At 32.9% G+C, this 144,179-nt stretch overlaps 1 protein-coding gene and 2 non-coding genes across 3 annotated transcripts; 2 read left to right on the top strand and 1 right to left on the bottom strand.

Moving 5' to 3' along the window:
• Positions 1–55: 55 nt before the first annotated feature.
• On the top strand, positions 56–137 carry TRNAS-GCU (transfer RNA serine (anticodon GCU)). Its single transcript has one exon. It is a non-coding gene; the product is annotated as a tRNA-Ser (tRNA).
• Positions 138–8,935: 8,798 nt separating this feature from the next.
• TRNAS-GCU (transfer RNA serine (anticodon GCU)) lies at positions 8,936–9,017 on the top strand. Its single transcript has one exon. It is a non-coding gene; the product is annotated as a tRNA-Ser (tRNA).
• Positions 9,018–53,214: 44,197 nt separating this feature from the next.
• opa (Zic family member odd paired) lies at positions 53,215–131,681 on the bottom strand. The gene is made up of 3 exons (XM_089647064.1): positions 131,426–131,681; positions 120,906–122,010; positions 53,215–57,067 (listed from the first exon to the last, which is right to left on the bottom strand). Exons 2-3 carry the CDS (start codon positions 121,696–121,698, stop codon positions 56,223–56,225), a joined length of 1,638 nt encoding a protein of 545 aa, XP_089503190.1. The 5' UTR covers positions 121,699–122,010; positions 131,426–131,681; the 3' UTR covers positions 53,215–56,222.
• Positions 131,682–144,179: the final 12,498 nt, after the last annotated feature.

The raw sequence follows: 144,179 nt of genomic DNA, 5'->3' as shown, positions 1-144,179 counted from the left end.
TAGTTTCCTTTTGCAAATCGTAGGAAAAGATATAGATAAATCACTATTTTTATAAGACGAGGTGGCCGAGTGGTTAAGGCGTTGGACTGCTAATCCAATGGGCTCTGCCCGCGTGAGTTCGAATCTCATCCTCGTCGACAACTTTTTTTATGTTCAATAAAGTATAATTAAGTTTGTTATCTATAATATAATAGATATTTGAAAGAAAAGCAAAAACTGAGACAGCTTACGGTAACATTACCAGCAAAAAGATACCTATTATTGTGCAATTCGTTTATTTAACACCCTTTATTTTAAGTAAAGTAAATCAATTTTTATAATATCGTAGCGATTTAATCATTGCCATCCCTAATTGGCATCGAAAGGTTGCAACACCGAATCGACGTCACTAAGCCCGTCGTCCCACGGGTCGGTAAGCAATCGATATAAACCAAATGTTGCAAGACCCTTCGCAGAAAATTAAGTTCGACGTAGTAAGGTAACGGTCTGCAGCGCAGTTTAGTGTGGAACTTGCAGAATTCTGTTTATGTCGATTGCTTCCTTACTGGCAACGGGCTAATTCTCTTTTTGGTCTTCCTGGTGGCACGATTCTCTCGTGCGTTTTAGTTACAATCATTTTAAACAGTGATCTTGTAAATTATTTTTCCAAATAAACCCTCAATCAATTATAAAACTTTGATTTGACCCCGACGTGATTTGAACACGCAACCTTCTGATATGAAGTCAGCACCTACTTGCAGGCCACCACAGTGTAATTTTTTGATTAATTTTGTAAAATATTTTTTTTTTTATTATTGTGACACCTGTTTTGGGGTTCAACATAGTCAAACCATCAAACCGTCGTTCTACATTCACCAAGTCACAGAAAATAACTAACTAACTAACCATCACACCCTTCCCCGAATGGGTAGGCAGATATACTCTTCTATTATTCTAATTCTTGGTTATAATTTATTTTGATAATCCTGTCTATAATGCCTAATACAGAAACATTGATAAGCAGGAAGTAATTGAGAATTTAAAAATCAGGCGTGTGAGGCATATTATGCTAGCTTACGATAGTTTTGGCTAGCTTACGATAGCTTGCGAAGGCTTACGATAGCTTACGATACCTTGATTGAGCATAAAACTGAGCAATTTTTTTTTAAATGTACCTATATTTTTTTCATTTTTAATTTCGTCTGGGAGGCAATTGTATATGTTGCTTCCCTCGTAACCAATGGATTGCTTGCCATAATGAGTATGTATGGTATTTAAATGTATTTTATCGTGTTTTTTTTTTTTTTTTTACAGTGAATACCTCACAAGAGTCCCAACTCCTCCCGTCTGGAGCCAGTGAGACTATGGCATCCCCAATTGGGGGATGTTGTGAGGCTGAAGGTAAGTGGGGAAGGGAAAGAGGAAGGTGGGGAAGTACCTGGCTATTCAGATCTAGTCACTAAACACGGCTAAAGCCATTTGGAGCAACGTTTCAATTCTGAATGGTGGTCTTACACCAGGGCGATACTGGTAGTATCTTCCACTCTGGAACGTGCCGCAAATATACTATATATTATTTTAATTTTAATTAATTAATTGTGAAATAACACAAATTAATCAAATAAAATTTATTTGCGCACGCCGGGTTTGAACCCGCGACCTTCGGAATGGCAGTCCTATGCGTTACCACTGGACTATGCCGGCCGTCAAAGTGTTGCCGTACTTTATAAATAATATACGTAGCTTACGATATCTTACGTCTTACGATATCTTACGATAGCTTACGATGTCTTACGATATCTTACGATATCTTACGATAGCTTACGATATCTTATGATAGCTTACGGTAGCTTAAGATAGCGTACGACAGCTTACGATATCTTACGTCTTACGATATCTTACGATAGCTTACGATATCTTACGAAATCTTACGACAACTAACCATCACGCCATTCCCCACAGGGGTATGCAGATAGGACGGACCGCCAAACAACTCGGACTTGGTACGCACTCCTTGCCTCATTCACATTCATACATACTCTTCTATTATTCTAATTCTTGATATGGCCCGAGATATTGGACGAGTATCTAATGCACTTGATGGTACCATATATTCCTCAAGGCTTGAGCGCCGATTTAGCCCGCTTAAATTTGAGCGAGGATTGTCACACATCGAGCATACCGACCGACTGATATACAGAAGGTATGGGGAAGGGATGATAATCAGATTCAGCGTTTGTTGATCTATATTCTATGAATATATATTTATTCCTACTTTAATATTATACCGACAAGGATTTTCAATTGCCTTTGCATTATTAGAAGCCTTGAAATTGTACCATATCAACAATGCCTACGACAATAATATCGGCTACGAGTTCCTACCTATATTTAGAAGGGGGATATTCACGGTGTAAGTAGGTTGTTGGATTGTGGACGCGGTGGGAGGTAGGTGCCTACCGCGTGCCTGCACTTGACACACCGTTTAACTTGTCGGTGACACGTGACGGCCATGACTTTAGAGGGAGAAGAGACCTTGTCGTAGAGAGAGGGAGACGACCTCCGTGGTTGAGGGGTATCCAGAGGTCGGGGGTTCGAATCTCTTCCTGCTTACAGCAGGTAGTTAATAGTCAGATTCTTCCCAACCTTACTCTTCCCCATTCCGTTCATCATCGCAAATCGAAACATACACCAATTGGGGATGCTTGCAATTGTTGGAACTCTTGTTCAGTATTCACAGATTGCAAAACAATACACATTGCAAGTGAATTCGATCCTGTTGTTGTCTTCTTAAGGCGATGCCATACATAGTAATGCAAAATCATGTGTTTTTGGTTTGAAAATTTGGTCGCCTAGAAATGTTTCAAATGCTTTAATTAAATACTGCGAGTATAATACATCTTGGCCTTTGAAATAATCGAGTATTTTTTAGATAAGTCTTTTTATAAGCCCAGAAAAAAATCATATAAAGGCCTATGAAAACTGCTTTAACGTTCAAAATTTCCTACTTACGAACCCATTTTCATTTATGATTTTATTGTATAATGTGGCATATTAAGTTATTAATAAAATGATCGAAAAAAATAAATATTTATGCCTGAACATCCACAAAATAAAATAAAAGGCACTTTTTGGCCATGTTTTTTTCTTGCATAAATCAAAACAGGCGGATGGTGTTAAGCGGGAATTTAAACCTTATCGCCATCTACGTAAGGGTTGTTATTGATAGGGGTTCAATTTAAAATATTACACGACGTAGTGCATCGCCTTAAATAGATCATCTGAAACATAAAACATCGACAGCGGTTGTTAAGTTTTCTGATACTCGTCAAGGGATGAAAGCAAGAAGGGTGCATTACATTTTTTATTTAAATTTCACCCTCACTCAGTATGCTCACGCGTATCGCCCCTCTCCCCGGACTCTGAGATTATTATTGTTGTCACAACTGCGGGGGCGGTGTCCTCCGCGTCACTTGCAGTAGCAGTGGCTGGGTTTGGATAGCTGGGTTTCCGCCCCATTTCACCGGCGGCGCGCGTCTTAATTATTAGGTACACTCCTCAATTCCGCTCCGATGGGAAGGGAGGTAAATAAAATTGTTTTAAGACTCTGAAACGTAAGTTCATTGAAAATTTTTTTTAATCTTTTTTTACATAACCAAATAATCATTTTGAGGATGCTCTGTCTGAACGGTCATTTTTGAGCTAATTTATTAAGAATCTCTTCAAATTATATGTTAAAACGTAGAAATGGGATTGCAGGCCCTTAACGAATGAATTGCTAGGTTTCCTCATAAACTTTTATTAAAATAACAATGTCTTATCACGATGTCGGAACACGTATTAAATATTATAAAGGCAAATACATGTGCATGAACACGTGTTCCGATATGTTATAAATTTACCAAAAGTTTGTCAGGACATTTGTTTATGTCATCTCTTGCGATGCTGCGAGGAGGGTCATTTAATGGGAAGTACTGTTAATGTAAAAGGTATGATGGTTCAGTGTGTCCAGGAGTGACGGAAATATGGATATATCGCTACCACTGCGGCGTAAGGCGATGAGTCGAAAGACCAGTTGGAGAGGTCAAAGGGTCTCCCCAAGCTATCCTCTCCGGATCTGGCACACCACGAAAACACCTCACCTGATAAACCCAGGCACTCCTGCTTAATCACCAAACGTAGCGGACCACTTGGAGTTATTTAATAAATGTTAGTTTTCTAATAAATGGTTCCCGGGGCAAATTATTGGCAAAATATGTTATTTCCAATCATTATCAACATACCATTTTAATTTTAACATACAGTGCTATTCCACACGCTTAATTATAAAACAAATGCAGCATCTAATTTGCCAATTAACCGAGCTCTTCATACTCTAAATAATATTTTTCTAAACTCTAACTTTTACATTTTTTCGGATTCACTGTCCAAATTCAAACGTAGCTTCATGTCAATAATTTAAACTGTTCAATGCGCATACATACAGCCACACATACACCCACACCCTCTCACACATACATTACACACGTCACACACACACCTGTATACTACCCACGTCACCTGGTAATTACGGAATAAACATACCACTTAGCAGACATTACAAGGAAACATATCATAGGTACCCAACATGAAGTATCTTATTCCGGTATATTGTTTCATCTCTGTAAGAGCGTGAGCACACAGAGAGCGGTCAGGAGTTCCGCGTTCATTAGAATGTACTGATACTATAACAACAACGCACACAGCGGGCAGTCAGACCGCGGCGTTCAAAACGGAACGCCGCGTTCTAAGAGTTCTTTTGCCGCCGAGGCAGAGAACGCCAGAACGCCGCGATGTTTGAGGTTACAAACACAGAAAAGTTAATTGAATTGGTTAGGGAAAGGAGTTTGTTATACGATTTAAGTGATGTAAATTATAAAAAACGCGAAAAAAAAGTCGAAGCTTGGTTTGAAATTGCTACTAGTAAATTTAAATTTAAAGTAAATTTTATTATTAGTAAATTCGCCTTGTTCTTCTCGCATTGTGTTGATTGGGTGCACCCAATACTTACTTTTCTTTTTAGAAGCTGTTAAGCTCCACAAGAGCAATATATTTTCACGGATGATGAACTTTCTAGTGACATGTTGCATATGCAAAGACCCAAACGAAACTAGAACGCGAGAATTTGAACGCCGCTTGTGTGCTTTGGAACTCTTGAGCGGTCAACGGTCACTAGAACGCAGAACTCTGACCGCTCTCTGTGTGCTCCCGCTCTAAATCATGTACTGTTTGTTTCTATCATATAAAATAAATATGGTCACCCTACATGCTTACTACATTATTGAATCAGCTTCCTGCATACCCTAGATAGTAAGTAGGTAACTATTATTTGTAAGAAGGTCTTGAAGAGACCCCTCGTTGTAAAAGGGAGGAAAAACAAAGGCCTCCTGCTCTTGCTAAATCATATTATTTTCATGTTTTTAGATATCTTTTTAATTTAAGAATAATCTACTGTAAGTATGCCTATAAAGACTGAGATGATTACTTACCTACCTACATATACGCCTTTATCTAATTCATATATACATTATATGTGTTTCCGAAAGAAATTTGAAAATTTGAAAAAAAAAACATTTTGAATTAGAATTTTGAGTAGGTTACAATGAATATTTATTGATTTAGTCATTAGAAAAGGATAAAGACTAAACAGATCAATAACATCTACATAACTGGGGTTTCAGAATACAATTTGCCGGTTTGGGGTCCGGAGAAGAAATGGAGGAAAAAATGCAAAATTGCATTCCGCCTGGCGCATTCAGCTGCATTCCTAACCAATTTATTATACGGGATTAAATTTATTTATTAACCCTTTCTAGTTAAGAGAGCAGCGTAGAACATTTTAAATAAAACATCGATAAGTGGTATAAAAAGTCAGGGACGACCGAGAAACATGGAACGATCAAGTAAATCAAATAATAATAATTATGAATTAAAATATTATTAAACTCATTACACATTTTTAGTACGACGATCAGAATCAAGGAAATTCAAACAGAGAAAAATGATTTCCGGTTAAAAGCGGGATTGCAGGCCTTACGAATGAATTAACAGGTTTCCCGATAAACTTTTAGTAAACTACACATTTTTTATTCAAGAGAAAATCCGAATATTTTGGCATTTCGTCATGGTATATTATCACGTTCATATAATATTTCGCATTTAGTCTTGATATATTATCACGTTAATATAGGTAATATTTCTAATTTCGTCGTGATTTATTTTCACGTTCATATAATATTTCACATTTCGTCATGATATATTATCACGCGCACATAATATCTCTCATTTCGTCATGATATATTATCACTTTCATATAATATTTCGCATTTCGTCATGATATATTATCACGCGCACATAATATCTCTCATTTCGTCATGATATATTATCACGTTCATATAATATTTCGTCATGATACATTATCACTTTCATATAATATTTCGCATTTCGTCATGATATATTATCACGTGCATTTAATATATTTTTTAAAATTTAATAAGCGAAATAAAAAGTGAGGCGACGATTTTCTTGTAGATTCCCTAAATAAAAGGAATATGTTTTCAAAATTTCGCATTCTCTACAATTTTTCGACTTGTTTTTTTTCAAGTTTGAAATTAAATTTTTCAATTTATAAACAAAAACAACAATGTAATTTTATCTGGTTTCTTAAAAGGGTATTTGTTTTTACGACATCTTCAAAAAAAATAAAAAATATATAATATATTTAAAATATATTAATAATAAATATTCCGAAATTCATTGAGAAATTTCAAGTTTATACAACAGATAAACAACCCCCTTTGGCTGTGTAAACAATGTATATATCTTTCCATGTACTATTTTAGGTCAGTTTTTATATTAGTAATGTTTTCCCACACACGGTCGTTAATCAATTGAATAAAAAATTTAACTAAGATTTTTAGTAAGGCCGTTAAAATATAATAATATTGATAAAGCAACCAAATTTTTAATAACAATAATAAAATTTGGCTAATTTATATAGCGCCGTTTTTGTGAAAAATCACCGCTGTACAAATATATTAAATAATTAAACTAAAAACTTGCCTTTTTAAACTGTCAAACCCTTAAATTAAATTTACCATTCCTGAGAGAAAGTCAAATAATATCAAATTTTCCAATTATGTCATAAATCCTGTATCTAAATTTCGCTAATAAACAATTAGTCAATGTTGATTAAGTGTTAATCTCAAGTGACCTACCAGGTAAGTATGGCAATGTATATTATCTCTATATATAGTTAGTAGATCATTGTAGAAGTGTATTATATATTTGTACAGCGTACTTGAAGTGATTTTGGACAAAAACGGCACTATATAAATCATCCAAATATTATTACATCTAAGACTTATATCTAGTGACTTAAACACTGCTGTCATTGAGTTTCATTTCATAGTAGAAAAAAAACATTCCCTCAAACCCAACACAGTTGATTAAAACATATTGCGCTCTGTTACACAAAGGGTTGAATCATTTATTTTGATGGCGATATTTTTTATAAGTGGCGCCTTCTAGAGATCCTTGCTTCAGCCTTCAGCATGTCGCCAAGGGGACTGGCTTTGGCAACCTTACGTCCTTAGATACCTTAAAAAATGACCACATTTAATTTATTTTTTAAATATTTTTGGAATAATTGAAGTTTAATGGAATAACTATTCTTTAATGACTCTGGTTTTTTGTTAATCATGTTTGTACTTAGCAAACCTTTATTACGCCAGATTGGTTGTTTTAAAGAACAGTAAGAACCATAAAACATTGCAAAATTAGATTATTTGCAGACGATACATTAATCTATATTTCATGTGAAGAGTACACAGATGCAATCAATAAATTAAATGAAGACCTTCAAAATATAGCGAAATGGCTGAAATTAAACAAATTAAAACTGAATGTCAACAAAACAAAATATATGGAAATAGGCAACAAAACGCATAACACAGAGTTAAAATTGACAATTAATGACGAAAAAATTGAAAAAGTAAATGAAATTAAGTACCTAGGTGTGATACTAGATTCAAAACTAACTTTCGCAGCAAATTTTGAATATGTGCTAAAGAAGGTATCTAAAAAAGTCAATTTTCTTAGAAGATTAAGAAATAAACTAAATGGAAACACTACAGAGCTGATTTATAAAACTATAGTTGCTCCACATTTAGATTATTGCTCTACTATGTTATATTTGGCCAATGAAGGAAACTTGAACAAGCTAGATGTTATACAGAATAGAGCTATGAGATGTATACTAGGAAAAGGAAAATACGCAAGCATAGATCAAATGAGAGAACAGCTAAATTGGATTTCTATAAAAAAGAGACTATTATATAATGTGTTAATTTTTGTACATAAAATCATGAACAACCAAATGCCAAAATATTTTAAGGATGAAATTGTTTTTAATAGAGATGTTCATAATTACGAAACCAGAAATGTAAATAGGATTAGATTGCCACATATGAAAAAAACAAAATCACAGAACTGCCTAATGTACAAAGGACTAAAAATGTATGATGAAATGCCTGAAAGTCTGAAGAATGAAGGAAGAATGAATGTATTTAAAAAGAAATGTTATATTTATTGTAAAAATATGTAAAATTACAAAATGAAATATGATCTTGTTTATATTAGTTTATATTCAAATGTATAAACTAACTCAATAAATAATTAAAAAAAAAAAAAAAAAATTGATACAGCAATAAAGGGCGCACACGAATATCGTGAAATAGTGGGTTTGCATTACTTGCCGGTAGATTATCTGGTATTGCTCGTAAACAACTTGTAATGAATGAGTAATAAATACATTATTTATTGGTTTGGATGTATGTAATGTTTATTCAGGTGAAACTCTAGTAATTTCCTATCACAAGTCGTAGGAAAATAAATAGTTCAATCACGATATTTGCAAGACGAGGTGGCCGAGTGGTTAAGGCGTTGGACTGCTAATCCAATGGGCTCTGCCCGCGTGAGTTCGAATCTCATCCTCGTCGACAACTTTTTTTTTATTTAAAAAAAATAATCAAGTTGATAATCTAAAATATTTTAAAAATTGGAAAGAAACATCGAAAAACTGAGTTAGCTGAGGCTAGCCCACAAAAAGTTATTTATTTTTATTTTGCACAATTAGTTGAACGCCAATCAAATTTTCATCGCCGCGCCGTAGCAATTTAATAATTGCCATCCATTGATGTATTTAGTCAATGTTGCTATCCCTTGTTGTCATCAAGAGGTTGCAATACCGAATCAAAGTCACTAAGCCCGTCGTCCCACGGGTCGGTAAGAAATCGACATAAGACGAATGCTGCAAGATCCTGCGAAACAACAAAAAATAACTAGGCAAGGGTAAAATTACCTACAAAACACAGACATAAGAATTAATAGACGAGAAGATAATGGCGAGGGGTAAAATCAACTGTTGAAGAACGAAGGGGGTAAAGCTGACTGTGATTCGTCAGTAAATTAATCTGACAGTAAATAGGCATCTCGCATTATAATATCACCATTTAATTCTTAAAAGTAAAATCTGCTTTTGAATGAATAGACATTTTTACATGGGAGCGCAAATTACTCGCCACGTTATGAACAAATTTGCGAAGTCCAAATTCGGCAAAAAATTTCTTCTATTTTCAGAGTCGAATATTTCGTTTAAGTATTTAGTTAAGACACTTTTATAAATGTTCATAATTTACTTCCCAGCAACCAACCAGCTTTGTGTTTCGCGTCCAGACGTTTCTCGATGTGATAGTATATGTTTCTACAACTGATCCATATTATACGATGTGAATATGCTTAAAATAAAGTAAAATAATGCTTATACACGGTGTCCGGAAACTCGTAGTACAAGCGGGAAACTGGAGAATCTACACCACATGGGGAACCCAAAAAAACATAAAGTTTTTTGATTTGAGCATTTTCACAAAAAAAAAAAAAAAACAAAAAAAAATATTTTTCGGCTATTTTAGGGTTAAAGTTTTTTCTGGTGTTTAGGGTTGAACAACAGATGTTTTAACCCTGCAGAGCAGAAATATTTTATGATTACACCGGGTTAAATGAAGGGTGATTTCAAAATAATGCTTCAAATCCGAGTTTCTTCATTTGTTTTACTTTCAAATAGTTTTAATTAGTTGGGTACTTTGATCTTCAGTATATAAGAATTTGATTAAAAAAAAAATCAACTTCAAACTCGATTTACTCGATAACGAAAGCTCAAATCAAAAAAAAATATACTACAAAATCGACTCCAAATGTGATGTAGATTCACCAGTTTCCCGCTTGTACTACGAGTTTCCGGACACCCTGTATATGGAATGTAATACGACAATTGGGTTTATTCTCTTTTTCACATCTATTTTTACAAGTTTTCATAGCACAAGTCAACATTTTGCCGTGTTATTTCGTAAAATGAACCGATGATGCCTCGACCATAGTTCGCACAAGAATGATGATGTCACGTTTTCAAATTTCACTTGAGGCCATACGCGAGCACAGCCGGCTCCAATGGAACCGGTATGGGGAGTGGGGATAATACGCTTTTAATCACTTAGGGCAGGTCTACTAATATTCATATGTCTATGCTACAAAAGGTTCTTTTTTGTTATTGCGTTCAACTCAGGTTGTCTTCATGAGAACAGGTCGTTTTTGTGTAATTTGACGCGCTTTTGGAACTAATAGCTACCAGAATCTGCTTTTCTTCCTTCATATAATAATATGGGCCTCTTCAATGCCCGAATTACCTATCATCCTCTTCCTACATCCCATACCATAACCCGCCTAACAACGCAGCCCAACCGGGCGGTGTAATATATATTTTTTTTAGTCAACCTGTAAAAAATTTTTTTTTATTTTAATAAGTACATAATATAACAAGTATTTAACAATATTAGTAAAACATGTAACAGTAACACAGGAACAGTAGAACAATAAGTAAAATAGGAACTAGAAAAATACTACAAATAAGGAAAATCATTAAAACTACACTAAAATCTATAATGGAGTCAATAGATATATCAATAGTAACCCCAAACTTGTTGCCCAGATCATGCATCCTATTGGTTAGTGAGTGTGTCTGGTAGTTAGTTGCGTATGTATGTATGTTCCTGTCGGTAACATGGAATTTAATAGTGGCGGCGATGGCAGGGCTGTCAATTAAGTTGTTAATGACTATTCAAATATTTCTGACATAATTATCCTTATAGAGAGCGTTATTAGATGCAATTGATGCATAAAACTGGCATAATTAATGTATCAACTGGAATTTTGAGCTTCAAATGTGTGTACCTAAGAAATTTGTGCTGAACTAGTTCTATATTGTTAGAGTTAACTTTATAAGAATCAATATAACCTATTGGAAATTGGTTGACGATTCCTGTTAGATTCAGAATTGGTCCGATTAGATATTCCGGATGATAAGTCCAAATGTGATCTAGAAATGCCGGTTTCGCGGGAGGTTTTTTCCTCCCTTGATTGATAGACCTTTCCACCGTTAGCTCAGCCCCGTTCCCTGTTCCTGCCCTGAATACTGATACGCATTGAATCAATCAGCCTAGACCCTATGCACCTATTTAAATTTGCCCTAAGTCACGAAAAAGCCTTTTTGTAGGGGTCCAACTCTGTTCAGAACTGACTAGATATTACAATAATGTAGATTAGGTTGGACGATGTCGGTGTGTGGTAATGGATAGTGTAGCAAGGAATATTCTGGAATATTCATACGTGTATAGAATGACTTTCCAAGATTACTTACATACTCTCTAAGAAAGCATATTAATTATCTTTTTGAGTTATAACTAATATCTGTTATAACTAGATTCTGCATTGATCATCGACATTTTCAACGTCACTTCAGACAGTTCATCTTTTGACAGATGTTACAAAATACAGGGTTTTCCAATAAGAGGTGTTATTTTGAATAGCCCGCTATTTTGGTAGATGTTACTTTAAAACTGTAATTTTTTAACATTTGACAAGTAAAAACTACGCTATTAATAAAAATGGAACACCACACGCTTCAACAACGCATTAAAATTATTAAAATTTACTTGAGTGAATCAAATGCAAATAATCTTGAGTGATGAGGCCCATTTCCACCTCGGTGGCTTCGTCAACAAGCAAAATTGTCGCATCAGAGGCTCGGAAAACCCAAGAGTTGTTGTTGAAAAGCGTCTCTATCTTCAACGTGTGACTGTTTGGTGCGGTTTATGGTACGGCGGAGTCTTTGGACCTTACTTTTTCTAAAATGAGGCTGGAGCAACAGTTACGGTGAATGGATTGCGCTATCGAGAGATGATTAATGATTTTTTATGGCTGGAATTGGATGGTATTGATTTGGACAACGTTTACTTTTAACAAGACGGCGCTACGTGCCACACAAGCAACGAAACCATTGATCTTTTACGATTGAATATCAAAATAACACCTCTTATTGGAAAACCCTGTAGTAAAACTTAAGGGGAAATTTAACCTTTTTATTGGAACATTTTTTTGTAGTGCGACTTGTGGATATGTGGTACTATTCCACACTAGAACAAAACTTGACTTAAGATCATCAAAATATAACACCTTGAATCCCCTTTAAACAAATATACTTCCATCGTCCAATCATGATGCGGATCATTTAGTGTCCCGCATGATTGTCACAACTATAGTGTGACATGTGTGAGTGTCATTAATTTGTCACGGATCCTGAGTGATGGAGTAGAAAACGAGGAGCCGTGGTGGGCTGACGGAGACGCAGAAGGTGAAGGTGTAGAAGATGGGGAGGAAGATTAACTTATCAGTGGGTATATCAGTGACACTTCTAGCAAGAGTGCGGGCGGTTCAGATTCAACAAGATTTAATATAAACGTAAAGCTAAGCGCACTTAAAAATTTTTTTTGGATTTTTTTTAATTTTTGGGGATTAATAATTAAGATTATCTACTCGTTAATGTGACAAAATGTATGACAGTATCACCCTGGTGAGAGAAAGTAACTGACCGAAACATTGTTTGATGTGGTTAGTTACCTAGGTCATAGATACTCGTAAGTTAGTCATAAGCATCAATGTAAAAATAATATGATAATGTTTCGTTTTTTTTATTTGACACGTCACCAGACCGCCCCGTTCGTACAGTGTAAAGATAGGGGAACTACGTCTTAATTAAACTTAATAACATAAATAAAAAAATAAAATTCTTTGTTAGTTTACGTAGCACCATTTTTTGGGAAATATCACTTCAAGACTTGGGCCATTTGACTTATCGAAAATATGGTTTTGCAGTTAATCTAACATCGATAAAACCTGATTTTCATCATCAAGGTAAGTATTGTACTGTATATTATCTCCATAAATAGTTAGTAATAACATAGATCACTGTAGAAATGTATTACAAATTTGTACAGCGCCCTTGAGGTGATTTTGCACAAAAACGGCGCTATACAAGTAATCCAATTATTATTATTATTATTATCAACAACCTGAGAATGGGTCATCTCCTGTGCAGCCAATAGCCCAATAGAGAAGATCTTCAGATGTATGGAGTAGTTGAGACCACAAAGGACACATATATTAAGAAAAGGACAAAATTTTTAGAAGTAGATTCATGTTTAAATATAAACTTTTGAAATATTTCAACAAATACTTTTTTTGTAACTTTAACTGTATGCACTTTATCAGAACTATTTATATTATATTGCTAGGATTTTTTTTTACTTAAAATTTTAATGTCGTTATTTTAATGGTCGATGATATAAAAATTCCAAAGATTGGCAAATATGAATTTACAAAAATGTTTTTAACACAAATAAATATTAAAATTAAAGTATACATACATTCGCCTGATTTTCTGGTTCTTCTTTAAAATCTATCTATGTGAATTTCACGTTTGTTTTTGGTAATGAATGAATGGAAATCTTGGAATATAAAATTAACCCACTTCCCGATATCCGATCGAGCTGAAACTTTTCAGATAGACTTGTTGTCAATCACAAAGCACTTTTTTAACTTTTGGTGTCAATTACGTATACGTGCGCGGAGTTATACGCATTTCTCTGAAATGGGATGATATTACAGTAGTTAATACACGAAATAAATGTCAGTCCTACACAATCGGCTTCTGACAAGGTCGGTAACGCGGTTGACTCCGGTCTCTGGGAAGGAAGGTTCAATGCTCAGCTAAACAAAAAAGCGTTTTTAAAAACATTTTAAAATAGATTAATTAAATTTAAAAAAATATTTTTTACAGTTTGATTTTTCAATAAATGAATTAATAAAAAAAACGTTGCTATTAGAAAGCCTACGGTATAGTAATTACACCATTTCAATTACGAGTTTTAGATGATAAATGCTAATGTGGTTGATTTTACGAAAATCATTCTAGTTATTAAGCCTTACTGTTGAACCACCCCATACCTCCAGGTGTCACATTCATTTCCAAGCCGCCCACATAGATGTCGTTAGTGTCGCGCGCCAATTAATACGGGTGACTAGACCTGGCAATCGGATCGCCTATCCGACCGATATACATAGTTTCAAGTTATTCCACCGCGTTTATCAACAAACTAATTGCTATTAATTGTTGCGACAACCATCAATAAATATTAAACGGTAGCACAATGAAGAATAATAAAACTGTATTGTGTTTTTTAAATTATTAATTGATTAATAAATAAATAAATTTCAATTACTAAATTATTATTTAATTAATAAATTAATTGGTAATTGATCCGAAAATTAACTTTTCATTAATTAATTTATTAATTAATTAATTATTCAATAATTGATTGATTTATTGATTATTTATTGTTAAATAAACTGTTAGCACTTATTTCGGATGTCGGTGTGTTCTGCATCACTATGGTTCAATGAACTCAAATTTGCTTTTTAAGTGTCGTCGCTTTCAAAATCAGAACTGATTGTGTGAAGAATTGCGACAAGCTATAAAGTTCCTACCTCAAATATAATAATTTCTAACAGATATTTGTTTCTGTCGTTCTCTAAATTGGAATTGCTTTTGTCCCGTGATTTTTCACAGGTCTGCCCCTGTTACATATAAAATTATAAAGTTTGAATAACTTTATTCAGATGGAAATCTAATACAGCATAAAAATTCACTGATGGTGATCTCTGGCGTCGTGAAATTTGCAACGCTTTTCTGTGCAGACTGTCTAGATAAAAAAATATCTATTTATTTACTTATTATTTACGCACTTTCGTGAGGTATGAAGCTTTATTATCGCCTCGATAGTTCTTATTTTCAATTGTACGGTGGTGAAAATGGTTCAAATTAGTAAAAGACTTGCTCAGATCTGTGTAAAATCACGGGATATTATATTATGGAATTTTCGACAGAAAGTATTTCTGTCAGAAATTTACCTTTCGAAAGAACACTTGAAAAATTACGTCATCTGAAAAAAAATTAAACAAAAGAAACACGCATTTTAAATAAAGGATATTTAATTGATGATTTGAAATAAAATATTTTATGCAGGTATCTACTTTTCGCTTGATTGGATAATTGTACCCATAATCAGTTCCAATTTTGAAAATCAACGTAAATCCAAGTTTTAGAGTACATTGAACAGGAGTTACACTCAAATTATTCGGAATTAGTATTTTTAATAAGATACAAGAATCTTGTCAATCTCCCGAGAGGCAATGATGAGAAATGGCACGATCAAGTGAATCTAATGATTGAGTCGGGTCAAGAAATGATGGAATAAAATAAGTGTATGTGTAAATACGAACGGCTGCTAGTAGTATGTGATATGGTCGAGACAGATGGTTGTGGCGTTCTATCCTTTAAGACTACCTATTTAGAGAAGGTGCATGATAGGAGAAAAATCTGACACCAAAAAATTCCAAACTAGGGGAACATTTAAACAGTATTGCTGTTGAAAATAAGTCAAAACAAAATCGTCGGAAGGGTCAATTGTTTTTATTTATTTTTTACATTAACTTCACACATGAGGCCCTGAGGAAAATAAATCTCGACTAGCAAGCTGCAGGTCGCGGTTTCAAATCTGATTTTGATTGATTTGTGTTATTTCACAAATCGCTCATTTAAAAAAATATATAGTATATTTGCGGCACGTTCCAGAGTGGAATATACTCTCAGTATTACCCTGGTGTAAAACCATTATTAATTCAAACGTTGCTTGAAATGGCTTTGGCCGTGTTTGGTGACGAGATCTAAATAGCCAGGTACTTACCCACCTTCCTCTTCCTCGTCTTCTTCCGCTCCACACCCCACTACCTTCAGCCTCACAACATACCTCAAATGGAGATGCCATAGTCTCACTGGCTCCAGACGGTTGGGAATTTGTGCGGTTTCACAAAAAAGGGAGGAAACACAGAGGCCGACAAATAATTCCACAATCAAACTGTTGAATTTAAGAATGAATCGTAGAAAGTTGTAGTGTTGAAGTGCTGAAGGCATCAATGACGTTAGTACCTCAGAGCATCGTACATTTTAATACCGGTAGAACAACAACAGCATTCCTACAATGATCCTGGACCGCCCGTTTCTATACACAGTACATGGAACTGGCAAAGAAAGGATGAAAGTAGATTAAATGCTGTTGAAATGAGATCCCTGAGGCGTATGTGTGGTAAAACCATGTTTGATCGTGCGAGGAATGTGGAGATCCGCAAAGAGTGCAAGGCTGATGTAAGCGTAATGAGTAAGATTAAGAAATGGACGCTTAGATAGTTTGGGCATGTAGAGCGAATGAGCGAAGATAGGAGTGTAAGGAGGATATATGATGCAAATGCGAATGGTAGCAGAAGTCGGGGACGCCCGAGGAAGACATGGCACGATCAAGTGAATCAGATACTCGAGTCGGACCATGTCAAGAGTCAGAATAATAGAAGAGTATGTATGAGACGATGTATGAATGTGAATGAGGCAAGAAGTGTGTGCCAAGACCGAGTTGTTTGGCGGTCCGTCCTCTCTGCCTACCCCTGTGGGGAAACGGCGTGATGGTTAGTTAGTTAGTTAGTCAAGGTACGACTTTATAAGCTCGAACAAATCACGGGCGAAGTCGGGTTACCATCTTAGAAAAGCTTATAAATAAAATTTAATTTTAAAAACGTTCTTCCGTCCATAAATTGATATCACTTGAATATGGTAATTTCCTTTTCACATAATAAAATATATCCAAGAACCAATTCAATAAATAACGTCTACGCTTATTATATAATGAAGGTAAAAAGGTTGTAGGCATAAGGTTTGATACCGTCAACTATTACGTTTGTCACCAATTAAAACAACCTGACGACAAACCAATTTATTTCATCATAAATTATATTTCCTAAACAGATTAAAAATTATTATAATATTACGAGTAGACATTTATTTTATAGTCGTCCCAGAATACATACTTTCTTTTTTGTGTGTGTTTTAATACAAGAAGAATTCTCACATCAATGTTCTCAAGCGTTAAACGGTATTTTAGTTACACATTGAATAAAGAATGTACAATTTCTATTTTGAATAATTACCAATAAAAAATATCTCTCTGTGCTGCGGAAGAGCTGGCAACATTGCATTTTTGTAGAATAGCGCATGCGTCATGCGCTTGTGTTTACCGGCAAAATGACAGTTTTGATTTGTGATGTGTTATTCATAATGTTTTTGCTAAAAAATTCTATTCTAATGACGAATTCCCTATTATTTATCATAATAATAATAAATTCTTTATTTCAGGATGTGGGGAGGTTAGTGCATTCCCACACATCCCATAGAGGGTATAAGTACAGATAATATTTACATAAAGGAAAATAAATAAAATAGATTAAAAATTAAAATTAAAAATGAAATTAAAGCAGAGAAGCACGGGAATCCATCGAATCTAAAATTGTGGGAGCAAGTATCTTTCTCCAATGGTCTTCAATGCTCGATCCTGAAGTCAGATTAGTCATATTCTATGGTAAGAATATTTCTGGAATGGTTTATCCTTCCCCTCAGTCCTGCAATCCTGGTTCTTAACAGAGCTGTAAATCCTGGTCCTTCTGTAAACATTGAGGAAGCGCTGCAGTGCCTGGGGAGTCCGAACATCAATCGGTAAGCGTTGTTATATTGCACCCGAAGCCTTTCCATTGTTCTTTTTTTGAAGTTATCCCAGAGCTCGCATGTGTACAGGGTGGTGCAAAAGGCTATGAAGAGCGTCCTTTTCACTCGTGTACTACAGAGCCGAAATCTTCTACTGAGCATTATTAGAAACCCTTAAATGCATACGGTTGCAAAACTGCAACATACCGTTCAAACCACCTTTAACTCTTTGGTGTATACTTAATGCATGCCGTTTTAGAATTATCAAGTTCACGGTAATATATTTTATCGAGTGGCATCACCTTTTTTTTCTTTCGCGAATGTCAAATGTTACTTTTTCTTTAACAAAGTGAAGATTCTCGAAAATTGGTTAAATGTTGGAATTACAGTTTTGTTTTGCTGTTAATATTTTGATTTTCTTAGGTAAGTAGGTACAATAATACAATACTTATATGTAATAACTCGTATTTTTCCGGTACACTTATTAGTTTTGAGAAATTTTTTTAGGTTTTTTATTTTTTTTTACGTAAATTATTCATATTAATTTTAATTAAATAAATGGTGTTGTAAGCCTGCAACAATTTTTTTTAATCAAATATTATTAAAAAATTACAAAAAAATAAAATTCTTTATATTTCCTTGCATATGCATGTAAATATCTACAAAATATTTTTTTTCCAGAAAAATAAATAAATCATGCATTTAAGGGTTAATAAGATATTAACATTTTATTTGTGTTATTTTTCGCCGGATTTAAACAGTAATTGTATGTTGTAAAATTTGCTTTCATTCTGTGCCAGAAAGTGGGGTTAAACGATTAAGCCAATATTCAAATTGAATTTGATGGTCTAAATTTGTGATGTTTTTTATAACATAAACGTCTAATGAACGGGCTGATAAACATATATCCCATAAATTAATATCCAAGTAATACATTCCAAATGTCAATTTTTTGGGAATTAAAATATACTTCAAATTTAAAAAATATTTTTTATTGTAAGAAGGACATGAAAAGTTGAGTGACAGCTTTCTTGCAAATTCCTTAAATAAAGGAACGGTGTTTCTAAAATTTTGAATTGATGAAATTTTTCGATGTTTATATTAAGGCGATGCACTACGTCGTGTAATATTTTGAATCGAGCCGCCATCAATAACACTCCTTACGTAGGTAGATGGCGATAAGGCTCAAATTCCCACCATCCAGCTGTTTTGATTTAGGCAAGAAAAAAACATGGCCAAAAAGTGACTTTTATTTTATTTTGTGGATATTCAGGCATAAATATTTAAATGTTTTCCGATCATTTTATAAATAACTTAATTTACCACACTATACAATAAAACCACAATCGAAAATGGGTTCGTAAGTAGGAAAATTTGAACTTTAAAGCAGTTTTCATAGGCCTTATAATTTTTTTTTCTGGGCTTATAAAAAGATTTATGCAAAAAATACTCGATTATTTCAAAGGCCAAGATGTATTACACTCGCGGTATTTATTTAAAGCATCTGAAACATTTCTAGGCCACCAAATTTTCAAACCAAAAACACATGATTACTACGTAGTGCATCGCCTTAAGAATATTTGTTGCAAGCATTTTTACAATTTTTTTCATGTTTCAAATTATAATATTGCAATTTTTAAACATTAAGGTACGCAAAAATCTAAAATGTTTTTTTTTTTAGTTTCTAAAATGGTATTGGTTTTTCAGACATCTTCCAAATGAAGAAATATATAGAATATTTAAAATACCTTAAATAAAATATTCAATTTGGGAGGGGAGAATAGGTACCCCCACCCCGAGAAGCATTCATTGGATGCTTCTCCAACACCTCTGACGTGGTTTGCTTCGTTTGGTGACTTAGCAGGGGTGCCCGGGTTCATGGGGTGAGGATTGTCTAGGTCTCTGCAGCGGATGCGTCCGCTCACCTAATGTGTGGCGGGCCGGATTTGGAGAGAATATTTGAGGGAAATCTTTTTCTCTCCGGCAGGACTCTCTCGACCTATCGCCTTACACGGCAGAGGGAAAATTTTCACAATTGTGTAATAGATAGTATACGCAGCACGTTCCAGAGTGGAAGATACTCTCAGTAACACCCTGGTGTATATTCTTTTAAATCAAAACCAAAATTTCATCTGAAAATTTGTATGTAGCTACCTGCCTACTTCATTAATAAACACAAAAATATTAACATATTTAACAACATAACCTTTACTGAACCATTAAAACGGTCACCATATTGAAACTGGAACCAGATTGTAACAAATTTACAGACATAATCGTACCTATAATAAGTCGAACATTCGAGTTAAATAAGGATTTTGCTAAGCTCAGTCAATAACGTCAAAAAATTCCCTCCAACCCAAAAAATACTATTGAGAAATTTTGAGAAGAAAATATTTTTAATACAAAACAACCCGTAAATTTTTTTTACAAATACATCTTTCTAACCGCTGTAATATTATCCAGTTTTAGAGAAATGCGTTTATATCCGTGTGTTTGTACGTGACTGTAACCAAAAATCTTGATAGAATGCATCGTCATCGGATGTTGAGAAGTGGGTTAAATCCCTTTTCCAAGATTTGCATTCATTCATTACCGAAAAGGAAATTAAAATTCAGATAGATCTATTTACAAAAATCAATAAAAATCGTGAAAACTGACAAAAAAGCAATGTACCTACAATCTTTTAAAACAATGCGTAACTGCCCCGTTTATGGTTCTTCATAAATTAAACAAGATCGAAAAAAATACTAATAGGTATTGAATGTTACTAATTTATTAAGAATCACTTCAAATTATTCGTAATCTTGTTAAAAACGGGATTGCAGGCTGTTAACGAATGAATTGATAGGTTTCGTAATAAACTTTTTTTTTAAATACCAACGTTTTATCACGATGTCGGAACAGGTATTCATATAGATCATAATATTCACATTTCGTCAAGGCAAGTGACGTGACACGAAGGACACGTGTTCTGATATGTTTACTAATAGTTTATCAGGAAACGGCCTGCAATCGCGTTTTAACCAGGTTACCACTAATTTGAAGAGATTTTTAATAAATTAACAATACTTATTCTCTGACATTGTAATAAGCTCTGACAAAAGCTCGACTCTCCCCATAAAACCGCAAAAATAAAATGTTTCCTCATTACCAAAAAAATTATTAACAATTTAAAGAAAAAAAGCAATGCTAAGTACCCCATTAACGGTACTCATTCTACCTTCGTTCAGTATGAGATTTTAGTGGCCGATGTTCATAAAGGTACTGTAACGAGGTGCGCTTTTGTCGCGTATCTGAGCCCGTAACGAGGTACGCTTTTGTCGCGTATCTGGGCCCGTCACGCCCGTGAGACGGTCGACAGTTCGAAGCTCGACGAAGAACCTATCTTCTCCTAAATAAACATTTGACCAAACGCTTTACGGGCTCATAAATAATGCCACCTTTATATTATTATGAAACCCCAATAAAATTAAAATATTTTATTATTTTTTCGAACTCGGGGTCGGGTGCAATGGCTCTCAAAGTTTTAAATCAAATATAATGATTTTTAATTAAGGATGTATACTGTATACAATGAAGTGACAAAGTTTTTTTATTGAAATTCAAAAGGTTTTTATATTCATCTATTTTCGCGCTGCGGTGAAAATAGAACTTTTTGGATCCATTAAAATTTTCCATATAAGCACGAGAAAAAAATATGTTGCAATTATGGCCGGATACCAAAAATCAACAATGTAGCCACATTTAATACATTTATTTTTGAGTAATTAAAAAATATCATTTCCTCATTTAAACAATAGATAGTAAGTACCTGCAGAGAGAAAAAATAGTATTTCTGATTTATTAAAAATCTCTACAAAATTATTAGTTTTCCGGTTAAAAACGGGATTACCGGCCGTTTCCTGATAAATTTTTAGTAAATTCCTAACATATCGGAACACGTGTTCAAGCCCTGCATTTGCCTTGATAATATACAATGACGATACGCAGAAATATTAGGATTTTTTATGAACACTTGATAATACGTTCGTATTTTAATAAAAAGTTAATCAGAAAACCTATCAATTCATTCGTTAAGGGCCTGCAATCCCGTTTTTAACTGGATTAGGAATAATTTGAAGAGATTCTTAATAAATTAGCAATATTCAATAATAGCAGAAATCATGTTTTTGTTTTTTACAGAAAACTAGCGCAGAGCCGAGAAAAATCTCAGATAGTCTGAATTTTTGACATATCAGTACTAATTTTGAAAATCGCAATTAAAATATCTTTCTATCTTACGACATTGTTGCTTATCTGAATTTTTCACGCATTCAGTTCCAGTTTTGAAAGCAGATCCGAGTTCTAGAGTTCATTAAGGCGATGCCATATGTATTAATGCAAAATCATGTGTTTTTGGTTTGAAAATTTGGTCGCCTAGAAATGTTTCAGATACTTTAATTAAATACTGCGAGTAGAATACATCCTGGCCTTTGAAATAGTCGAGTATTTTTTAGATAAGTCTTTTTATAAGCCCAAAAAAAATAATGTATAAGGCCTATGAAAACTGCTTTAAATTTCAAAATCTCCTACTTACAAACCTATTTTTGGTTATGATTTTATTGTATAATGTGGCAATTTAAGTTATTTATAAAATGATCGGAATTTTTTTTTTATATTTATGGCTGAACATCCACAAAATAAAATAAAAGGCACTTTTTGGCCATGTTTTTTTCTTGCATAAATCAAAACAGGCGGATGGTGTTAAGCGGGAATTTAAACCTTATCGCCATCTACGTAAGGGTTGTTATTGATAGCGGCTCAATTTAAAATATTACACGACGTAGTGCATCGCCTTAAACCAGAGTTACAGACAGATACAAAATCTAAATTAGTATTTTCATGAAAGTTAGTAGGTAGGTACATACAAAATATTGATTTTTCATTGTGTAAGTCTAAATTTACGCAAAACGCATAATATGCAATGTCTATATCTAAATACAACAGGTATCTCATCATCATGAAGCCCTCCGTGGTGGAGTGGTAAAGATTTTTAGCTACGAATCCGGAGGTCACGAGTTTAAATCCCCAAAAAATAATTGATTGATTAATTATTTCACAATTTATGAATAAAAATAATACATATTATATTCTCATCACGTTCGGTCGTGGAAGATACTTTCAGTATCGCCCTGATAGAAGACCACCATTCAGAATCTAAGCGTTGCCGTTAATAGCCAGATACTTCGGCACCTTTCTCTTCCTTATCTCCTTCCCCTCTCCACAACCTCCAGCCTCACAAAATACCACAATTGGGGATGCCATAGTCTACCGGTAACACACGGTTAGGAGCTGTTGTGGCTCTTAAAACTTCGACAAACTTTGTGAAATTGGACTTATTGGAGATATCCATATAACGTATTCAAAAACACATCTCTAAATAGTAAAATATACGAGTAAATTCACTATTCATGTATGTCTGTTTGTGCGCTTAGTTCTTCTAAACTACGGAACGGATTTTGATAGGATTTTCACTATCATTTAGAGAATTTCTTCCGCAAGGTTTATATATATAATTCATGCATGCTTTATTTATAAAAAGTAGAGAAAAGTCAACGTTTTGTAATCAAGTCGTAAAAAATATTTTTTCAAACGCTTTCATTTCTAACGTTGGCTAAACCTTATGACTTACCTTAAAATAATGTACTACGGAATTTTTTATATTTATTTATTTATTACACGCCCTAATGGGCTTTTTTAAAAAAATACAAGCATTTTGTATCAGAGTAAACACATAAAAAAATAATACAATAAAGAAGAATGTAAACATAATGGCAAAAATGAATCCTCACGCATATAATTGAGTTTAAAAGATTCAACAAAACAAAATAGTAGAAGCGGAGAAGTTATACGGGTACATATGTCTATTTGTGTCTAGAAGAATAAAAGTGATAGAATATACAAAATTTATACTGATTAGTTTTCAAATGAAATATATCACCCAGATCAGAATATTTGTTTCCGAGATTGTGAAGTCTCGGAATCGGAGAATTTTGGTAAGCTAGTGTCCTGGTGTTATTGAAGTAAAAAGGTAAGAAATGTCGGCATGATTTTTTGGGAACATGGATATTGATACATTGAAGTAATTCGGGACAGTCAATTTTAAAATGTAGTATTCTTTGTAACAGTATTAAATCTGTGCTTATTCTTCTTTCTGAAAGTTTCAATAGAGACATTTTATCCAAGAGGTAATTGTAATTTATGTTTTGTATAGGAATATGCAATTTATAAACCTTAGAAACTTCCGTTGAATCTTTTCAATGTTATCTGAATGAATATTAAAAAATGGAGACCATAACGTAGACTTATACTCAAGTTGGCATCTGACAAGGGTTTTATAATTTTATATAACATAATAAATGTTCCTAAATTATTGAAATCTTTTGCAGCTCTCAAAACAAAGCCAAGAGTCTTTAGGGCCTTGTTGATAATATTATTAATATGAGATACAAAGGTGAGTTTACTGTCCGAACATAATGCCTAGATCAATAATTTTATTAACACAAATTAAATTTTCATCGTTTAATGAATATTGAAAAAAAATAGGATTACTTATTTCGGAAAAATGAATGAACTGGCATAATATATTAAAAAGGTCTACAGAAAAAACAATGATGGTATATGTCTATCTCCTAAGGATAACACCCAGAAACGCCGGGAACACGTCAGTTAGGACCATAGACATATGAATATTAGTAGACCTGCCCTAAGTGATTAAAAGCGTATTATCCCCACTCCCCATACCGGTTCCATTGGAGCCGGCTGGGCTCGCGTATGGCCTCAAGTGAAATTTGAAAACGTGACGTCATCATTCTTGTGCGAACTATGGTCGAGGCATCATCGGTTAATTTTACGAAATAACACGGCAAAATGTTGACTTGTGATATGAAAACTTGTAAAAATAGACGTGAAAAAGAGAATAAACCCAATTGTCGTATTACATTCCATAAGTAAGCATTATTTTACTTTATTTTAAGCTTATTCACACCGTATTATATGGATCAGTTTTAGAAACATATACTATCACATCACAATGTAGCGATTCTCAAGTGTGCTCATCGTTGTTTACTGGGGTAAGAAACATTTGTAAAAGTGTCTTAACTAAATACTCTGAAACTAACTACGACTCTGCAAACAGAAGAAATTTACTTTGCCGAATTTGGACTTCGCAAATTAGTTCATAACGTGGCGAGTAATTTGCGCTCCCATGTAAAAATGTCTATTCATTCAAAAGCAGATTTTACTTTTAAGAAGTAAATGGTGATATTATAATGCGAGATGCCTATTTACTGTCAGATTGATTTATTGACGAATCACAGTCAGCTTCACCCCCTTCGTTCTTCAACAGTTGATTTTACCCCTCGCCATTATCTTCTCGTCTATTAATTCCTATGTCTGTGGTTAGGACGATATAATTCTAGAGCCACCATTCACAGAGTCGCGTACAACATTACGTTATATGATGTTATTTAGTATGTCCATTAGGCTGTCCTGCTGGAGGTTTTAGGGGTAGAGGGGAGGGAGTGGGGAGGCCCGGCCTAGCGCGGTGAGAAAGGCGCCAACATAAACAATTTTGGACAAATGGCGCCCGGACAAGTTTAATTGTCAAATATTTTGTAAGGATGCTGCCCAAAGGCTGGCTTACATGAGAAGTTTGTAAATTGTATAAAAAATCAATTATTGTAAATGTTCGTATTCGAGAAATTTTGTAAGGCTGAAAAATGCGAGAAAGGGTAGAAAATGGAGAAGAGAGATGTTGGGAAAACCCTGGCTATTGAGTTCTGGTCATCAAACACGGCTTGAGTACTGTATAAGAGTCCCAACATCTCTCAATTGCCTTCAGCGCATGTCGTAGCGCGGAGGGGTAGAATATGGGGTATAGGAAGGTTGGGATATACATAGCTATTCAGATCTGATCACCAAACATGGCTAAACCCATTTCAAGCAACGTATCTGTAATATTCTTGATATTACTGTAAGAGCTAAATGCCATATCTAAGTAACCTAATAGACTAAACTAGTGACATCTAAAAGTGAGTTCTTATAGTGGGGAGGGGAAGGAGGCGGGGAATTAGGAGGGAGGGAAATACATAGCTATTCAGATCTGATCACCAAACATGGCTAAAGCCATTTAAAGCAACGTTTCTGTAATATCCTTGATATTATTGTAAGAACTAAACGGCATCTATGGGTAGCCTAATATACCAATCTAGTTCCATTTATGAGTGAGCTCTTATACTAATATCAAGTATTTTATAGTTCCGTTTCTAAATGGCGGTCTTTCAAAAGGGTGATACTGGAAGTATCTACCACTCTGGAATGCGCCGCAAATATACCTGCTATATAGGTGTCCAGATTAATAAGTATTGAAATAACACAAATTAATCAAATTAAATTTACTTGCGCACGACGGGATTTGACACTGCGACTTCCAGATTCCTAGCAAGGGATCGTAACCACTGAAGCATGTCGTCAATATATACAGCAGGGTGTCCGGGGGTAAAGTGCTCAAAACTTCGGATGGTGATTCTACGTGATGGTAGAAATAAAAAAGACAAATAACTCTTTTTTTTTCAATGAAACTCCATTGTTTTGTTTTGCCATACAAAAATATTTTATCGTAGAAGAATATTATTTTTTCCATACAAACAACTCAACTTTTTTACAAAAAAAACTACCTTAAAACGTTGGAATTACTAAAGCTGTTATTTATATTTTACTATATTTTTTACTTCAACTTGCCTATGTAAAAAAAAAAGTGTTTTTATTTTTATTTATTTAGAATTTGAAACTATTCATGTGATATTGCCTCTAACCCTTTCCAACATTAAAAATGTCTCAGTAAAAGTAACGTCACATGACTGAAAATTTTAATATTTTTATCTCCAATATTAAACACTTTTATAATGCGTTGAATACATTACCAGGGAGGGGACACGTCACCAATTGTCATTTTATAGCCTCGGGTTCGATCCCCAGGTTCTACTCTAATGAGATGATACGGGGAAAATGGAACATAAATTATATTATTTAATTGAAAATACGTTTTGTGTCTACCCTGTGTCCGTAATGGTTATTTTAATCAGGTGAAACTAAAATTTTATATTTCAATATGCCATCGGATTTGACCACTTTTGTAAGCTAGATATTTTTAGGAATTAAAAATTGTAATGTGTTTGCTATCGATATATAAACTAGTATTAGCCATTTGTTGGTCTTTTATGTTATACTAGCTGTACCCCTCCACAGGTTGATGTGGCTCAGTCTGTCTGTGTAGATGGAGAAATAATATGTTGCTTTTACGTCCAAGAGATGGCGATGTTAAAAAAATCATATTTGTTCAAAAAAGTATGTTTTTACTTGTGACACGGGAAATCTATATAATACAGGTATTTAAAAAAGATGAAGATGATGATAGAATGCAAAGTTGTGTCAAAATTTTAATTTTACAAAATCAGTTCCAATTTTGAAAATGAGACATAAATTCACTGTTTTTGGGTACCATCGCCCTGGGAACCATTTTTTTGGATAACCAACACCTCTGCCATAGGTCACCCCAAGTGAGTCGCTACGTTTGGTGTTTTAGCAGGGGTGCCGGGTTCATCAGGTGAGGTGTGTTCAGGATGCGCCTATCTACTGGTTTGGGGAGACCGTTTGACCTCTCCAAATGGTCTATCTTCAACCATCGCCTTGCACCGCAGCGGGAGGGAGAGATTAAAGGGAAAAATAAGTAAGTCGCTCCAAGACAAACTGATTCCTTGATTCCTATCCACCCCTCATACCTTTTTCCTTCCCAGAACTTCCCATCCACCCTCCATAGAGCATCCCCAAAGATAATAGGGCCTGAGGGAAAAAAATAAATAAAAAAATGGTATTTTTATTTAAGAAATTTGCAAGAAATCTGTTACTTCACTTTTCATTTAAAAATTATTAAAAATTATAATAATACTTCCCAGAAAAAAAAAACAGACATTTTCATCACCTTTGCCACAATATACCTACGTTGAATTTTTGAAAATTTGTATATACCTAAACATGCTTATGGCATTTATGTTATTAAAAAACATTACTTTTCTGGAAGTTTTATTAAAATCACGCGGAAAGTCAATTAATAAAAAATATGTTCGAAATAACCTCTCTTTTCGGATAGCATGAAACTATATTCAAATATAACATTTTTAATGGCTTAAAATTGACGAAAAATAACACATTTAAAAGTAAACGTACTGAATTATATTAATTTAATAGTGAATTTGTCATTAGAATAAAAATTATTAACGAAAATAACATTTTAATCACACATCACAAATAATAAATCAAAACTGTCATTTGGGGGAAAAACTGATGTGCACGGTGCATGCGTAAAAGTAGCGCATGTTCACAAGTCTGCCAAAATGCAATGTTCGCAGTTTGAGACATTTTTTATTAGTAATAATTCGAAATAGAAATTTACAGTCTTTGTACAATTTGTAACAAAAACACCGTTTAACGATTGCGAAGTGATTTTTTAATAGTAAGGCTGTAAGAATCTATTTCTCTAGCCAAATCCCAAAAAATATATAAAACGTTAAGCGCATAGACAATGTTGTTGTACATATAAAACATTCCCTATATTGTAATAGAATTTTAAAAGTCTAAATTAGAATTGGGGGGGTATTCTTAATGACCATAAACAATAAATATGGCCAGTGCTCGCCCTAATTGCTCGTTTCACGTGCCCAGACCGGCTAGTGCTCGGGCAAAGTGTTCGCCCCGAGTGACCAGTGCCCAGTGCTGGTCGACTGACCAATGGCTGTCCGGCAAACGTAAATCCGGTTTTCCCACTTTTTATCAGAAATAATAATGTCCGCTCGGCCTGTTTACCGGATTGTTTCAGGGTCGGATTTAGACATCAATTTTGAAAAATTAAAAAAAGATTAATTCATATTTATTTTAGCCATTTGTAAGTTTATAAATGTCTAATTTATTATTAATTATACTCATACATTATAACATTTATTGTATTTCATTTTTATTGATATGGCTCCTACAATCTATAAAATGGTGCAGATTTTATAGTTTCCAGCAGCCCATTAAAATAACGTATACCTTTGTAGAGCAAACTTTTTCGTTTATTGGATTTGTCCATTTTTGGAAGCCAATTAGGCAATTAGCCATTGCACGTTCTTGAATTATGATGTTTTATTATGTTTTGGTCATCATTTATTTACGATCTGCCAGTTTTGTTTGGTCCCTCCTGTAACTCTGGTCCCTTATAGACTACGGTTAATTGATTCATCTACCTAAAGTCTCTACTTTAGGCAATAACCAATAAAAGATAGAAAATTATAATAATGGCGTGTATTGTGCCCGAAAATTATTTGGTGTTACTTTGAGTGAAATTGGTCAAACCCTTTCTTAACTACACAGGCCACACATATAATGATTTTCTTTTCAGTTTCCAAGACTTTCCATTTTTTTCCTTAGTTTTCTCATAGATTACACATTAGCATGTGATAAGCGACACTTAACATATTGCAGAGCTAATGATAGCTAGTTTATAGATAGATAAGTGAAGATAACTATTATTCAATAGATTACTTTTTAAAGAATACAAGATGCATATAATGATTTTCTTTTCAGTTTCCGAGACTTTCCATTTTTTTGACAAAGAGCCGCGAGTTGCGAGTCTCCATTTTGCAAGTTGATAAATACTGCCATTATGCAAAAATTAAATTAACACAAGTAGTTCTTACAACTCAATACGAGAAGCTGAAGAGGAAATCAACAAACATGAAGATGAGGTCTAAATGTTTGTTGATTTGGAAATAAAAAAAAACATGAAGATGAGGTCTAAAAAATTGAAGATGAGGAAATCAATAAACATGAAGATGATGTCTGCAAACTTGAAGATGAGGAAATAACCAAACACGAAGATGAGGTCTGCAAACTTGAAGATGAGTAAATCAACGAACATAAAAATGAGGAAGTCGAGTATATCGTAAAAATTATGAATTAACACAACACCTTGTGAGTGTGAGTCAAAATACTATTTATTTATGTTTTATAGTTATTAATACAAAAAAACATCTATTTGTAAATGTTTTTATTTTTGGTTATACTGAGGATTGTATCTTACTTCCCAGAGACTGGAGTCAACCACGCTAACAACCTCGACAACCAAACTAATGCAAACTCACAGTAGCTTTATTGGACCTCGCACTTTTAATCTACTACCAAAAAAATTCAAGTAACAACTAAACTAGCGCTATACCAAAAAGAATTAAAGTTGTGGCTGTACAATGCAAATGTTGAAGCATTATTCATTTAATTTTTACTTTTTTCTATTTTGTTTCTGTATAGTTATTATTATTATATTTTGTGTTCTTTTAATTCATATATATTATCTTACAATCTTTATTTTTACTTTGATTTATTTTTAATATGCTCCTCTTGCACAATCTTTTAGAATAACTTTAATTATAATCCTACTGTTTTTCTTTATTATGCTTACTGTTTTTTATTTTATTTTTACTGTTATGTATTTTTAGGTACAAAAATCTAATGTATTAAATTATATTACCCACGCACAGGCTGCGCCTTAGTGGGTTCCCTTTCATATTATTAAAAAACTTGTATTGTGAAATATGTAAATTGGGAAAAAATAAAGGAAATAAAAAAAAAAAAAAAAAAAAAAAACTGCCGATTGGGTAGGTCCGACATTTATTTCGTATATTAACTGATGTATTGTCATCTGATTTCAGAGAATTTCGTATGTCCGCGTGCGTCTAAGTAATCGCCATCAAAAGTTGATGGAATGCATCTGCTGTCATCGACAACGAATTTCAGAAAGTGGGTTAATTTCCGCTTCCAGGAATTGCATTTATTCACTGTCGAAAACTAAAGTAAAATTCAAATAGGTAATAATAAAACATAATTTTAAAAATAATGCCTCTCGAATTCGGGCCAGCAATTCTGATTTCGTCCACCAATATTGTCAAGGAAAGTTAGTACAAACAATTTTTTCCTACCATACCATATTGCTAGTCGCAATGGCCGTCGCTCGACTGGAAATATCGCGTCAAACATTTCATTTGATTAATGACACATAATAAATAGACTCGTGGAGTTTTCTTGCAAGAAAAGGGGGAACGAATTCGCCATCGTGGGTCGTAATTTTAATGATTTATCGCTATTTAATAAGTTTGAAGTATCTATCAAGCCAATGCTCGAAAGACATTAAAATTAATAATGTGATTTGTACGAAGTTACTTTTGCTAACAGTTTTAAAGTGGCGATTTTATAAGTCCTTTTTGGATTCTGATTGGCCATTATTATCTCCTACTAATTTTAAAAGGAATTTCTGCACCTGACATTAACGCTATCCGGAAGATAAGATATGATTTAAAGACGGTTGGCAAATCTTTTTCAAATTCAGAATTAACTATATCTTCTTGCAACTAATTTTTCTAATGCTTTTAGCAACTACCTTTTCAAATGGCCACAAAGTTTCCGATATATTATGAATATATTAAAATAGTATTAGGAAACGGCTTGCAAACCCGTTATTAACAGGATTTTAATAAATCAGCAATACTCATTTTTCTCCGTGTATTATAAAGTTTGGGTACCTTGTTTCCTTTAAGAATCTATTTAAATTATTCGTAATACGGTTAAAAACGGGATTGCAGGCGTTTAATGAATGAATCTATAGGTTTCCTAGTAAACTTTCAGTAAAACACGAATGTGTTATTGCGATGTCGGAACACGTGTTCATAAAAAATCTAATAAATGTATAAATTGCCACAAAGTTTCCGATATATTATTAAAGGTGTATTGGGAAACGGCCTGCAATCCCGTTATTAACAGGATTTTAATAAATCAGCGATACTCATTTTTCTCCGTTTATTCTAAGTAGAGACACCCATTCATAGCATTAAAGATATTTTTGAGAATTAAAGCGATAAATGGTGTTTTTAGCGATAATAAAAAAGATTTGTTGGTCGCTATAATCTTGTATTGACAGATCGTAGAACGAACATGGCACACTCTACTGTAGAAACATGTGCCATGTTGAGTTTCAATCAATAATACAATTAACATGTTTTAAGTGATTTTGCTAATTCAATTGTTTTTCCCCTCTTGCCGACTCCCATTCCTTGTCGTTATCCTATTTAGCTATAAAAGCTATGAAAACGAAAAATTGAAGCTATAAAAGCTATTTTTTCAATAATTATTGCTTCATTTCTTAAAAATTAAAGCTATGAATGGGTTTCTCTATTTATAAGTTTGGATACCTTGTTTCCCTTAGGTAGGTTAGATAGGTTTCATAATAAACTTTCAGTAAAACACGAATGTGTTATTGCCATGTCACGTGTTCATAAAAAATCAAATATATTAGCATTTCTTCATTGTATATTATCAAGACAAACGCAGGAGCTTCAAAACGTGTTCCGATATATTATGAATGTACTAAGAGTTTATTAGGAAACAGCATGCAATCCCGTTTTTAACTCTTGACAGGCCAAGATGCCAAACAAAACGTCTGTAACCAAGTGGGTCTTCCGACGACCCCATGCATTTTTCAGTCTTATGGGCTTTTAAACTATAGAAATCCCAATTATTCAGGCCATTATTAATGGTAACTTATGTACCTATTTGCGCAGAAATACGCAACATAATAAAATGATATGTCAAGTATTTAAACTAATATAAGGAGGATAGTAATTTTGGGAACTACCTACTCCCCGACTTTTGGCTGCGGAATAGTTAACACATCGCTGCCAGAAACTTTTGTTACCATTATATAAGATTGGTCCGCCCATGGGAGTGATTGGCACCGAACCGGTTAACAGAATTTTAATAATAATAATTAACTACTATAAAAATATAACCATTTGTTATTTCTGCTACTGGCACTATACCTAGCTCTCTCATTCAAAATTTAGGCGTATTAGATCTGTCAATGCAAAAATCAGTCATTTGAAATACATGTAGGATTACGAAAGATTTTTTAAATATTTATATTTGGGGATCAGTAGGATTTATAGGTTCAGTTAAAAGTTCTACCGAGCTGAACCCTCTGATATGAAAATATCTGGAGTCGGTGAATTATTTTCCCATTTGATCTCTTGTGAGTTGACGTGTTGTTCTTGTATTGTTTTGTATTTATTATGCTTATATAATGCACTTGCATAATGTTGATTGACTAGATGATCATTTGTGGAAAAGTGTGTGGAAGGGTTTAGTTTTTCCTGTGGGGAAGATTTAACCCGGAAAATAATATTTGAATGGTTTATACAGAACCGTTTTTGTTCAAAATCACCTTAAGGGCGCAAAATCAGCAATACCCATTTTTCTCGGTGTATCATAATTTTTGGTAGCTTAATTCCTAAGAAGGAAAACTTATATGAAGATAAAATCGCCCCACATTGACAAATCGTCTTGTTTTTATCACAACACTCCGGCGACACCTAACAGCAATCAGCTATCAGCCCTCCAAGCGAAAAAATCCGCTGAGTCAGCCAACGAAAAGGTGCCTACCTTTCCATCAGTGAAATATGTTTCTACCAATCCCAAAGTCTCCTTCAATAACACGTTGAGATCACTATCAGCCTCGGATATTCTATATATCTCCGGACCAATGAGGATGGAGTGATTCAATTGCTTTTTGTTCATTTTTTTCGCTTACCGACACAGTTTTTTGTACTGATGTTATCAAATTTGGTCCTTCGAGCCGAAAAGTTACCGTATTTTTACGTTTATATCATTGCTTTGTTACTGTTTGAAAATGTTGTATTAGCTAGTTCACTCGTGCAATGTTGATGTATGATGAATTCGAACAACATTAAACTTTTAGGGCCTTACTAAATACGTGTTATAAATTTTCCACAACTGATAAACAACACTGTTACTTTGTAATACTATTTAGTCAGTAGAATGTTATTAAACTGCCCAGCTGTAATTTTTAGTCAGTAGAATGTATTATACTGCCCAGCTGTAATTTTTAGTCAGTAGAATGTTATTATACTGCCAAGTTGTAATTGTTAGTCAGTAGAATGTTATAATACTGTCCAGCTGTAATTTTTACTCACTAGAATGTTATTATATTGCCCAGCTGTAAGTTTTAGTTTGAGCCAGGGGGGTGTATGACTCCGATAGAAATTTTGAACCGTGAATATTGTGACGTCATAGTATTGCCTAACTATATCCACCAATGAAAAACTCTGAAAGTCTATGGAATAAACTTTCATAGTTTTTCATCGGTGTATAGTATAATAAGTAGGCTCCGAATGAGAATTTTACTGTCTATATACTGGCATATCTATGGTTTTTTAGGACCAAATTGTTTCATACAGAAAGTTCGCAGATATTTATTTATTTATTTACGCCTATTAAGGCTTTTACATACATATATAACAATATTTAAGAAATTATACTCATAAATAGTTCAGGAAATGACTGTTTAAAACACATATATAAAAAAAAAATATTGTTGAATTTGATCCACACAGTATGTAGGTACAAAAAATAAATATAAAAAATCCAAAATATTTTTTTTCTTTCAGCCGACAAAATACTGTTAACGTGCAAAATACTGTACTACTGTCAATTAAAATAGCTTTATCAAAATATTCCCCTGGTTCAGGTGTGGCGAACCTTTTTGGGCCCGCGTGCCAAAAATCCTCAAATATTATTTCTAGATTGTGTGGCGTGAACAAATTGTAAAAAAAATTAACAAAATCGATAAAATAAAAAAGGTTTTTTTTATTTTATTCATAAGCTTAAAAATTACAATAGAGTTTCATAAAAATAAAGTCATAATCAATAAATGTACATATTAGTTATTTATAAATGAGATTTTTGCTGTTGTACATTCGATGACTAATTTTTAACATCTGGATCATATTTCGTCACTTTTAGTAACACACACGACCAACTGGATACATCAGTCATTCTCGTTCTTGAATCATATTTTATGAAATTCATTTCTGAAAATAATGACTCACAAACATATGTAGAAGAGAAAATTGATAATATTGCTTTCGCTAGTTTTTTTAAATCGCTAAAGATTTCTGGAATGGCTTTCCAAGTTCTCACTATTTCTTCTTCTGTATTTTTTTTATTTATGTTCGTTAATCGATCGCTTTCAATTATTTCCAAATCATTTCTCAAATCAACAAATTTTTGTTTCCATAGCGAACTCGATTGGAATTCGATAAATTGCATTTCAAAATCTTCTAGATTTAGCCACTCGAAAATCTCCAAATTGAGATCATCTGCTGAAAGTGTACCTGGATATAAAATAAATTTTGATATCTTTTCAAATCTCCTGAATTGTTTGAATCTTGAAGAAAACCCGTTGATTATCGATTGAATAACTACAGAAAATTCTTGTGTTAATTTGATTTGATCTGGCCTTTCTTCTGCAAAAAGTTTTTTTGTATTTGGGAAATATTTGAAGGTGTTAGATATAACGTCACGATCAAGAGTGTTGCAAGCATAAATAAACCAATCATGTTGCAAGCGTAAAAAAAATATTCCTATCGATTTCTCTGGAAAAATTGTCAGTTTCGGCGGGGAACATTGAATGAAATTTTAAATTTGAGTTGAAACAACCCAATTTTGGTTTGAAAAAAATCAACAGAATGACTGTTACATTTGAAAAGAAAAGAAGAATATGAACGATTGTTCAGATATTTTTGAAACAATTGGTCAAATCAAAAAAAAATATTTTTTAAACTTAAAAAAAAAAAAAAAAATTGAACTTGGAAATCGTTAGTGTGCCATCCAAATGATCAAACGTGCCACCTCGGGCACGCGTGCCCTAGGTTCGCCACACCTGCATCTGCACCTTGCATAAACTAGGCTAGTTGATGCAAAAAACTTCAATAAGGTATGCTTATATAATGAAATTGATGTACTAAATATATCAACAACATCGGAGTATTTATTTGCTAACTGTTGAATCCGTCGTATAGGAGTGTGATATTGGGACGTTGATATAGAATTGCTACAATATTATGGTAGGTACTGTCTTGTCGATCTAGTGAGTGTTTTATTTATGGTTTGAATTAGTGGACCAATGCTTCGTCATTGCTAATGTTTTTCGCGGATATCTACGACTTCTTCCACTATTGTATACCACAATTTTACTGTTTAAAAAAACTACATTAAATCGACTTTAATTAAACTCTCTGATTCGGGCGTCTCCGACTTCTTCCACCATTCAAACAACGCTCTAAACACTCCTGGGACTAATAAGAATATACTTTGAAATTTTCATAGATATCGGTCGACTACTTTTCGAATTTTGGAAACACAAACATACGCAGGCTGATTTTGTATATATAACTAGCTGACGTATTCCCGGCGATGCTTGAGGTTGGCGAATGATTTGGAGTAAAATTTTGAGGTTGTGAATTCTAGGATAATCGTAGACTTTTCTCTACTTTATATAAATATAATATGCATGTATTATATACACAAACCTTTCAGAAAAAAATCTCTGAATTATAGTGTAAACCTTATCAAATACCGTTGCGTAGTTTAGAAGAATTAAGCGCACAAACAGACAGAAGCGGATAGCGACTTTATTTTATACTACAAGGTTTTCCAATAAGAGGTGTTATTTTGAATAGCCCGCTATTTCGGTAGATGTTACTTTTGAAGCTGTCATTTTTTGACAGTTGACAAGTAGAAACTACGCCATTAATAAAAATGGAACGATACACGCTTCAACAACGCATTGAAATTATTAAAATTCACTTGAGTTAATCAAATGCAAATCATCTTGAGTGATAAGGCCTATTTCCACCTCGGTGGTTTTCGTCAACAAGCAAAATTATCGCATCTGGGGCTCGGAAAACCCAAGAATTATTGTTGAAAAGCCTCTCTATCCTCAACGTGTGACTGTTTGGTGCGGTTTATGGTCGGCGGAGTCATTGGACCTTACTTTTTCGAAAATGAGGCTGGAGCAACAGTTACGGTGAATGGATTGCGCTATTTAGAAATGATTAATGATTTTTTATGGCCGGAATTGGATGGTATTGATCTGGACAACGTTTAATTTCAAGAAGACAGCGCTACGTGCCACACAAGCAACGAAATCTTTGATCTTTTACGATTGAATATCAAAATAACACCTCTTATTGGAAAACTCTGTATTTAGGGAAGATTAAAATAATATCTGTAATGTTTATTTTGGCAATAATTTTGTAGATTTACATTTTCAGTATAAAAATAAGTTCACATGTATTTTTATTATTTACTATAATGGTGACTAGCTGACGTGTACCCAGCATTGCTGGGGGTTATCCTTAGGTATACCACCTGCATATAATATATGGCCTACAGAAAACTTTTCTGTAGGCCTTTTTAAGATATACAATTCCGTAGTACATTATTTTGATGTATCTCGTGAGGTTTAGCCAGTGTTAACAATGTAGTGCCCGAAAATATATTTATACCACTTGATTATAAAACATCGACTTTTCGCTACTTTCTATAAATATAATATGCATGTTTTAAATATGTAAACCTTCCAAAAGACATTTTCTAAATGATGTTGAAAATTTTATCAAAATCCGTTGCGTAGTTTAGAAGAACTAAACGCACAAACACACAGTCGCGGATAGAGACTTTATTTTATACTATTTAGAGAAGCTGCACATCTCGACACAGGTATTCTCTAGCGAGATTAGCGGCTTATGATTTTATTGTGATATTATATTTTTTTAAGAAATATTTAAAAAAATTAACTTCAGAAGTCTATACCCATCATTGTATTATGTATATCATTGATGACTTCTAGAAATGGTCAATAGGTGTCGCATATAAATAAAAATCGGATATGCTTACCCGAGACACTGTAGGTTTCAAACAAACTTTTTAGAACTTCGAAATCATTAAAAAATATAGCATCCAATAAAATGGGAAAAAATATTATTATTTTTATTAATGATAAACAATGTTGGCAACACTGTCAAGTCTAGTATTGACGTTTTTCTGTATCTCCTTCAAATTATCAAAAAATTAACAAAATCAACAATAGAAAATAGTTAAAAAGTGGTCAATTCATCTAAATCGAAGATTGCGCACTGTCCAGTGTATTTCTTTTCACAAAAAGTGTGTTTTTTGCACCAAAAAGAGTTTTTTGTTTTTCCTCGAGAGCTTGTGTCATAAACTCAAAAATCGGTGCCATAGTTCTTGAATATCAAAGAGTGAAGATCTCAAGTGTAGCAAAGTTATCCATCCTTAAAGGAAACAATTATTCAATAGTGCTCTTTTAGTGTGAATTTCACGCTCAGCGAATTTAGAATGAATACTCAATGTACTGCATGCGAAAAAAACATTGAAGTTCCGGCCGACTTTATAGCATGTTCTGTATGTGAAGATGGATATCACATTTTGTGTGCGGATATAGTGGAAACTTCTCGCCGAGGTGCAAAAAATCAATCTCAATCGCAACAATGGAAATGTAAGAAGTGCATTAAAATTCCGAAATCAACTAAACAGAAACTTATCGATAATAACATGAATGAACTCAATCAAGACCTGACACCTGTTGCCAAAAATCAAAAACGAATTGCACAAACAGCGAAGCTTACAACCACACCTACAATAACCAGTGAAAATCTAGCTTCATCATTCACAGATGGCTCCAATCAGCCGTTAACATTGGAAATATTCTTGAAGGAACTTGAAAAATTTAAAACAACAATGATTTCTTTTGTAGACAATAAACTAAGCATCTATGATCACAAATATGAAGAAATATTAAAACAAAACAATGATCTACTAAAGTCATTCCAATTCATGGCGGATCAACAGGAAGATCTAAAAAAGCGTGTGACTTCTATGGAAAAATTACAGGTTAAAGATAATGCTGATCTAATCGAATTAAAAAACCAAAACAACATTTTAATTAATACAATCTCACAACAAGACGTCAAAATCGACAGACTAGAATATATGTCTCAAATATGTAATATTGAAATAAGAGGCATTCCAGAATCCATCTCTAATAACTATTTAGAAATTCTCAATAAAATAACAAAAATTATCAACTTTGAGGACTCTTCAGGAAATGTGAACTCGGTAATAAAAAAAATCTATAGAATGGGGCCTAAAATTGCTGAAAAAAATCCCAGATCAATCATTGCGACCTTTAATAACACACTAGATCGAGATAATTTCTTATGCAAAATAAAAACATACACAAAGGCCACAACTCCCAGCACAAATAAATTAAATACATACGATCTAGGAGTATCGCAAGATGCCCAACGAATATATATATCGGATCACTTAACACAAAAAGCAAAATTCCTCCTAGGACAAACTAAACGATTCGCCAGAGAAAACAATTTTAAATATGCATGGACATCTTCAGGACGTATCTTACTGAAGAAAATTGACAGCTCAAAAATCATAACAATAAATAATGCCAATGACCTGCAACGTTTAAAAAGTCAATCTATCTGACTTCTATTTCACTCTGTCATTATGGCTGTTAATGAAGATATCATTTCATGTTCTCATATTGTAATATATTGTTATAGAATATTTATATACTCATTTATTTTTATCACAATCAGTAAGATCTCATGCAACCTCATACTTCTAGTAAATCTATATAAATCTGGGAAAAAAATAAATGAATATATCTATATTCCTTTTATGGTCAGATACTGGAATAGTTCGCAGGTAATTGTAACTTCTTTTTCTATTGCAACACACCCGTCGCACCTACATATTTACAGATTGAGTACTCACCGTGCTCTGATTAAGAATAATAAGTCGGTAATTATGAAATTCATTACTTGTTCATTTAAGACTCATTTCATAATTTTCAATAGGATAATGAATAAGCAATGTGATGTATTCTATATTTACCTACCACCCTTAGCTGTTGTTATCACATATAATTTGTCATTAGGTAATAACATACAAATAACAACTGTGCATATACCTGAAAAAAAAAAATTTCATTGCAAATACCTACGCACTATTTTGGCCACATCGCTGTGTATTTCAAATGTTTTTGTATGTATTTATTTTATGTCAACATATTCTTTGCAACATCTTTACAACTTAAGTACGCTCCATGCTCTGAGCTATATTTTTTTGTTAATATTATTTAATAATTGTTGTTTTTTTAATATCATAAAATCATTGCAAATACCTGCGCACTATTTTAGTCACATTCTGTGTATTTCTAATGTTATTGAATGTATTTGTCATTTTAGTTGCGTTCTTGATGCTAACTTATTTATCTTACCAATCTATTACCACCAAAAGATCTACTACCACTCTATAACCACTTTTATTGCTATTATTCACTTTATTATAAATATTTACTTTAAGATTGATAATTATGTAAACATAATTTCCTTCGTTTGTACCTTCACGGGATATACCTACATTTTCGACAAGTTTTCACGGGCTCAAATTAATATACACCCATTATTATTCTTATTATTATTATTAATTACATCGCATATTATTTGCTTTTGTTTTATGAGTCACACCACCAACAGCAGCATGTATAAAAAAGTATTAATATGGATTCTATATTGGATGAAGAACTAAATGACGACAAGGAAATCAATATCAACATAGATGACCCATCGGTATGTAATGAATTTCTTAACCATTCTGCTCTCTCTATATATTGTATGAATATAAGATGCATAAAAAAAAATTTCGATGATACTATAGTCGTTCTCGACGCAATACAACATAGATTTGGCATTATCGTTTTTAGTGAGGCTTGGTTGAAAGATTCAATCTATATCCCAAGTATTACTGGATATTCATCACATAGCACCAAAAAAAATTATTTACAAAATGATGGAGTTGTCGTTTACACTCGGAATGATGTCATAGTTTCTGTTGAAGAAATAACTATTCCACATGCCAACTGTCTTAAATTACAACTACCTTATAATGTATGTGTTTTAGCAGTTTATAGATCTCCTTCTCAAGCACACATTGACACCTTTCTTGACCACCTAAATGACTTACTACGTTCTGTATCAACACATAACCATGAAGTGATTTTATGTGGTGATATAAATATAAATATTCTGGATATGAACAGCATAAAAAGTGAACAATATCTTTCACTTTTGATTTACCACGGTCTAAAACCTTTAATTATTTCACCGACTAGAGTAACATCAAGTACTGAGAGTTGTATTGATCACATTATGGTTAAGTCAAAAGACGATCCTCAGAGTGCTGTATTCAGGACCAGTATTACAGACCATTTTGCTACATTATTGAAATATCCTAAATCCAGAGTAACAAAATCAAAAAAAATAGACGTAAAGCTTAGACTAACTGTGGATAATGACCTACTAAATTCGACACTGAAAGAGGAAACATGGGATACAGTCTTATCCACCAGTGATGTCAATACTGCAGCTGATAATTTCATAAGACGTCTAAAATTACATATTGGAAATTGCTCATATACTAAGAGAATCCATTGTAATAAAAAGCACTTGAAACCATGGATAACTTCTGGAATTGTTAACTGCCTCATTAAACGTGACAAATTACACAAGAGTTGTCGTAAAGAACCAAATAATATCGAACTGTTTGCACATTATAAAAGATACAGAAATTGGTGTTCTAAAATTATAAAAACGACCAAACAGACATATTATAAAGGGAAGCTTCACGAGGTAAAAGGAAACATAAAGCAAGAATGGAAAATAATAAAACAAGCATTGGATTTGCAAAAGGAATCAGTGCCCATAAATAAACTGAAAGTAAATAATAACATTGTATCCATAAATGATAATCCAACAGTCATTACTAACCATGTGAATAATTTTTTTAGTGATATAGGTCAAAATTTTGCTAATCTTTTGTGTAGTGCAAATAACACCAGTGAAGAATCTTTAGTAAAAAATTATAATCCAACACAATCTATGCAAAATGCCTGCTTTGAATTCAAACCAACGAATTGTAATGAAGTTTTAAATGTGATTAATGAGCTAAAATCAGGTTTTTCGAGTGGAAATGACAATATAAGTGCAATGGTCTACAAACAAAATGCTTCTGAACTAGTAATACCTATTACACACATTGTAAATGTTAGTTTTGAGAATGGCTTGTTCCCTAATCATTGCAAAAATTCCAAAGTTATTCCTTTATTTAAAGGAGGAGATAACAAAGATGTAAATAACTATCGACCTATCTCCTTGCTAAATACGTTATCAAAAATAATAGAGAAATTAGCTAAAATTAGGTTGATGTCTTATGTAAAAAGATATGAAATTCTCTCAGATAATCAATTTGGCTTCCGAGAGAACATGGGAACAAGTGATGCTGCATTAAAAATGATCACCACAGTCGTAGAAGCTCTTGATACTGGCAATAAAGCAATGGCCGTCTTTTTAGACTTGTCTAAGGCATTTGATACCGTATCCCACGGTTTACTCTTAAAAAAACTCAGTTCAATGGGTATTGTTAATAAATCTTTAGATTGATTCAGATCATATCTTGAAAATAGAACACAGAGAGTAATAATTAATGATCACATTAGCTCAAATAAATCAATTGTATATGGTGTTCCTCAAGGTAGTGTTCTGGGTCCAATTCTATTTTTGTTATATATTAACGACCTCTGTAAACTGAAATTTTCTGGATCTTCAATTGTATTTGCAGATGACACTGTCTTGGTGTTTGCTGCTGACACGTGGAACGAAACGTATGCTAAGTGCGAGGCAGGATTAAGGGCAGTCAAAAATTGGCTTGATCATAACTTGTTAACCTTAAACATGAACAAAACTAAATATATTACTTTTAGCATTTCCTCTGTAAATCAACCATCTTTGGAACGTTCATTAAAAATACATTGTTGTGTGCAGGAGTGTAACTGTCAATCTTTGGAAAGAGTAGACAACATCAAATACCTGGGTTTAATTATTGATAAAAATTTAAAATGGAACAATCACATTACTACATTAAGAAACAAAATAAGAAGGCTAGCCTACATTTTCAAAAATCTAAGAAACATATTGGACAAAGTTACATTAAAAACTGTATATTATGCTCTAGTTCAATCAATGCTTTCATATAATGTTGTCTGTTGGGGTTCTTGTAACAAGACTACCTTAGAGCCTTTGAATGTTGCGCAAAAATTAATTTTAAAAATAATGTATAAGAGAAATTTTATGTATCCATCAAAGTTATTATATAGTGAAAGCAAAATTATGACAATAAGGCAGTTGTACATAATACAGGCTCTCTGTAAATTTTTCAACAACACTATTACTGCCAAAAGATCTCAACAAGTGCGCAGCACTAGAATGGGTTCTTCTTTAATGTATCAGCCGGTGTATACCAGAACATCCTTCGGACAAAGGAGTTTTTCATATAAAGCTCCGTTGCTATATAATATGATTGGAGAAAATATAAAAACTATAGGTACGTTAAATTCATTCAAGAAAATGGTCAAAATCTCCGTACTAGCTGAGAATGATGATTTTGGATCACCCATGTTGTCGCTTATATCATAATTCCTTGTGGAAGCTCTGTTTCGATACAATCCTTATTTACTTACTGCGCATGCACTTATTTACTTCTAAAATAACTTTTGGTTGTTTATTATTATGTTACTTATTATTATTATTATCTACTTAATTATCGTATTAATATTTACTTTAATTATTGTCTAGCTAAAATATTTACTTACTTACTTTTTATTATAATATTATCTACTTACCTATCGGTTATTATTTACCTTTTTTTATTTAGTTATTTTTTATTTTTCTTATAATCTATTATTCATACTATCCATGTTGTAATTGTCAGTATGGTTTCCCTATGCTTGTGTCTGATAAGCCAGCACAGGTACCTTGTACTTTAGTTAACAGAAGAATATTATTGTTGCCAACTTACTTAATAATGCTTCTTTTGTTGACTTTTTTGTTTTTTGTTTTTATTTTTTTCATACATTTGTTACTATAATTTTGTTTATTTTTGTCTACCGGTCTTGAAACGTCCGTGTCATAAACTTTTCTTTTTTTGTTTAAATTTAATTTAATGTTGTTATTATTTTAAATTTACATATATGTATTTTTTTAAATGATATTATTGTAAAGCTGCACATCTTGATACAGGAATGCCCTAGTGAGATGTGCAGAGTATGCTTTTTATGTAAAAACTGTTTTTTGAATTAAATAAAAAAAAAAAAAAAAAAAACTAATGTTTATAAGACAAGGTTTTTTATGCATAGCATAACGGATAACAAATTATTATAAGCAATAATTTGTCGCCCGAAATATTCATAATGGTAGTGAGAAATTTAGCAATAACAAAGCCTTTCCTACAAAAATAAATTTGGTTGTTTACAGGTGAAAAAATATAATAAGCAGTACTTGTTGATTGAAATACTAGTGAATTATTTTAGACGATGTAGCTCAGTGGTCCAGAGCACCTGACCGGACACCAGAAGGTGCGGGTTCAATTCCCGTAGGCGGCATTTGTTTTTACTCGGGAGATATTTTCAATTTGTATTACCCACAGACATAGGAATTAATAGACGAGAAGATAATGGCGAGGGGTAAAATCAACTGTTGAAGAACGAAGGGAGTGAAGCTGACTGTGATTCGTCAATAAATCAATCTGACAGTAAATAGGCATCTCGCATTATAATATCACCATTTACTTCTTAAAAGTAAAATCTGCTTTTGAATGAATAGACATTTTTACATGGGAGCGCAAATTACTCGCCACGTTATGAACAAATTTGCGAAGTCCAAATTCGGCAAAAAAATTCGGTTCTATTTTCAGAGTCGAATATTTCGTTTAAGTATTTAGTTAAGACACTTTTGTAAATGTTCATAATTTACTTCCCAGCAACCAACCAGCTTTGTGTTTCGCGTCCAGACGTTTCTCGATGTGATAGTAACAACTGATTCATATTATACGATGTGAATATGCTTAAAATAAAGTAAAATAATGCTTATATATGGAATGTAATACGACAATTGGGTTTATTCTCTTTTTCACATCTATTTTTACAAGTTTTCATAGTACAAGTCAACATTTTGCCGTGTTATTTCGTAAAATGAACCGATGATGCCTCGACCATAGTTCGCACAAGAATGATGACGTCACGTTTTCAAATTTCACTTGAGGACATACGCGAGCACAGCCGGCTCCAATGGAACCGGTATGGGGAGTGGGGATAATACGCTTTTAATCACTTAGGGCAGGTCTACTAATATTCATATGTCTATGGTATTACCTATTGCTTAAAATAATTTGAGAAAAATTAGTTGAGATCGACAAAAATGACATAAAAATAATTAGGTCCCAATGGCCGAGTGGTTAGAGGCGTTGTAAGACAGACCGGTAAGACAGATCCTGGGTTCGATTCCCAGTTGAGACCTTTTTCTGTGTATTATTTGGTACAAGGAGACGCGTCTCATCTATCAGTATCTCTACCTATGCATTGACGTTTTCCCCTCCATGCGTTCAATCAGTCAGTCTGTTTGTTTTGGCAGCAGTCAAATGTTTGTTTGTTTGTAGTGCAAATGTCATGCTGTGAAACAGAGAAAGCAGTGTAAGATAACCCTATTTACTAGCGAGATGTCTATTACTGTGATTACTGATCTTCTATAGAGATCTCTTTGATGCTGGACTTAAAAGCGACTTAAACAGCGCTATACAAATCATCTAAATATTATTATTATTATTTATTATTATAAAACTTAGTTATAAGCCACTAGTTATAAGTCACTAGCTATTAAACTAAGTTATAAGCTACTAGTAATACGTTATATGTCTAGGTGATAGGAATAGATTAAATGCATACATTAAGTTGTTAATTGAGGTAATTTTTATTATTATTATAGCCAACGACATTATACGGAATTGGAATCGGACATTTTCGGAATCATGTTGTGATCGTGCTCGCAAATATCGCTATCTGACCAAAGATTCATCAATATCATATTGAAATAGGGCTTTATCGATTGTCCATGCTAGACCTCACGAAGGGATTAAATCTAGTTGGAGTTATTTTATGTCTTAGTAGAATCCTAAAGGAGTAAAAATTTCATTTTTCAATTACATTAAACCTTGTAAAGCCTTTGAGGCGATCTTTCACAAAAGGGTAAAAATAATTAACCTTATTACTCTAGTCATAATAATTATAACTAGCAGTTAAAAACCCGCTCCACGGGTTAATTTCAGGTAGGCCCTGCGGGCGGCTCTTAGTTGGGCTTCGCCCATTTTAGGTGATATTAACAACATTTAATAGATAGATATTAGGACATTCACAGAGAGAGGGTGAGTATGACCGGTCAGTGGTTGAGTGGGCATAGCGCTTGGGTCTCACCCGAGCGTCGCGTGTTCGATTCCTCGGCTGGCTAAGTCCTCCATCACAACACAAGCAACATTTTCGGCTTTCTGTGGTGGTAGTAGGAGATTTTCAAACATTGTTGGGTTATTCGTAACCCGGGAATGTTTGTCTTTCTTTTTAAAAAAAAAAAAAAAAAATATATATATATATTGTTACAACACGGAACAGGAAGGAGTTAATGAATAATAACATGCTAAATTTACGCATAATAAGAATGACAGTTGTTTGAATAAATGAAATTTTACTTATTTGTGATGGATTATTTCAAATGAAACACTATTATTGACTGCATGTCTACAACTGTACCTAATATAATTAGCTCATAGGACACATGCAGTGCTTAAATATGTGTTACAACCGTCAATGTCTATAAGTTGAATCAATATCGTTTAGTTTGTCACAATCAAAGATAGTTATAACAAAGTTGACTTAAATAATAGATTATTACATATTGATTAATTGTACCCGTGTTTATGAATAAAAGGAGGGTAATTGTGCGATGAGATTAGCAGTCGGTTTAATTAAAAGGTGTTAATTTTACTCTAACTAGTGGTAATTCTTTACCTACAACTGTTACTGTATCTAATAAAGTTAAAATTAGATTATATATACACCTTCATCAGGAGAGTAAAAATCTATATATAAAGGTAGATTATTACAATATAGCGCCCCTGAGGTGATATCTCACAAAAGCGGCGCTATGCAAATTGTCCAATAAATAAATAAATATAATGTTTTTTATTTTACATTTTATTGTGTATACACCGAAGTCAAAAATTAAATATAGATTGCAATTGGGAAAGAAGAAGTGGAAGGAGGGGGGAGGGGTAAGTGTAGGCTGGGTTTATAATAATTAGGAATTACAATATCTTTAGACGGGAAAGACCAGTTAAGTGGGAAAATATTTAAAAGAGAGTTTATAAAAAAATTCTTGTTAATTATATCTGCTTTTATATTAACATGTTTCCTCATTTCGAAAATTTCAAAATTATTTATAGTGAAGTATTTTAAGACCTGAAAAAAACAAATAGCATATAACCATAAAACAATATATTCATAAGACAAATAGCATTTAATAACGGTTATTCTAATAAATTGATAGTTGAAATACTAAATAAAAAAAAATTAAACATATTCTCTTCAAACGGTCTTTCTAAAGATAGAAATAAACAATGGTGTAGAATTCTGTTTGTGGATAACGATACTTCTAAAATTATATATAAAAACAATCCTGGTACTATTCAACTGGCGTTTTACACTAATAACAATGAAGAAATATATTCTTATTAATAAAGATAGCAAAATTCAAACAAAAAAATCGGGAGTTTAAAAACTCAATTGGGATGATTGTAATTTCTTTTACAAAGGTAGAACCAATACAGACTTTGAAGTCAGAACTAAAGAATATCGCAGGGCTCTAAATAGAAATAGTGAGTTTGAGTTTGCAGATCATCTTTTGAATAAATATCACACTTTCGATAAAAATTCAGGTCTTAAAATACTTCACTCAGGATATAAAGCATCGCAAATAAATAATTTTTAAATTTCAGAAATTAGAAAACATGTCAATATAAAATCAGATATAATTAATAAGCAAAAATAAATATAAATAATAATGAAAAATGCCATAACGAAGTGATAAGCTTCCAGAAGAAATCTTCTTATTAAACGCTTGTTAATCGTAAGTAGTCAAATATTGTGAGCTGCATATTTAAATATTCGCGCCATTCATTTGGTTCGTTTTTATACCGCCAGAGGTGAGCTCTGTCGGCCATCTATAGCCGTCCGTATCGGCCATATTGAAGGAATGCGTGATTTTTTATAAACGTCAAACATAATCACCTAACTGTGGATAATTTTCACTGTAATGTAATTAATCCAATGGATTATGAACTTTCTAAAACATATTTTCTTCGATATTATCCAAAAATTATATGAGCAGAAAAGATGCTTTTGAAGAAATCTCGTATTATTATGAGGCGATCCTATTTTAGTATGAAATGGTGTCTTAATTTTCAAGTTAGCTGAATTTACCCGAAACAGACAATTTTAATTTGACCAATCAGAGGGCCTACATCGTCCAGACGCTAGGAAAATAATACTATCAGATAATATTTGGATGATTTGTATAGCGCCTTTTTGTGACAAATCACCTCAAGGGCGCTGTACAAGTATGTAATATATTTATATAATGCTCTATCTTTTTGCTAACTATAGACTAGATAAACCATTATAAGAACTTATGGCAAACAGATGCATCCACCCGGTTCGTCGATCGCTAATACAAAACTATATGTACATGTACAATGCATTTTTGCTGCGTTAGAATGTAGATATTTTATTATTTATTTATATTCTGTACATGCAGATAATATACAGTACCATACTTACCTGGGAGGTCACTTGATATTAACACTGTTTATTTTTTATTAGAGAAATTTAGATACGGTTCGCAAGCACAGGACATAATTTGTAATTGGAAATGCTATTCCTATTTTTGTAACTGACAATTCATGGTGGAATTCTTGAATAATAATAACAATAATACAACTATAGTTGCTCCACATTTAGATTATTGCTCTATTATTATTACTATGTTATATTTGGCCAATGAAGGAAATTTGAACAAACTAGATGTTATACAGAATAGAGCTATGAGATGTATACTGGGAAAAGGCAAATACGCAAGCATTAATCAAATGAGAGAGCAGCTAAATTGGATTCCAATAAAAACAAAAACTGTTATTTAATGTGTTAATATTTGTGCATAAAGTCATGAACAACCAAATGCCAAAATATTTTAAGGATGAAATTGTTTTTAATAGAGATGTTTATAATTACGAAATGTAAATAGAATTAGATTGCCACGTATGAAGAAATCAAAATCACAGAACTGCCTAATGTACAAAGGACTAAAGATGGATGAAGAAATGCATGAAAGTCTGAAGAATGAATGTATTTAAAGAGAAATGTTACGTTCATTGTAAAAATATTTAAAGTTAAAAAATGAAATATTACCTTTTTTATATTCAAATGTTGTATAAACTAACTCAATAAAAAAAAATATATAATGAAAGGTTTTTAAAACTTTTTCTATTATATTTTATTTTTGGCCGTAAGCGGTTTCAGCCTGTCAAAGTCATCTTCAGACTGGTCTGAATGCTATTATTTAACTGTGGTACGAATTTATTTCCATAATATATATTTACTTATGTTGTTTACTGAAAATATTTAGGAAAGGAAAATCGAATTTTATGATGGGCGGTACAACAGTACAAGGATTTGATTAGAATTTGTCTACCTAAATGTAATTCGTCCCTCGGTATGAGACAGATTTGAGGTGTAAATCCAATAAGAAAAGTGTGATTAGGATATATCATGGGCAATGCAAGAATGCTACTCTGAGGTAGGTGATAAGAGCCTAAACAGGTAAGTTTTTGGCCCTGAAGTCTGTTTGCCCCGATATTCTGAAAACACAATTTCCAAACTTAGTATTTATTTTGCGCTTAGGTTCCATCAGTCTGCCTAAAGCTGATGATGTTGCTGATCTAAGAGTAGCTGATCATAACTTCCGCATTTACTGTATGAATAAAATAAAATAAAAATAATGTCGGTAATAAAAAAAACGATGATAATTTAGGATATATTATGAAATGAGTGAGGTATTATGACATATTGGGATATCTCCTTATTTGTTAGACTGTCCATCATCTGTTCACATCTGCCCTGACGATGGACACTGTAACGCTATCCAAAACGTTCGCTAAAGAAAAAGGAAGCGCCACACGGCATTATATCCTAAAAACAAATCACGATAATATGTAGATTGTGAATTACCATTCCTCATCATTCAAAGTATTCTTAAAGGGAGCAACTGAAACTTCAAACGTGATCGTTTGACATTTGACATCTGACTTTTGACAGTTGACATTTGACAGTTGCTCTCACTTGACAGCTGACACGTGTCGGCCCCCATTAGTCAATAGATAAACATTCTTTCAACTCCAGTGGTATTTGATTTCAAAATAAAGCGCTATCTTCTTAGCTTGAAAAAATACTCTCACAGCAGGCCTATTATTGATGTTCTGAGAGTTCTTACCTACTTATAATATCTTGAAGAAAATTTCTCTAACAAGCAATAAACAGTGTTAATATCAAGTGACCTACCAAGTAAGTATGGTCCTGTATATTATCTGCCTGTACAAAATATAAATAAATAATAATATATGCACCTTCTAACACAGCATCACTTTCATTTGTCAAATGCATTGTACATATAATTTTGTATTAGTGATCGACAAACCGGTGGATGCAATCTGTTAGCCATTGGTTGAAAATAGTTTGTCTGTAATAATAATAATAATAATAATACTTGGATGACTTGTATAGCGCCTTTTTTGTGCAAAAACACCTCAAGGGCGCTGTACAAACTTATAATACATTTCTACAGTGATCTATGTTATTACTTAACTATTTATGGAGAAAATATACAGTACAATACTTACCTGGTAGGTCACTTGAGATTAACACTTAATTAACATTTTCTAATTGTTTATTGGCGAAATTTAGATACAGGATTTAGGACTTAATTGAAAAATTGAATATAACTGGACTTTCTCTTAGGAATGGTATATTTAATTTAAGGGTACGACAGCTTAAAAAGGTAAGTTTTTAGTTGAGACCTGAATTCTGTTTGACTTGTTATGGATGTACTATAGTTAGTCGTAAGATGGAGCATTGTAGAAATATATTTGTAAATAAAATATATTTTAAAACATTGCTAAACTTATCTTCAAAATATAAGGTTTTCCAATAAGAGGTGTTATTTTGAATAGCCTGCTATTTCGGTAAATGTTACTTTTGAGCTGTCATTTTTTGACATTTGACAAGTAGAAACTACGTCATCAATAAAAATGGAACGATACACGCTTCAACAACGCATTGAAATTATTAAAATTCACTTGAGTGAATCAAATGCAAATCATCTTGAGTGATGAGGCCCATTTCCACCTCGGTGGCTTCGTCAACAAGCAAAATTTTCGCATCTGGGGCTCGGAAAACTCAAGAGTTATTGTTGAAAAGAGTCTCTATCCTCAACGTGTGACTGTTTGGTGCGGTTTATGGTCCAGCGGAGTCATTGGACCTTACTTTTTCAAAAATGAGGCTGGAGCAACAGTTACCGTGAATGGATTGGGCTATCGAGAGATGATTAATGATTTTTTATGGCCGGAATTGGATGGTATTGATCTGGACAACGTTTATTTTCAACAAGACGGCGCTACGTGCCACACAAGCAACGAAACCATTGATCTTTTACGTAAAAAGTTTCTTTGAATATCAAAATTACACCTCTTATTGGAAAACCCTGTATTATAATTATAATTATTCACGATTTTCTTTAGACTTGCAGGTTTGACGGCCTTCGTAGTTGAATGGTTACAGCCCTCGGTGAGCGGATAATCCGGAGGTCGCGGATTCAATTCCCGGCGTGCGCATTAAATTTAATTATATTAATTTGTGTTATTTCAGAATTTATTAATTTTAAATAATATGTATTACCTACCTATTTATATTTGCGGTAGATAAGTATTTTAAAAATCACCCCGGTGAAAGAAAACCATTTTGGAACGAAAAGTTGATTGAAGTGGCTTTAGCCGTGTTTGGTGACCAGATATAAAGTAGCTAGGTACGTCCTATACTCCAATTATTGGGGATGCGATTTTCTTACTTGGTCGAGACGGTTGGGAGCAGTTAGGACGTTTGTGCGGAACTCACATTAAAAAAGGTAATTTTCACAGTTATAAAAAAAGCCTTTATAAATATTTTGTAAAATAATTAATTGTGTGTGAGAGTTTCCTATGTGACGTCTATGTAATCAACGGTTGGTCGCTTAGCAACTCTTGGAATGTACCTACACCGAAAGCAAATTATTTTCTGTCATGGTTTAGAATAGGTGACTTATGTTTTTAAAGATCGTATCCAGCGACTGTGCAGTGCCATTATTAAAAAAAATACCTGTACGGATGAAATTATACTCGAGAAAAAAACACAAGTAACAGCATTGTACTTTGGTCTGTAGGTAGCAGTTTAATGACGCCAGTGCTTACCGTTCTATTATTTTTACTGCTTTATATATACATTATCTGCTTTATGGTTTGGATATACCTACCTACATACTTACTTAGATAAACGTATCTTTCCAGCCTCCAGTACTTTTGAAACGGGAGTATCTTGAGTCCTTCATCCAGCGTAGGTACAATGATTGGTGTAGTGTTGATAAATAATTGTAGAGTCATTACCGCTCAATAGATGTCGCTAAAGTTATAGTATGAAGGTATTTAGTTGGAAGATATTTCCGTAGGTGGCAGTAGTAATGCCACATGACAGAGACAACATGTCGGCCATACCCGAATGATTACGAGTACAGCCGATCTCCAGACCAGCAGCTCAGTACGAATTTAGTTCCATTCGTCAACAGAATAACTCAGAGTCTCTGATTAATTATATATAAAGATAATAAATAAATTCGTTATCTCAGAAGGACCGAAGTAATTATTGAACACTCCCGATGATGTACCTTGTATAACCATAGTTGGTTTGATGATAATAATATTTTATAAAATGTATTGAAGGATGTAAATAAAAGGGGAAATAATTTTAAACCAATCTATTAACCTTCAACTGACATGCTATGATGATAAATAAAACAATGCAGACAAAATAAAAATAAAAAGAAACACAAAATTCAATATCAAATAAAATATCTCTTTACTGAAGAAGTTCTTAATATTATAACACTGGGTTTGTAGTTTCTAAAATAAAATATAAAATTCTGAACACGATTAAAATACAGTATTTTTATATGTATTGAACGACGGAAAAACATTTCACATCGGTAGTTAGGTACATTTTGAAAAGGCATATTGCAGAGAAAAAAATAAATAAATATTAACGAGAAGATTATCAGATATTTACGACATCGTAAAAGTGTGTATTTTGTGTTATCTAGACCACAGAAGTACAAACCTAGACCACTCGAGCGATGTCTACCCAAACTTAGGTAGATGATTTTTGTCAATTATAAATTTAAACTATAAAATCTATTCAATTTACAACCTAGTGGCGCCATCTTTTGGGCCAGCTAGTAGCTAGTAGTTTTTTTTTGGTTGGACTGAGGATTGGACCTTCCTCCCCAGGGATTGGAGTTTAAAGCACTAACAACTGAGCCGAATTTCAATGGACTAGGACCGACATTTAATTCATATATCAACTGTCAATGTAATGTCATTCAATTGCAGAAAAATGCTTATATGTCCGCGTTTGCAAGCGTGATTGCCATCAAAATTTCTAAGAATGCATTGTCATTGACAACAAGTTTATCTGCCTAGTTTCAGCTCGATTGGATGTCGGGAAGTGAACACTTTAGAGCAAAGGCGTCAGGTGTTAATGCTGCATAGTTATACAATGCCATCCATGTTTGTGCCTCTGTGTTTCCTCCCTCCAACAACACGGATCTCTTCAGAACCGAGGATCACTTCTTCCTTTTCTAGAAAAGACTCTGCACACAGCATCCACAACGATGATATAGGCCCTGAGTGAAATTATCTTCTTCAGAGCCTCTAGTGTAGAGTTAATGCAAAAAAAGAACTTAGTTCTATGACCCAAATTTAGGTGACGGAGTAGGACTCTGGCAGAAGTACAAGAGTTTCCTAGATGTGGTCAAGAATCTACAAAGCTTATATCAATTTGCACGGATGATCATTATCAAATGGTAAACCTGTCACAATTAATTTTCTGATAATCTTCTCGAATATATTTTACACGTTTCAGAGAGTTTTAAAATAATACAAAATAATTGCAATTAAACATAATGCACTGGTGTCATCTTAATTTCGATAAATCATTCACTAGTAGATGGTAGATACATTTTAAACTTGTCATTTCTTAAACCTAGCATCATCAATCACAAATAATAATATTCACAAACTAAAGTTATACCAAACTAAACTAAAATATGTACTTAAGTCTAGTTCAATGATCTCATTGAGATAACGGTGACTAAAAATATACCCAATTTTTTGATGACTCAAAAATATTTAAATAGAAAAATACATCGTCAAGAATTTCATCAAAATAATATTTACACAACTATTGCAATTTTTTTAGACAGTTTCATTTTTTTAATAACAAAAATATACACAAATTATTTAAAATTAGTATTATACGATTTTCTAGACTTTGGCATTCGTTGTGATTGAGATAATAAAGATTTTAACACTTTTATTGCAAAGAAAAAAAGCGTTTGGTCTAGAACGTGGCTAAGAAAAGAAAATTGCCCATTTTAAAAGATTCTCTCTTGGTCTCAACACCATATATTTGTTAGTAATTTGATAGCTGAAAAATGATATATGGAAAGTTTAGAAAAATATTTTAAATGCATATCTGTTCATTTTTCTCCGTTATTATATTTCTTTTATGAAACGATGAACAAGAAAGCTCAGTCGTTAACAAAACATTAGCCAAATCAATTTGTTAATAACAAGCATTGCTACACTTTTAACAATGAATGCACGGAATGAACTGGAACATATAGTATGAGCCAGAGTACATTAATAAAACATGTTCCGGAACACAGTGTTAATACTTATTCAGAATTCGTCGTTAACGTAAGCACAAGGTACTCTGTTAACAATATGTCAGCCAGAATATAGGTACCGTTGTTAATAATAAATGACTCGTAACAATATTAACAGTGCATGCTACCGAAAATAATACATGTAAAAAAATAACAGATTTGAACAGTTTGTGAGCCAGAAACATGATCTTACATGAGCAGGAATACAACACTGTTAACAATGGGTGAGGCCAGAAAAAAATCAACATCGTTAACAATGCACGAGTCAGGATATAACTAACGATACGTGCGCCAGAATGCCTCACGGTTGAACAATGAATGACCTCAAATACATCACTGTTAAACATGCTAGGGCTCAAATACAACACGGTTAAACAATGCAAGATCCCAAATACAGCACTGTTAAACAATGCAAGAGCTCAAATACAAAACGGTTAAACAATGCATGAGCCAGAATGCCTCACGTTTAAACAATGTGCGAGCCCACATAGAACACTGTTAGCAAAACATGAGTTTGTATATAACATTGTTAACCATGTGCGATGAGCCAGAATGCTAACAATGTACAAGGAAAAACACTTCAACACAATTCTTATTTAATTTACTAGACTAACTTTTCAAGGTGGTGCACATCAATGTAATATTGAATCATTTAATCAGAATATAATACTAATAAATATAAACGAGGGACTAAGCAGAATAAGACAGCAAATAAAAAAGCAAAGTTGCTACTGCAGATAGAACCCAGGACCTCTGTCTTACAGGGACAATACTCTGACCAGTTAAGTATTAAGACCTGATTATTTTCCGTTATTTTCGTAATTCCGTCTTTTTTCAAAATGACCTTATTAATCAGATCTTATAGTGGTCTGAGTATTTTCCCGGTAAGACGGAGGTCTTGGGTTCGATCTCTTTTATTTTATGTGTCTTGTTATGTTTAGTGTTTCGTTTAGATTATTAATATTATCTTCTTCATCAACGATAAACAATAATTCAATGTGCTTACTGGAATGTTAGAGTATTGATAACACTGTGACAGAAGTATACACTAATACACTTAGAAGGCAGCTTCATTTAACCAATTAAAAAACACAAATTAATTACAGTCCCTAAGATCACTGAAGTCAGTATGCAGTGGCCGCACCACCGTGGTGATGATGGTGCATCAGATGATGATGGTGATTGGCAAAGTGGTGGTGATGATTCAAAGGGTGCGGTGCCGGGGAGTGATCCTGCGACGGAGGGGTCTGCAACCCGCCAGCGCTGGCAGACTGACAGACATACCATTCAGACAGATTCGCTGATGCCATCTGATGGTGATGATTCATCGGATGATTCAGATGATTTAAATGACCCCCTTGCAGATGGTGATTGGGTACTTGACTATGCAAAGGATGATGCGTTGCAATCCCCAATTTGTTATTACTATGGTCATAGTTGTTCATCAAGGGTCCTGATGAATTCAAAACATTTGATCCTATTTTACTCTCTGAGTTATTGAAGTATTTATTATTGAGGCTTTCTAGTTTCGTTGTTATCGAGTTGTTGTCTTGTTCTTGCTGTTGTTGTTGTTGCTGCTGCTGTTGTTGTTGCTGTTGTTGTTGTAATGAATTTGAGATGTTTGTTAGAGATGTTATCGTTGGATTTGCTGTTTTGGTCATTTGGTTGTTATGGTTTGGTGAGGTTAGCGGACTTGCTGGTCCATTTGTGATGCTTATGCTTTCGGAAGAGTTGGAGTCTTCTCCGTCACTGTCGTATCCGTGGGTTGATCTGTCGTCTCCGTGTCCTGGTCCGTGCACCTTCATGTGCTTGCGGAGGCTGGAAGGATGGGTGTAGGACTTGTCACAACCGGAAACTCTGCAGTTGTAGGGCTTGTCTGATGTGTGAACATGGGAGTGCTTCTTCCTGTCAGAAGAATTTGCAAACCTTCGATCACAACCTTCAAATTCACACTTGAAGGGTTTTTCACCTGCGGACAAAAGAAAAAAAAACATTAGCAAATGAAAATAATAAAAACATGTGCCCTTGTGCTTGTCGTTTATAAATTCAAAATAAATACCATTCAAATGTTAAATGTGTCTGTGTTCAGAAATTACATGAATAATTTATTTCAAATAAAGGTGTTAACCGGACAATGCAACAATGGATGAAATATGGATTTGGGATGACATTTATATGGTTCTTCGTGACCGGGCTATTTCCGGGAATTAAAATGTCTAAAAGATATTATATTATAAAAATAGTTATAACAACACTACATGGCTAATTTTCACAGAGCGATTCGGTGACCGGATAACTCTCCAAAATCACTATTGAACGCACCTTTAAAAAGTCATGAAAAGTGATAAAACAAAAACCAGGTTAAATAGGTTACGTAGGTTAGTTTTATGGCTTTTATTGACGTTATGTCACTTTTTAAAGGTGTGTTGAATTGTCATTATGTTGAGTTATCAAGAAACCCATTTAAACATCTCTAAACACTGCTGGCACTAATAATAACAAACTTTGAAATTTTCTGCGATATCGGTCGACTACTTTTCGAGTTTTGCGAGCACAAACATAAGCAGGCTGAATTTTATATATTAAGATTAGAAACCAGTTAGAATTTAACTCAACCATTTGGAATGCATTTTATAAGCAGGCCTTTTATGTACGGAAGTTAAGTTCAACAGCGCCACCTATCGGGTCCAAAACTATCCTATATTTCAAGCTGGAACTATACCATTACACATTCACAAAATTTTATTAAAATCGGTTGGGAGGTTTCGGAGATTAGCATGTACATCTACTCGTGTTTATTATATATTAAGACGATTAATGTTTAAAATAAATAATATATTGAAGACAATTTGCTGACGTGATAAGCTTTAAATCACTTGATAGCAAAGTTACTATTTACATTTTAAACCAGATTATTAAGACTTACTCAATTCCCAATGCTATTTTAACTAATTGATTAACCATCACGCCGTTTTCCGCAGGGGTAGACAGAGAGGACGGACCGCCAAACAACTAGATCTTGGCACACATTTCTCCACATTCATATATATTATTCTGACTCCTGACATCGTCAGACTCAAGTATCTGATTCACTCAATTGTGCAATGTCTTCTTCGGGCGTCCCCGATTTCGTCTACCATTCGCATTTGCGTAATATATTCTGTTTACACATCTTTGTTCGTTAATTCGCTCCTTAGGAGATAGACATATACCGTAGCAAAATTTTCTGTAGGCCTTTTTATGATATACAATTCGGTAGTAAATTATTTTGTTGTATCTCATAAGGTTTAGCCAGCGTCAGCACTATAAGCGTCCGAAAACATTTTTTTACGACTTGATTACAAAACAGACTTTTATCTACTTTCTAAAAATATAATATACATGTATTAAATATGTGAAATTTCCAAAAGATATTCTCTAAATGATAGTGAAAACCCTATCAACATTAATTGCGTAGTTTAGAAGAACTAAGCACACAAACAGACAGACGCGGATAGCGACTTTATTTTATACTATTCTGAGATTGTATTAAGTAGCTGAAATATACACAAATTCTCTGACTTTCTGACATCTTTAAGAAATATAACCGTCGATATACCAGAGGCCTGAAGGGTTAACTAAGTAAACAAAAAAAAAACATTTCAAGAACGCATAGTTCTCAGTTGAAAAGGTTACATACAATATAAAAACCACCCTATGATTTATAACCCATTGAAATTTGTCACGCAGTTTAGAATATTTAACCTTGACTAAGAATGGTTAGAAATTGATCCTGAAATTGAAAATGATTTTGCTTTTGTTCTTTTGCGCAAGTAAACGTGTCGATAGCTTTCATATATTATATTGCGTTTCGGTTATTATCAAGTTATGTAAGATCTGCTTTCTTCAATAACCGTTCTTTTCTCAAGAAGTCACCTGCTTTGTAACAATGGACTCAGTGCATATTATTACATCAGTGAAATCTTTGCAATTCTTTCTAACAGGATCATACATAAAACTAGACTTAATGCATTCCGAGATAGCATCTGTACTTTAAGATACTTCAAATTGCAAAATACCCTTGAAATACCTGCTTGTTTTTCTATGGCAGAGATGCAAAAGCTTCGATACGCGAGCTGATTGAGTAAAGAAGATACAAGGAAATTAACTTAGCTACAAAATTAATTTGACTAAGTCTACAACAATCATGCCACTACCCCGCAGTGGTAGGCAGTTAGGATTGAACACACTCTAACCCCTCAGGATAATTTGTTAGTATTTGCGAACAAACGGCTATTAACAACAGTTCAACAGGAACAGTTCAATCGTTATGTCTCCCTCACTGTCATGGTTAGAAATATGATGTAAACGATGTTAGAAAGTGAAAACACCACGCTTTATATTCAAATCTAAATGTTAATCATAGGATATATCATAGGTCAGGTCAGATCTAAACTAAAAACTTACCTTTTTAAGCTGTCGTACCCTTAAATTAAATATACCATTCCTAAGAGAAAGTTAACATAAGTATAACAGTTATATTAAATTTTTCAATTAAGTTTCAAATCCTGTATCTAAATTTCGCCAATAAACAATTAGATAATGTCAATTAAGTGTTAATCTCAAGTGACCTACCAGGTAAGTATTGTACTGTATATTTTCTCCTTAAATAGTTAAGTAATAACATAGATCACTGTAGAAATGTATTATAAATTTGTACAGTGCCCTTGAGGTGATTTTGCACAAAAACGGCGCTATACAAGTCATCCAATTATTATTATTATTTCAAATGAAACCAAACGTTTTCACCGCAATTTGAAAAAAAATAATGACTTAAAATTATGAAAATATGAGCTATATTAAAACTTTTTATATTTTACTTACAAAATGATGTTTATTTCTTACAATAAAATTTGAAAGCGTATTTCTAACAATAAAATTTGCAATCGTATTTGTAACAATTAAATTTGGAAGCGTATTTATAACAATTAGTTTTGAAAGCGTATTTCATAACCTTTGAAATGCAGTTTTCAGTATTCGGATAAATTAAAAAATATCCCATTTATTTGTATTTTATTGCTAATCGGAAATTCACATAAAAATTCTTCAACTTTATGACATCTGTTGACTATTTTACAAGTCTAGGATGAATATATTTTATTTTTGTGTTATCAAAACCTTAAATTGTACCTACTATTTAATCGTTAGACAATATTAACGAATCTCAAACGAAAATTAGAAACAGAAAAATTTTAAAATGTTTCGGTGCTTCTAAAATTGGACTCGGGACCTCTGCCTTGGCGGAGTTTTGTGCTGAATAAATAAATAAAAAATAAATGCTTATTTTTGGTAGTAAATACCAAATAGTAATCACTTTAAACGTCAGTGTACCTCTGCCTAGAGACATTTTCACTAATAAGACAAAAAATAAGATAAATCGTCTGTCTATCCTCTCGGCCAATTTGAAAGTTATTGTCACAAGAACACCTTTCGAGTGTGCGTTGAAACCAATCGACAACAATGCTTTTCTATGGGATTAGTTTCTATTGATTTTCGAATGGAAAAAAAAGTGGATAGTTCGAAGGCACTCGAGAATGTATCTAAAGTCTATGGTCTATGGGCAATGTATATTATGTTGTGTATGGCTATTGGTCGCTCATAGGATTAGATATTATTTATTGTTATTAACAGGTAAAGAATGACTTGAATGTTTTTTTAAAGCTTGTCACTCCTTTGAGGTGGGCAGACATGATAGAGCAAATTAGAAAAAAATGTTGGACAGTCTATTTTAATAAGTTGGAACTCATCTATGACTAGGTAGGTTACTACTTTAATAAGCTGGAACTCAACTATGACTAGGTAGGTAACTACTTTAATCAGCAACTCAACTATGACTAGGTAGGTAACTATTTTAATAAGCTGGAACTCATCTATGACTAGGTAGGTAACTAATTTAATAAGCTGAAACTTATATATGACTAGGTCGGTAACTACTTTAATAAGATGAAACTCATCTATTACTAGGTAGGTAACTACTTTAATAAGTTGGAACTCATCTATGACTAGGTAGGTAACTATTTTAATAAGCTGGAACTCATCTGTGACTAGGTAGGTAACTACTTTAATAAGCTGGAACTCATCTATGACTAGGTAGGTAACAACTTTAATATTTATGTTGGAAAAACAAAAGTTTGGTATACTTTTATATACTTGTTGGTAATATTATAACAAAGACGGCCTTGGTAGTCAATAATAAGGATAAAGATAAAGATAAGGATAAAATTCTCGCCGGTGGTCGAAAATTTTATTTGCTCATTTTTTGTCATTTCACAATTTACTCGTTCAAAATAATGTATAGTAGGTATATTTGCGGTACGTTCCAGAGTGGAAGATACTTTCAGTATCGCCCTGGTGTAAGACCACGATTCATATTTTATTTTAGTAAAATAATTAATCAATTAACAGAGTATAATAATTCATGTTAACTAAAATAATTCATAAAACCAATTTTTACTGTTTTATTTTTAATGTTTCTCTTCTATAGAAGCTGGCGCTTGTGTTAAGAAGAGTGGTGAGCATCAAGATGAAGAATATTCAGGACGGGTTGTTTCGGAGAATTTGAACAATTCATCAAATTTCAACGTTCATTTTCGGGTTCTGTGAAAGTCCTATTCATGTTCTGTTATTATATCATTGTAGGCTAGTTGCTTGACAAAACTGAAATAAAAACGAACTTGAAAAAATCTTTCACAGAACTTGAAAATGAACGTTGAAATTTGAAGTTGATTTTTTCAAGTTCTGTTTTAATTTCAATTTTTTCAAGCAACTAGCCTATAATGATATAATAACAGAACTTGAATAGGACTTTCACAGAAGCCGGAAATGAACGTTGAAATTTGATGAATTGTTCAAATTCTCCGAAACAACCCGTCCTTAGTGTTTGTAATTATGATTTAAGGAAATATGAATATTAAAAAATATAATAAATAAATGAGCAAAAATTACAATTTATAATTAATTGAGAAGATTTCATCATTTTGGTCGCTTTAGGTGTTTTACGTTTTCGATTGTTCTGATATTTTCGGATAGGCTGTTGAAGTATTTTTTTCCTAGTAAGGATGTTGAGCAAAAGTGGTGTTACATTTTTGTGTTGAAAAAATATATTTTTGACAAGTACGACTTTCAGTTAAGAAGCTGTGTCTTTTTTCTTTTATTATTTGAATTATTAAGTTTTTTCGAAAAACTTAATTATTATGTTTTTTATTGAAACGTTTATTGTAATGGTTTTGGTCGTGTTTGGTGACAAGATCTGAATTGCCAGGTACTTCCTTACTTTTCTCTTTCCATTTGTTTCGCGTTTAAACTTCCCACTGCCTTCAGCCTTACAACATACCTCAATTAGGTATGCCATAGTCTAACTGGCTTCAGACAGCTGGGAGTAGTTGTGACTCATTAAAAAAATTGTTATTCGTCAAAAACTCAACAAACAAAAAAAAATTACAAAAAATCTTCTCTGTTGGTTCTTCCGTAACAAGCTTAGACTGATTTTTTCGCAGAATTTTCGAAACTGAGAGAAATTTTTACGACATCATAAATCACAGCGTCTAAGGTCTATTATTTTTCCGTTCGAGAGCGGGGGTGATATACGACCCCACGGACAATTGGGACTGAGAATTTGGGCTATTCTTTGGTCTGGGACTGTGCACTGAGCAGTGTGCGGGTGATTAGTTGGGTGACTACTTCTGAAGCCTCGTAAATATCAAGACAATCAGATTCCGGCGAAAGTCTCTATACTTAATTATCGCACATACCAACTTTTTGTTCCTGAAATAAACGATAAATCATAACGTTGTTTTACTCATCTGCTTCTTACGCAAGTTTGGTAACTAACTATTTATTATCTGCCTGTAAGTAATTTAAATAAATTATAATATATCTACATTCTAACGCAGCATCGCGTTCATTGCTAAATGCATTGTACATATAGTTTTGTATTAGTGATCAACGAATTGGTGGATGCAATCTGTTAGCCATAAGTTGATAATAGTTTATCTAGTCCATAGTTAGTGATAAGATAGATCATTATATGAATGTATTATATATGTATTTTTCACAAAAAACAGAGCTATTAATCATTAAAATATTATAAACAGAATTTAGATCTAAACTGAAAACTAACGTTTTCAAACACTCATTACACAAATATGATTTAAGATTTTCACGGCTAAAAGAATTATTGTTTTTTTTTTTGGGGTGTTATGCCGTGTTGCTCTAATTCCTTCTTTAGCCAACGTTTCGGACAACGTCCATCATCAGCCCTGCCCAACACTGTAACGTTCCTTATTCCTCATTCTACACAAGCATTGCTATTTTATGTCGTTTTATTTATACTCTAACATTCTTACTCATAATACGTCATACTCAGAGGGATAAGAACAGGTTATTAGAAAACGTTACCCAAAATCGTACTGCGTATACCGGCCCTAATACCGCAGTATTAGTGCATGATTTTTAAACCGTCCGACCCTCAGGATTAGGAACGTATTACTATGGTATTTAGACAGATATCGCGGACTTTGTTAAAAATCTATTTGATTTGGAAAATATCGATCGGTCGCGCATTAAAAAAGCAGTAATACCCATTGGCAGCACTTTCAGAGGAATATTTTAAATCTAAATATCGATTTACCAAAGCAAATAAGGAACGCATAATCAAATTGGCCAAATTTCGAAGGAATTCAAAGCAGACCGGGTCAATGACATCGCTCATCTGATGACAACTAAACGCGAAATGCAATAATGACTGTGTTTTTGTGGATTAGAACAAAGTGGTGCCAGTCTAAAAAAACATATACAAGTGCTGCAGCAACGTATTAGGGAATCTTTATAAGTAAGACTGAATCAATTCCCTAATACGCCGCTGCAGCGCTGGTATAACTACACTGCAAGGAGGGCCGTATACTGCTCAGGATAAAATATTTACTCAGTAATTGGTCGCAACATCCTTTTAAAATATAATTTATGCTTTTTTTGGAAACCTCCCGGATTACGATCGTAATATTCCAAAGAGACGGGATAAACAGCCATATTTCACCGCAGTTCCTTGCCCCCTGACTAAATCCTGGCTACCGGTAGTCCCGAGGAAAGTATCAGATTACACCTCTTATCCGCGAGCAGACGACTTTTTTTTGGACCCTCCAACACTGAATAGGTATCAAGTTTATAAAACAACTTCGAACAACTTAATAAACATGTCAAATGGCCGGGTTGGGTATTACATGACTCTAGGACAGAATTGTTTGAGATTTGAATTATTTATATACCTTTCAAAAACCACTGTAATAATAATAGCCGATACTAACAGATAAATTCTCCCATCCTAAAGGGTCCTAAATTCTCCAATCAATTCTACTTTTGCCATTAATCTTCTAATAAATGTAATATCGATAGTAATAGAGAGTAAAATATTAAATGTAAAATCAATGTCCAGTGTTTTTACTATAGTGTCAAAGTCGTAAACTCTGAATGCTGTAGAAATGAGATCCCTAAGGTGTATGTGTGTAAAACCATGTATGATAGTAGGAGAAATATGGAGATCCGCAAAGAATGTCAGTATGTAACATAAGCGCGTTTTCGACATCTTGAGAATATAGCGAAAACATTTTATTTGTTTGTTTAGAATTAACGGTAAAAGTGCCATTCTGCACTATTATTGTGTATTTAAGATTATGTAAGTCCACAACACAGAAGAAAAAAGAATACCTATACATTTGTACAAATTGAATGAAAGAAGTGAAGATGAAACAAAAACAAAAAAATCTTTTAAACAGTGACCTCGTTAAAATATGCACTGCTAAAATGTACAGCTTTATACTTCAATAGAGGCATATTAAAAACATCAGCTAACAAAGCATAAGAGTTACCAATGGTATTTAATCTATTTATAACCGAATTGCAGCCTGAAACCGTAGTAGGATTATCACAATAATACATAATAGAAAACATCAAAGGGAGCTAAGTAACTAATCACGCCGTTTCCCCGCAGGGGTATGCAGAGAAGGCGGACTGCCAAACAACTAGGTCTCATACATACTCTTCTATTATTTTGACTCTTGACGTGGACCCACTTATCATACGATCGTGCCATGTTTCCTAGGGCGTCCCCGACTTCTGATACCATAATAAAAACCGGATATAAATAGTGAATACCGTACAGTCACAACTGCCTGGAACCAGTGGGACTAAGGCATCCCCAATTGGGGTATGGTGGAGAGGGGTAGGATATTAGAAAGAGGAAAGTTTAGAAGTTGAAATAATAATCACTATTGTAAAGGATTTAAGGTTTTTAATGAGCTACCGACAGGAAGCTAAAAGCTTTGCTGCTTTTCGTGGGTTATTTCTAATTACTATAAAAATAAGTTTTAGATGTATATTAAAGTGTCCTTAATGTCAGAAATAAGTTGTTAAATGGTTTATACTAGATATAAAAATGTAATTATTATAACTGAATAAAAACATACAAAAAAGGATATTCAGATCTGGTCACAAAATAGCCTAATTTCATATAAAACAATGTTTCGATTCTGAATATGGTATTTCAACGGGGCATTACTGAGAGTACATAATATGTTTTTACCACTATTTTTTTGTATTTAATTTTTTTTTATTTAACGGCAATATAAAGTAAAATAAAAAAGATATAATATTAAGTAAAGTAAAAATATAAAGTGATCTAGTTTGTTCTCAGTCCTCCTCACTAGGTATTGCTGTTCCGAGGCGGACTGTAGGTTGTTGTATTTGTGTTATCATGATTTCCTCATCTTCTAATTTGTTGTTTCCCACAAAATATAAAATAAATTAAACAAAAAGTATTTATGTTTGTTGTCTGTAGGTTGCGTTGGGGTTACTTCATAAATTTAATGATTTCCTCATCTTCATGTTTAGTTAGCCATAATTTGATGTCTTTTTTAAACTTTTCTATATCCATGGTGTTTTTAATTTCAATAGGAAGAGCATTATATAATTTTGTAGCATGGAAATAGTGGTTTTTCTGGCTGAAAGATCTACATATTTAATTTTGGAATGTTTAGTAGATTTGAGGATTTCGTCCTTGTAGTGTTAAGTGTTATTCAGCAAGGTACTCATATTTTTCTTAAAAATTGAGAAGTGCATTTTTTAGTAGATACAGTTTTATAATGCTGAAAACGTGAATTTAAAAAAAAATCTTTTGATGGATTACTTATGGGTACTTTCAGGATTATTTTTACTATTACTTTTTGTGTTTTAACGAGCTGCTTCATATGAATAATAATAATGAATGGATAATAAGTTTGGAAGACTTTAATAAAACGAGGTACCTAACTCCTTAATTATATGTGATGTAATACAAGTAAATATGTTTTTGTATCTGTTTGTAAATAATAAGAAAAATCCCACAATATTTGTAAGGCACCCTTAAGGTGATGTTTTTATACAAATAATTATCCAATTGTTATTATTATAATCGTGCATTGTCAAACAGGTAGGTAGGTACCTACTGGCAGGTTCAGATTATTCAGGTAGGTGGCGGGTACCTGTCGATATCGTTAAGAATGGTATAGTTTTTCTCCACCGAGCTCGGTTTGTATTGATTAAGAAAATTCACAGCGAAACATTACCAATAAAATTAATTAAAAGTCGATCCATCAATCATTCTTGTCCTGAACGCGTTGTACAGAGTGGCTCAAAAAGCTTAAAAAAAATTAACTTTGGAGAAATCCTGTTTTATAAAATATATATTAAAGAGAATCCTCATCCTTTCCACCATTTCACTATTAAACTTTATTTTTTCTAAAATAAACATGACCCAAATTCGTTCGTAATGCACGGAGAAAAATGAGTACCTACTGCTAATTTATTAAGAATATCTTCAATTTATTTTATCCGGTTAAAAACGTGATTGCATGCCGTTTCTAGATAAACTTTTACAAAATTCCTAATATATCGGAAGACGTGTTCATGCACCTGCATTTACCTTGATAATGACAAATGCGAAAATATTACGATTTTTATGAACACGTGTTCCGACATCTCGATAATACATTAGAATTTTACGAAAAAATAAATTTAAAACCTATCAATGAATTCGATACGGGACTGCGTTTTTAACCGGATTGCGAATAATTTGAAGAGATTCTTAATAAATTAGCGATACGCTTTTTATCTGACGCATTCGCCGCCAAGATCTTCCCAAACCGTACCCCATAAACCCGGGCACCCGTGCTAAGTCACCAAACGTAGCCAACCATGTGGGGTGATCTTCAAGCAGGCAGAAAGAAAAGTTAAACAAAAGCTTTAATTTATTAATATAATATAGATTATCTACTATACTACAGTTTCTGGTCACTCTGTAGGTTCATACATCAATTTACTTATCGGGAATGGAGTCGTGCTTCGATCAACAGTCGCCAGATGTCCGCTGAGTACCAATGTCTAGTTTTTTTAATCCGGCAAGCCCAAATATTAATTGAGCGGGGCTAAGCGAACAGTTTAAACATGAAACAACCCAAATTTAATTAACCGTGACTAAACGCTTTCGTCGGCGGCCATTTTCCAACTATCGGCAGTCATGTTGCTTCCGTCCGAACGGCGCGAGGAAAATACCATTCGCATGTCTTTTTAAAATATTATCTATGGTGGAATTTACTTTGTCTTTGGTTAACGAACTAACACTGACTTCCATTAAAATACAATTCATCTGTCTTTTTAAAATATTATCTATGGTGAAATAACGATAATATGGTGAATAAATAATTTGGTTAACGAATTAACACTGACTTATCGAAACGACAAGACTGAAGAAGAGGCTAATTGAACAATGTTTGAAATTATTCATGTTTGTGATACCAAGAAACATTTCTCGTTGCCTGGAGCCAGTGAAACTATTGTCAGTATTAAGATTTTTATGTATTAAATCATAAAGAAGCGAGTCATTTTTGAATGCTAGCGAGAATTTTGCAGATATCAGCGATGATCGAAGTCACTCTCCGCTTTTAAAGTCGCTCCATATTACGCGATGGAAATACGACAAATCACGTACTTCCCTACCATACTTTTCCCCATCTTCTTCCCATCCCCACTCCCTAAAGCCTCAATACATACTCCAATTAGGAATTCCATAGACCCACTGACTCCTGGAAGTTGAAAACAGTTGGTTTTCACATAAATAAATGGATCGTGGAGTCAATACGCCTCTAGAATCAGGGAATTATGATAAGGTATTCTAGTCTTTTTTTTAAATTATTTGTATCATAAAGCATGTTCAGCTTCCAACTTAAATACCAGTATTTTTAAATTTTTTTATTAAAATGTCGATTTCATTGTTAAAATAATTTTCAAAGTATGTATTTTTCAAAGCCTGAAGGGGAACGCGTGACGTCATACGTATCTCGTTTTTTGTCGGTTAACAGTAAGGTTAATAATATGAAAATAAAAAATCCCAATACAAATATTTAACAAGATAAAAAAGTGTCTATGTCCTTAATGCACGCGGCCAGCCAACCCGTGAGATGGTGGCTTAAATACAGCCATAACCAGCCGACCAATCACAGGGCGTTTGAGTGTCTCACAGTCTTCATCGTTTTTAAATGAAGATTTATTAATTTTACGCCATATTATATACAGTAAAACTTATATATTTAGAATCAGTGTTTGTTGATCTATACGAATATAAGTTTTATTTTCTTATTTTTCATCCACATTCATTAGTCGCCACTGGTGCATTTGAACTCAATTTTATCGTCCAGACTGGCCGACTCGATGGCAAGGGGCAAAAAAACAACACTAATGTAATGTAACGAATAACAATACGTAATTAAAACATTAGTAATGTTGCATGGTCGAATGGGAGTTATAATTAAATGAATAGACAACAGGTAGGTACTGTAGGCAGGTACCTGGCTGGTAGACATAAAAGTGATTTGTCATCGTTCTCAAAATAATAACTTGCGGATAACGAAATCGTACAACAGAAATAATGACGCGGAAAAATGATATATGGCAGGTGTAAATAATCTTTGGATTAAGTTCGTAGATGTATTCATAGTTTTAGTTTTTGTTGACTATGCCTATCCAATCTAAACTGAGCGATTTCTTATGTTAACTGAAGTTAAACGCTTAGCTGAGATTCGCTGCTCATCTCACTAGGGAAATTTCTGTATCGAGTTGAGCAGCTTTACAATTATATTCAATCAAATAAGGTACATAATACATACAAAGATGGATTGCATCGAATATGGGCTTTTTAAGGTGAATTTATGACAAAAGCTACGATATGGGTAATCCAAAATCACCACTCTCAGGTAGTATGGATTTTTTAACCATTTTCTTTAATAGATTTAACGAACCTGTAGTTTTTATATTTTTACTGAACATATTATAAAGCAACGGAGTTTTATAAGAAAAACTCTTTTATCTAAAGGAATTTAGTTCAGTTTTTTTTCCATATAGCCAATTAAATTGTGTTAAAAATGTACGAACCATTAGCAAAGTTCACCACCAGTTACTTTACAGGCCTAGCACCTAGCGGTTAGAGGTAAAACTAGGGCTAACAGATAAAACAGATGTTTTGCCTTATCAATTGGCTTTCTTTGACAGTGTTTGTTTACAATTAGCTTGTCAATGTGTTTTACTTGGTTAGATTATAAAAAGCCTCGCCGACTGGATTCCTTCTTCTTCTCTCCTATAAAATAGTAACAAGCAGTCATTATGGTCTACCGACCATTAGTAAAAGTGTTTTATTATTATCTGTTCAAGAAATCCAGTACCCAAATAATACAACATATCTAAGTCAAGTGGGCAAAATTTCATCATGAAGTATTAACATTCTGTTTTAAAGGGTAAGAAAATAGAGTGTGGGCTGGTTTTTCAAAATATCACGTAGACGGTGACCTTCTTCTGGTTTTGAAGGTAAATTGTGCAAACTTCCGTCAATCTCTGAATAAAGATTTCGTAGATTAGCCATACACACTAGCTCCACCCGCTAGCCACAAACGGAAGTGCTGCCATCTAGAAGTTTTCCTCGCAAATGATCCAATCATTCGAATTTCTCAGGGTTACCTGAACAAATAATTTAAGTGCCCATAAAAAGCCATAAAGCCCGGTGCCTGATCGCTGCCACACAGAGTCAAAATTGAATTTGAACGCAAATAAAATCGAATGGTTCGGGAACAAGGACCCTTTGTGCCTCGCGTTGGCTGCTCTGATGGTGTTTTTTCTCGTGGGCGGGCGGACACAATGGACCCGCTTTTGTTATAATACGTCTTGGCCACTTTTTCTATGGAAATCTGACGAATTTATGTATGAGAAACTATTATTGCCATATTAAAAAATGAGTGATGGATGTTTTAAACCTTTGAACGCTCAATTTTGAAAATTGGCAGTTATATTGACATGTTATAGTTTGGTCACTTTGGATGTTATTTGAAATTATTAAATTGATCTTATTATTCAGTTTTTCGCTCTTATCGGAGGTTGGACTATGTTTCAATTAATTTTAGTTGAATTTTCGACAAATCAGTTCCAATTTTGAAAACGGTAATTCAAATAATTTTCTGTCCAAATATTATACAATAGGACCTACCTATCGACTGTATCGCTTTACAGAATTAGTCACCAAATCAGTTGCAATTTTGAAAATTAAATTTAAATTCAAAGCAAAATTGAATTAATTAAACCAGATTTCAAAATAGCATGTCTGAAAATATGACTATGAATGTTTTAAAAAAACCAAAAAAAAATGTTTTGAAATCAGGACAAACTGTCATAAATTTATAAACATAAACAATGGTCAACCTAACACTAAACATCATAAACAACAAACAACAATAAGCTTCCCTCTATAACAGTTCAAGGCTTGTCTATGACAATGATAGCAATCGAACAAGGAACGTGGAACACAGCATTCAAAATTTAAAAATGTGTTTCAGAATCTATTGTCACAAAATTACTATGGCCAAATTTTTACGGCATGTTGTAACTCATCTGTCATATCTATGCCACCAAAAAATTGTAAAAATGGTAGTAACCTACACTACAGAGACAAAAATAAAGTATATCTTAAGTTGACAAGGCAAGTAGGAACGTTCCTATCTAATGATGTGTTTGCGCATCATATTATTATTTATGGCATAGGTATTATATAACAGAAAACGTGAAAAATAATTTATTACTTTGGTTTGGGATCGATACAAGACGAATTATTGGAAAAACCTACCCACACGGAGAAAAAATTGTATTGCTAATTCATTAGCTTATTAAAAATAGAGTAAAATTCTCTCGATAAATGTCTTAGGAAGCATAAAGAAACACTGTGATATTTCTCGTAAACAGAACAAAATGTGTTTTAATATAAATCTCTATAGAAAATAAATCGCAAAGTAAGTACCTACCTATAATTTAATATTTTAAAAGACATTTTTTTATTTTATTTGTATTTGTTAAAAATTGAAGCTTGTGTGAAGAATTAAGACTATTCCGTGATTTTTCACCGGTCTGCGCTAGTATAATAGTAATATTGTTATTAAAAGACTCAGTAGGGTGTTAATTAATGTATAAACAAATAAAGATAGGTACCTTCTTATAAAAAGACAAGACAGCCAACTAATACTTATTTATTTGGTAAAAAAAATGTAAGGGTTAAACAATCACGAGATTATTAGATTATATTTACAGTTTAAAAAGAAGGTGTTAATGTATTTATAATGGCGAGATTTGGGCTTCTTTTAGGGTCTGATTAGGGCTCCGCCCCTCGGGGCCCTGAGCAAACAGGCCCGCCCTTCCCGACCAGCACGGGAGCCAATTTAGGGCCCTGACCGCCTCGGGGCGCCATAAACCCAAGTGCCCAGTGCCCAGTGCCCACCCTACTACCGAATGGGCGTTTATTTATAAATAAATAAATATTTAATTTATTTAAATTAATCGGTTGCGGTTGTTTATGGCCTGTGTGGTTAATTGTTTAAAATTATAATTTATTGCTGAATTATGATTTTTACAGATTTCAGTGTATCTTGGTCGGTAACTTGTCATCGTTCCCGAGCATGACTGCAAATCGAAATCGAACAAACAACAGTTCACAACGAGTGAGTGTTCTTAATTTATTCGACCTGATCTATTGTTTGTACGTTAGCGATCTGCAGTCGTGCTCGGGAACGATGACAAGTTATCGGCATTATTGATAAATCATTTATCGATCGATTGTTCTTGATAACGGGTTCACATTTTAATGTAAGAATTACGATAATTTAACCTATAATTTGTATAGCATTCGCTAACTGCGTGTGAGCATTATCTACTGACCGGTTTCACCCAAGTTTGTTTAAGAAACTTTCGTATTATAACAATATTACGGTACATGCATTGTCTGATTTATTGACCATTTATTGTAAAATTTAAAAACTCAATAGCTCATGATGTAAATGGGGTTGCGAGCTGAAAAACTTGCATCGAGTTGGGAAAATCTAGACATACCTACAATAAATTACAAGGTAACTTGAAACATAACATGTCATTATTATAATGCACGGCTGTACTTTACGTTTATGTATGAAAGCTGGGTCAATTTCATGACGCCTGAGCTCACCAACAGAAAGTTATTGCTGCTTTCGATAAACACACCTGAATAATCTGGTTTATACTATAATGTTGAGTTGAGTAGGTACATAACAATAATCAACAAAATTTAAAAAATTCTAATGAAATCTTGCGTTTTTCAATATCTTTTTTTGAATACTTTATTAGTATTTAAGTTCTAAAAAATATATATGTTATTTTTGAAGATAATATCTATACATTTGTTATGCTGAAATGTTAATTATTTGAAATTTCCTCAGTAGAAAAAAATCGCAAAGTAAGCTCCGAAAATTATTAAAAACACGTTTTGTTCTATTATTAATTATGTTATAAACATGAAAAAATTCACATTGTATCTTTAAATGCCACCAAAGCATTTGTCAAGAGATATTTGCTCTATTTCAAACGAGTCGGGTTTTATTAAATATTTTCACCATTTATCGTTTTTTTTCTTCTAATTACTTTCTTATTTACATATCCCTCTTTAAAACCATCTTTGAACTGCCTTAATCAGGGTATTTTGTGAGGAAGAAGATGATTTCGAAGATAGGCTATTCAAATCTAGTTACTATCAACAACGTATCGATTTAGAATGGTGTTTTACGAGGGACATGCTAAAAGTGTCTACACCTCTTCAAGAAGTAGGAAATAAACTGATGGAGTCGGAACCCATAAAGTATGTTATTTTTTTTAATTTGCGTCACATTATCAAGTCGAGGTTATAAAATTTTCAAAATATAATAACGTTAAATTGTATTTGTGGAATTTCAAAAACGAGAAGAAAGGATTAAAAAAAGGAGACAAAACTTCGGAGCATTGTTGTTGTAATGGGTAACCTATAAAGAAATAAACATATTTCAAGTAGTTTTTTACGAGCGATCTTTTAAATATATGAACCGTACTGCGATTAAAGAACTACAAATACTTTTGGTAAGTTTTACTCGCATTTTTAGAAAGTATAAAATTTATATTAAGGCAATGCCATACGTAGTAATGTAAAATCATGTGTTTTTGGTTTGAAAATTTGGTCGCCTAGAAATGTTTCAGATGCTTTAATTATATACTGCGAGTGGAATACATCTTGGCCTTTGAAATGATTGAGATTTTTTTAGATATGTCTTTTTATAAGCCCAGAAAAAAATAATGTATAAGGCCTATGAAAACTGCTTTAATGTTCAAAATCTCCTACTTACGAACACATTTTCGGTTGTGATTTTATTGTATAATGTGGCAAATTAAGTTATTTATAAAATGATCGGAAAAAAATTAAATATTTATGCCTGAACATACACAAAATAAAATAAAAGGCACTTTTTGGCCATGTTTTTTTCTTGCATAAATCAAAACAGGCGGATGGTGTTAAGCGGGAATTTAAACCTTATCGCCATCTACGTAAGGGGTGTTATTGATAGCGAATCGATTTAAAATATTACACGACGTAGTGCATCGCCTTAAAGCGTGGAAAGAAGGAATTATGTCGAGGTTTGTAAAACCCTCAATATGATATTTTCTAGTTTGTTGACGAATACATTTTGTGTTTTTAATTTTTAGGATTTTAAATGTGCCATTTACGATTTGCCGCTAATACGACACGTTCGTTTTTATTCGTGAATTCGGCGGCAGTGACGTCATTCCGGACAAAAGTCTGTGACAGCCGTCTTACCAGCCAATTGCGGTTTCTATATCATATTAACGTTGTAGCCAGTTGGAACTGTTTCAGAATATGCGGTTTTTTGTCAATCAATAATTATTAATGAAAATAATTAGAATCAGAAAAATAAACTCTAAGGATGGTTCTTTCAAGTTCTGTTATTATATAATTATGGGCCAGTTGCTTCACAATACTGAAATAATAAAAGAACTTGAAAATTAATATCGCAATTTGTTGAATTATTCAAATTCTGTGAAAAACAACCAGTCATAAATCTACTATACATTTTTAACAGTATTCATTCAAAGGGGTGTTTTTAAAAACACCCCTTTGCGTTGAATAATGAAATCAACCTAAAAACCTTTTGCACGTTGTTAATATATTAAAATTTACCCGATAGCTCAATAGTTAGAGCTGACTAGTAACTCATATTATCACAGTCACACCATTTGTGTTTTTCCTGATGTGTTTTTCTGATTCTAATGATTTGATTAAAATTTCTGAAATTCATTATTTCTTCTATAATTATTTGACTGATCGTGGCGAAATCCTGTTTCAAACCTGCCACTTCGTAGTTCGTCTGTCCTGTCAATATGGTAGCCGTGTTGGATAGTGACTTTTTATTACGCCAGAGCATTTCATCTATCTGCTTCGGCGATTCTGAGGGTGATATATACTCTCAGTACCTATCATCCATATTATAAAGAATAACACAAGAAGAACCTTTTGGGCGTGCTTCGTAATCCAAATATAATACCAATTTGGGCCTATATTTCCATACAAAACTGTGTTTCACCATGATTACGAAATGCAAATGGGATGGTGTTAAACTGTGTCAGGCAAGTGTAGGAGAGACAGATAGCGTGATAAATAGTCTAGAACCAAAAGGTACTAGGTAAGTCAGTAGCACATTTAAATTTGTTCGGAAAGCAGTTTTAGTTTTCTTATTTTTTCTATGTTAACATCCTATTTGATGAGCAGATTTGAATAGTCAGGTACTTCGCAACCATCCTCTTGCGCAACACTCATTAGTCTCATTACCCTAAATTGAGTATTCCGTAGTCTCACAGGCTCCTGATAGTTGAGGTTTTTATGCGATATTCATACGAAAAAAGAAAAAAAAAATCTTCACTGTGATTGTGTTCTTAATTTAAGAAATTATTTAAAACATCTGATTTTATTTCATCTACCTGCTGCCTTCAACACAGTTCTACGATCCAAGGAACCCTTGCTTGTAAAATAACAACTTGACAGATTAAAAAATCGACTGAATAAAAAACTGGCCGCCTAACAAATGAACGTACACTAAAAATGAACAAAAAAATGATCGGAGCATATTCGAACATGCACGTTATGATAAATGCACTTGTGTGTCATAATCGAACACGCTGGGAAATATGACTATATAACTGTAGAGTATTAAAATTGTTAGATAAGTATGAGAATATTATGTAGGTAAGCGTAGAAAAATGAGTAGGTATTGCTAATTTATTAGGAATCTCTTCAAATTATTGATAATCCTGTTAAAAACGGGATTGCAGTCCGTTTACAATGCAATCCATTATTTATAATCCATTATTTTAGCGCCCTTGAGGTGATTTTTCACAAAAACGGCGCTCTACAAATTATCCAATTATTATTATTATTATTATTATTAAAAAAAAATCGTGGATAATAATATCGGAACACGTGTTCATGTACCTGCGTTTATCTTGATAATATATAATGACGAAATAATAGATAATGTTAGAATTTTTATGAATTTTTTGAATGAATTGGTTATTTTTTACTAAAAGTTTACTAGGAAACCTTTCATGTCATTCGTTAAGCGCCTGCAATCCCGTTTTAACCGGATTATGAATAATTTAAAGAGATTCTTATAAATTAGCAATATTTTTATCAGTAAGTTTTCTCCGATTGTTCTACGTTGGCAAAAAAGTAGGCCGCGCAACACTGCATAATACCCCAAAAACAAATCACTATAATGATTAGTTGTAGAGTAACGGGACAGTAACTTGAAGAACAATACAAATAAAATATTAAAATAATGTCGGATCACGTGTTCATTAAAATTAGAATATTTTTGCATTTCGTTGAAAGTTCATCGGGAAACCTGTAACTCATTCATAAGGCCTGCAATCCTGTTTTAACCGGAAATATCAATAATTTGAAGAGATTCTTAATAAATTAGCAGTAGTCATTTTTATCTATGTCTTTACCACATGACAGTTGAGGAAGGAATGTAGAAAAAAAAACATAACACGTGTATCAAAAATTAATATTTTATCCATTCAACATATCTTTTAGTTCTTCCATCCTCGATATTTGAAAATGAAAAGGATGCCTACGATTTAGAATCAGTGTTGCCATGACAACCGTGTATAAAATATAAACAGCCAATTCGATACGCCAGACAGCGAACGTAAGGACTGAAAGCACAACGTAAATTGAAGCAAAATAAGTCCTTAAAACGAAGGGACATAAATGCAATTCTCGCTTGCAATTTTAAAAACTGTATATTGTTTTGTGTAATGACAAGCAAAAATTGATTTATTTAAAAAAAAGAATAATAAATATATCTTTTTTTTATTTTTTTATAGTGAATACCTCACAAGAGTCCCAACTGCTCCCGTCTGGAGCCAGTGAGACTATGGCATCCCCAATTGGGGGATGTTGTGAGGCTGAAGGTAAGTGGGGAAGGGAAAGAGGAAGGTGGGGAAGTACCTGGCTATTCAGATCTAGTCACTAAACACGGCTAAAGCCATTTGGAGCAACGTTTCAATTCTGAATGGTGGTCTTACACCAGGGCGATACTGGTAGTATCTTCCACTCTGGAACGTGCCGCAAATATACTATATATTATTTTAATTAATTAATTGTGAAATAACACAAATTAATCAAATAAAATTTATTTGCGCACGCCGGGTTCGAACCCGCGACCTTCGGAATGGCAGTCCAATGCGTTACCACTGGACTATGCCGGCCGTCAAATCATCTCCACTCCCTTCACAAAAGTTCCAGTTCCCGATAGTCTGGATTGGTTGGGACTCTTGCGAGATTAAATTTAATACATTCAAAGATATAAAAATTTTATGCAACTTGTTTTGTAGAATGTAAAAACGAATGTAAGAATGTAATTTAGAGATGAGATTTTTGAAACAAAGTATTTAATAACGTTAATATTAATGAAACTTTTTCTATACTCCGTACCTACTCAGGGAGTACTCGGTATTGTGTGTAATGGTGTGTGTACACGAATCAACATAAATCATCTTTGTACATCATTTATTATAACTGTACACCACTAAATCCAATGCTCTCAAACTTCCGTCGGTGAAATTATTTTTAAATAAATAAAAATAACGATTGTTTTATCATGAATTTATGAAAGAAAACAGTAATTGAGGCAGGATTTCAGGGATTAATCTCGACACATCAAAATATCCAAGGGATTATTTTTGAAACAATATTGGATGTTTGAGTTCATTTTTAAACATCTCTGGGTTTCATTTTAACATCACAGTATCTGAGAGATTGATTATGAAACATCACAGAATCTCCAAAACAATTGAAAATTAATCCTCGGAATCCTGTAATGTTACAAAATTAATCCCTGAGATTTTGTGATGTTTTATAATCAATCCCTCAGATTCTGTGATGTTTAATAATCATCCCTCAGATTTTGTGATATTTTATAATCAATCCCTCAGATTCTGTGATGTTTTATAATCAATCCCTCACTTTCTGTGATGTTTTATAATCAATCCGACAGACACTGTGATGTTTCAAAATTAATCACAAGATCCCAGGGATTAATTTTTAAACATCACAGGATCTTGTGGATTAATTTTGAGACATCACTGTATCTCAGGGATTGATTCGGAAAAAAATACAGGGTTTTAGTGTTCAATTATAAAATATCACAATATCTCGAGGATTGATTTTGAAACATCACAGTGTCTTAGTGATCAATTTTGAAACATCAAAGATTCTCGGAGATTAATTTTGAAACATCACAGTGTCTGTCGGATTGATTATAAAACATCACAGAAAGTGAGGGATTGATTATAAAACATCACAGAATCTTAGTGATCAATTATAAAATATCACAATATCTCGAGGATTGATTTTGAAACATCACAGGGTCTTAGTGATCAATTATGAAACATCAAAGATTCTCGAAGATTAATTTTGAAACATCACAGTGTCTTAGTGATCAATTATAAAATATCACAATATCTCGAGGATTGATTTTGAAACATCACAGTGTCTTAGTGATCAATTATAAAATATCACAATATCTCGAGGATTGATTTTGAAACATCACAGGGTCTTAGTGATCAATTATGAAACATCAAAGATTCTCGGAGATTAATTTTGAAACATCACAGGGTCTTAGTGATCAATTATGAAACATCAAAGATTCTCGGAGATTAATTTTGAAACATCACAGTGTCTTAGTGATCAATTATAAAATATCACAATATCTCGAGGATTGATTTTGAAACATCACAGGGTCTAAGTGATCAATTATGAAACATCAAAGATTCTCGAAGATTAATTTTGAAACATCACAGTTTCTTAGTGATCAATTATAAAATATCACAATATCTCGAGGATTGATTTTGAAACATCACAGTGTCTTAGTGATCAATTATAAAATATCACAATATCTCGAGGATTGATTTTGAAACATCACAGGGTCTTAGTGATCAATTATGAAACATCAAAGATTCTCGGAGATTAATTTTGAAACATCACAGGGTCTTAGTGATCAATTATGAAAAATCAAAGATTCTCGGAGATTAATTTTGAAACATCACAGTGTCTTAGTGATCAATTATAAAATATCACAATATCTCGAGGATTGATTTTGGAACATCACAGTGTCTTAGTGATCAATTATAAAATATCTCGACGATTGATTTTGAAACATCACAAGGGTCTTAGTGATTGATTTTGAAGCATCACAGATTCTCGGGGATTAATTTTGAAACGTGACACGATATCAGGGATTATTTTAAAACCTCAAGGGATCTCAGTAATTTTTTTTTATTGTCGCATTATCTCAGGGATTAATTTTAAAATCATTTGTTAAATTTTAAAAAATCGGAAAATGGGTTCGTGTCCAGTAATTGCTTAACCTTAGTACAAATATTTTTTCATTTGAAAAAATAATTTGGATTATTACGTAACTCCTTTTGTGAGCAGACATTGAATTATTTAATTATTTAATCGTCGCAGTTTGACAATCGCCGTTGGGGGGCGACACCGTGGCGCGGGAATATTTCAAATTAGGAACATCATTTAAACATGGAACGTGATATTCGAATTAGGAACGATTTGAATATTTTTGAATTTACGGCCGTATTCTTTGCCCGTGTCAACCGGCGAGTTGTTAGCGTTAAATAAATAAATAATTATCAATTGAAGAATTATTATTGTTAGATGATCTTTGATTGGGCCTTTTTTTATATTTGTCATAAATATGTCACATTTTAAGATCAATGATAGTTAATTTTCCCACAAACTTGAATAAAAAAACAGTTTTTTTTTCATAACTCACCAAATTTACCATATTCATTTTTATTTTATTTAAATCTTTCTTTAAGAATTTCGATTACATAATGAATTTTTATTGTTTTTAGATTATCTCACTATTGTGCCACTTTCCGATCGGGTAGGCAGAGAGAATGAAACGACAAACATTTCTGTATTGGAACTCATTCCTCATTCTTATATTCGTACATTAAAATATATATAGATTAATTATCCATTTATACAATGAAATTCCATTTTAACAGGATTACTGATAATTTCAAGAGATTTTTTAACAAATCAGCAATATTCATTTTTCCCCGTGTAATGCAAAATTTCTTATTTTATAATAATAATGTTAATACATTTGGGAAATTAATTAGGAAGGCAAAGAGTATATTAAGAGCAATTAAATATATCGCTGTTAAGAAAACTCAGTCAATAGCACCATTCCGATCTTCATACTGTTCTGTGCTAGAACATCTGTTATGCTGTTTGGTACCTTGGTTTTCTTTCATTTTGAGTATCAACAAATAACCATTTTACTAAAATCTTCAACTGAACTAACCTAACCTAGTTTCATTACCTACCTACCTACTAATTCCCTTTTAACTCCTATGCCCCGAACAGGCTGATGAAATTGAATAAATGTTCAGGAAAGTATTTCGAAATTTTCTTCGGTAGCCCAAACACGCTAAAAAAACATTTCTAACTATCTTACTCATAAAGATTCCCTAATACGCCGCTGCAACGTTGGGATAGCTATATTAGGAAGAGGGCCATATACTGCTCGGGTTAAATTCGTTACTCATAATAACAACTTTGTGCCAAAATTCAAAAACCCTGTCATTTTCGCATCTCGCGCTTTGTTGCTAACTTCGCGTTTCTTCAGATGACAGTTGTGATGTCATTGTCATCTGTTTTTAATTGCACCGAAATCGAGCCAATTCGATTATGCATTATACTTTGGTAAATCGATTTAAAATATCCCTTCGATAATGCTGCAAATGGGTATTACTGCTTTTAAAATTTTCATTACGCGAAAGATTTTTCAAATCAACCGGATTGTTAGCAAAGTCTGCAATATCCGTTTTGATCGCAATACGTCCCTGCTCCTATTCCTGGGGGTTTAAAAATTTTTCAGCTACTAATACTGCCGTATTACGGCCGGTATACGCAATAAGCAAGCGCGTTATTATGAATAACGTTATCAACTAACCCGTTCTTTATCCTCCGTATTATCGATTATGAGTAAGACTTTTTGTTGGGAAGTAAGAGCTTCACAGATGCACGCATAGGGGGCAGTGCATAGAGCTTGCAAGGAAGTCCGCAAGATGGCAGCCAGTAGCCAGTAGTCGCCAGGGCCAGTGAGAATGCTCCCAGACAAACTTACTGTTTCAGATCACATTTAGCCAGCTTCTAGTTAGGTCGACTATTGAGTCACCTTTTCACAAAGAACCATTTATTTATAATCTCCTTCCACGACGAGTTGGAGAACTGTTTGTGGGAACACAACAGTAATCTATATATGTACCAGTTTCTCTAATTAATTGACATGACGTTTAAAAAACCATTAAACATTATCCGAAGATATCCGTCGATACAAAATCGTGGAATTTTAAACTAAAATTCCTTTAGAGAATATCCGACCATTTCAAGAATCCAGATTTATATTAATGGTTTGATTAGAGTATTTATAGTGAAGCCGACCAGACCGAAATGATGTCATTAACTGATCTAACACGATAAATAACCAGAAGACACGAAAAAACAAAGCCCAAAACAAAACACAAAACCCGAAAACACCGAAATCAAAAAGGTATGGCATTTGGTTGGCACGTTCCGAGAAATAAAGCTGCGTTCAGATCGCACTGCATTTTCATATTAATTTCTACATTTCTAGACCGGCCAACGAAATTGATTACTTTTACAAGAAATAATTGTGATATTTATTCATTTAAAATGGCGGATTTATTTAACTACGAGAAGGTACAAGAAGGCTATAATATCATATATTTTCAATGATGAGATAATTTCTGATGTCATTGTATATGATTTATTGTTTTTGGTAGATATGTTTCTGTTTGTAGAAACATATCTACCAAAAACAATAAATCATATACCTAAAATGTCATCAGAAAATATCTCATCAGTAGTATAACAGATTCTAGAAGGATATAAAAGTAAGAGATACAAGTACATGCACAATTTATAGGAAGTATTGATATAAAATATATGATATTATAGCCTTCTTTACCTACCTTCTGTGGACTTCATGTATTCTAGGTACAAGCGAGTGTTTGAAATGCTCAGTCCTGGTATTATATACAGGATTTCAGAACGAGTAGCTCTCGTAGGTATATGAAATTCAATAATGTTAATTTTATGTGCTAATTTACATGATATTATGTAAGTAGGTACATTACCTAATGGCAGTGATGCACGGGCAAGATCAAGTTAGACTGAATACTGCAGAAATAAGACCCCTTTAGAAGCATGTGTAGTAAAACCACGTATGATACAAGAAGAATATATTATGACGGAAATGTGAATGGCAGAAGAAGTCGGGGGTGCCCGAGTAAGAAAATGGCGTTAGTTGTTTCAGCGTGAAAATTCAATGAACTCAAATTTGCTTTGAATTTAAATGTCATTTTCAAAATTGGAACGATTGTTTTTAGAATTCAGACAAGCCACAAAGCACCTATTATAATATATTATTTTTAGCAGAAATATTTTTAACATTTTAAAAATTGGAACTGATGTTTCGAGAATGCAGACTATCCCGTGATTATTCACGGGGTCGCGCTAGTTTATTTAATAACACCGCTTTTATATTAGGTACAATAACATTATACATTAAATTAAACATAAGGTCGGAGCAAATTCTTGAAACGACATAAAGAATTAGAATAGTGAAAAAAATTTTTTTTTTAGAATTTCCTTGTTAAAACGATGCGTGTGAACACACCTTTATCGATACCTTAAAATAATACAGGAATTTCAAAAATGTTTAAAAAATGCGATGACCGTTTTGCTCCGAGAAAAAAAGTTGAAATTATAATATATATGGGTTGGTCATGTCTCTTCGAGACGGGGACCAATGCTTTATTTCATATCCGAAACAACGGCGGGCAGGGGAGTTGAATCAATGGTATGCGAGCGGATAGTAATCATTTTATAAATAAAGTAATGTTTCTAATGAACATAGTTATGCTGCAGAATTAGACAACTATGTGTATTTAGAATAATTTCAAAATTCAATGTATGCATTAAATTAGCTATTATAAAATAAGTATTGATGATTTATTAAAATCCGGTCGTAATCGGTATTGCAGGCCGTTTCCCGTTAAACAACAAAAAAACAATACACATTTTCCTAAGCTAAAGAAACATATATAAAATAAAACAATTGAAAACAATATATTTTGCACTTTGCCAACCAATCGAAGCTAAGTGCTAAATCACTATTTTGATTAATCTTTATAACGAATTGGTGAACATTATCAATACCAAAAAATATGCTTTAGATAAATTGAAGGTTTTTCTATTATTTCACTTGAGTAGAATACAAATAAAAAAATAAATTACAAAAAAAATATAAATGTAAACGTTCGATAATGTTCGATAGAAAAGTATGAACGCGTAAAGGAAACAACTTTAAAAAATACAATATTATAGCTAAGATTATCTGTGACAGTTTCACTTGATTAACTTTTTGGCTTACTCATAAAATTATTTACAAAATAAATAAAAACCAGTTTTTTGCTTGAAATCGAACGTTTCTAGACTCCGTTTGTCAAGCAATTTTAATCCCTATTACCTACAATATAAGGTATACCAAGAATATACACATGCATTTGGCTGGTAGCTTTCTCTTAAGGTATTTTTTAATACAGATTGAAAGCGCATAAATCATATTTCTCACCATAATACAAAATGAGATACCATAAATTTTATGAGACTGTATCAGGCTGGGAGATATATCTCCCAAAAAATACTCTTAGTCGTATGTGAAGATTGTCTCCCAAAATTGCCCAAGGGTATATCACTTATATGTGGATTTATTCTGTTCTATGCTCAAATTAATACATTTGTATAATTCTCATACAATATACAAGTAGATATGTTTTTGACGAGTAAAACCAAAAATCATACCATAAAGATTCTTCGTTCATATTACTTTAATTAATTCTAATCTTTCGATGTAATCCAATCACGGCGCCATTACAAACATAAAATATAATGTGAGCGCCATCATCATACAAAATATTATAGCCTTATCACTGATGGTCAAGTCGTAACATATACTTCATTCTCACATCACGCACGCAACAAAAAATAACTTACAATGGAGCTCTCAGCGGCTGGGAAATAGGCAGGTATTTTTAAGCTACCGGTGCAAAAGAAAATTTTAATCAAAATAATAATTTATTATCTGTGCCCAACAGGGAATGGGGAATAAACCAAGTTTCGTGGAGCGGGGAGGGGGTGTGAACGTCTCCGTTTTTGTAAATTTTCAATAAATGAATCCGACAGTATACAGGCAACTCGAATTGTAATATTACCATTGGGTCCGCGAAACGAAAATCTGCTTTCGAATTACTTCAAAATGTAGGCAAAAGTAATTTATATTTTAATGATTTTAGATTCAACTTTGGAAATAATTTGCGGTTTTTTTCGTGCGAATATTTAAAATTATGTGTAGGCATACGACAAATTTGTGTTCAAAGAAAAAAAAACATTTTTTATTTTAAATTGAAGTCCATCATAATATTTTTTTAAGGCCCCGTAGTAAGCGTTCAAAGATGTTTTGAAAGAGAGATATTAGAGGGAAAGAGCTAATATTAAAAAAAACGATAACAAGCGAAAATGGTGAAATATTTACTAAAACATGACTAGTCTTAAATAGAGCAAAAATCTGTCCACAAATACTTGAGTTGCATTTAAAGATACGCTGTGAATTTTTTCATTCCTATAACATATTAAATAACAGAACAAAACGTGTTTCAAATAATTTTTGGAACTTACTTTGCGATTTTTTTTTCTATCTATGGAATTTCATATAATTAACGTTTTCGCATAACAAATGCTTATTTATACAATCTAAAAAATAACATATATTTAAATTGGAACATGAAAATTACAATTTATGTTAATAATTCTCGGCCGCTTCAGCTTTTGATCAAATTGTGATCAGAGCTGTCAACCATAATGGTGATGCTGTTTGTTACGTCGTGTATTTTGGTCAAGCAAAATGGCAGTGATCTTCATAAAAGAGTTTGGAACACCACAACCTTAAAATTGCAAACAAAAATTTGATATATTTTCTGTCCGCCTGTAAAGTTAACCGTGTCAAGCTGTATTGGGTATCCGTATCGAGCCACAATACCTGAGGTATAGATAACTGAATAATTCACTTAGATAGAGAAATAAGGTATGAAAGTTGGTTGGTTTGTTCGTAGTGCTATAAGGACTTAAGCTATAAATATCGAAAAGGAGATATGCTTGACTTTAATGCGCGCGCCAAACATTCCTGCGCTTTTCAGACGCGCAGTTACAAAACAACGAAACTTTTTTGAAAATCGAATGTCAACAAAATATTCATATTCACGTTCGATTTTTGATTTGAATGCATTTAAAAAAAAATTATTCCTTTTTTGAAAAATTACTGTTCATTCCTATTTAAAAAATATATATATATAAAGTATAAAATTGTTTCCTCTGTCAAACCTGATTTTGGAAATTTATAAACAAATCTATTTTAATTTCACATTTGTTTTGCGGTAATGAATTAATGCAAATCTTGGAAGCGAAGTATTAACTCATTTCCCGATTCCGATAGAGCTAAAATTTGGCAGATAGGCTTGTTGTTGATGGCAATGCATTCATTCAACTTTTGTGGGCAATCACGCATACACACGCGGATATTTGATGAAATTACTGCAGTTATTATACGAAATATATGTCGTTCCTATCCAATCGGGATTTGGCGCAGTTGTAAGCGCGGTTGACTCCGGTCGATGGGGAGGAAGGGTCAATCCTCAGTCAAACCACTTTTTAAAAATAATGTAGGTACCTACTCATCTATCTACCTACTGATTTTACTAACTGGTTTCGCCCTCATTTTAAATTGGTGTTCCATGGAAACAACAGTCCAACAATTTGTTTTGTCTCAACAATATAATAAAAATTAAAGCGGAATTTTTATATGGCAAGTTTTCAATTATTATTTTGATTAAATGAATGTTTCAAAGCTCCACAGCTAACGAAGGAAATTATTTTGCTGCACGTAAAATAATTGCGATGACCTTGAAATTCGTTTCAGGAAAAAAAATCTTGCAAATTTCATGATGCAAGAGCTCAGATTCTGACATATAGATACATAAACTGTTTATTAAATACAATCAGTACCCAAGCTTACCGAGCTAATAGCGATTCAAATGGTAAATGTTATATTTTTATTATTTTTTTATTTATTTACGTCCTTATAGGCTTTTACATAAAACAAGTCCTAAATAATTACATTAGTACATTTAAATTATGTAACATAATAATAATAGAAATAGCTAAAATAGTATATTTAAGTCCAGTATAGATACCTGTTTGTTTTAAATGAATAAACAAAGAACAACTAAGGAAGGCTTGATGGCTTCTTTAGCTAATGGTGAACGTATTTCAATTGAAGTCGGAATATTGCGGATTCGAATCCCGTCGCAGCACAAAAATCTCCATTGAGTATGGAGTAGGTATGTTTTACGTTTCCCCGAGATTAATCCAACTAATAAATTCGCGGGTCCCTTTCTTAATCTCGCTCGTACGCAGTAAATCAATCGTTTCAACAATGTTATTTTATTTGGATAAAATATTATTATAGATTTATTCTTTAAATTTATTACCGCGACAGAAGACCAATAGGGCGCCCGTTCGGAGGTCAAATCGCGGTAGAGGGACGATAGAGTTGTAACTTGAGAAACGTTTTATTAGCAAAAATAACAACAACAAAATTACTATCATTTCGTCGCAGCAATATTTTCAACTGTTCCTTGAATAGATGATAAGTTTCATTGGCTAGGAGTTGTATATTAATTGCTGGAAATTGTTATTTATTAATCATAATATCATCCACTTTTAGTAAAATGCGTGTGTGCAAGTATGTGTTGTTACATATAAGATTTGTAACAAGGTGTGTGTGCATCACTTTACTTACATCGCATCTATGGTCTTGGTGTGTGGGACCTTTAAGTACCTACACATTGTCATTTTTCTATTGGTCAAATTGACAGCCCAGGAATCCTGACTTGGAGAGTTGCCAAACCTGAGGGTGCAAGGATCTTTGATTTGCATTGGAAGCAGTCGCCATTCTTTGATCACCAGCCCAGAGCAGCGGGCATTTCTCTTGGCTGAGGTTCGACGAACACATTCGCCAATTTTTGTGAGCATCAGCTTTGCACATGGAGCATTGAACATTGGATTGATGGAATCGGATGGCATCTACCGATCCTCATTGGTTAAGGCGATGCACTACGTCGTGTAATATTTTAAATTGAGCCGCTATCAATAACAACCCTTACGTAGATGGCGATAAGGTTTAAATTCCCGCTTAACACCATCCGCCTGTTTTGATTTATGCAAGAAAAAAACATGGCCAAAAAGTGCCTTTTATTTTGTTTTGTGGATGTTCAGGCATAAATATTTTTTTTTCCCGATCATTTTATAAATAACTTCATTTGCCACATTATACAATAAAATCATAACCGAAAATGTGTTCGTAAGTAGGAGATTTTGAACTTTAAAGCAGTTTTCATAGGCCTTATACATGATTTTTTTCTGGGCTTATTAAAAGACATATCTAAAAAATTCTCGATTATTTCAAAGGCCAAGATGTATTCTACTCGCAGTATTTAATTAAAGCATCTGAAACGTTTCTAGGTGACCAAATTTTCAAACCAAAAACACATGATTTTGCATTACTACGTGTATGGCATCGCCTTAAGAGGGTTTTGTGGTAATATATTTTTAGTATTCATAAATATTTTTTATTTCTAGATAATAAACCAATCCTTACTTTTTATTGTTGCCACTTAATCCCACGGTAACGGAGTATGCCCGAGTGCCGAAAATAGTTGATAGAATGCATTGTTATTGACAACGAATCTAACTGCGGAGTGTCAGCTCGATCGGATGTAGGGAATTGGGTTAATTTCCACTTCATTAATTCAATCAATCAATAAATAAGATCGTAAAAACTGCCTCTTTTCAAAGCTAAGCCTTTTTGATTCGTCTTTGCGATGTTTGAATCCTGTTCGAAATAAAAGAAGGTCTATAAATAATGTCTCTTTCTCTTTCCCGTTTCCCCCAGTCACCGCGATCCGATCTTCTGTCTCGCTCACTTTTCACGAAGAAGATCGGCCCAGCTCGATAAGAGCCGATCTCAGAACAGATAAGAGAAAGAGAGAGACGCTATATTGTAGACAACGCCGTTGATCATTATTATTTTTATCAGTAAGGATAATATTTAAAAAATGTAAATAATCTATTTTGAAAATATCTTCTTTCTCCGCAGGGTTAGGCAGAGAGGATAGACTGCTATAAAGCTCTATCTTGGCATATACTTCTTGCTTCCATTACATTTGTACAACGCTAACGTATCAAAAAATACATTCCTAGGATTTCTGAGACCAGATTCAAGTAGGTTTTAATTTATTTGATCGGGCCATGTCTTATGCTCTTGTACCGTTCACTTGTTAATTTTCTTATGCCACGCAGATAAATTAATGATCTTTTAATAATATTAGTCATTCAGAATATATCGAAAACACTTCTTTTCCTACGAGATATCACGATGGAATGCTACAACTTGAGGTGATTTTGCACAAGAACGGGCCTACACAAATCATCCAAATATTATTATAGTTTAAGTCATCTTCGTTATAAGCCACTAGTTATAAGTCTCTAGCTATGAAACTTAGTTATAAGCCAAAAGTAATTAAGTTGTTAGGTGCCCTTGAGGTAAATTTCTCACGAAAACGGCGCTATACAAATTTTATGTCCGGGTTAAATCTTCCCCATAGGAAAAATTAAACCCTTCCACACACTTTTCCACAAATGATCATCTAGTCAATCAACATTATGTAAGTGCATTATATAAGCAAAATAAATACAAAAAAATACAAGAACAACATGTCAACTCACCAGAGATCAAATGGGAAAATAATTCACCGACTCCAGATATTTTCATATCAGAGGGTTCGGCTCGGTAGAACTCCTAACAGAGCCTATAAATCCTACTGATCCCTCAACATAAATATTTAAAAAATCTTTCGTTATCCTACATGAATTTAAAATAACTAATTTTTAAATTTTTATATATAAATTTTTTGATAGATAGATCCAATTATTATTATTATTATTATTATAAGTATGTCAGTTTGAATATTAGTATTTGTGTGAACACGTGTTCCGCCTTTCGCATAAAACGTTTTCTTTTGCTGATACTTTGTTAGGAACTCTTCCAAATCATTCGTTGTAGGCCGCAGTCTTATTTTTAACAGAAAAACGAATAATTTGGCCAGATTTTTTATAAATTAACATCGTTTCATGTCAGTATGTTTTCTCTACGTACCTACCAAGGGGGGTTAGAAATACATGGTGTTTTTCCTTTATGAAAATAAAAATGTTATTCTGAAAGAAAGAAAAATGATGATATTATAATATATACATTTATAATTTTTTTTAAAAGGGCATATGTATTAGATTTTCACTTTGTTTTCGGTAATGAATGGATGTAAATTTTGAGAGAGGAAATTTATCCACTTCCTGATATCCGATCGAGATGAAATTCGGCAGATAGACTCGCTGTCTTCACATATACGATTTTTTATTAAATATGCAGTTAAAATTCAGAGTCAGCCCTTTCAATAGTGTAATGCTCAACGCCCCTCATATTATGATAAATCTGGTCGTGAATCTTATTGCTTTATGAATGATTAACGTTTCAGATTGATTAGTTCCTCTCCATCCCATCTCCAAGCGACCCCTGTTTACTCTCACCCATTATCCTCGCTAGTCTATACACTGTACACACCATTATACAACACACATCACTTGGTGGGGAGCATATGCAGCGGAAACTAACGTGGCACAGCCGAAACACCCTTCGGATTAAATATTATGCCACAGATTCTCAAACTATGAACACCTTCATTTCTAACAGAGGCGTGCACTAAATATAGCGATTTTTTAGAAATTAAATAAAAAACTAATGTTTTTACGGATGGAATTCGATGTGTTAACCAAGTCTGCGCATTTTGACAGCTATTCAAATTGTCCATGGATAATTGTATGCAAGAATTAAAAGATTTAAACTTGTTATAAATCGGTAGAAATTGCGTATGGGTGGGTTTGAAGAAAACATGCTGCAGGCTAAATCTGAAATAAGGTATTAAATAATATTTATTTTCCCTTCTTAACCGTGATGCCACAACTTAACATCTTTTGTACCATGATTCAATTAACCGTGAGCCTACAAATTAACATATTTCATACCATGATTCAATTAACTGTGATCGCACAACTTAACATCTTTCGTGCCATGATTTCAACTAACATTGATCCCAAAACTTAACATCTTTCGTAGGTTGATTTCAATTAACCGTGATCCCACAACTTAACGTCTTTTGTACCATGATTCAACTAACCGTGATGCCACAACTTAACATCTTTCGTATCATGATTCAATTAACAATGATCCCACAAATTAACATCTTTCATACCATAATTGCAACTAACCGTGATCCCACAACTTTACATCTTTCGTACCACGATTTCGACTAACCGTGATCCCACAACTTAACATCTTTCGTACCATGATTCAATTAACAGTGATCCCACAACTTAACATCTTTCGTACCATCATTCAATTAACCGTGATCCAACAACTTAACATCTTTCGTACCATGATTTCTACTAACGGTGATCCCACAACTTAACATCTTTCGTACCATGATTCAATTAACCGTGATCCTGCAACTTAAAATATTTCGTACCATGATTCAATTAACAGTAATCCCACAACTTAACATCTTTCGTACCATGATTCAATTAACCGTGATCCTACAACTTAACATCTTTCGTACTCGTACTAAGATTCAATTGACCGTGATCCCACAACTTAACATCTTTTGTACCATGATTCAATTAACCGTGTTCCCACTACTTAACATCTTGTGTACCATGATTCAATTAACCGTGATCCCACAACTTAACATCTTTCGTATCATGATTTCAACTAACCGTGATTCCACAACTTAACATCTTTCGTACCATGATTCAATTAACATTACTAATTAACAGACAAAACATTGTTCGGTGTAGCCGTGATAGTTTGAATAAAGCAACCCCAAAATACTCTCTCGGGTCTTTTGCGCTCCGCACGAGGGTAGGTCCGCACAATGCTTGGTGTTTACAAAATATTTACAGCAGCACACCAACCAACCCCGGTGAACCCCTTCCAGCAAGCAAGCCTGTCGCTTTTGCCACAGAGATCCGTAACTTTAAAGAATAATTTCAATACATTATAACAAATATTAATGTTTTAATGGGATTTTGTGAATACCTGAATAACAAGAAGATTAAAACACGGAAAAAACTTACCGATATGGCTAACTAACTCACAACTGACAAACAATTCGGTCTTGGCACACGTGCATACATCGTCTCATACATACTCTTCTATTATTCTGACTCTTGACATGGACTCCCGACTCAAGTATCTGATTCACTTCGTCGTGGCGGTGGCAACGCCACGACGAATACTGCTACAATTCCCAATTTTTTTGGATTATTTATTTTTATATATTATATAAATTACAAATAATACAGAACAAAATGAACCTGTCCAACTGGGAAGGATTCCCGTTTCAGGACAGCCAAATTGTGTATTTAGTACATAATATTCTTACAATGGAATGGCGATGCTGTCAAAACAAATTTTGAGAACATTGTTGATTGCATTCGAAGTGACAGGATGGTTTCTTTATCCTTGAAAGAATCGCAAAGATGTAATTTATTACCAGGGTCAATTTGAATAACATTAGTAATTGCATTCAGAACAGATGAATTGCATCATATATTCTCCTTACACTCCTTTCTTCGCTCATTCGATCTACATGCCTAAACCATCTAAGCGTCCCTTTCTTAATCTTACTCATTACGCTTGCATTAGTTTTGCATTCTTTACGGATCATGTTTTTTCCGCACAAACACCACAGGGATCTCATTTCTACAGCAATCAGTCTGATATGGAATTTTGTTAATTTATTAAGATTCTCTTCAAATTATGCGCGATCCGGTTATAAATGAATGAATTTTCAATTCATCAATGAAAGGTTTATTTGATGATTTGAAGATATTCGTTTTTTTCCGTGTTGTTTTGACAAGGGGCGCCAAAATTTTAATCGCGCCAGGTGCCGTTTGGTTCGTGGTTGGCCCTGGAGGCGTTGTTCTGGTAAGACGAAGATCCTGGGTTTGATTCCCAGTGGAGAGCGTTACCTTTCTCTGTTTCGTTTATATTTTATTATTTATTGTTAACCTGTGAACTACAGCATTCTAACGTTATCCTTGTTAGAATAATTTGCGAAGCGGTTTTGACCTTAATGCTTTGAAATATGCATGAAAAACAAATTCAACGTCGCTTGGGCTAGTACAATTTTAGATTCCACTTTTCATTTTATATCTGGCACCTCTCTGAAGGTTTAAATTTATTTTCTTCTGTTTTCTGCCCTGGCCTTATATTTATAAGGGGATATTTTTGGGTATTTTTCGAAATATAGAATGCAACATTTCTTGGTAAAATTACACAGGTAAATGTATTTTTCATACATCTCACCGAGCGGCCTTAAATTGGCTACAAATTCTCGAATAGCTCTGTCTAATTCCTTTTAGGTTCACGATTATGAACAACTAAAAAATAGTTCGACTACCCAAGTCGTCTTACCCCTGATTACTCCATGTCTCCCTATCTCCCCATTCTTGCCCCCTAGCAACCAAGCACCCCTGCCTTCTCCTGCCTGGGGCAGTGACGAGAAGGGGGATAGCGGGCCAATGGGAAGGAAGGAAGGGAAGATAAAGATAGCGCTGGGGGTGTGATGGACCACTGTCTGTTTGGGACTTCAAAAATGATGCGATTTTATTTAGCTGCGGGAAAATTATGAAATCAGACGTTTTTAAAAAAACCGAATTATTGTTATAGATTACTGAAAATCTTTGAGATAAATTTATTTGAATGTGGTACGGATATTTTAATAGTACCTATCCAGTTTTGGAGATTTTTAATCTATCTTGCTCTTACCAATTTGAAACCTTCAATTTTTTTGATCTTTTATAATCTAAGCTAATCTTTTTTGCATTACATTAACTCCATTAACAAAATAACTTCCCTCAGGTCCTACGTCATCTTTGGGAGATATGTTCTATGTAGGATATTTTTGGAGAGAGGAAAGAGTGAATATCGGTCTGGAAGATATCCATGTTGCAGGAGGGAGGAAACACAGAAGCTGGTAAATAGTTCCACTGTCGAGCTATTGAACGAATTGCGGTGGGCGTTTGGCGTGTTTCCCGACTATGCACAGGTGCCGAAGGGATAAATGACGCATTGAAATACCGGTAAAACAAAAACATCATTCCCACTTGACGCGTGTGCTCTAGAGATTGCAATCTATTTACCAAATAAGAAGGACTCTATCAAACGGACCTTTTACGGATTTTTTACAGGATTCGCTTGCATTTATATACCTACATTTGGTATGTGAGGTCTGTATTCTGGCTGGATACCGCAAAATAGCAGATAGTGGAAAAACACATTAGGTAGTTTAAAAATATGGACAGAAAATTCTTGATTTCGATTTCAGTTAGAAGTCACGGATTAGATTGTTATTTGGGTAGGTACCTACCTATTATAAATTATGACTGAACTCCTAAGTTAGTTACTCCGTAGGAAATCACATCAAATTTTAGCAGAATGGGTAGTAAGTAGGCATAAAATAGACTCATTATAATTGATAAAATAAATTATATTCAGAATATTTTTTAAAGTACACAAAAATGTGTCACATTAACGAAGCAATATTTTCTAGGGTCTGTCATCTTTGGGAATGCTATATAGAGGGTCAGTGGAGAGGAGGTTCTGGGAACGAAATAATGTATAAGGGGTGGTTAAAAATTCAGTGTGCCCAGAAGTAACGGACGTATGATTCTATCTTTCCCAATGCGGTGCAAGGCAATAGGTCGAGAGAGACCGGCTGTAGAGGTGAAAAGGTTTTTCCTCGACCTGACTCTCCCAACCCTTCACGCAGCAGGTGATCAGACGCATTCGCAGCCAAGACCCGGACAGTCTTCACACCGTGAACCCGGGCACCCCTGCTGAGACACAAAAAACTTGTAACTTGGGGTGATCTATGGCAGAAGGTGTTGGTTATCTAATGATGGTTTCCGGGTCAACGGTACAACGGTAAAAAATTAAAATTTACAGTTATTAGAGTAAGTACAGAATCCAGTATAAATTGTGATGGGTGGTGTTTAAATCCAACAATGAAATGGCCCCACCCTACATCTGTGAACTATGTGTCCCGGAAAACACTGGTCTGAGGCAGTTAACTCTTAGATCAGCAACATCATCAGCTGTAGGCAGACTGATGGAACCTAAGCGTAAGCCAAATACTAAGTTTGATCGCGCTTTCGGAGTATCTGGGCCGAAGGCTTGGAATAAACTCCCTCCGGAACTAAGATCCATAACAAGTCCAACAGAATTCAGGTCTAAACTAAAAACTTACCCTTTTAAGCTGTCATACCCTTAAATTAAATATACCATTCCTGAGAGAAAGTCCAGTTATATCCAATTTTCTAATTATGTCCTAAATCCTGCATCTAAATTTCGCTTATAAACAATTAGATAATTTTAATTAAGTGTTAACCTCAAGTGACCTACCAGGTAAGTATTGCACTGTATATTATCTCCATAAATAGTTAAGTAAAAACATAAATTACTGTAGAAATGTATTATAAATTTGTTCAGTTCCCTTGAGGTGATTTTGCACAAAAACGGCGCTATACAAATCATCCAATTATTATTATTATTTGAAGTGAACGGTACAAGAAGTCAGGAAAGCCCGAGGAAGATATGGCGCGACCAAGTTAGTCAAAATCTTGAGTCAGATAATGTCAAGAAAAGGCGTAATGATTAATTAGTAGCAAAAATCTGGCCATTTTCAAAAATGTCCATTTTCCCACCATTGCCTTTAACATTTTCATTTAAAAAGTTGCGAACGAGCGTATTGTCGCCCCAAAGCGGGGTTGTAGGATGCGCCATTGTTTGCGGAAAGGTGGTGCCGGGTTCGAAGCCGCCGAGGGCCGTGGGGCGTTTATCCGCCCAATTCACGCACGAATGTATCAAATTCACACACTTTGAATACGAGAGCGATGATTTGCTGCATGTTTTAGTTTTTTTCATTCTTTTCTATCTTCTTGCTTTTGTCTGTGACATTGATACAAAATTCACCAGAAGGGCCTTATTTTTTAATACTCCTTTTATGTGAGGATTCAAGTGTCCCATCTTCCTGAGCCAGTGGGACTTTGGCACTCTCAACTAGTGCAATTTTTGAAAGACAACAAGTTTGACAAGAAATTATCAATTATCTGGTAAATATTACAATTTGGAGTTTAACTCATTAAGTTATTCCAAAAAATAATAAAAACATTCAACCAATACTTTTAGAAAAGTCAATAGATGTCGCACATTAAAATTAAAATAATTATATATTTATCCAAGACACTAGTTAGATTTTTATTTTGATGTGCGACATCTATTGACTTTTCTACAAGTATTGGATGAGAGTTTTTTTTTAATATTTTGGAATAAACTAATGAGTTAAACCTCAAATTAAATATTTACCAGATAATAGATAATTTCATGCCAAACTTCTTGTCTTTCAAAAATTACTCTACTTCAGAGTGCCAAAGTCCCACTGACTCCAAACGGTTGGGAGCAATTGGGACTCTTGTGCGGTATTTAAATTTAAAAAAATTGTGGTAGGTAGATCTAATATTTCTGAAAAATTAATATTATTATACCTACGTATATTTTTCTAGCTTGAATTTTAAAAAATAGAACACTGGCGTCACCCCCTCCCCCACCAGGTGTTCCGTTCACCCCTAATTTGAAAATGGAATTCAAAATGGCCGCTGGTAGGTACTACCTACTAATCTGACCTATCGGGCTTATAAAAAGAAACACATTACTTCTATCATTATTCATGAATCCCTACTCTGATAAATAATGTTCGTTGATACTATATATTTGGCGCATGGTAATATGGATTAAGGTGCAAATAAAAAAAAGATTATTTATCAATTTCATTGATTTTCTAAGTTGGAAAATATAAAGCACTAGCTGAATTCTCCGGCGTTGCCAGAGCTTTTCACAAAGTTTTTCGAAATTCTATGTAGACACACGTACAAAATAAATATAGCAAATTTTTTAAGAATCTCCTAAAATTATTGGTAATTCGTTTAAAACGGGTTTTCATGCCGTTTCCTGATATTTTTTTAGTAAATTCATAACGATATTCGGAACACATACTCATACACCTGCGTTTGTCTTGTAAATATATACAATATGCGAAAATGTTAGAATTTTTATGAAAACGTGTTCCAACATCGTTACAATACATTGATATTTAACAAAAAGTTTACCATGAAACCTATAAATCCATTCGTTAAGGGCCTACTTTACCGTTTTTTAACTGGATTACGAATAATGTGAAGAGATTTTTATCTTTGATTACTATCAATATCAGTAAACAGTGACCTTCTTCGATTTCATCAATCTCGGAATAAAAATGTTGATTTGTGTAGAAATCCAATCCACGCCGCCCGCCAAAGGGAACCGACACTATCCTTTGAAGAATTGGATAGCTGGACTGATAGTGTTAAATAAAAGCAACGAATAACTTCAATCCTATTTAATTTCTAGTTCCATTCCTTTTATACTAATCAAAAACACAATTACGCTTCGATCACAAGCTATTTATTGGAGAGTTTGAAAAGTTGAGGAGAGAAAAACATCAGAAAAACAAAAGAATAATAGTTTCTACAGTAAAGGAGAAATCTACTATTGTTTCTCTGGTGACAAATAGAAGAAACTAATTACTGTGGTAAAGGAGGAATCTACTATAATTGTTCTAATAAATTATATTATACATTTACATTATACATCTATTGACATCATTATATGTAACTTTAAAATTAAACAGATCGATAAACGTTTGTATGAATGGTATATATCTAGGACCAATACAACAAGTTTTTTTAATGTATTTATCTTGTACATAATGTAAGTTAGTCGTAAATAAAAATTTCTGTTGAAAATGCATCATGACCTCTATTCCCCTCAGACTTCTATAGATGTAGATATCCCAATACAAAACCATTTGCATACATTCGTTACTCTGTCCGCTGGGAAAACGAATTAATCACTTTAATGTGTTTAAAAAAACTGAATTTTCGCCCAACAGTTTAAATAAGTATAGTGTTGGTACCCACCTACCTGCAAGTATTATGTTAGGTGCTTACGTACTCTCAGTATCGCCCTAGTGAAAGATCACATTTCAGAACCGAAACGTTGCTTGAAATGTTTTTTCCAAGTTTGTTGACTAATACGGATAAAACTTACTAATAAAAAATATTGCCATTAAATATTATTACTAAGAATGTCTTCAAATTAGTAGTAATCGGGTTAAAAACGGGATTGAAGACGAATTAATTAATTAATTAATTGATTGATTAACGAATGAATTGATAGATATGTATGATAGTATGTCATCTTTGGGGATGCTGTGTGGAGGGTCTTTTTGTGGAGAGGAAGGAGTGAATATGGGTCTTGAAGAGTCCCATGTTATAGGAGGGAGGAAACACAGAGGCCGGCAGTTCGTTCCACAGCCGAGCTGTTGAACTTAAGAACGAATCGTAGAAGCGACCCGTTCTTATGTGACAAATGTCAACCGTGTACAAATGTTGGGCGCGCGTTTGACGTGTTCATAAAAAAAATTCTAACATTTTCGCATTTCGTAATTACATTTCGTTTATCAGAAGGCGGCCTGCAGTCCAGTTTTTATCATTTATCTTCGCGTATAGTCAGGTTGTATCAATCCTTCCTCTACCCCATCCCCTTACCTTCCCTACTCCCTGAATTCGGGAATGCTATAGTTCCTTTTTTATTGTTATCAAGTGTAATTTTTATTTTTTGTATATTCAATAATATTATTATTAGATTTATAAAAACAGATTATTTTTAAACACGTTCTGCAGTGTAATTATTATTACGCGTGACATTTATGCTATAGTTACGCTATATAGTTGTGTATTACGCTATATAGTGACATTTATGCTATAGTTACGCTATATCACGCTATATAGTTGTATATTACGCTATATAGTGACATTTATGCTATAGTTACGCTGTATAGTTACGCTATAGTTCCATTTGCTCTGGACAATCGAACGATTTGGAAAACTAAATTTTTTTAACGTTTTCAGAATTTTTTTTCATTTTAAAATTGAGATATACTAAACCATAAATTATTACAATATCTTAACACCATCTTAAACTGAAATTAAGCTATCTAAACTCCCATCTTTACCCGAGGATTAAATGAAATGCTCAGTAAAAAAGGAATTATCCTGTTATTATCCTTGTATGTGCAAACATACATACGAAGTACCGCCTTCTGCCAATTCTAAAGATGTTATCTAAACCGGGTGCACTCAACTTCTGCAACCGAATCCGCAAACAGAGCATAATGGGTGAATGTAAGAAAGGTGAACACAAATAATAATACCTTCGTGTGAAGGTTACAAAAGAGCTAGCGGCTGTAATCTGTACAGAAAGCCGAAAGGAATACATTTCACGGTGGTTTACTACTTCAGAAATTGGAGTACTTACTTACAAAATCTAGGCACTTACCGATGTAAACATTACATCATATTTTTTTTAATCGAAGAATTCGAGCTACGTTGAAATGTAACAGATTTTTTATTTTTTCGTTTTCTTAAGATATTTACCAGAACAAATTAGAAATTAGCTAAATGATGATTTTACAATGAAAATGTTAGAGGTTAGCCCGCTTTAAGAGGAAGCTACAAGCCAAACATGTGTATATTCGTAGTATTCCTTATATTATAGGTAATAGACATTAAAACGCTTGACAAACGGAGTCTACAAACGTTCAATTTCAAGCACAAAACTGGTTTTTATTTATTTTGTAAATAATTTTATAATAAAGCAAAAAAGTTAATCGAATGAAACTCTCACAAATATTCTTAGCCATAATATTGTATTTTTTGAAATAAGTTGTTTTATTACGCGTTCATACATTTCTATTGGAAAAATATATTTTTTAGTACGTTACATTTATATTTTTTATTCAGTAATTTATTTTTTTATTTGTATTCTACTCAAGCGAAACGATAAGAAAACCTTCAATTTATCTAAAGCATATTTTTTTGCATTCATAATGTACACCAATTCGTTATAAAGATTAATCAAAATAGTGATTTAGCACTAAGCTTCGCCTTAAAACATTGTCCGAAGAAAATTATTATGTATATTTATTGACATTTCCCTCCACTCAAATAAAACTAATAAAGTTTATTTTTATTAAATATTTGCACAATTTTCACCAAATTTGTATAGTTTTTTTTATATTAGCGTGCTCTTTCTAACATTCTTTTTACATATCTCTTTTTTCTTTTTATGAAAGGTAGATATGTAAATACGAATGTTAGAGGGAGCGCGCTAATATTAAAAGCAAACAAACACAAATAATTAAGCGAAAATGGTGAAAATATTTAGTAAAACACGAATCGTTTGAAATAGAGCAAAAATCTCTTGACAAATGCTTTAGATGCATTTAAAGATACTCTGTAAATTGTTTCATGCCTAAAACATATTAAATAACGGAACAAAAAGTGTTTTTAATAATTTTCGGAGCTTATTTTGCGATTTTTTTCTATTGAGGGAATTTCATATAATTAAGCTTTCTACGTAACAAATGCATTGATATTATTTAAAAAAAATAACATATATTTTTTGGAACTTAAAAAATTAGATAGTTAACTAGAAACTTGTTATAAATCGGAAGAAATTGGCTATCCGGAGGCTTAATCTTCGTGTGATTGCAAGAAAAATAATAACAAATTATTCCAAACAACATTTCAATATTATCTCAATTCTAGGTAACTGCGTGAGTCTCTCTGTTATTGTTTGTGGTATTGAGATGTTCTGGTGTTTTGAATCTATTCACTCATGTCTGCCCACGCCATAAATAATGCAAGGGATGAATGCATCTACGGGTAATGCACAAAAGTGCATTCACAGTGCTTTTTGTATTATTTTCGAATAGGTCTCCTAAGCACAGTAGAAAACAGGGGTGTCAATTTCGAGGACGTTTTATTGGCTGGCCAGTTTGTGTGTTTATGTAGGAATTGCTGGATAGAAAATAGAGGCTTACTAGCTGCGAGAATTGTATTTTTTTATTTTAACCGACGAACGGCTTTATTTTAAAGTTAAAAACATGATCAAATAAGTAATTTTATATGTGTTGGTGCACACTGACCAATTAATTCAATTTTTTTATTCAATTTGTTGGTTGAGAGTATGGAATGTATCGGGAGCATCTCCTATCCTCTTCCTACTTTCCTCTCCCCTTCCTTTAAGAGTAAGAGAATATTTTACATGGGATCAGATTTTGGTGACACAGCAAAACTCTCAAACGGAGAGCTCTGGCGTTAAAAAATTTGCTTAAATTTATGTTTTCAAAATTTCGAGGCAAATGCAATTTATTATTTTTAACCACACGATTGAAAAAAAAATTGAAAAGACGTCATATTGTTTTAATTTGCAAAAACGGTGAAATAGTTGAAAAAGTATGTTGATTCTCGGGGTATGCCGGGTGATAACTTGTAAACACTGGTAATAATATATTATTATTTAAGTACCTACGACATGGTTTATCGAAATTTTGAATTCTAAGTTCGTTAATAATAATAAAAATATTTGGATGATTTGTATAGCGCTGTTTTGTGCAAAATTAACTAAAGGGCGCTGTACAAATATATAATAACTAACTAACTAACCATCACACCAACTCAGTCTTGGCACACACTCCTTGCCTCATTTACATTCATACATCGTCTCATTCATACTCTTCTATTATACTGACTTTTGACATGGCCCGACTCGAGTATCTGATTCACTTGATCGTGCCATGTCTTCCTCACGTCAATCACTAATACAAAACTATATGTACAGTGCATTTGATCAACAAATGTGATGCTGCGTTAGAATGTACATAATATATTTTCATTATTATAAGCAATAATTAGTCGCCTGAAATATCAATACAAATTGAAAACATTTCCCGAGTAAAAATAAATGCCGCCGACGGGAATTGAACCCGCACCTTCTGATGTCCAGTCAGATGCTCTGGATCACTGAGAACACGCCAAATAATTCAATATGTACTAGTACTTCAATCAAAAATTACTGCTTATTATATTTTTTTCACCTGTAAACAACCAACTTTATTTTTGTAGGAAATGCTTTGTTAGTGCTAAATTTTCCACTATATGGCGTCTAGACATATTATATATACATTTGTTGATGAAATATTTTGACTTATCAAATATTATTTTTATATTTTTTAATGATAAACTAATGTTTATAAGACAAGGTTTTATGCATAAAACCTTGTCTTATAAATATTAAAAAAATAATATTATTCATTATTTATATTCTGTACAGGCAGATAATATTAAGGGCCACCGTTATTGAATACATCCTCGTTATTGCCAACCCTAAATCCATGTTCCAAATCTTAGAAACGGCCATTGTGTTGTATCGTCACCTTGGGCAGAGTTTCACGCTTTTTGATCATTGAATGGCCCAAGTTTATGGATTTCCTTGTCTTGTAAGGGCCATACCACATGTCCTGCATCCTACCTCCCGTATCCCTTATCCCGTCTCCCGTATCATCATCCCTCATCCCGTGTTCTTCCCGGGATTCTTGTGAACAGAATTCTGTATTGATTGTATCCGTTACTTTGTATATAAAACACGTGACCGTTGTCATCTCAGAGAAGAGAAAACCATAAATATTTTTTATTAGAACCTAAGCGCAAGCCAAATACTAAGTTTGGTGATCGCGCTTTCGGAGTATATGGGCCGAAGGCTTGGAATAAACTCCCTCCGGAACTAAGATCCATAACAAGTCCAACAGAATTCAGGTCTAAACTAAAAACTTACCTTTTTAAGCTGTCGTACCCTTAAATTAAATATACCAGTCCTAAGAGAAAGTCCAGTTATATTCAATTTTTCAATTAAGTCCTAAATCCTGTATCTAAATTTCGCCAATAAACAATTAGATAATGTTAATTAAGTGTTAATCTCAAGTGACCTACCAGGTAAGTATTGTACTGTATATTTTCTCCATAAATAGTTAAGTAATAACATAGATCACTGTAGAAATGTATTATAAGTTTGTACAGCGCCCTTGAGGTGATTTTGCACAAAAACGGCGCTATACAAGTCATCCAATTATTATTATTATCTTTTTTTTTTTTAATAAATAGAGAAAAATTGGATTTCTTTTAGTAGTTATAATACAAATTAATAGTGTTTTTTTCTGAAATAATTACAAATACCTAGTTAAAATATTCACTGCTAAAATGTTTAATTAGTACAGCTTTTTACTTAATTTGAGGCATATTCAACATCAGCTAACATAGTATCAGTTCTATAATCAACGTGAACGGTCGCGCGCAGCGAAGTAAAGTATTGTCGCAAAAATTGCAAGCGCTGCCGAGCGCCGAGCTACTTGCGCAGCGAGCGCAGCGAGTTAACACATTATGGACACGGCCATTGATAATATAAAAACTGAAATACAAAAAATTACAACAGTGAAAGATTCGAAAGCAAAAACGAACCTAGAACAAAATGTTTATATATTAGAAGAGCTTTGGAAAACTGAAAAAATTAAACACCAAAAAGAAATAATCAAACTACAAAAAAAAATTATCGAAAATTACGAAGAACTTACGAAGAAAATAGAAAAAGTCGTGGAAAAAAACAGTAAAATACCATCTTACGCGCAAGTTCTAGCAGCAAATAAAAAAGAAATTTCAAAAGAAGAGAGGTTCTCTATAATAATATCATCAACTAAAAAAACAACAAAAGCTGCAGAAATATGTGACAAGATACAGAAAGACATCAAACTAGACCAACTTAAAATTGGAATAAATGGATTAAGAAAAACAAATAAAGAGCAAGTAATCATATCATGCCCAAAAAAAGAATATACCAACATTCTTACGGAGGAAATTAAAAAACTCAATTATAACCTGGAAATAAATGAAATAAAAAAGAAAAAACCCAAATTAATTTTGAAAGGACTCAAATCGAACTTGACGGAAGAGGAAATAGTAAATGGGATACTCACACAAAACGAAGGGATTCAAGACATTGTAACGAAAAACGAAGAAAATAAAATAAATTTGATTACTGAAATAAAATACAAACATTCTAATAAATACCAACGTGGTACTCGGGATCAAGAAAATGAAGAACAAAACAAATTCTCGAACTATATCGTGGAAACCAGCGGTACAACACGAAAAAATTTGCTATCATTAGAAAAGATAAATATCCAGTACCAAAGGGTTAACATAGTGGATTGTGATCCTTTAACTCAGTGCTACCACTGCTGCAAATTCATGCACACAGCCTCCAGATGCCTAAATCGAACGAATCCATCGGTGTGCCCGCATTGCACGGGTGACCATACTTTTGCTAAATGCCCTGAAAGAGAAAAAACACCGGTTTGTGCAAATTGCACATCGCAAAATAAGAAATATGGCGAGAAAAATAAAACAGACCACGCAGCTTTCAGCAACTTATGTCCCTACAAAAATAAAATGCTCAAAGTAGCAAGAGACAGAATAGACTTCGAAGAAAAATGACAGAATTTTTATATAACGCACTAGACGAAAAAAATAATATTGACGAAAAAACATATGACAGCTATCAAGAATACCGTACCCACCAAAACGACCTCAATCGCAGCCCTTTAATTCTACACATGAACATAAGAAGTTTAGAACGAAACATGGATGAATTTTTGACAACAGTAAATAATGATCTCAGGAAGCCCGCTTGCATTGTGTTAACGGAAACACATTCAAGTGGCGAAGTGGCGTACTATATACCGGGATATACCTATGTATCTACTACAAACCGAATTAACAAAAACAGTGGAATCGTTATGTTCGTAGAAAATAATTGTGACATATTGTGCGAGGAAGAAATTAATGTGAATGGAACAAACTGCTTACATGTACAAATGAAGTGTTATAACAAAAAAATTGATATTATCTCTCTATACAGAACGCACTCGTCTACTGTCTGTTTGTTTATTGAAGAATTAAGACATGTGTTATTAAACTACAGAAACGCGAATACAATAGTTTTAGGTGACATTAATTTAAACATATCGCACGATTATACATCGAACGATAAAGATAATTACTTAAATATGATGGCGGAATTGAATTATGTGTCGTGTATTAACTCTTACACCAGAAACGTCAATGGGCAACGTCCATCATGCATTGATCACATTTTCACAAATATCAAGGATATAAATAATTTAAACTCGGGAATTATAAAAACCTCAATTACCGACCATTACATGACTTTGCTACATTACAATTCAATAATACCTCAGGCGATAAACCAACATTGCGGACAAACTGCTAATAATAAGAACGAAATATCTGTTGTTAATATCGAATCTTTGAAAAATAAATTGTCATCTGAATTATGGTTAGATATTCTCCAAAGTGATAACGTCAACGAGTGCTGTAAAATATTTGAAAATAGATTAACGAACTTTATAAATGATTCAAAAAAAATTATTCCAAAAGGAAATTCGGCAAAATTTCGCAAAATCAAACCGTGGATAACACATGGGCTTGTTGTGTCCATAAGACACAAAGAATGGCTTTATAAAGAAACAAAAAAAAAACCACTAGACATTAAATTAAATGTTCATTTTAGAGAATACAAAAATAAATTAACCACGCTCATAAAAAACACGAAAGAAAATTATTATAAAAATAAACTTGATGATTCTGAAAATGACAGTAAGAAAGTTTGGAATATAATCAATGAAATCATGGAAAATAAACAAAATACCAAAAGTAATACTATTAAGAGTGTAATACAAAACAATAACATAATTAACTGTATTGAAGAACCTAAAAAAGGAGCAAACGCTTTTAACGATTTCTTTGCAAATATCGGAAAGAGTCTAGCAGAAAAAATTACCGTGAAAAAAATAAATAAGATGTATATTGAAAATATTCCGAATATAGAAACTAAACTTGAACTCTTCGAACCAACCAATCCGTCTGAAATTGTACAAATTATATCAAAAATGCGAGGTGGTTCTGCTCCGGGATTTGACGGTCTCGCTGTAAAAACACTAAAAATCATTAAAAATTATATTTCTACACCAATTTCTCATATTATAAACAATAGCTTTAAGACAGGAGTTTTCCCGAGCACGTATAAGAAAACCATAATCTCTCCAATATTTAAGTCCGGTAGCCCGGAAGACATTTCTAATTATAGACCCATTTCACTCTTATCTAATATATCGAAAATTTTTGAAAAAATTGTTAAAAAAAGACTAACTGCATTCTTAAAAAAAAACTCGATTATAAATGAAAATCAATTCGGTTTCACAGAGGGAAAAAGTACCCAAGATGCCATTGCAAAAATTTCATCTAGTATTCAGAGTGCCCTGGACAAATCAAATAAATGTATAGGAATTTTTATTGATTTAAAGAAAGCATTTGACAGCATTTCCCATGAAAGACTTATATTAAAATTAAAAGAAAATGGCATTGACCACTTAGCTCTTAAATGGATAGAAAGCTACTTAACAGAGAGACCTCAAATTGTAAAATTAAACCAAACCTTTAGTACACCACTAACAAGTACATTTGGCATTCCTCAAGGCACGGTCCTCGGACCATTACTATTTCTAATGTATGTAAATGACATTTTCCAACAGAAAATCAAAGGTGAATTAATCTCTTATGCTGATGATACTGTCTTATTAATAAAAGGTCAAACATGGGAACTAGTTAACAAACTTGCAAATGAATGTATTAATATCTTAAAATCATGGTTTGATAATAACCTACTCACACTTAATGCCAAAAAAACAACATATGTATTATTTTCACTACAAAAAATACCTAAACACAAAGTAAATATCATAATCCATAATGAAAATTGTGACAATGTCAACTGTAAACTACTTAATCCTATTTGTACTGTAATCAACTCTTCTTCTGAAATAAAATATCTTGGTGTGATCATCGATGAAAATTTGAAATGGAAAAGCCATATTACGGAGTTAATAAAGAGAATAAGGAAATGTATATATATATTTGTTAGGTTAAGAAATATTTTAAATGTGAAAATACTAAAAAATGTATATTATGCTCTTGTCCACTCCCTGCTTATTTACGGAATCATAGGTTGGGGAGGATCTTATAAAAACAACCTACACTCAGTAAAAGTCTCACAAAAAATTATTATAAAGGTAATACTTAAAAAAAACTCTACTTTCCCAACAAAATTGCTTTTTAAATTGTTTCCAGTACCAAATATTGATGATATATTTAAGCAAACTTCAATTATAAAAATGTGTAAAGAAAAAAATAACACAGAATATCAAGAATTTTACAAACTGATGAGAAATGGAAATCAATTTATTACGCCAATCTTTAAAACAACTCAAATGCAAAACCATTATATTTACCAAGCCATAAAAAACTACAATAATCTCCCTTCCGAATTGCGCTGTATTACGAACCAACAAGAACAAATAAATAAAATCAAACTTTTTTTCCAAAAAAACTTATATTAAAAAAAATATGTATATATATATAATATTTATATTTTACACATAACATTGAATCTAAGTAAGAATCGTGGCTCCCTTATCAGGCACAAGAGCTCCTCTTTTCTGATAAGGTATACATGACCAACTATGTACCTAAATATGATATATTGCAAAATATGTATGATTTAATGTAACTATGATCTATATTAAAAAAAAAAAAAAAAAAAAAAAAAAAAAAAAAAAAATAGCATAAGAGTTAACAATGGTATGCAATCTATCTATAACCAAATTGTAGCCTGAAACCGTAGAATAAATACTAGGGAATTGATGGTAGGAACATGAAAGCGAATCAGCATTAATAGATCAGGGCTATATAATATACCTTTATGAGGAAGTGATACAAAGATGCAGATATTGCAATTTTAATATATATTACAAAAAGAAAACTTTATATTATAAATCCTCTTATAGAATTAAATCTTTAATAAGGTGTGTTGGTTATGAAGGAACGTCAAGAAAAATTAATTACCAGATATAATCAATTAACTTAACCAATAGGTCACGTGGACCTTTTCTGTGTCTGTTATTACTAATTGGTACAACTATTCACTTCCCAGCTATGAGTTTTGCCTTGTGGCATTATCACACACCTAAAACCACTGTACAGCAAAAACCTAGAAATAATCTATACCGATTTGAAAGAATATTGCTGTCGGAAATTTATATAAGAACTGTCGACTTCTAGGCTCCAAGATATTGATTATATGTTTAATCCCTCAGGCCTCTGGCATATTGATCTTAAAGACGCTGTCGGAATTTCGGAGAATTTCTTCGTATTTCCGCTTTTCAATAAAATCCAAATAAATGGAAAAAAATCGTTTTTCGAAAATGTCTAATCAGTAAAAGCAGAAGTAAGATAAAATGTTTGATCAATATAAACAGAAGTAAGATAAATGTTTGATCAATATAAGCAGAAGTAAGATAAAATGTTTGATCAATATAAGCAGAAGTAAGATAAATGTTTGATCAATATAAGCAGAAGTAAGATAAAATGTTTGATCAATATAAGCAGAAGTAAAATAAAATAGTTGATCAATATAAGAAAAAGTAAGAATAATGTTTGATCAATATAAGCAGCAGTAAGATAACATGTTTGGTCGATATAAGCAGAAGTAAGATAAATTTTTGATCAATATGAGCAGAAGTAAGATAAATGTTTGATCAATATAAGCAGAAGTCAGATAAATTTTTGATCAATATAAGCAGAAGTCGATAAATTTTTGATCAATATAAGCAGAAGTAAATAAAATGTTTGATCAATATAAGCAGAAGTAAGATAAAATTGAGCTCACTTCGGGCACACAGAAAAGCCAACAATACACTACTATCGTTAGTAACAGTAATAGAGTCGGTGTTAGTTCGAGGATAAGAGTTTCTTGAGTATGACCTCGGGGGAATCGTGTCGCAAAGAAAGCAGTAATTATTAACATGAAGTCAGGTAGAGGTTAGGTTAGGTTGATCGTTTTTAGGAAATAAGTTTTAGTTAGATAAGTTCCTAAATTCTTCACAATTATTAAAAATTATATGAATCAACAAATTTGTAGGTATTAAGCCCACAGTTTCTGAATTTCTTCCGATTTATACGTATATTATTTTTTTAATATTATTATATAATATAATATCTATGCATTTGTTGAGCCAAAACGGTAAGTATACGTTATTCCCTCGGTAGAAAAAATAGCAAAGTATGCCTCAAAATAATTAAACACACATTTTATTCCGTTATTTAAAAAATTCAAAGTGTATCTTTAAATGTCAATTATTTGTCGAGAGATTTTTGCTTTATTTTAAATAAGTCCCGATTTATTAAATATTTTCTCTTAATTATCATCGTTTTTTTTATATCAGCACGCTCTCTCTAACATTCGTATTTATATAACTCCCTTCAAACTACCCTCTTCTTATTTTTGAACGCTTACTACGGAGCCTTAAGTTCACAGCCGTAAAATAGGAATTGATTCGTTTGTTTTCCTTAAACGATTCTATTATCCATTTATAAAACCAAGTAACGAATATTTTCGAGGCGCACCAGTGATAATGCTCATTTTAATTTTTTTTGTAGAAAAGTAAGAAATTATCTAAAAACTATTAGTTTCAAACGCGTTTGGTGACCAGTCCTGAATAGCCAGGTACGTTCCCACCTTCCTCTACCCTATGTTAATGTTCATGTTAGTTGTATGTTTCAACATTTCAACATATATATGTCATTAAGACAGTAGTTATAGACCTTAGTTACTTACGAGTCACTAGATATAAGTCTTAGATGTAAGTCACTAGTTTTATGTCAGTAGTTCTAGTATTAATTACTTAATATATTTGTACAGCGCCCTTGAGGTCTTTTTTCACGAAAATGGCGCTATATAAATTATCCAAATATTATTATTATCACTACCCTCTTCTGCCCCTAACTAAAAAACTACCTACTCTAACCTAACCTAACCTAACTTAGTTTAACGCAACCTCACAAACATACAGAAAATTGTAAATGCCATAAAAAATTTAAGAAAGAAAAAATAGATTTTAAATAGGCACCTACACGATTGACCGATTCCTATCGTAATAATCGAGCTGTCTGTAATCGATTATTTTTAATACCTAACCTCGATTATTTTACAAAGCTAGGTAATTATTAATTAGCATTAATAACGAATGAGTTCGATTCAAGACGATTCTTTAAATAGCAAACAATTCAGTTAATTCGGTTCGTTACTCTAAGGTCAGCAGATCTAGATATTAGTAATCGTCTAATCGAACTTTCTAGGTCAAATCGAGCTGTTTACTATGATCGTTCTTTTAGTGTAACAGGCCCTCTCATCTGGAATAGACTTCCCTCAGCTCTTACTAATCTCCAGAATTTGGCTGAATTTAAACGAGCTTTAAAAACAAAATTATTTGAAAAATCTTACCATTTATAAATTTTAACTTCTTTTCAATATTTATAATAAGCCATATTCTAAAACTTCCGGTAATTGTTTGGTTTCGGTTGTCTCCTTATTGTACCTTTTTAGTGTCTGCTCAGAAAATTCTCATTTCTGAGCAAAAACTGCCTCCTGTTTTATGTTATGTTTTAGTTTTAATATTCGTGTTTTGTCCTGTCCTACTGTTATTGTTATTCTAAGTTTTGTCATCACTTTGTATAAACAGTGTATTTAGTGTTATAATATTAGATCTGTATTGGGTAAGGCACACTGTAGGAATAATTTTAAGAACTATTAACACTGAATTACCATTTTTTTTAAGTTTGTTATACGAGTAGTTAAGCGCACTTGAAGTGAAATGACACTAAACTGCGCTATATAAATTCCATGTTATTATTATTATTATTATTACCAATCTTCGTGAAATAAAAATAATGTATCTCATTAATTTTTGTTGAGACTACAATATAATTATTTGTCAAATTGAGCCTTTCAAAAAAGGTTTTATACTTTATGGCTGTCGTTGCAAAAATTGCAAAAATAAAAATAAACTGAAACACAGTCATATTTCAAATAAACTCCATTTTCGAATGCATTAAAAACAAAATCGAATCGACCCAAGAGTTGTCTCGTGGTATCGTTTGGCAAAAAAGGAAAACGTAGTCAGAAGAGACAATCCAATATTTTTATAATTTATGTATGAATTAGTTGGGGATAATCCTTAATGTTCCCACGTACCACGCCTGACCCCGACTCTTCACTACCAATAAATTAGACCTCGCCAGCGGCTCTCAAATTGTTTTCATCTTGATTATATAATTTTTTGGGAATCAGAACAGTTAAATGACCCCTTGAATAATTTATTTATTCATATGAATAATTGGGAGATATATCTCCCAGTCTGGCACGGTCTCATAAAGTTTGTGATATCTCATTTTGTATTACAGTGAAAAATATGATTTAAATAGCTTTGGAAAGAAAAAAATACCGCGCTTTAAGTTTGCATTCAAAAGTTCTTTAAAAGCTCAAAAATATGTAAAAATAATTATATGAAACAAAAATTAACATTTGAAAAATATTTGTCAAGGCTTGCAATTTCTTAAATACTTTTTCTATATAAATAAAAATGTAAATTTTCGATTGCTTTGAAATTTTGACACAATGTTGCATCATTCGAATACGCGTATGTTTTTATATGACTATATTATATAGATGTCACCTGTGACAGGTAAAAAATTGCTTTTTTTAAAACAGAGCCATCTGTTGGGCGTAAAAGCAACACGTGCTCTTGTTTCTCTATCTGCACAGATAGTCTGAGACGCAGTAGAGCGTGGCGGGGTAAAGCTAGTTTCTTAAATAAATATTTTTATAATAAACGAAAAAAATTACAAATAAATTTTAAAATACCTTTGTCTAGTTAAAGTGTTTTTTTTAAATATTTTGTTTCATGTAAAGTAGTAATTACAGTTTGCACGATAAAAAACCATCGGTAAGCGACGACGTTAAAAACTTTATCTTTGTTTGCGTTCAAATTTTTAATATTTTTGATTGCATAGTCAATTTATAATACTAAATTTTAAAATAGCCTTTCATCTACTTTCAATAACAGTGTATATTTTTTTTATTTAATTAAAAAAAACAGTGAATTCATCTGGAATCAAATGGAATATGTATTTTGACCGTTCTCCTAAGAAAAGAACATTGCAATATGTCAAAGTCTTTAGGGGTTAAGTACCTACATTAATTATCTATATACATTTATATATATAAACAAATTATACCTATAATTATTACATCGATATTTTGTCGTTGCACGTACTCCAATGTAAACAAAAACCAAGGAAAATATAAACAGTAAGAACAGTGAAAGAAGTAATAACGAGCATCCATAATTTTTGCATCTAGAGATAGACTCAAGTCAGTTTGATTTTATATGTTTTAATGTACATTTGATCTAGTCTACATCTCGTAGGGTTTTAAATGTTTTGGGGAATTTTGCACATGCTTTAATTTAAACAATATCATATATTGCTGTTTGCAGATTACCGAGATCGTAATAAGTTTGAGAAGCCATAGCTCTTCAGCTGGTGCAAACAAAAATAATAAATTTATCAAAGAAATTATAAATATGCTTATAATTTAGATACATATTAGTATTTCGAGTCTGTGTCCGACAGTTTGAGAGTCAGCGTCCAGCATTTTGACCCACACATATAATAATAATATTGTATCGGTGCCCAAAAAACATAAGTTCCCTTCGTTCTCAAATAAACACGGGTAACTACAACCAACCAAACATCGCCCACTCTAATCCACTGGCACCACAAACACAAACCCTGCAGACGTATCACAGGACTACAAGACAGACCCACGATCAATATACTAGGTGTTCGGAAACTAATGGTACAACCAGGAATCTAAGGAATCTAAATTCACACAGAACTAAAAAAAAACAAAAGTTTAAAACAAATTTGAACTTGGTGATAGACTTTTAGTAAATTATTATTTTTTTTAATATCAATGGTGTACATTAGGGTGGTTACAAGGTATAAGGTGAAAAAATATTTTCGTCCTAATGCCGGTCTGATTCCCCTAATATTTGCCATTTGTCTAGAAAATAAGATTTGGAAAGTTTTAGCTCAATTGGATAATGTTAACCCGTGCCTCATCGAGATTAAATATGAAATAACGATTTTTTGTAAAAAAAAAACTTAATTTAATCACTTTTGATCAAATTTTGTTTCCTATGAACATTATACATTATTAAACAATATAATAAACAACATCATTTTCAATAAAATAATATAATATATAATAAAACATATAATAATATAATAAAACATATAAAAATATATAATAATACCACTGCGGTTAATACTGGTCGCTTCAACGGAACCTGCGTTTTGTTTGAGCAATTATTAAAGAAAAATCTTCTGTATTTAGCATGTCGCCACCATATTTAAGAAATTATTCTCAAATCAGTTTTTGATTTAAAAATGGGCACAACTACTGGACCCCACTAAAATATTTTAAAAAACTTTCAGACTGTGTGGTCGAAGCTAGACAAGACAAAATACAAAACTGCTATGGAAGATAAAAATTTTAGACATAAAATAGGGAATTCAGATGAAATATCAATTTTTTTTACAGAACAATTAAAAAACCAACAGCCATGGGATGATTACAAAGAATTAATTCAACTTTCGTTAGTTGTGTTAGGACATACTCCCCCATAAGATACTTTTTTCAAAGTTCCTTGTGCCATTCATCACGCTAGATGGATGGCAAAGACCATTTATTGTATCAAAATATATCTTTTCAGGGATCAATTTACATTAACAAATTTAGAAAAAAAGCTATCACTGACATTTGTTTATTTTTAATAAACATTTATGTAAAAGCGTGGTTTAACGCCCCCAAACCCACTTTGGCCCTACCAAGACCTACAATTTTTAAAATCTCTTGTAAAATATGTATAGAGAAATCGATAAAGAACTTGCAGACAAGGCACTGTCTAAAATGATAATTCATCTGCGGTACCTCAATTCTGAGCAAGTCGCATTTTCTTTCTTCGATGAAAATTTAGAAAAAAGTGTCAAAACAAGCATGGCTGTAAAAATTCTACAATTAACTCCAATTGAAGAACAAACATGTGATAGGGGTGTGAAAGCAAAACTCAGTCTCCATCAAGTGGATAATTTATTGGACAAAAGTATCGATTTTTTTTGTTTCTCATCAAACTCTTTTTGTTTCAATTCAAACTCTTTTCTCTTCAGTATCAATTTCAAATCTTTTAATATTAATCTTTTAAAATTTTTAAATACGGATCCTGACATATGGTGTGAAAATACACATTATTTAAAAGCAAAAAAATATAGTGAACGGTTTCAAGGTTGTCAATGACACAACTGAAAGAGGGGTAAAATTAATCCAAGACTTCAATTCCTGTTTGACATAAGACAAAGAACAACAACAGTTTCTGTTACAAGTTGTATCGGAATGTCGAAAATTTTTTCCTGACTCTTCAAAAGCCACGTTATCTTAGCCATTACCACCTTAATCTGATAATTAATTGTAAATGAAAATAATAATAATAATAACTTCTTTCTTTCATAATGCTTTCTTTTGTATATTTTAAATAATAAAACTTTGAACATTATTTCTTCTTGTTTTTTATACCTTTTTGCATTTCTTTTCTCGTAAATCCATCATTTTCAATTTGGATTGTGCTGTATTTACTTTGAAAACAGTTTAAACTACACCCTTTTTTATGTACCAATTGAGAAAATAAATACATAAAGCAAAATCTGCACAGCACATGTAATTAAATCTTGCAATATTGATAGATATTTTATAATTTTTTTTTTATAGAAAGTTAAACTTCAACCTTGATGAGGCACGGGTTAACTTTATCCAATTAAAATGAAACTTCACCAATCTCATTTTTTAGCCAATTGGCAACTTTAAGGGGGTTCAGCACAAAAAAATTCCAACATTGATTTTTTGTAACCACCCTAGTGTACATATACCGTAACAATAATTACATGTCGCAGAAAACAAGCATAATCAAACACTAGTTACAATTAACTGTGGCATTTGATCATAAAATGAAGACAAAGTATAAAATTAATACAAGCTCTAGAAGAAGATACAAGTACATATAAAATATCTTAAACAAGTATGAGTAGACTTAGGTTTAATTAATAATGATTTAGAAGATATGATAGTATAGCCTTTTCTTACCTAGCTGCTTCTATGTCGGAACACGTGTTCATGCATCTGCATTTGCCTTGATAGTGACGAAATGCTAAATATTATAATTTTTATAAACACATGTTCTGACGAAATCTATAAATTGATTGGTTGAGGGCCTGAAATCCCGTTTTTAACAAAATTACCAATAATTTGGAGAGATTCTTATGGGAGCTTAGGATCACAGGGACCTAATTACAGAAACTGGTGTTTTGAGTTAGGCTTGGATTCGTAAAGGCGAAGCTTAATGCCAAATTATTATTTTGATTAATCTTTATAACAAATCAGTGTACATTATGAAAACTAAAAAATATTCATTAGTTAAATTGAAGGTTTTCCTATCGTTTCGCTTGAGTAGAAAATAAATAAAATAGTAAATTACCCAATAAAAATAAAAATGTAAGCTACTAAAAAGAAATGTTTTTTTCAATAGAAATGAACGCGTAAAGGAAACAACTTTTAAAAAATACAGTATTATAGCTAAGATTATCTGTGACAGTTTGATAAACTTTTTTGCTTTCTTATAAAATTATTTACAAAATACGTAAAAACCAGTTTTTTGTTTGAAATCGAACGTTTCTAGACTACGTTTGTCAAGCAATTTTAATGCCTATTACCCACGATATAAGGTATACCAAGAATATACACAATTTTGGCTTGTTGCTTCCTCTTAGAGCTATAATCATAATATATGTATTAGTGACACGAAGCTCAATTTCGTACATACAGCCATTTAAGAGATACAGCTGGGCACATGAGCATGTCAATCTTTATCTGCGTTTATCTCAAAACTATGTTTTTGCAGATAGGCTGTTGTGATCCTAAACCCCCGCTTATTAAAATAGCAATAGGTACTCATTTTTCCATGTACTAACGTGGAAAAAATCCTAGGTAAGTAGGTACTTACTGTTCGTCAAGTATTGACCCACCAAACATTACCCTTATTGTACTTCGAGTACCTACTTTGCCATTCAATAAAAATAGTTACAAACATACCGGCCATTCATTTCTAGTCACCAACGCGTGAAATCCGCGACCCTCCCTTACCAACGTGCCCTGCTAACGTGTGTTAAATACGGCGATGTATTGAATGCGCTGGGATTAGCTCGGAAGAGTGACCAGGCGTGAACTGGTGGGTTTCTCCGATGAAAACATTTCATTGTGTGCGATATGAGATGTCTAATTCAGCATTGTAAAGTAGAATATGCAACGAGTGTAAATATTTGCAGATATTATTGGCGGTATTTGAGGTGAACTACACAATACACAACATTCATTGTTATTCATATTTGATAAGTTACATCGCATTGTGTGGTAAGGTAGTTTATTTGTATAAAACTAGGATTCACCAATAATAATTGTTGTACAAATATATTTATTAAATAATTAATACGTACTAGAACTACTGACTTAAAACTAGTGACTTACATCTAATACTTATATCTAGTGACTCGTAAGTAACTAAGGCCTATAACTACTGTCTTAATGACTTATATATGTAGAAACTTACAACTAACATTAACTTTGACAATCTAATTTTACTAGCGCCAAAAGAAGAAGGAAGTTCTATAATATTATGGTGTTTTTAAAATTAATTTTTGAACAGGGGTGATGGTAAATGCGCCCAATGGATTAACTGGATATAATATATCTTAAATCTTAAATGAAATAAAAGACTTCTAAAGGCGATGCCATACGTAGTAATGCAAAATCATGTGTTTTTGGTTTGAAAATTTGGTCGCCTAGAAATGTTTCCTTTAATTAAATACTGCGAGTAGAATATATCTTGGCCTTTAAAATAATGGAGTATTTTTTAGATAAGTCTTTTTAAGCCCAGAAAAAAAAAATGTATAAGGCCTATGAAAACTGCTTTAAAGTTCAAAATCTCCTACTTACGAACCCATTTTCGGTTATGATTTTATTGTATAATGTGGAAAATTAAGTTATTTATAAAATGATCGAAAAAAAAAATATTTATGCCTGAACATCCACAAAATAAAATAAAAGGCACTTTTTGGCCATGTTTTTTTCTTGCATAAATCAAAACAGGCGGATGATGTTAAGCGGGAATTTAAACCTTATCGCCATCTACGTAAGGGTTATTAGTTATTATTGATATCGGCTCAATTTAAAATATTACACGACGTAGTTCATCGTCTTACACTAAAATATACTCGTATTCGTTATTTATTCTTTTCATAAAAAACTTAAATATGTTTTTGAAGCAAAAATACTTGACCAAACTGATTTTTTTTATTCAAAAGGTTACAATCTGGGAGGCGGGTATGGCTACCGCCGCCCCGAGAATCATTTATTGGATAACCAACACTTCTGCCATAGGTCACCTCAAGTGATTCGCCACGTTTGGTGACTTAGCAGAGGTGACCGGGTTCATGGGGTGAGGTTTGTCTAGGTATTGGCGGCGAATGCATTTGAACAGCCAGACTATCTCGACCCATCATTCTGTAGTGGGAGGGATGTATTCATACATTCGTCATTCCAGGACACATTGACCCCCGGATTTCTACCCACCCCTCATAACTTTTTCATTCCTAGAACTTCTCCTCTCCCTCCTTTCCCTTAAAAAACCCTTAACACAGCATCCCCAAAGATGAAATAGGCCCTGAGGGAAATTATTTTCCTTATTTGCCTAATGTGTGTGGAGCTTCTCCTTTCTTCGTTCATTCGCTATAGATGCCAAAACCATCTAAGCGTTCCTTTCTTAATTTTACTCAGACGATCATTCAATGCATTCCGACATTATTTTAATCTCGTTAACTATGATTACCTTTCCCAAGACACCAACAAAAACGATCCAAGGCCTTAATCCTATCAGCAGATGACTTTAAACGCATAAAATTCATCAAAAAATGACTTCTATGGGAATCACTCGGGTCCAGTTTTTTCAATCCAAAATAATCTTGACTATTGTCAAAAGTGTCTGGAAGGTAATTTATGACGTTTTCGCAGTAAACATTAAACTCGGCGTTGTTTGAAAATAGAAGAATCGAATCATAATGGTCACTGTGACTGGGCTTTGTTTGCCGGGTTTGGTTTTGCTCCTCTACCGGGAAACAGTGTCGACAATAATAGAAGATGGTTTTGAGATCGTCAGCGTGAGACAATGCCGGAGTGTTGAAGAATCGAGCGAAGAAAAATGATTTGACAGATAAATATTACCTAATTTCTATTTATTTTGGAAGTATGTTTACGAAAAAAGGTTGATAGTGATATTGAACGAAGGGTAAATGCAGGAAACTCCAAAGACGTGAAGCTAGCAGTCCACAATGGAGTGCTGGTACCTACTATGGTGTATGCCAGTGTTGCCTGAGAACTGTGGCATAGGAAGGATGAAAGTACATTGAATGCTGTATGTAATGTAACCATGTGTAAACGTGTGAAAAATGTGCAGATTCGCAAAGAATGCAAAGCCGTTGTTAGCGTAATTACTAAGGAGTAAGATCAAGAAAGGGACGCTCAGATGGTTTGGGCATGCAGATCGAATGAACGAGGATATGAGTGTAATGAGAATATATGACACGACTCTGAATGTAAAAAGAAGTCGGGGACTCTACGGAGAAGTAGGTACAAAAACATGGAGCGAACCAAATACTTACGCCATGTCAAGAATCAGATAACAGATGGTATGTATGAGGCAATGTATGAATGTGAATGAAGCAAGGAGTGCGTGCAAAGTGTGAGTTATTTGCGGTCCATTCTCTGAGCTGAAACAGCGTGATGGTTACGTAGTTAGTCTATTTAAACTGAATAAATTCAGATTATTAGAAATTGTGTTATTTTATAATCAAGTTATTTCGAAACAGAGTATAAGGAGTCTGCAATCAACAATTCGTCATCATATTACAGACATCTCAATTAAATAGCAGATTTGATATTGTTCACAACACACGAAATAATTCTAACAAAGAAACATGAATTCTACTACAATGAACACATTCCGGAGATGTCTAAATATTTGGAATGTTACAGTCAACGGTCATAATTCAGTAATGTGATATTTTCACAGCATCCCGTTGGCCACTGTAACGTAATTCGATATCCAAACTCCACCGGTGTTAATAATACGTAATAATTTATGAATATTTTTATTGATAGTCCACAATTTCCTGTAACAATTTTTTACTATAGCAATATTTTGACATTTTTCAGACTATTCAACAAAAATGTTATTTCCCCGTGGGTGATTTTGTGGTTATTAAAATATACAAGCTATTAAAAAAGTACTTGTATGCAAAACCCATCCAGTATTTTGTCAGCACCATTTTTAAAAAATTGAATAAGCAAGGTAAAATGTATTGACTTTATTTTCAAAGTTGCTTTTGTAATTTTAGTTATATTGTACATTTAAGTTTAAAACCTACTAATTTTAACTTACACAAAAAAATATAGTTGTGAAAGATGAATATTTGGAGCAGGTGGATGACTTTATGTATTTGGGAAGTATGTTTTACGAGAGATGAAAAAGCTGACAGTGATATGGAAAGATGGGTAAATGCAGGAACTTCCATTAATGGAGAACTGAACGTGGTTAGCGCTAGCAAAAAAATGATCAAGGAAGCGAAGCTAGCAGTCCACAATGGAGTGCTGATACCTACCCTGGTGTATTCGGTAAGGCATGGAACTGTGAGAGGAAGTATATAAGCAGATCCCCTAATCCCTGAGACGTGTGTGTGGTAAAACCATGTTTGATCGTATGAGAAATGTCCAGATTCGCAAAGAATGCAAGGCTGATGAATGGCTAATAAGTAAGATTAAGAATGGGTCTCTTAGATGGTTTGGACTTGTAGAGCGAATGAACGAAGAAAAAAGTGTAAGGAAAATATGTGACACAAATGAGAATGGTAGAAGTAGTCGTGGACGCCCGAGAAAGACATGGCACGATCAAGTGAACCAAATACTTGAGTTGGGCCATGTAAAGAGTCAGAAGAGTATATATGAGACAATTAAATAATGTTAATTAAGTGTTAATATCAAGTGACCTACCAGGTAAGTATTGTACTGTATATTATCTCCATAAATAGTTAGTAATAGCATAGATCACTGTAGAAATATATTATAAATTTGTACAGCGCCCTTGAGGTGATTTTGCACAAAAACGGCGCTATACAAGTCATCCAATTATTATTATTATTATTTTTAATGTATTATTATGTTTATGAATGTGAATAAGGCAAGGAGTGTGTGCCAAGACCGAGTTGTTTTGCGGTCTGTCCTCTCTGCCTACCCCTGCGGAGAAAAGGCGTGATGGTTAGTTAGTTTGTTTGTAAGAGCAACTATTTTCAGCTCCAAAAATAATTTCCACCTTGACGTATAGTGTTTTAACATTGTAAGTATAATGTTAAAAATCAGACACAGATGAACATCATTATATTGTTGATACCGTGATTTCATCAAACATACCATTACAAACAAAAACTAACTTTTAATGAAAGTAGACCAACTGTTATTTTATCATTTTCCAAAGTCATCCGAATTTTTGTTGTCTATAAACTAACACTAAACGGACAAAAATTGAGATTGAGTCATAAAAATGTAAATTAATGTATCATTTTTAATGTGCGTGGGTTGCAAGAATTTCGAGATTCTTCTTCAAGGAGGATTTTTTTACGATCGGTTAGTTGATTACGACAAGTTATTTGTGTTTTACGGTTTGGGGATACGTGTATCTTCAGATACATCTTATATGGTGCAGGTCTCTACTACTTAATTACCGACGTATCTACATAATAAGGCAAGTAGCACACGCCCAGGGCGCTAGGGTATTGGCTTAATGTTACGGACGCCCTCAAGGATCCGAGTTGGGGCCTGCATTATTAACAGGCGTTATTGATTTAAATAACTTTGGGATAATTAATTTAATAAATTAGAGTATTCGAAATACTTGTAGATATCTTGAATATAGGCTTGTCTTTTATTTGATTTTAAATGATTGAATTGAATCTCTGTTGAATTTCAATAAAAATAAAAACTTCTTTCTAATGGAAAGAAATAAGAGGTTTGAAGGTAGTTAGTAGGAAACTGAAACATTTATGTGATTGTCGTCTGAAGACGTACAAAAAAAACAAATTGATCGAATTATGCAAATTCTTGATTGTGTATCAGATTCATTTTGCAATAGACAGTGTATAATAATCAATAGATTTATAATGGAATTGAGTCATTTACAACAATTCATTTAGAAAACATAGAAAAAATGCCGTACAAAGCTCAAATTTAATCCAAAAGAAGGAAAATTATCAAAATATGATCTGAACTTACCAGTATGTGTTCTCTTGTGAATCTTCAAGTTCTCCGATCTGGCGAACACTTTACCGCAGCCCGGGAAGGGGCAGGGGAATGGCTTCTCGCCCGTATGAACCCTGATGTGATTCACCAATTTATATTTGGCCTTGAAGGGCCTGCCGTTCCTGCTGCAGCCCTGCCAGCAGCACGCGTGCGTGGTGCACTCTGGCCCTCCAACGTGCTCCACGGTCAGATGTGTCACTATCTCATGCATCGAACTGAAGTTCTTCCCGCAGTGCTTTCTCGGAGCCGGCTGATCGGGCTCAATCCATAAACACTGCATTTCTTGCTTCATTGGCTGCCGCATGTAACGGAAGAATGCTCCGTGCGCAGCAGGATGGTGTGGAAGAGACGAGATATGATGCGACATTGCAGCAAACTGATGTGGAGGAGTTTGATGATGGTAATGAGGTTCTGATCTCCATGCTTCCATCCCTAACCTCATTTGATGATGGTGGTTAAAATGAGGGTTCGCTGCTAAATGCTGATGATTTAAACTTTGATGATCGTGGAGAGGTGGTGGAAATATAACACCTTCATTAGGCTGTGGCATAAAGTCGTCTCTTCTCAATAAGAAGTCTCTCGTCGCGTATCCTGGATGTGGGTTGAGATGGGGGTGGTATGCGTTTGTCTGTGAGTGGGGTAAGGGATGAGGGTGTGGGTGGGAATGTGGGTGGTGGAGATCCGGTGGAGGAGGCTGCGGAGGAGACATCTTTAGACCGAAGGAGGCAAGATGCGCATGGGGTGTTTCCATAAAGGCGTTCATCATGAGGATATTAGTTGGTTCAGACCGCGCATGGTCAGCACCAAAGCAAAATCACAAATGACTATAAATAAACTAAAAACGTTTTTTTATGTGTTTATTTGTATCACATTATTTTTTTCTGGTTCTTAGAACTCCCCTTATCTTTGCAAATTATTAGAAATGTTTCACTGACGGTGTTTTTATTTTTTGTTCACTGCACTAATTCCATCACTTTTTAAGCCACTAGAATTTAGAATACAATACAATGTAATTAAAACTGTTTTTTTTACTGTTGTCTGAACGAATAGTTTGTGTGGTATTTCATCTCTGCACGCTCTGTTGGACAAAAAATAGATAAATTAAAGAAAGAAACTAGTCTATTACAATAAGTCGTTTATTTATATGCATATAGAGGAATTCCAACAAACATAGTAGAAATAACATACTGATAGAATTAAAATGCCTTTGATAATAATTTTTCAATTATATTGTTTTTTGTCGGTAGGAAGCTACTTCATCGGTTGATTTTTCTTTAAAATTAATATTGTGGACCTTCTCCAAACCATAGAAGTTAACAATTCATTAAATTTCATAATTAAAATTCAAGTAGATACTGTTACTATTTCATAATGGGTGGATAGCAGTACAAATGATGAATTTTTCAAAATCTATGAAACAACCCAACCCACGTGTATCTTTTACAAAATCAATGAAGTTATTGGGAGGAAAAATGGTTTGAGAAAGTAAACTGCAGTGGTGTAATTGTGGTGATAGTGAAATTTGTACATCGAGAATAATAAACAAGGAGGGGAAGAAAATACGTTGAGTTGTTCTTTTAACCAATATAACCATTTTTGTATAATGAAGACCAATCTCGATGATCTATTTCAATGACTCTAGATATATAAACTTAGAGGGAAAATCTTCAATTAGAATTAGTTCTACATTTAATGAAATTTAACGCATTTTAACATAATAGATTTTCTTATTATTATATAAATGGATTTTCTTATTAGTATATTAATGGATTTTCTTATTTTTATGTTAATAGATTTTCTTATTATTATATTAATAAATTTTCTTATTATTATATTATGGGTTTTCTCAATGTTATATTAATGGATATTCTTATTATTATATTAATGGATATTCTTATTATTATATTAATGGATATTCTTATCGGTATATTAATGGATTTATTATAATTATATTATTGGATGTTTTTATTATCATATTAATGGATTTATTATTATTATATTAATGAATTTACGTTTTTCATTTGATGGGTTTGATTTTACTAGAAGACGACATTGAATACAACAAATTTTGCCTAAAATATTTTTCGGTCTGCTTCTAAGGTATTAAAATAGAGCATTTATGTAAAGAACAAGGATGGATATAAAAATGGTCAGTACGTATATTCTCTCGTATGTAGAAAACGCATAAACCTCTTTTGTACTTTTTCTATTGCTAAGATATGTTTTTGTTTAGACGGGGCCTAAATAATACCTACCAGGTAAGTATTTTACGGTATATTATCTCCATACCTATATAGTTAGTAATAAAATAGATCATTGTAGAAATGTATTTTATATATTGTATTATTTTATAGTACCGGTCGGTGGCCGAGTAGACATCGCGCTTGGGTCCCACCCAGGCGTAGTGTGTTCAATTCCTCGGCTGGCTAAGTCCTCCATCACAACACAAACAACATTTTCAGCTTACTGTGGTGGTAGTAGGAGATTTTCAAATATTGTCAGGTTATTCGTAACCCGGGAATATTTGTCTTTCTTTTAAAAAATATATATATATATATTTGTACAGCGCCCTTGAGGTGATTTTACACAAAAACGTCGCTATACAAATCATCCAATTATTATTATTATTTTATTCTAGGATACTCTGAACAAGGGCTTTATATAAATGAGTTATAATATAATTATAGATATTATGTATTTTCACAGTCGAAAAAACATAACAGAGTAAAAATTATTATAGATTGCCTTGTAGACATCTACTAAATATAATAAACAGGATAACTACCTGTATATAATAAATACTTCCGCCGCCGTCGGCAACTAAATATGTTTGCAAAACCTGATATCCATTTTATACAAGGTAAGTAAATTTTATCAATCTTAATTTGAAATCAACTCCAGCCCGAATCGTTATTTATACCAATTATATAACAATTTTGAAATACCTACCCAATTAATTCAATCTGTTTACTTTAAATGTAAATTTTGGATCAGGATCAAGATATTATTCTAACTGACTATCCACGATATAATGTGTGTTAAATCTATAAAGAATTGGTAAAATTCGGTGTAAAAATCTAGAAAAACTACAACTTTTTTATTGCTCCACATTTTAAATGTTACCTACTACTCAAAGATGATTTTCTTATGTAATGACAAAGTAGACTTAAAATTAGTTTGAAATAAAATTTGAAAATTAAAAATAGTGGACAGAATAGACATCTCTGGTCAGTTTTGTATAGATTTTGCTCTGCAGGTAAGTGATAATGTATTACAGTCATCTTTGCATTAATCAGCTAGATTCATCCGAATTATATTATTTGACAAAAGAGGGCACCACTATTCCTGTTTGGTCGATTTAAGACTAAGGGATTAAAAATATTTTTGTCACAATAATGTGGCAGTACTTTTAGAATTACAATGTGCTAATTCAAGATTGTTCTAAATTCTACTCTTTTGAGAGCTGGTCGTGGCAGATTATAATTTCATAGTGCGAATGCAAGTATTATTGTGCCGATTGCCGTCCGCTGCCGAATTTGAAGAGTAAGGAGCTAAACTCAATGCGAGTGATATTTTCGGTGAGTCTTCTGCTTTTATGTATTTTGTGGCTGGATTATAATTTGTCACCTTTCCTGCAGAGTGAATTTTGTAATCAATCCATTTTTTTCATAGGGAATTAATTATTCCCTGATGATCACCAATCAGTTTTAGCGAATTCTTTAAAATAGAGCAATACGAATATCTAATACTTATGCCAAATAGATTTTCAATAAATAACCAAAATGATAAATGTTTAACTAAATTGGCTAAAAGTGAAACTGATGATTTAACAAGGATATTCGCATAGATAACACAAGAACGTGCCATGAAATTATGCTACAGAAAAGGGACAAAGCCGATACACAAAACAGTATATTATAAAACGAAATGCAATATTCACTGCCGGAAACTATGAAGTCTGCACCAATTGAAAGATTAAAGTTGGATTGTAGGAGCCACAGTAATCAAAAGAAAATGTAATAAATACTAAAAATATTAAAATGTATACGTGTAGCTCTGGGAAGTATTGAGTCCTGGGAAGACCCAAAACGCATAGAGCACGCCTAATTACGGAGGCAATTGAAATTTATAAAAATCACAAACATTAAAAAAGTCGACTGGGCTAACCTAAATAATTCCTGGTATCCGGGAATTGACATCTACTTCAAAACTAAACGCAGAAAACCATTGTAAATTATACTGAAATACCAGGTCTCAAAGGATTAGATCTGGGAACACCACGATCTTCGATAACACATTTGCCCTGATGATGAACACTTTAATGCTGTCTGAAAGGTTGGCTAAAGGAGGTGGTGCAACACGGCATAATATACTCCAAAAATAAATCACTATTTTGTAAGACATTTGTAATCTTTAATGTAATAATGGTAAAAATAAAATTAATAAATAAATTATGATGTTATTCAGCCTATCTTGATATGAAGTAGTAATTTTCCTATTAAATTTCTGATTATTTTCATCAATTTGTGTTCAAGATAAATAAATTGATTAATCTGATAATTCTGAAGAAAGCATCTTGCTTTGGGAGCCGTTTAAAACGTTGAATAAATAAAAGATTTGAATTGATGACTTTATGAAATTGATATTCTTTGAAAATTAGTGAACTTTACTAGTAAATAGTTTTTATAGATTGATTATACCAAGATTAGGACGGGGATTACGTAATTTTTTAATAAATTAAAAAAACTCGTTTGAATTTGTAAGTAACTACCTATCAACAGAATTATATGCTATAAGTGGGAAGATATGTTATAGGAGTATAGGAGCATAGTGCTCAGAAATATATCACGCTCATACCTAACATAGTATTTCACTCCAGAAACATAAATCATTGCAGTGGCCTGCAAAGTATACGTTCCTATTTATTCATTGCAAGAAAAAAAATCATTGCAATGGCCCACAAAGTACCTATGCCTACCTAATTATTCATTGAAAGATAAAAAAAACATTGCAGTGGTCTGCAAAGTATACCTATCTAACTATTCATTGCAAGATAAAAGAAAAATCATTGCATTGGCACACAAAGTATACTTACCTAACAATTCATTGCAAGATAAAAAAAACCACCTGTATTACAAAAATGGATTTCTTTTTCGTATTCCATTACCTATTCAGCCTTAGTTTTAAATGGAAACAATTCGAAATAGTATAGTGATTTATTTTTCATGTATTACGCCGTGTTGCGCTACCTCATTCTTTAACCAACGTTTTGGACAGCATTACAGTGTCCATTTTATACATCTGCTCAGATGATGGATACTGTATTGCTGTCCGAAAGGTTTGGCTAAATAAGGAGGTAGCGCAACACGGCACAATACCCCAAAAATAAATCACTATAATACTTTTGGCCGTGAAAATCTCAAATCATTCAATTCGAATGAAATTTGTATAAAACTGGGTACATCCAAATATTTAGATGTTTTCGAACAGGTTTTTCGACTCTTAAGAAATTCAACATTTGTATTGACTTGGTTGCTGTTTAAAACTAGGAACTCATTTTGACGAATCTTTTAATTTGATTACGTAAGGTATAGTTTTTCCGACTTGTTTCCGTAGACAGGAAAAAAATTGAATTTTTTTAATACAGTTCCTAAAACACTTTTAGTAGGTAGGTACTTTTCAAAAACCATACTTATTGTGGTTATTTTTATAAACATGTCCACGAATATTGATATATTTTTTTAATTAGAACAGAAGAACATTCGTAAACAAAATCCTTTTGGACGGGAAATACATTAAAATTCTTTGAAAAATATATTTTTGTTGCCTTCACAATAGAATCTGATTCTTCGGATATAAAGCATCAATTCGTTCCTCATTCCCCAATCTGTATTATACCTCCATTCCCCTTTTAGGTAATTGGTGGCCGTTCAAACATTGAAGGAATAACGAATTATAAATGTGTAAATATAAAATTTTTTGTACTAGACAATTTTAATTATGAAAACATGGAAGTATTTATTACGGGTAGATATGTAATTATTCCTAATATTTCGTTTTACATTATGTTGAATAATTTACGAAACTAAACAATTTTAATCACTAAAACAGGCAGGTATTTATTACGGATGAATATGTGTTGTATGGATGTAGGTACATATCTAACATCTTATCGAGTTATCAAGATTCCTAATGATACGCTTTATAAATATTTTGATAAAAATGTCAATTTGAATTCAATTTTTTCGTGGATTAAAATCGTTGGCTTTTAATTGGGTAAACAGATCGATAAAATATACATTTGTATTGAAATAATCTCCTCTAAACGATTAGGTCTCTGAAGTAATCATTTGCTAATAAATTTAACCAAATTGTAATGATACATAATTAGATAGTTATCAACATAATGTAGATTCTTAGTTAATATAAGTATCTAAAATCCTATTTTATATGTACCTACCTAACTAAATAAGGTTAGGTTAGGTTGGATACAGGAACCCAAGCAAGCAAACATCATTGCAAAAATAAACAAGTATATATCTAATAAAAAAAACGAAGCCACAGTTTGACATTTAACATACTCGTAAATAAGAGAATTCTCAGGGTTTTAAAAGATTTTCTGAAATTTAAAATAACAAAATAGGAGTATTTTCAGGGTTTACAGAGATTATGTGAATTTTAAAATGATAAAATAATAGTATATTCAGGGTTTTCAGAGATTTTGTGAATTTTAAAATGACAAAATAATAGTATTATCAGGGTTTTTAGAGATTTTGTGAATTTTAAAATGATAAAATAAGAGTATTTTCAGGGTTTTCAGAGATTTTGTGAATTTTAAAATGACAAAATAAGAGTATTTTCAGGGTTTTCAGAGATTTTTTGAATTTTAAAATGACAAAATAATAGTATTATCAGGGTTTTTAGAGATTTTGTGAATTTTAAAATGACAAAATAGGAGTATTTTCAGAGATTTTGTGAATTTTAAAATAACAAACTATGAGTATTTTTTGGGTTTTCCAGAAAATAGTGTACAAAGATTTGTGTATGGTCTATTGATTAACCGTGATAAATAGGCTTTTAAGACTCGGTAAGCGTTCAAAACGAAGATGAAGAAGTTTTGAAATGGAGATATGTAAATATAAATGTTAGAGTGAGCGCGCTAATGTATAAAACAACGAAAAATTTGAAAATATTTAATAAAACACAACTCATCTAAAATAGAGCACAATTTTCTCAAAAATGTGCAGTTGCATTTAAAGAAACACTGTGATTTTTTTCATATCTATAACATGTTAAATAACAGAACAAAATGTATTTTAATAATTTTCAGATCATACTTAGCTTTTTTTTATCAAAGGAAATTCATATAATTACTGTCTCGTTTCTACAAATGTATGATATTATCGTCTAAAATAACACATATTTTTCGGAATATAAAAACTTAAAGTGTTGCCAAGTATATAGTTAGCGCAACACGGCATAACACCCCAAAAATAAATAACAAACAATGTTATACAGCGGTAGAAATTCGGAATGCGGGGACTTAAGTAACGATTAGATAAATTTAAAAAAATGTGGTAAAAACAGTATTTTTTCAAATCCGTAATAATTAATTTGGCAGCTGCATCATTTATGTTCATGTACGCAATTCACTTAACTGCAAAAAACTGAATGCATTACAGGTTTATTTATTATAATGTATATTTAATATTTATTTAAATAAAAGTTATCACTAATTAGTTGATTGAGTACCTACCTAGTTGATTGATTCCCAAAAATACCTCTACATATTTTAAATTCAATTTTAACTTAGGTGACTACCCCCAGAATATTGCCGCTATGAAAATTAGCAAAAACATACCTATGTTTATTTTACTATTAATATTGGGTAACTTAGAGTAACTTTACTATCTTACTCACTTTGATAACTTTACTCTTAAGGTAATTAATTATGCAATCAAAATCACTCCACAATCACAATTTTGAACATATTGAATTTACTAAGAACGGGTTGTTTCGGAGAGTTAAAGCTAAGTTAATTTTCAAGTTCTGTGAAAGATTTTTTAAACTTCTGTTATTATTTCAGTTCTGTCAAGAAACTGTCCTATAATGATATAATGACAGAACTTGAATAGGACTTTCACAGAACCCGAAAATGAACGTTGAAAATTGATTAATTTTTCAAATTCTCCGAACAACCCGTCCTAAATATAGTGAAATCTTAGGTAACATCACATAATTTTTTTTTGTGATCTGGTTCACAGTCAAGATTACCTCAATTTTTTCTGGACTATTGTTTAAAAAAGGTTTCTAATTTGATTTGAGTTGAGAAAATTTGCAATAAATATGTGTAGCAACAAACCTTTGAATCTATAAGCCCTTGTCAGGCTTTTGTGTCGAAATCCTTCAACTTTTAAATAAAACAGATGCGACAAATGCGATTTTTTCGCTCCAATGAACTAATCTTTAGTTAGTGTTTACGCGAAAAGGGTTTGACATGTACTTAAATAGATTTTCTAAATCTCGAGTGAGTTGTATGTTTTTTTAAACGTTTTTAAGACGATTTGTATGATGATAGATTTTGACTAAAGAACTGAATTAAAATTTACAGCCTTTTGTGACAAAACGTTGCAATAGAAAGGATTATAGTTTTTTTTCTTCTTTTTAACGTTCTTTATCAGAAGAATAATAAAATTGTTCGAAATAAAGAATAACGTAGGCGGGAAGAAATAAGTACCTACCTACCTACCTACGGAACTTAGTCCTAAGTAAGGTTATAGATATAAATAATAATAATATTTGGGTATTGGTAATTTTTAACAAAAACGGCGCTATAAAAAATCTTCCAAATATTATTATTATATTATTTTTTATATATGTGTGTTTCCTTACGTTGAGCATAAAACTTTAAAACCTTTGAAAATACTTGAAGACTTTAATTCATCACGCCATTTTGTGAAATATATCCTCAAGTATAGTACTGTGCATTATCAGCCTATATAAAATATAAATAAATAATAATAATAACATATTTAGATTCTAAAATCAAGTTTATCAACCAAATGCATTATAGGTACAGGTATAACTGTATTAGTGATCGACGAACCGGTGGAAGCAATCTGTTAAAATAAATTAATAATTTGACAAGTTAGTAATAAGATAGATAATTGTAGAAATGAATCATATATTTGTACAGCGTACTTGAGGTGATTTTGCACAAAAACGGCGCAATACAATTCATCAAAATATTATTAAGGGCTGTTCACAGAACTGGAAAAGAAATTTTTCTCAAAGCTGAGATAAATTTCCTGAAACTGACAACTTAAGCAATTCAATTCATTCATTATTGAGTAGGTAAATAAAATGTTGTATTTTTTACATTGGAAAAGTAAAAAAAATAGAAGATAAAAATTTGAACCGAAGGAAATCCTTGTCTAATTTTTCTTTTTCAATATTTTGAAATACTTATAATAACATTTTTCTAGCTGCCCATAAATTAGTTTTTGATGAAATATGGATAGTTATTTAGGTACATATCTCTCCATCTGTTTACATCCAGGTACCTACATCAAATAATATAGGTAAATAGATATATGATTCAAATTAAATTCAATCACGTGTCTTCGACTCATAATAGTTTTGCAAATTAGTAGTTTTACGAAGGAACATTATGAAATCAAACATTGAATGTAATTAAGACAGTAGTTACAGGCTTAAGTCACTGGATGTAAGTTGAATCCTTGTTGTAAGCCAGCTGTTTTTATTATTTGATAAATATATTTGTACAGTGCTTTTGAGGTGATTTTTCATGAAAACGGCGCCATATAAATTAGCCAAATATCATTATTATTATTGTAAGTATTTTGTTAAATTACCTCGATAATATTTTTTACAGAAAAGGACCCACTTATTTGGCTACAATGTTAGGTACCTACTCTGTATCTAAATTTCTCTAATAAACAATAAACAGTGTTAATCTCAAAGACCTCCAGGTAAGTCCTGTATATTATCTGCTCTACAGAATATAAATAATAATAATATATGTACATTCTAAATTCTAATGCAGCATCACGTTCATTGGTTAAATGCATTACTTATAATTTTGTACTAGCGATCGACGAACCGGAGGATGCAATCTGTTAGCCATAACACTTTGTCTAGAATATATTATATATTTGTATAGCGCCCTTGAGGCGATTTTTCACAAAAACAGCGCTGTACAAATCATCCAATCACTTTTTTCAGACCACAGTTTCATTTGATAATGAAGATTCTATTATATTTACTAAATTCTTGTTGTGAAATGTACCAAAGTTTGTGTTTAACCTACCTAGTAAAAATACCTACTTGGAGAAGAAAATATACAATGTCCAATGCCTAATTCCAATGAAGGAAAAATGAAGCTAAATTAACATAAAAATATCTAACAGTAAAAATGATCAATTAAAAGCTTTTAAACAACGAGGAGAAAAAAAAATAAAAAAACAACCTACCATAATAAATATGAAATTGCACAATTAAAATAACACTTTTAAATCACAAATTTTATTTTGTTTTTATATCACTTCTTTGCGGAGATAATGTATTTTCAAAACAATTGAAATAGTCGAACAAACAATTTTTAATTTCTTTTTTATCACTGTATTTTTTTTATTTAAAAATTGAACGTTTGTATTTATAACTGTCAACAACAACAAGTAAAAGTAGTAATATTGACGTTGTTTGATTGTTAAATGTAGTGTTTTTAGTTTGATTTGGTAGTGTTTAGTGTTTAGTGTTGGGAGGCGATAGTCGACTAGCCGGCGCGGAACCCGGGCGAGCACTAACGGACCCCCGCTATGTTGGACGGGGCCATGGGCGCAGCGAGGGACCGCCCCGGGACAGGGCACGCCCATGGATTACCTTGGGAGGGGGGCAGGGGTTGTTACGCCAAAAATTTTCGGTTAAATTCAAAATTAAAAGTTAATTAATTTAGATTTGAACAAATAGAAGAAAAAGAGATTTTAAGTACTTCGAATAGTCGAGGATTAAGGTTAATAACAAAGAATACCAAGAATTTTACAAACGAAAGAAATGGAAATCAATTTATTAGACCTAATTTTAAAACAACACAAATGCGAAACCATTATATTTACCAAGCCATAAAAAACCACAATAATCTTCCATCTGAACTGCGCTGTATTGTTAACCAATCAGAAAAAAAAAATTTAAAAAAAAACTGAAATTAAACATTACAAATTTAAATCAATATTATTTAGAAAAATATAATAATAACATAAAACCTATGTAAGAATCGTGGCTCCCTTTTCAGGCAAAAGAAGCTCTTTTCTGATAAGGTACCTATTCATAACCAATGATGATCTAAAATGTACCTAATATTGTACCTTTTCCTTATATTACAATAAAAAAATTAACAAATTTATATAGCGCAGTTTAGTGTCATTTAACTTCAAGTGCGCTTTACTATAACAAATTAAAAAACGGTATTTTAGTATTAGTGGCCATGTTTTTAAATGTAATAATCAAGTTCCGATTTGAAAATTAAACATATTTATTGTATAGAAAAAGTAGTGGATTGAAGATGCAGGAAAACCTAGTAAAAAAACAAGATATTTGAAGTACAGTTTTCTGTGTAATATTTCAGTTTTTTTTTTTAATTTCGTAAATATTCAGCCTTACAAATAAAAAAAAAACTTTCCAACGACGGTGTTTTAGTTACACATTGAATAACGACCGGAAAAGACCAGATTCAATTTTAAACTAATAATAAATGTCTTTAACCGGGATCAAAAAGAGTTGGCAATGTTGCATTTCAGCAGACTGACGCGTGAAATTCCCGTCTTGAAAAAGTTATATTATTTCGGACATTTTATTTTTAACTGACTGATAGGTACCGCAGGAATATAATAAGAATTATATGAAAGCGAAGATTCTCATTAAAATATTTTTTTCATGTGTAGGTAAATATGAATAATAGAAATTAATGTTCATATTGCGCTAACAATGAATTCCGGGTGTCATGTTTTTGTTTGTTAATCTCTGTGAGTTATTGTGATATTTATTAATGTATCATCGTAAACGAGATTAAAAGTGAAGTGAGAGTTTTCTTGCAGATTCCCTAAATAAAAAAATAATGTGTTTACGTATTCTTCAAATTTACAACGTTTGGAGTATCAGCAACATCATCAGCTGTAGGCAGACTGATGGAACCTAAGCGCAAGCCAAATATTAAGATGGTGATCGCGCTTTCGGAGCATCTGGGCCGAAGGCTTGGAATAAACTCCCTCCGGAACTAAGATCCATAACAAGTTCAACAGAATTCAGGTCTAAACTAAAAACTTTAATTTTTAAGCTGTCATACCCTTAAATTAAATATACCATTTCTGAGTGAAAGTCCAATTATATCCAATTTTCCAATTATGTCCTAAATCCTGTATTTAAATTTCGCTAATAAACAATTAGTTAATGTTAATTATTTGTTAATCCGAAGTTACCTACCAGGTAAGTATGGTACTGTATATTATCTCCATAGTTAGTTAGTAGATCATTGTAGACGTGTATTATATATTTGTATGGCGCCCTTGAGGCGATGTTGAACCAAAACGGCGCTATGTAAATCATCCAAATATTATTATTGTTAGTAATTATTTATGTATTTTAATGTTTGAAAACAAAATATTTTAATTTATAAATATTAACGTGTATTTCAAATACAAAGATTCAAAAGAGAATTCTATCTAGTTTGTGCGACTTTGTTTTTAAGACATTTAAAAAACAAGAATTATTTAATACATTTAAAATACCTTGAAAATATTCCAAAATTTGATGGGAAATTTCAAGTTTACAACAGATAAACAACCCTCGATGACTGTGTAAACAATGTATATATCTTCCCATGAACTGTTTTATGTCAGTTTCTATATTAGTAAGGTTTTCACGTACACAGTTGTTTATCAATTGTATAAAATTTTCACCAAGTTTATCTGTAAGGATGATGGTGTTTAAATACCAAAAATAATAATTCATTTTTAGGGCCCTTAGTTTTGGCAAGTTCTTCACCCCTGACAAAAGTAACAAATTTACACATTATTAAGGACATGAAATCAAGCCCCGTTTATTTTCTTTACAAAGGATCATGTATGAAATATTTATAATATCAGGGAATATAAAAAACTTTATGTACGGAATACACATTTATAATTCACGATTTACCCGTCTCGCTCCTGCTTGAAGTGGTAAATTGCGTGCGAGAGGGATGCAAGCAAATTTATAATGTCACTTGGGAAAGTTATGGAAATGCCATACAGAAGGCTGGGATTTTGTTTTTGTGTAAGTTTTACTTAATAAATTAAATTAAAGCTTGGTTTAAGGCGATGGTAACATTTGGAATCGGGCTGCTAACAATAACACTCCTTATTTAGGTGGCGATAAGGTTTAAAATCCCGCTTTAAACCAGCCTCCTTTTTGATTTATGCAAGAAAAAAACATCGCCAAAAAGGGTGTTGTATTTTATTTTGCTAAAGTTCAGGCACACATGCCTAAATGTTTTAGGATAATTTTCTAAAGAACTAAATGTGCCACACTATAAAATAGAACCATAACCGAAAAGAGGTTCGTAAGTAGAAGATTTTGAACTTTAAAGCAGTTTTGATCGGCCTGATTCTTAATTTTTTTCTGGGCTTATAAAAGGACTCAAAAAATGCTAATTTTTTTTAAATGCCAATATGTGATCTACTCGCAGTATTTAATTAAAGCATTTAAAATATTTTTAAGTCACTAATTTGGATTACTTCGTAGTTCTTTGCCTTAACTATCAACAACAAAAAAATAACATAGGGACTTAGATAGATACCTATTTCGTTTCATCTAATATAAAAAGGTACCAGCCTATTCTGTAACTGTTCTGTGCTTGGCACTCAAGTATGAGTTAGTAACCATCATCATGCCATTTCTACCTACCTATCGATATCTCTTAGAACACGCTCCCAGTTTCATTCGAATTAATGCATAATTATATTTGAAGACAAACTACTGAAGATAAACTATCCCTAAGTACCTACCTTATATTACCTTCTATGGGAAGAGTGGTAGATACTTTTAGTACCTACGTACGTATAGCTCTTTTTTAAATTAGTTCCACACAGAAAATAAGTGTTGAGGTTCTTTTTTTAAATTAGTTCCAAACAGAAAATAAGTGTGGAGGTTCTTTTTTTAAATTAGTTCCACACCGAAAATAAGTGTGGAGGTTCTTTTTTAAAATTAGTTCCACACAGAAAATAAGTGTAAAGGTTCTTTTTTTAAATTAGTTCCACACAGAAAATAAGTGTGGAGGTTCTTATTAAGGAAATAAAGAAGAGGAAGCTCTTGGAAGGAAACAGGTGTGAAAGGTGCGTAGGAATCTGTTGGTCAGTGTGTCCAGGAGTGACGGACGTAAGGATCCATTCTGCCCACTATGGTACAATGGGGATGTTTTTAGACAGTTGTGCTGTAGAGGTCAAAATGCCTCAACAAGTCTTCCTCGATTCGGCCCGCAATGCAGTAGATGGACAAATCTGGACAAAACTCATCCCAAAAGCCCGGACACTTCTGCTAAATCACCAAAACATTGTGAAACAATTGAGGTGACCTATGGGAGAGGTCAGTTATCCAATTAATGGTTTACGAGGCGATGGTACCCATACCCGCCTCTTAAAATGCAAATTGCATTATATTCATTCTATTGCTACAAAAGACTGAAGAATTTGATGATAAAAAAGCGAATATTGTATTTATGACTCCCCATTATCAATGTATTTATTATATTTAGTGTATGTAAAAATATAATGGCGATATATGGCGATGCCATACGTAGTAATGCAAAATCATGTGTTTTTGGTTTGAAAATTTTTTCGCCTAGAAATGTTTCAGATGTTTTAATTAAATACTGCGAGTAGAATACATCTTGGCCTTTGAAATAATCGAGTATTTTTTTTAGATAAGTCTTTTTATAAGCCCAGAAAAAAATAATGTATATTCCTATGAAACTACTTTAAAGTTCAAAATCGCCTACTAACGAACCAATTTTTCGGTTACGATTTTATTTTATAATGTGGAAAATTAAGTTATTTATAAAATGATCGAAAAAAAATTAAATATTTATGCCTGAACAACCACAAAATAAAATAAAAGGTACTTTTTGGCCATGTTTTTTTCTTGCAAAAAACAAAACAGGCGGATGGTGTTAAGCGGGAATTTAAACCTTACCGCCATCTACGTAAGAGTTGTTATTGATAGCGGCTCAATTTGAAATATTACACGACGTAGTGCATCGCCTTAAACTTATATAATATCGAATACATAAAACTACAAAATTATTACTAAAATTAGTACTAATGTTATTCAAACTAAAATCACAGCTGAGCAGTACGTTTATATTTGCCAACCATGACATTCTAGTGACTAAATAAGTATTACAAAGTACCAGTGTTGGCTTATCAGCCACCATCATAGGGTGAACATATCTACTGGCAATGATAAGAGGCAGTGTCGAGATGTGCAACTTTACAACTATATTAAATACTAAAAATACATGTATTAACATAAACCTACAAAAATATTACAAACATTCTAGCAAAAAATATTGCTGGGCAAACAGTAAAGTTGGCAACAATAGCATTCTATTGACTAAGTCAGTATTACAAAGTACCTACCAGTGTTGGCTTATTAAAGACAATCATAGAGTGACCATACTGACAGTGACAAAAGGATAGTAATTTGTTCGATTTCAAGGTTAAAAGTATGAAAGAAAAACCAACACAAATAACAATTGTTTTTTGAGAAAATTGTTCAAAAAACGTTTTTCTTGGAACGTTTGAAAGTTAATGCAATTTTTTTCTTGCTTATTTAGGATTATAGATACAGTCGTATGCTAAATGATCTGTTATGGTTCTATTTAGTTTTGTAGTTGTTTGAGTACTGGGTAGGTTCGTGGTGTCTTGTGGTGTCAGTGAATGGCAGCCCCTGGGCGCGCCCCTGGGGGCCCTCCCCCTCAGTGCAGACAGGTGTCGCGCCACTGGAGAAGGTCGTGTCTTATTACTGATAATGTTAGCTTAGAGATTATCAGATTTCTTCTTTGATGGCGGATCTTGATAACTTTATTGCCTGCTTATACTTGATTACCTAACTAATTTAGTTATAAGTTCTTCATTCAACGTTTACAATTTGTACAGGCGTACTTACCCACCAAAAGAGTATTGATAATCTATACAATTATTGGTCATCCGGTTGAAAACGGGATTGCAGGCCGTTTCCTGATAAACTATTAGTAAACATATCGGAACACGTGTTCTTCGTGCCAAGTCACTTGCCTTGATAATACCTATACAATGAAGAAATGCTGATATTATAATTTTTATGAACATGTGTTCTGACATCGTGATTATACGTTCGTATTTTACTAAAAGTTTATTAGGAAACCTATCAATTCATTGGTTAAGGCCTGCAATCCCGTTTTTAACCGGATTACGAATAACTTGAAGAGATTCATAATAAATGAGCAATATTCAATACTTATTAGTCATTATTGAAACGAGCAGTTATGCATTGTTACAAAAGTTTGTACGTTGCTTTTTTGTTGGGCTCAGTATACCTATTGGTTAATTTTTCAATATACATATCTATTTGATTTTAATTTTGTTTTCAGTGATTGACGAATGCAAATCTTTTAAATCTTTGGTGGCAATCAAGTACACACACGCGGATGTAAACGTATTTCTCTAAAATCGGGTGATATTATAGCAGTTAATCTACACGATTGGCATTTGGCGAGGTTGCTAGAGTTGTCGACTCCAGTTCCTGGGTAGGAAGGTTCAATCCGCAACCATTTTATTTTCAGTTTCAAAAGACATTTGAAAATAGATGTAGGTATGTATTAATATCTAGTTATAAAAAACTTTCTTTTTTACGAGTTGATTTTTTTTCATAGTTATGCATTACAATGTATTACCATTACAGGCAAATATATTTATTTATTTTATTTATTATCCAGTGGTATTATGGAATCTCCGATTAGGGGTGTGTAGTATGTATCTACCTACCTAGTTAGTCTAAAGGAGGTGGGGAGGGAAGGAGAGAGTTGAGAAGAGGTGTTGGGTGAAGTGCAATATGGAGGTACCTAGGTACCTAGCACCTACCCACCTGGGTTCGTGATTGGATATGGTATTCATATAAATAATAATTCACAACTACTGACCCTGTACAAATGGGTTAGGCGCCTACCCTTCTTTGGCAGCCATCTCTGATCTGGAAGACCCAAAAGACTTGCAAAAATAGGTGGTCAATCTGAAAGACAAAAAATTAATAGGTACAACTTTGTTATCGACATTTTGTTCAAAATGTGACTGCGCGATCATTCTCTGATAAAATATTGTCATTCCGAATATATCTGAACACGTGCTCAAAGAGGTATATGTCATATCAGTACCTAAGATTTCTACGTGCACGTAAACTGAATGCAATCTCTACACAGCACAAGCTTCAGGTGGGAATGCTGTCCTTGTTTTACCAATATTTCAACCAACTCTATACTCTTCTAATGTTCTACCAACATTTATACTCAGCTGACATTGGTCACATGCACGGATTGCGAAATTGTTTTATCACAAAAGTGATTATTGCGAGTCTCTGCAAATTATTGGTAATTTGGCTATAAATGGGATTGTAGGTCGTTTTATGATAAACTTTTACTAAATTGAATATGCTTGTGTTATTTGGTCTCCTTTTTATGCTGTCCACATTCGACGCATTGAATCTGTTCAACATCGGTTCTTCAGAGGGATTGCTAGGAGGCTAGGATTAGAAAAAGGCAAATACTCATATGATGAAATTGAACTAACTCTAAACCTCTCTACTTTGGAAGTCCGTCGGGAAAGAAATAACCTCATTTGCTTCTTCAAAATTATAAATGGTATTATTGATTCACCTACTCAACTGCAACTCATTCCCTTCAATATCCCCTCGCAAAGACTGAGAAATAATGAACTGCTCTTCCTCAACCATCATTCGACAAATTATGGATATTATTCACCATTGTCCAGAAAGTGTAGACTGGTCAACTCAAGTCAAAACCATAACTTTTTTGGGATAAGTCTGAATGATTTTTGCCAGTCGCTAAACAAGTGACGAAATATTATAAGTGTCCTGTGGTCCTGACCCACGGCGTATTCTTGACTTGATTCGACTTGTCACTTTATTTTCTTATATTATATCTACCATATGTCTTTGCTTTCATGTACCTTTGTCTACTCCTGTATTTTTCATTTTACTTTATTCGTGTTATTATTTTGTAATTTGGACGATGTCCGTTAATAAATAAATAAATAAATTCCAAATATGTTGGAACACGTGTTCATGCACCGGCATATCATCTAATGTAGATACATATTTATACGAAAATATTAGAAATCTCATTAACACGTGTTCCTACGAGATCTTGATAATATATTCGAAATTATTTTCCTCGGCGCCTCCTTCGTAGAATATATTTAAAAAAATATCAAGAACGTAATCAAATTTATTTTTCTTGAATTATTTTGTACAAAACTACCAAAAATATCAAAATAATTTACAGAAGCTAGTAGTATCGCAATGAACTTAAACGTGAGGTCAGGCCGACGTCTCGCTGCGCCCCTGAATGGGGGCACTACGGGGGCCCGCCCTCCGGTGGCGCACCACTGGGGCACTCACCTCATGACTGTCACTATCAGCATCAGGTGGAGATCATCAGATCATTTCACTGAGTGTTGTGTTGGAAGCAGATGATCATTTGGGTCGTTAGGAAGATGATAAGTTTGCACGACCTGCCAATCAATTTGAATCAACTGTCGTGTAAATTGTTTTGAAGGTCGAATTTTATAGATTTGGATTTGTAAGATATTATTGACATAGCATTTTATTATATAGGGTTTTCCAATAAGAGGTGTTATTTTGAATATTAATTTAGGAATTAATGATTTTTTATGGCTGGAATTGTATGGTATTGATCTGGACAACGTTTAATTTAAAAAAGACGGCACTACGTGCCACACAAGCAACGAAACCATTGATCTTTTACGGGAAATGTTTCCGGACCGTGTTATCTCTCGAAGAGATGATCACAATTGGCCACCGAGATGTTGTGATTTAACACCTTGCGACTTCTTCCTTTGGAGCCACGTGAAAGAGAAGGTCTACGCCAACAGCCCAGCGTCGATTCAAGACCTCAAAGATGGAATTCGTGAGGCTATCGAGGACATAAGGCAGCCACTTTGCGATTTGGCTATGGAAAATTTCATGAAAAGGATATGGTCCTGTAGGCGTGGTCGTGGTGGTCATTTGACTGATGTTATTTTTCACTATTAACGGCATACCTTCCTCTTTATAATGAAATAAACATTCGATCATTTATATTATAAAACGGCATTTTTCTTTGAATATCAAAATAACACCTCTTATTGGAAAACCCTGTACATATGTATCAGTAGGTAATTAGCTTCTCGAGGCAAATGAGAATAAACCTAAAGTGAAATAATTACTTTAATTGGTATACATTGGCTGCACTCCGCATATACTTTTTGACACTGTATTTTTTGCCTTTACTTGCAGATTTAGTGTGTTGGGAACTCTTGATAAAGTAAAAGGTTCCCTAAAATAATTGCGTGTATTTACGTTACAATAAATAAGTCTGAATTTAGCTACACTGTTCATTACCCGAGGGTTGGTAATTCTCTGTTTCTAGAAGCTTGAAGTCTGACAATAATGTCCCACAGGCAATTGCTACACTCTAGCCACATCTGTCGGACTCTGGAGTAAGCTTTCTGACTAGTGCCATCTATCGCTTGAATACCCAACTTTTTACCAAATCAAAGACACTAAAAAGGGAGTTAATTAATTCATAAGGTCTTAAATTATGACCAATATCTTTTGTTTCTCCGAATTGGATCGGAATCAATTGATCGCTTCTAAGATGCATTGATTCAGTCTATGAATCGTGTTTACGATTTCTTTCAATTCTATGAGCTTAGTTAGTTCACCTCCGGGTGAAGGATTTATGAGGTCCACAGGGTGACGCCTGAGGCTCTAGACTGTCTCACACAAGACCCAAGATTAAGAAAGGGACGCTTAAATGGTTTGAGCATGTAAAGCGAATGAGCTAAGAAAGGAGTGTAAGGAGAATATATGACGCAAAGGTGAATGGTAACAGAAGTCGGGGACGCCCGAGGAAGACATGGCACGATCAAGTGAATCAGATACTTGAGTTGGGCCATGTTAAGAGTCAGAATAATACATGAGTATGTGGGTATGAATGTGAATGAGGCAAGGAGTAGGTGCCTATGTGCCAAGACCAAGTTGTTTGGCGGTCCGTCATCTCTGCCTACCCCTGCGGGGAAACGACGTAAAGGTCAATTAGATAGTCTGTCTCTTAAAAATTATTCGTGATGCGGTTAAAAACGGGATTGCAGGCCCTTGATGAGGATACGAACGTATTTATGACGATGTCGGAGCACGTGTTCATAAAAATTCAAATATTTCTGCATTTCGTCATTGTATATTATCAAGGCAAATGCAGGTGCATGAACACGCGTTTTAGATAATAACCTAGTACTTACCTGGATAATAGTTACAATAAGTTGATAGATTAAATGACTTATAGGTACAGGTGGTCAAAAGAGGAACTAACGAACAATTACTTGAAATCAAATATACCTATATTTTTTTAAATATCTCTTCAATGGTTCCATGATAACTCAACGCAGTTACAATTCAACACACTTTTAAAAACTGATATAAAGTCATTAGCAACCTAACCTAACCTAACATAACCCACTTAACGTTAATAAAGTTTTTTTTTCACCACTTTCCATGACTTTATATAACTTTTTAACCTTTTAGGTTAGATGTGATGAATTATCATTGTGATGATTTATCCGGTCACCCTGTACAATACATACCTAGCGACTCCCACCGCATAGATATGTGTGTCAATTTCTAGATAACTTCTAATACCGGTTTTTATAAAGCGTTATTTTTCAAAATAAAAATTGCAATCTTTCTTCGGTGAAGTGGGACAGAATTTTTCTGTCATCTCCGTCTGAAAAATTCTAATTTTAAATTGTTTTTCCATCTCCTATTGGTCCGCTCCGAAAGAGTGGGGGTAATACGCCCCGCTGATTGGCCCGCGGGGCGCGCGCTGTGATTGGCCGGTGGGTGGAGCTTTGTGGACCAATAGGAACGCGTCTACATATTAAATTATAACAAATTGATCGGTAATTTATCACGTAATAATAATTAAATTGTGCTGCCTTAAATTTTTTTAGATAGTTTAAATTATGAGAAACGTTTTTATATGCGAACTTTGTAGGAAGCAGTTTTGTGCTGAAAAACTTACGTAATAATAATAAGTACCTACCTGGTACAAATAGAGATAATGATATCTTCACTGGGATCTCCCGTGCTGAGGATTTAATTTACATACCTATTATTGAAAATTTGGATTTTTTTATATGAAAACTGTACAAGTGTCCAAAACTCTCCGAACCGTCTGGAGCCAGTGAGACTATGGCATATGGCATTGCCAATTGTTAGGCATAAGTTAGTGGGGAGGGGAAGGCGATCGGAAAGGAAGTACCTGGCTATTCAGATCTGTTCACCAAACACGGCTAAAGCCATTTCAAGCAGCGTTTTAATTCTGAATGGTGGTCTTACAGCAGGATGATAATGAGAGTATTTTGCACTCAGAAACGTGCCGCAAATATAGGTAGGTACTTTAGGTACCTATACCTATTATTTTAAATGAGTAATTTGTTAAATAACACAAATTAATCAAATAAAATTTACTTGCGCACGCCGGGTTTTGAACCCGCGAACTCAATGTTTTACTTGCTTTAGATCAGGGGGAAGGATGTTATGGAGTTTCGTCGCAAAATAAATATAATTTCTTTGCCCGAATGTGGTTTTATGACATAGGTAGAATATTTTTTATATAATTGTGATTTGACCTACTGATAATACTTGTGTTTTACATTAAGTTTTAGTACCCACCTATTTGTGTATTAGGTAAGGTTTTAATACTTTTGTATCAAGTTATAATACTTGTGTATTATGTTAAGTTTTCAACCTACAATGGAAGTAATTTTTCATAATTTGCCACAAATAACGTACCTGCTTAATTTTTTACTTCTTTACCTATAATTGTTATTTTTTTACAGGGAAATATTCTGCGTTTATTCCTATGTAGGTAGGTACCTAACTACATAAGTAAGAAATAATCCGGATAGGTCATTTTACATCCAATAGCAGATTGAAAACAGAGTGCGCACAATTACACTAAGGAATGCGTGTGCTTACCCCGCATATTGCTAATTCATTAATGGTTTAATTTTTACAGAGAAATATTCTGCGTTTATGCCTTTGTAGGTAGGTACCTACCTAACTAAAAAAATGTAAGAAATAATCCGGATAGGTCATTTTCCATCCAAGATCAGATTGAAAACAGAGTGCGTACACTTACACTAAGGAATGCGTACGCTTACCCCGCAAATTGGTAATTCATTAATTGTTTATTTTTTACAGAGAAATATTCTGCGTTTATTCCTATGTAGGTAGGTAGGTACCTAACCACCTAAGTAAGAAATAATCCGGATATTTTGCATCCAATAGCAGATTGAAAACAGAGTGCGCACACTTACACCAAGGAATGCGAACGCTTACCCCCCATATTGGTAATTCATTAATTGTTTAATTTTTACAGAGTAATATTTTGCGTTTATTCCTATGTAGGTAGGTAGGTACCGAACTACCTAAGTAAGAAATAATCCAGATATTTTGCATCCAATAGCAGATTGAAAACAGAGTGCGCACAATTACACTAAGGAATGCGTGTGCTTACCCCGCATATTGCTAATTCATTAATGGTTTAATTTTTACAGAGAAATATTCTGCGTTTATGCCTTTGTAGGTAGGTACCTACCTAACTAAAAAAATGTAAGAAATAATCCGGATAGGTCATTTTCCATCCAAGATCAGATTGAAAACAGAGTGCGTACACTTACACTAAGGAATGCGTACGCTTACCCCGCAAATTGGTAATTCATTAATTGTTTATTTTTTACAGAGAAATATTCTGCGTTTATTCCTATGTAGGTAGGTAGGTACCTAACCACCTAAGTAAGAAATAATCCGGATATTTTGCATCCAATAGCAGATTGAAAACAGAGTGCGCACACTTACACC

This window comes from Hesperophylax consimilis, chromosome 26 (genome assembly GCF_061612785.1).
Source record: "Hesperophylax consimilis isolate HC1 chromosome 26, BYU_Hcon_1.0, whole genome shotgun sequence".
Lineage (NCBI taxonomy): Eukaryota > Metazoa > Arthropoda > Insecta > Trichoptera > Limnephilidae > Hesperophylax > Hesperophylax consimilis.
Note: the sequence above shows the minus strand (reverse complement) of the source record. Positions and strands in the feature narration are given on the sequence as shown.

What these genes read in the sequence shown, in the direction of transcription:
- opa (XM_089647064.1), bottom strand. Translation starts at nt 121,698, where the DNA reads ATGATGAACGCCTTTATGGAAACACCCCATGCGCATCTTGCCTCCTTC. An exon ending in TCACAAGAGAACACATACTG is followed by an intron (nt 57,068 to 120,905) that starts GTAAGTTCAGAT and finishes TTTTGTCCGCAG; the next exon opens with GTGAAAAACCCTTCAAGTGT.